Here is a 143,864-nt window from a genome sequence, read left to right on the forward strand (position 1 = left end):
TTCAAAAGAGTGGTTAACAAGAGCTAGAAGGGTACAGAGATTCTCAGCCTAAGTGGGGACTTTCTTTTCTCCCTGATGTAATCAGAGGATTGAGAATTGAAAAAGAATATCTGCACCGCATGATTCAATGCCATTTCAGTGTGCCTTCCCATCACTTAAAAATCCCACAGTTTGTGAGAAATGCTCCATCCTGGCTCTGATCACAGCATCTGACTCAATCACATATGCTCATCTGAATAGGAAATTGGGAAATATTGTTTGTGGAATTAATACAAAGTTAACTGACTTGCCCAATGCCACCAAGTAGCTAAGCCACAGTTCCTATTAAGTGTTCTGACTTTGCCCTTAATCCTCTCTCCATCTTTCCATTACATAGAGATGTCCTCATACTGATGCAGCATCACTCATCATAGAGAAAGGGGCTATGTTCTGTTGCTAAATCTGTACAGCAACCCTGTGACACAGGTCTTATTTTCTCATTTTACAGATAGAAAACTGAGATTTAGAGAATTTGAGTACCATGACCAAGGCTGCAAGGCTGGCTTCACGCCTGGTGAAGCCCACACCTTTTACTCTCAGCAGACCAAAGGCCTCTGGATGAGAGATCATCAGTCACTATGCCCTTCCCTTTGCCTGGGTCCTGCAAAGGCAAGAGGATAACTGCTTCTTGGTCCTCAACTCACTCACCCTGATGAGAGTTGACTTGCAGAGATGTGCTGGAGCCAGTTCCCATAGGCTCAGTGGGCTGATTGTTCTCATCTCTTCCCAAGTCCATGTGCAGTGATGTCTCCTTGACAGCTTGAACTCAGTCATGTGGGAAGCGTTTGTACCATAGAAATTGCAAGTGTTACCAATCAAGGCTTTATCTTCTTGGAGAGCCAGTTGTTAAGTTAATCCTTTACCAGCAAACCACTGATTGGTTTTTTCTTTTTTGGCTATAGGTAAGTGGTTCTAAAACTTGAGCTTGCAAGAGAATACCTGTGAGGCTTGTTAAAACATGAACTGCTAGGTCCCACCCCCAGATTTCTAACTGGGTAGGTCTGAGGTGGGGCCACAGGTAGGGCTTGCATTTCTAACAAGCTTCCAGGTGACGCAGGCGCTGTGGAGAACCAATGCTTCCAGAGAACCACAGAATCATAGAATTGGGGATCTAGACAGCCCACAAGCAGAATTTAGCCACACAGTGTTACTAACAATCTTGAATTTTCCGCCAGTACTTGGGAGAGCACATGCAAAACTCTAGATTTCAAGCTTCTCTTGAGAAGTCATTGGATCCGGCAACACTGAGCCTGGGTCCCTGCACTGTGATGGTGGGTGCGAGCTGAAGAGCTCCCTTCCTTCACGGGCTTTTTTTTCCTAACCTCCCCTGCCTGTTCTCTACAGGCATCCGAGTGGGACCTTGCTAGGTCAAGTCCTCATCTTACGGAGGGGAACTCTCAGGCCCAGAGGGAGGAAAGCTTCTGCTTAGAATTGCAGTTATTAAGACAGTGGCAGACACATCACTGGAACCCATGACAGAGGCGCCTTGCTTCACACAGGTCATCCCCTCCTCACCCCAAGCAAGGATGTCTCACCCACTGTTATGTGATCCCTATAACTTGGGGCTACGGTTGTCTCTGTATAAGGCATCCAAGAACCAGAAGGAACCCCAGCACCTCCATGATTTCTCTGAGACACCTCCAAACACATCAGCTCCTCATCACCTGCTTCAGCCATTTTTACAGCCAGGTTCCAACCCAGTGATCTTGGGCAGATAACTTCTCCTAAATATCATTTCTTAGAGTCTGAGAATACCTCAGTAGGCAGTTGTGAGAATTCAAGGAGATAACGCATATAATGGTTTTTAGCCTAATGCTCAACACTTATAAAGCAGTCAACAACAGTAGTAAATGTTATCAGTGAATATGATTATCATCAGGCTATCAGTTCATCTTTAAAAATCCATCCCTATATTGCACCCAATTCACTTTTTCATTTTATATAAGCCATGTCCAGAAAATATTCACACAACATCCAGGAGGTAATGGCCAGGGCTCTGGTGTGTCAAACTGATCATTGCTGTCCACTGTCTAGGGGCCACAGGACCTCCCTCTGGTCTGGAGGCCCACATTCCCACCTCACAGTGAGACCTCAGCCAAGGTCCACCCCTCTCTGGGCCTCAGGGACGGGCTGTGCTTAGCATGTTCCTGCATTCACTTGTTAAATCCAGTAGCATCCCAACAGCCCTATGAGCGGAGACAGTATCATTATCTCCATTTACAATGGGGTGACTGAGGCCGAGAAAGGTTAAGCCGCACGCCCAGCTAGTACACAGTGGGAGCAGGTCCACAGCAAAGCTCTGCATCATGACCTGAACCACAGTCTTAATTGGCTTGGGCCTATTTGACCTGCTCTGTCTTTGTGGGGTCTCAGATTTCGCGCCTTTGTCCTACACCTAGGCTGCCCTATTTGGAAAGAAGAGGTGGCCTGGAGAGGTGATAAATCCATCCAAGGTAGGGGCTGGGCAGAATTTCTGAATAAATCAGCCAACAAACATTTACTGAAGCCAACTGAGCACCTGGCCCTGAATGCACACGCCCCAGCTAAGGACTCTGCGCACGTTTCTTCCTGAGTTGGAGGGGAGTGCTATGGGGATGGCGGGTAAGCCCAGTGACCCACATGTTACTGCTGGCCCAGACGACACGAAGCGCCATCAGCACAATGCAGGTGATCTCTCCAAGCAGACCCGGCAAGCCGAAGGTGTAGTGCACGCTGTGGCTCTCGTGAATCCCCAGCACTCGGTTAAAACACACCTGTGGACAAGTGTTAATATAAGCAGATTGGCAGGTGAGACCCATATTCCCTACCCACCCCTTTCACATACCCTTGGCATCTGGGGCCACCAAAGGGGGATGGGCACTAAGGCTCACCTCAAAGAAGCCCTTCTCAGATTGAATGTGCACTCACATCATCGGGGAGTTTGTTGAAATGAACAGTGGGCTTTAGTGGATGTGGGGTGGGGTCTAAGAGCATTTCTAACAAGGTCCCAGGTGATGCCAATGCTGCTGGTCCACGGGCCACACTTTCAGTAGCAAGGGTCCAGTGTAGGCACTATGCACAGTCTCAGCTGATAGTTCCTTGTGATGGGGGCTGCCCTGTGCACTGTGGGATGTTAAGCAGCATCCCTGGTCTCTCCCTACTAGCTGCCAGTAGCAGCCCCCACCCCACTATGTCAACCAAGAATGCCTCCAGACATTGTCAGATGTCCCCTGGGGGGTGACCGAGACCCACTGGTCTAGCCCAAATTTAAGCACCATTCCAAAGACAACACAGCTGGTTAGAAACAAAGCATGAGGCCACACCTCCAGATCCCCATTCAGTAATCCTTCCTCCCCATCACTCAGCCTCCCACACAGCCGTGAGCCAGCAGATGTGGACACAAATGCAAATTATATCAGGCTGGTTCCTTCCTTAGAATCCCCATTAGTCTTCAGAATAAAAATCCAGGTCGGGCGTGGTGGCTCAAGCCTGTAATCCCACCACTTTGGGAGGCCGAAGTGGGCGGATCACCTGAAGTTGGGAGTTCAAGACCAGCATGTCCAACATGGCAAAACCCCATCTCTACTAAAACACAAAAAATTAGCTGGGCATGGTGGTGGACGCCTGTAGTCCCAGCTACTCGGGAGGCTGAGGCAGGAGAATGGCATGAACCCAGGAGGCGGAGCTTGCAGTGAGCCAAGATCGCACTACTGCACTTCAGCCTGGGCAACAGAGCGAGACACCATCTCAAAAAACAACAACAACAGCAAACACACACACACACACATACATGAAAATTAGCCAGGCATGGTGTTGGGCACCTGTAATCCCAGCTACTCAGGAGGCTGAGGTAGGAGAATCACCTGAAGCCAGGAGGTGGAGGCTTCAGTGAAGCAAAATTGTGCCATTTCTGCCTGGGTGACAGAACTAGACTCCATCTCAAAAAAAAAAAAAAAAAAGAATAAAAATCCAGACTCCTCAACTAGCCCAGGAAGTGTGCCTGAGCACCTCCCATCTTTCAGGGATCTGGGTCCACCATGCTCCTGGGTGGACCCTATGCCTTTAGAATGTCTGTTTCCTGGTTGGGCCACACACTCTTCTTACCAATAACCTTTAATACACATTGTTCCTTCTGCCTGGAATACATTCCCCATGTCTCTCCCTGGCTAATACTACTTATCTGTCAACACTTGGCTGTCAACTGTTTCCTCTGCTCCGGGAAGCATTTCCGGACCCACCCCGGGCTAGCTTAGATGTGCCCTGTAACTGTTCTCACACTGTATTGTGTTTATCCATTTCCCTCACTAAACTATAGCTTGAAAAGCAGGATGAATGTTAAAACGTATGTGTTGAATGAAGGAATGATGAATGAATGAATATATGGATGAATGAGTGAATCATCTTTGAATAGTCCTGCCAGGGATGAAGTCAAGGAAGCAGGCTCAGGGAATGTAATGGGCACTGAGCCTGATGATAACTTGCTATGTGTTCTTTTTTCTGCCTTTCCTCCTTTCATTTCAGGGTTTCAAAGCCAGAGGAGATAAAAGAAATTTGCTCCCCTTGCAAAGATGAAAATCAGATTTGCCCTGGTTTTGGTCAAATCAAACTATTGATCAGTTTTTCCTTATTTATTTTATTTTATTTTTTAATGGCCTCCAGTTCCATCCATGTTGCTGCAAATGACAGGATTTCATTCTCTTTATGGCTAAATAATATTCCAATGTGTATATAAAACACTTTTTTTTTTTTTTGAGACAGAGTCTTGCTCTGTCATCCAGGCTGGAGTGCAGTGGCACGATGTCGGCTCACTGCAACCTCTGCCTCCCAGGTTCAAGTGATTCTCGCATCTCAGCCTCCCAAGTAGCTAAGATGACAGGTGCCCGCCACCATGCCTGGCTAATTTTTGTACTTTTAGTAGAGATGGGTTTTGCCATGTTGACCAGGCTGGTCTTGAACTCCCGACCTCAGGCGATCTGCCCGTCTCGGCCTCCCAAAGTGCTGGGATTACAGGCGTGAGCCACTGCGCCCGGCCAGTTTTTCCTAATTTCAGGTTGAAATGGACTCCCTGAATAATCACTGTTCATCAAAATCCAGCCTTCAAATATATACTCCTTTTTCCACCATCAAGTCTTCAAACCCATGAAGATTTGTTGTCCCTAAATATTTAGGGACACACATTATAACCTTAGAGAAGCACATTATAACCAATTGGCTATAATGAATTATTCTGGAATGATCAGGATTTGCTGAGTATTGAAGAAAGATCCATCCACTTAGAAGAAGAATTAAACAATCAGAAGTGGACACGACCTGGACATCCGCCCAGCGCCCTCTTCCGGGTGCTGCTCCTCTCACATCATCTACATGGTTCCCCAGCAGCAGCCATGTATGCACGATGTGCCCACCCCCAGCTGAAGACAACATTATCCAAGTTAAACCAAAGAGCCCCTTCTCCAGAGAATTTGGGATTGGGGCCAAGAGATTCCACCAGGCTGCTTTCTTGAAGCAAAAACTACATCCCACCATGTGGGGTGGAAGAGGAGGAAGCAGGTCTATAGAGTAAGAATAAAGCAGATATTCAGGAAAAGCAAAGAAAGAAGTAAAACAGGGGCTTCTGGGCTCCCCACAACACTCCAGTCCCTGTCCTTGAGTTCTGTGACACCCCAGTAGCCTTATAACAAATTCTCCCCAATGCCCAAGCAAGCTCAAATGGGTTCTGTCACCTGCTCCCCAGCATCCTAACAAATGCACCACCAAGCCAGGGTGGATCCCTCACTAGGTGTTGAAGCCAACATGAGAATGCACCAACACCTGCCTAATGCAGCTGTGCACTGCATAGTGGCCCATCAGGTCCCAGCACCCTGCTGGCCTTCAGCCAAAGCAGAGGGGGTTAGTTGTCTAGTCTCTTACCGGCAGGCACTTGGCTCCCCCGATGGAGATCAGCCCAGCCACAAGACCCAGCACCATGGCAATCCAAGGAGAATGGATCTCGTGACATGAGGCACTCACAGCCACGCCTCCTGCCAATGCTGCATTGTGCATATAAGTCTGCAAAGAAATAGCTTGTGGGTAAAGAAAGCAAGGTAGAGAGAGAACACCATCTTGCTACAAGTGACCAGCACGCTGGGAACAAGGCAACCCTGTAACATCCTCCCTGCTTTGCTGATCCTGAAACCACCTCTCCCCTGTGTTAGAACTACATGTCCTTCATCAATGGACATGATGGGCCAGTGCACTACTGCCTCTTAGGCCCAGGGCACAGTTACCTTGATTGTGCAGCATTTAGGGAATGAGCTGGGAAGTCCAGGTGCTCAGCATCCTGGCACCCATTGCACTTATTAGTGATGTGTCCCTGGGCAGTGGGAAGAATGGGTTTTTGTTTTATTTTTTAGAGACAGGGTCTCGCTATGTTGCCTGGGCTGGTCTTGAACTCCTGGCCTCAACCAATCCTCCTGCCTCAGCCTCCCAAAATATTGGGATTACAGGTGTGAGCCACTGCACCTGGCCTAGAAGAATGGGGTTTTGGATGTATCTTCTTCATAAGGTTATTGTAAGGATTAAATGACTTTCCACATATAAAGCTCTTAGCCCAGTGTCTGGCATAGAACATGAATAAATGCCCAGTAGACACAAATCATTGTTATTGTTTTTATTATTATTATTGGCTACGTGGTGCCTGTGCCACCCTGTATGACTGGGCCCAGTTCCAATAAGCTGGGCCTTGTTCCTGGGTCATAGCTCTGCTACGTCCTTCACTGCTCCAGAACCGGAGCCTTGCCTTGCTCTCATCTAACACCCTTAGCTCTCACCTAGGATTAACCTCTGGGCTTCCCTGAGCTGACACCCACTCCTGCCTTGCTGGATGTCTTAGACTTGCTGTCACCATGGAACTCATGGCCACTCACTTCCTCTTAGCACTGAATTCTGCTGTGAAGCTGTCATCTGTGGCCACATTCTTTCCACTCCAGCCCCTCCCACCCCAGCCCCACCACTGGTCTGTCCAGACTTCCCTCCAATACCACTGGCTGGACCCCCTGCCCCCATCATCACAAGAATCTGTTTTGTCTCCCCTCTCACCCATCTTTGCCCACAAGACTCACACACACCATTTCCTGTCTGTATTAACAGCAGCAGCTAATGTTTGCCTAGTACTTACTCCCCGTTAAGCACTTTACATGCACCATTTCTTAATTCCCACTTTACAGATGAAGCCATTGAGACTCAAAACGTTGAAGTGGCTTGACCAGGGCCACATGGTTAGTGTCATATACTTCTCTACTTCTGATTCTGATGGTTCCATTCTTGAAATTTGTTGTGGGGAAGAGAGAGGCTGGCGATTTCTAGTCTAGTCTGTTGCTGCTGACTCTCGCTCACGGTGACTGGCTTTAGCAACTAGCAGAAACGAGGTTCAAACTCAGGTGTGTTTCATGTTAGCATGGATAGATTTAACCACTCCCCCCAGAAAGCCTTTGATCACTGGACAGTCTCCTGAGTCCCAGGCCCACTGTGACCACCCAGCGTTCTTCCTAGAGCACCACTGTAGAGGCAGACATGGCTTCACCACCTGGCATGCCCTCTCCCAACCCACGCTGGCCCTGGAGTGGGAAGGGGCATAAATACGTTAGTCCTGTTAGACCCAAGTGCTGCCCAAGGGCAGCGCCCTCCTCACCATGTTGATCTTCCCTCGGGGGTGAGCCAAGGATGACACTGAGATGGCTGTAACCGCGCTGACTGCTAGAGCATAGTAGGTGTTGAACACGGCATTCTTCCTTTCGATTGGATCTATCAGCAGAGCAGAGTTGAAACTTGGCCAGAACATCCACAAGAAGAGGGTGCCTGGGGGCCAGAGAGGGTGGTTGGTGAGAACCACACTCCTGCTCCAAAGGTCTGAGCCTTGAGGGCTTTTGGATGAGAATCCTAGGGCTGGAGAGTCTCAGCCTTGTCACTTAGAGCTAGATGGGCAAGTCACATCTTCCTTCCAAGCTCTCAAGCTGATACCAGTTAACCATATTTTATAGACAAGAAAACAAAGGCCAAGAGGGTTGAAGTCTGCATACCCCACGCTTCCTGAACCTGGTCTGTGATGGTCAAATGCTTATTTTTATTTATTTTTTCTTTTTAATTGAGATGGAGTCTTGCTCTGTCACCCAGGCTGGAGTGCAGTGGCGCGATCTTGGCTGACTGCAACCTCCGCCGCCTGGATTCAAGAGATTCTCCTGCCTCAGCCTCCCAGGTAGCTGCTATTACAGGCGTGTGCCACCACGCCCAGCAAATTTGTTTGTATTTTTAGTAGAGACGGGGTTTCGCCCTGTTAGACAGGCTGGTCTCAAACTCCTGACCTCAGGCGATTCACCCGCCTCGGCCTCCCAAAGTGCTGGGATTACAGGCTTGAGCCACCGCACCTGGCCCAAATGCTTATTATTACTATTATTTTAATGAATGTGCTGCTTTAATTTGACCCCGTGGCCTGATAGTCCTTTGCCTATTATCAAGCTCACTGCCCGATTTTCTATAAGCCTCTCCCAGCAGTCTAAGTTCATCATTTTCACAGATTTTCAAAGTACAACATTATTACTATTCCCACCCTTGTTCCTTCACCCTGGGCCCTACTTTCTTCACTTGTCCAATTCCCTCCTTTCAGTTGAGAACAAAGGATTTGGATAAACTTATTTAAACTCACACATAATGAGTGTCTCCTTTCTAGTGGATATTAATGAAGAGAGGTCCCTAAAAGCAAATGCTTGATTCAAAGGTATGAATTTAGCAAACACTACTCAAAGAAATGAATCATGATGGAAGGGTTTCAGACACCAAGGGGAAGTTGGTAAAGGAGGGAGATTTTTCAGCCAGAGCCTTTTCTGAGCCATTCTGCTCAGCCCAAGTATTAGACTACTCACCCCACCTTGTCCTTACCCAGCATGGCAAACAAACTGGGGCTCGTTGCTGCCTGATATTTATCCTCTGTTCCCTTGGGTAGAGGCTTTGGCAGGCACCAGGCCACAGTCAGCCCAAAATAGGCTGCGAACACGTGGATGTGCATCATGTTCATGCGGTAGTCTACCTGCAATAAAACCCAGCAAGAGCAGTGAGTGTTGGCATCCTCTGCCCACGGGCGAGCCCTGACGGTCCTTGGAGAAAGTTCAGAGCTTCACTTAGGAGGTGTGACTTGAAGCCACGAGACTGGTGTTCAGAGCTTACCCAGCCCAACCCAGCAGGCTTTGCCCAGGCTGCAGTGCAATGGTACGATCTCGGCTCACTGGAACCATCAGCTCCCAGGTTCACGCGATTCTCCTGCCTCAGCTTCCCTAGTAGCTGGGATTACAGGCATGTGCCACCATGCTGGGCTAATTTTGTATTTTTAGTAGAGATGGGCTTTCACCGTGTTTGCCAGGCTGGTCTTGAACTCCTGACCTCAGGCGATCCACCTGCCTCAGCCTCCCAAAATGTTGAGTTTACAGGTATGAGCCACTGCGCCCAGGTTTTTTTTTTTTTTTTTTTTTTTTTTTAAGACATAGTCTTGCACCATTGCCCATGCTGCAGTGCAGTGGTGTGGTCACAGCTCACTGCAGCCTCCAACTCCCAGCCTCAAGGGATCCTCCCACCTCAGCCTCCTGAGTAGCTGGGACTACAGGAATGCACAACCATGCCTGGCCAATTTTTAAATTTTGTGTAAAGATGAAATCTCCCTATGTTGCTCAGGCTGGTCTCGAACTCCTGACCTCAAGAGATCCTTCCCTTCCAAAGTGCTGGGATTACAGGCAGGAGCCACCACACCCAGCGGCCCAGCCTATCAGTAGCTCTTATATACTTTTGACCAAGGTTCCCTTAGGTGTGCCAAAAACCCACATAGACATGCACCTCACTGATTCCTACTTCTCAGCAGAATTTTAACTCTGCAGGGAGTGATGAGTGATATAAAATTTGCAACATGAAGTAGCCAGACTTCTTATAATACCAAACTAAAGTCTTTGGTACATTCTAGATATATTCTAATTTTGCATCACGACTATCACACTTTAGTAATGCTTAATAACTTAGTGGGCTACTGGTGAAGGCTGTCAGCTGTGCCTTCTAAAAATACCCAGAATTGGCAGGATTTTTAGCACCATTTCCCACTGACCCCATCTTGGTTTAAGCCACCATCACCACTACCCCAAATTGTTACAATAACCTCCTAACTGGTCTCCTCATTTCCACCCGTCTCCCTGTGGAGTGTTCTCCACACAGCAGGCAGAGTGACCCTGTTAAAATGCAAGTCAGGCTGGGTGTGGTGGCTCACACCCGTAATCCAAGCACTTTGGGAGGCTGAGGTGGGCGGATCACCTGAGGTCAGGAGTTCGAGACCAGTCTGGCCAACATGGCAAAACCCTGTCTCTACTAAAAATACAAAAATTAGCCAGGTGTGGTGACGCTTGCTTGTAATCTCAGCTACCTGGGAGGCTGAGGCAGGAGAGTCACTGGAGCCTGGGAGGCGGAGGCTGTAGTGAGTTGAGATCGCGCCACTGCACTCCAGCTTGGGCGACAGAGCGAGACTCTCTATCAAATAAATAAATAAAATAAAATGCAAGTCAGATCATGTTACTCCTCTGCTCAGAAGCCTCCAGCAGCTCCCATGTCACTCAAAGTCAAGGTCCATGTTCTTGCCATGACCCTACAGGATCCACTCTCGCCTGACCTCTCTAACATCACCTCCTATTGCACTCCTCCACTTGCTCTTCTGTCATCCTCAAACCCACTAGTGTGTTTCCACTTTGGGTCATTCAGCTGCCTGAAATGCTGACCCCTAGCCAGGATGTAACAAGGGCAGGGTGAAGGGAGTAGTCCACCTGGGTGCAAGCAATCGGGGTGCCTTTTCTGTAGAGGGTGTCTAACAATTCTAAAGCCAACTAAAAAGTCTGTCTGTTTTCTATTTACTTATTTTTTTTTTGAGACAAAGTCTCGCTCAGTCACCCAGGTTGGGATGCAGTGGCACGATCTTGGCTCACTGCAACCTCCACCCCCTGGGTTCAAGCGATTCTCCTGCTTCGGCCTCCCAAGCAGCTGGGATTACAGGCGCCCACCACCACACCCGGCTAATTTTTGTATTTTTAGTAGAGACGGGGTTTCACCATGTTCCCCAGGCTAGTCTCTAACTCCTGACCTCAAGTTATCCGTCCGCCTTGGCCTCCCAAAGTGCTGGGATTACAGGCATGAGCCACTGCGCCCAGCCTACTTTTTTTTTTTTTTTTTAAATCACCATGTGCTGACAATTCTAAACAGCGTGGGTGATAAAACGGCCCTCCCAGCATCCTGCCATTGTTCTGCCACTGTTCTCAGGTGCCCATGTGGCTTGTGCACTCACTACCTTCAGGTCTGTACTAAAAAAAAAATCACCCCCTTGATGAGATGAAGCTGCCCCTGGCCACCCTCTCTCACAGTTATTCTCTCTCCTCAACTTTTCGTGTTTCCTTTCTCCATTTCATTTTTCTCTGTGGTACTTACCACTCTCTAACATGCTATATCTTTTGTCCATTTTATTGCTTATTGGCAGTCTTTCCTTCTGGAACAGACGTTCCATGAGAGTTGTATTTTCCACTGCCACAAGAGTGCCTGGCATATAGTAAATACTAAATAAATATTTGTGAAGTGAACAAATGATGATAAAAAGCCCTCAGTCATACACAAAGAGGAAAGTCTATGCAATTCCCTGATAAGAACTGAAAAGCAGGCTTGCGTTTTTCATCTCTTTGAGCTCCACTAGGAAGGAGTTCAGGAAGAACACTTGGGGATTCTTGGCCTGGTATATTCATTTCTTAAGCTGCCTGCACTGAAATGACTCTGGTCCCTGGCTCTGGTTCCCCTGAGCCCTCCTGCTGAAGAAACCCAGGCTGAATTGAAGTTTTGAGGAAAATAAACACCCAAAATCAGTGCTAAGCCCTCCTCTACACCAGTTCAGTTAGCAAGTCAAAGCTGCAGAGAAGAGAGGAGATGATGTTATATCAATGCAGTCTTTTAAAGCAATCGTTATGAAGACTGCAACAAAGCAGGAAGAGGTTCGGGCTCGCAGGGAGTGTTCCACCTCTGAAATTTACCCCTCTTCTTGATAGCCATGTTTTCACTGTGTGAACCATCTCCCACGCCAGCTACAGCTGGTTGGACCAGAGTGGAAAAATAACCCAGGAGACTGATCCGATTCTCTCTCCCTGGACTGCAGAATTGAGACTAACTGAGAGAAAAGAGTTGTTTTCTGCAGGATCTGGGACAGAGAAATGCAGGAACAAGTGGAGGTGGGTGGGTGGGTGGAGGGGACACGTTTTTCGCTCAAGAGAAAGCTGGTGTACAGAGACATTAGATGTACAGAGAGAAACAGAGCCAAAAGATGGAGAGCACAGACTACCTGGGATCTCAGCGGCTTCTCATAGACAGTTCCAGTGCCCTCCTGAGTCTGGTAGCACCTCCTGCCCTTGGAGGTTCTTTTTGTTTGTTTGTTTTTTAAAATTGTCCATACTACACAGACATACCTTTATGGTTCTTATACTGAATTCTCTCCATTCTTCCTAAGAAAGCTCTGGTTACATTTTCTTCCTGGGAATCAGGGAGTTCTCATTAATCCTTACATTAAGCAGAGAGAAAAAGCAGAAAATGGAAGTGTGCAAGCCGGAATCCAGGAGCCCATGGTGATATAAACAAATACAGAGATGAGTGGATGAACAGAGAAGTGAAAACTTTTCCTTACAGAAGAATGCCCACTATTGAAGGGAAGATGGAATTAGAAAACCAACATTGGCAATTATTATAGTACTAATTTACTCAGGGAAGAATCAATGAACACTAAAATCAGTGGGTGAAAGTTGAATGATAAACAGGATTCCTATAGGAAATTATCTCCTCACAAGATGTTTATTAATTACAAAGGAGAAAATAGTAACTTTGCAGTGGAAGATCCTGGCAGGTACCATCTTAACCCAATGATCACAGTTAACACACCTAGTAATGGGGCAAACTGACAGTCTGTCTTCTGATATGATATACTAAGAAGGGCGCACATGGCTTCTGTTGAATTCCTACCAAAAATGCATACCCACCATCTAATCATAAGGGATGGCAGACAAACCCACTTTCTACAAAATAACTGGCTCAAAACTTCAACATATGTCAAGGTCATGAAAGATAAAGAAAGATGAAGAAACTGTTCCAGATTGATGGAGTTTAATAAGACATGAGAACTAAATGCAAGATGTAACCCTCAACCACAAAATATACATATATATTTTTCTAGAAAGGATATTATTAAGACAATTGGTGAAATTAGAATAAGGCAATCATAATGTGTCAATGTCAATTTCTCATTTTTGTTAACTGAACAATGGTTATATAAGAGAATGTCCCTGTGTTTTAGGAAATTGTATTAGTCTGTTTTTACACGCTATAAAGATACTTCCTGAGACTGGGTAATTTGTAAACAAAAGAGGCTTAATTGACTCACAGTTCAGCATGGCTGGGGAGGCCTTGGGAAACTTATAATCACGGTGGAAGGTGAAGGGGAAGCAAGGCACATCTTACGTGGTGGCAGGTGAGAGAGAGAGAGAAAGAGAGAGAAGAAGTGCCACACTTTCAAACCATCAGCTCTCCTGAAAACCCACTCACTATCACAAGAACAGCATGGGGGAACCACCTCTGTGATCCAGTCACCTCCCATGAGGCCTGGCCCTCAACATGTGGGGATTACAATTTGAGATGAGATTTGGTAGGGGATATAGAACCAAACCCCATCAGAAATATACACTGAGGCTGGTTATGGTGGCTCACACCTGTAATCTCAGCACTTTGGGAGGCTGAGACAGGCGGATCAACCGAGGCCAGAAGCTCAAGACCAGCCTGGCCAATATGGTGAAACCCCATCTCTACTAAAAACTCAAAAATTAACTGAGCATGGTGGCACATGCCTCTAATCCCAGCTACTCGGGAGGCTGAGGCACCAGAATTGCTTGAACCCAGGAAGCGGACATTGCAGTGAGCCGAGATCACACTACTGCACTCCAGCCTGGGTGATGGAGCAAGACTCTGTCTTACAAAAAAAAAAAAAAAAAAAAGTAATATACACTGTAGTATTTAGGGGTTAAAGTCACATATACAAATGAAGACAACTAAAAATTAATAAATACAAACTTCCAGGTTGGGCGCAGTGGCTCATACCTCTAATCCCAGCACACTGGGAGGCCAAGGCGGGTGGATCACCTGAGGTCAGGAGTTTGAGACCAGCCTGGCCAACATAGCGAAACCCCGTCTCTACTAAAAATACAAAAGTGAGCCAGGCGTGGTGGTTTTCGCCTGTAATCCGAGCTACTTGGCAAGCTGAGACAGGAGAATCACTTGAACCTGGGAGGCAGAGGTTGCAGTGAGCCGAGATTACACCATTGCACTCCAACCTGGGTGACAAAAGCAAAACTCTGTCTCAAAACAAAAACAAAAACAAAAACCTTTCCATATTCCCTCCAAGACCATTGTTCTCTTTTCCACCCCAAACATCCCCAGCTCCCTTGAAGAAGATGCCATCACACTGTCCCTTCCTTGCTGTGGTCTAAGCCTCCTGGCCGCCTCTTGGTCCCTGATGATGTCAGCTCCTGCCCTTTAGCCTTTCTCTCCATCGCTCTTCCCAGAAATTATCTTAGTCCACCCAACTCCTTCCCTCTCGGTTCCTTGACCGCTCGTCTATCTTTCCCTACGTTACACTTCTGCCACCCACTGTCAAGCCTTAGACCTTGTCATTACCAGTAACTATGTTGCCTCCGTAGCCTGTTTCAGGCATTGTACCTGATAACCACCACCACCTCCTAGCTGTCCAGCTCACTTCCTTAAATTGCCTCCCTTCAACAGTTCCAATCAATGGAGCCTGAGAGCAATGGTGGTGATGAAAATAACAGCACTGCCACAACACTTACCCCATGCCAGGCACTGTTCTAAACGCTTTAGAACAGTGTTCAAAATTGAACACGTGTTCGCTCACTTGTTCAATCCTCACAACAGCCCTAGGAAGTAGTATTATTCTTATCCCCATTCTATAGGTAGGGAAACTGAGGCACAGAGAGGTCAACTAAGGGGCCCAGATGGATTCAGCTAGTGTGGGTTGAGCTGAGATTTGTACCCAGGCTGCCTGGCTGGGCTCCTCCATTTTCACTCTCTCTCCTTTCTTAACCAGCTTAGATTTCGTGGGCTACTGTTATGGTTCCTCCTTTGCAAACAGCCCCATCTCTGGTCTCCCTTGGGCTTTGGGCTCACTCTGGGCAGCACCCCAGGCTGGGCAAGTTCAACTCTGCTTCTTCCACACCTGCCTGGAGCAGCTGCACACAGCCCTGGTCACTGACGCACTTTCCACTAATTACAAGCCCTAGGGACCCTGGTGCTAGCCTGCAGTCCCGCTGCACCCCTCCAGTCCTCTCACTCTCTTCTACTCCCACAGATGACCATACCACACTTTCCCTCTCCACAAACCCCATCCCTACTTCCCACCCTCACGTGAGGCTGATGACGGTGCCTCTCGTTTCTCTGCGAAAATACAAGTAATTAGTAAGGAATTTTCTCTTCTCCCTGCAGGAGACTGAACCTGTGGCACCCACCACCAAATCTGCCAGTCTATTCACAGTCCCTGCCATTTCTCTCGTTAAGATGAACTGTCCCTGCATCAGTCTAAAGGCACAAAATCCTACTCCCGCTTTCCAACTCAAAGGCTTGACTCTTACAATTCATCTCTCTTCTGTTTCATCAGAGTTTTCTTCTCTCTATCGGATTATTGCCCTCCCGCTTCTTCTCCATTTCTCTGTTCCCCTTTATAGCAAAGTCCTTGGCAGGGCTGCTTCTGCATGCTGTCTCCACTTTCTCATCTCCCGCTCTTGAATCAGTCAAGCCAGGCTTTTGCCTTCATCCTCCTTTAAAACCACGCATGCAAAGATCTCCTTGCCAAATCCAATGGCTACTTCTCAGCCTCCATCCTACTTGACCTCTCAGCAGCACTCAACCCACCTGAGGCCCTCTCTTTCCTTGCCTTCCAGGACCTCACCCTCTCCTGGGCTTCCTCCTGCCTCTCCAAGCACAATTCTGTCTCCTTTGCTGGCTCTTCCACATGTCCCCACTCCAAAATGCCGGGTGTTCTAGCACTCAGTTCTCAGACTTCTTCCCATCTCTCTTTATCCTCACTCCTGAGTGATCTCCTTGGGTCTCATGGTTTTAAATACCATCTGTAGGCCGGGCGCGGTGGCTCAAGCCTGTAATCCCTGCACTTTGGGAGGCCAAGGCGGGTGGATCACGAGGTCAGGCGATCGAGACCATCCTAGCTAACACGGTGAAACCCCGTCTCTACTAAAAAATACAAAAAATTAGCCAGGCGATGTGGCAGGCGCCTGTAGTCCCAGTTACTCGGGAGGCTGAGGCAGGAGAATGGTGTAAACCCGGGAGGTGGAGCTTGCAGTGAGCTGAGATCCGGCTACTGCACTCCAGCCTGGGCGACAGAGCGAGACTCCATCTCAAAAAAAAAAAAAAAAAAAAAAAAAAAATACCATCTGTATCATAACAACTCCCAAATTTGTATCCCTAGCCCTAACCTTTCCACTAAGCTTCAGACCTGTACATTTCCATTCAGTGTCTCCACTGGGATGTTTCATACACATCTCTAGCCCCCAACCTTAACCCTAACGCTACCACATTTGACACTGAACTCTGGGTTTTCCCTCCCAGATCTATCCCACCCCAGTGTTCCCCATCTCAGTAAATGGCACCAGCAGCCGCTGAGTCGTGCCAGATCAGAACCTTGAAGTCATCTTGACCCTCTCCCACCCCATGTGCAGTCTATCAGCAAATCCTGTCAATTCTGCTATTAAAATACAATCAGGATCCAACCACTTCCCACCACTCTCACAGCTATTGTCCTAGTCTGAGTCTGGATGATGGCAATCGCTGCCACTCTGGTCTCCACCTGCTTCCTCCCTTGCCCCTTCAGTCTTTTCTGAACCCAGAAGCCAGAGTGATTATCTTAAAACATAAGTCAGATCATAGCTCTCCTCTGCCCAGCTCTCCTTTGCTCAACACTCCCTAGTGCTCCCTGTATTTCTCAGAGTAAACTCCAAAGTCCTTTGGGATACTGAGGCACAGTAAAGGGGCTTCAAGTTTTTTTTTTGGTAAACATGCATCATCTTATGTGATTAATTCAATTACTCCCTCAAACCCTATGTGGTAGTACTGCTACCCTCATATTACAGATGAAGAAACTAAAGCTCTAAGAGGTTAAATTGTCCAGAGTCACACACAGGGATTTATGGCAGAGCTGGGATGCAAACCCCAGCCTTTTACTCCAAGTCCAGTGCTCTTTCTTCTAAGCCAGGCTGGAACTCTGGGTTCTTGCTTGGGTCCTGCCACTATCTTGCTATGTGATCTTGGGCAGTCCCCTCCCCTCTCCAGGCATCAGCTTTCTCACCTGCGAGATAGGAAAGTCGGCTATGTCCTCACTCAGGGCCAGGGTTACAGCAGAGGACTGTAAGGAAGATGCTGGCTGTACAAACTTGCTGGACCCACTGCTGGTGAGGCTCTGATAATTAATTACTTTTATACAACCATAATTATATCATGAATAGCACAATCCGACAGGATTATACTGTAGTAGTTAAAGGCACTGGTTTGTTGTGCTTAAACATTTGTACAGACCACACTTTTGCAACCTCATTTGGGCATCTATCTATTTATCTATCAATCTTTTCTTTTCGTTTCTTTTTTTATTTTTGAGATAAAGTCTTGCTCTTGTGCCCCAGGCTGGAGTGCAATGGTGCCATCTCGGTTCATTGCAACCTTCACCTCCCGAGTTCAAACGATTCTCTTGCCTCAGCCTCTTGAGTAGCTGGGATTGCAGGCTCCTGCCACCATCCCCAGCTAAATTTTGTATTTTTAGTAGAGATGAGGTTCCACTATGTTGGCCAGGCTGGTTTTGAACTCCTGACCTCAGGTGATCCGCCCTCCTCGGCCTCCCAAAGTACTGGGATTACAGGTGTAAGCCACCGTACCCAGCCTGTCTATCTATCTATCTATCTATCTATCCACCTACCTATTTATTTAGAGATGAGGTCTTGCTATGTTGCCCAGGTTGGTCTCCAACTCCTGGGCTCAAGCAATCCTTCCAACTCACACCTCAGTCTCCTGAGTAGCTGGGACTACAGGTGCATGCCACCACAACTGGATAATTTAGAAAAAAATATATTTTTTAGAGATGAGGATCTTGCTATGATGCCCAGGCTGGTCTCAAACTCCTGGCCTCAAGTGATCTTCCTCCTCAGCCTCCCAAGTAGCTGGGATTACAGGTTGTCTTTAATTTTTAAAACCCCAGAAACCCCACCAAATGGGGCTTTTGGCCCTTTTCTCCCCGGTCCCTCCTCGCAGCACCATGACTCACTTTGAAGATACTATTGATGACTATCCTCATGGTGCCAAAGACTGTCAGCTCCACCAGCTCCATCACCACCAACTGCACCAAGTTGACCTTCCCCAGGACAGCATTCATTGAGATCAGCATCGACATAGTGCTCCTGGTGGCCAGCCGAATACTGAGGGAGAGAGGGAGAGCCAGGATGACTGAGAAGGAAGGATGCCTCTCATTCATTCATTCATTCATTCATTCATTCAACAAACACTGTTGGGCACCTACTTTCTGTGGGAATAGAAGACAAGATTTCTACCCACCTGGGCGCTGATGCTGTGGACTGGAGTGACCATCTCTTCCTCCGTCAAGGTGACCTCTGCACCCTGAGCCATGTGGTCTGGCAGATGACGTAACCACTCTGTGCCTCAGTGCCTTCATCTATGAGGCATTGATCTACACATACTCATCTGACTGAGGATGATCGGGGTGACTGCTCCCTCAGGGGACCTGACAACTGGGATTCTGCCCAGTCTTCTTTTCTGCCGCCATCATTCAGATGCTCAACAGAGGGCACTCTTCCCTCACGGGCCTGTCCGCATCCAGTCACCCCATCCTCATCTGGGGCCACTGTCCCTTCTCTCCCTCTCCGTGGAAGTGGAAAGAAACTGGATTTGGAATCAGGACAAGCCAGGCTTCCAGTCCCAGCCTTGCTACTGGAGTGGCCATTTCATCTCACTGAGCCTATTTCTCCTTCTGCAAATTAAGAATGATGATCAGACGTGTCCCATGTTGGTGTCCTGGGGATGTGAAGGAGTATTCTTCCTATCGGTGTGTCTAGCGCCAAGACTGGCACAAAGAACCAACTCCTGAAAAGACGCTAGCCTTACTAACACTATTACGATTCCTTCCTTCCCTCCACCAAAGAGCATGCTCAGGAGGAGAAAATGATTTTTGTCTTCAAGGTACTTATGATCCAAAAAAAAAAAAAAAATGTACTTACGATCCAGACAGGCTACACCATGAGCCTGTCAACTAAGAATATCTGTGATATCATAAGGTTAGTGGGGTTCATTGGAAGGAGAGGATGATGCTGACTGGACTCATCAGGGAGGACTTCCTGTAGGAAGTGGTACTGAGCTGGACAATCCATGGACATCCAGTCTCCCCTGAGCACCTTGCTCTGAGACTCCCTCCTCCCTCTGGGAGTTAATGATGATGATGCTACAACCACAGCAACAGTGATGATAATGATTTATTATAAGAGCATTTTGTAAAACAGGCTTGTAACAGCATCACCTCTTTTACATTTTAACCCTATAAGGCTGGGTGCAGTGGCACATGCCTGTACTCCCAGCACTTTGGGAGGCCGAGGCAAGCGGATCACTTGAGGCCAGGTGTTCAAGACTGGCCTGGCCAACATGGTGAAACCCTGTCTCAACTAAAAATACAAAAATTACCTGGGCGTGGTGGCACATACTTGCAATCCCAGCCACTCTCGAGGCTAAGGCACGAGAGTCACTTGAACTCGGGAGGCAGAGGTTGCAGTGAGCCGGGATCTCACCACTGCACTCTAGCCTGGGTGACAGAGTGAGACTCCATCTCAAAAATAATAATAAATTTTTTTAAAAATTTAACCCTCTGTGCGAGTCTCTGTAAAATCGTGCTAGCTTACCATTCGGTATCCCCATTTTACAGAGGGTCACGCAGAGGATTATAATGGATTTTTCGGAAATAGTCACACCAGCTGATCACAAATGTGAGATTCAAACCCAGCTGGCCTAGATCCAAAGCCTGTGCCCTGAAGTCTGGACTTAGCTTCCTCAGTGTTTGCTGCAGACTATGCCCGCTTAAGCCTCCAGGACTTTAGGGGAAGATCAGAAAAGGGCAAAGGGCATGGGGAAGGAGTCTTACAGGGACCAGGAATTTAGAATAAGGGGTTACTCAATGTTCCATCGTGCCTGGACAAGTTATTCCTTTTAAGTGGGTGTTCATTTCATTGACAAAGGCTTAACTCAGGAGTATGTGTGCCGGCAGCAGTATTTCATTCCTCAAGGGCCAGTTTGTGCTGGGGAGGTGCTAAGATAGTGACATGCAGTGGTTAGGAGCGCGCTCTCAGGTCTAGGCTGCCTGGGCTGGAATCTTGACTCAGCCACTTTCTGGCTGTGTGATCCTGGGCAACTTATTTAATCACTCTGTGCCTTGGTGCCTCCATTTATAAGGTGGACCCAATGCCTCTGGAGCCACGGTAAGGGCAAAGTGAGTTGATATATGTCAAGTGCAATAAAGGAGTTGGTTATTGCTATTATCTTCTAGGGAGAGTCCTAGAGATTTCAAAACACAACATTAAAAAATCACACTTTTAAGGCCAGGAATGGTGGCTCAATCTTAGCACTTTGGGAGGCTGAGGTGGGAGGATTGTTTAAGGCCTGGAGTTTGAGACCAGCCTGGGCAACACAGTGAGACTTCATCTCTATTGAAAAAAAAAAAAAAAGCTAGTGTGGTGGTGTGTGCCTGTGGTCTCAACTACTCAGGAGGCTGTAATTCCAGTACTTTTGGGAGCCAAGGTGGGCAGATCATTTGAGCCCAGGAGTTTGAGACCAGCCTGAGCAACACAGTGAGACCCTGTCTCGGCAGAAGACAGAAAAATCAGCTAGGCATGGTGGTGTGCACCCGTAGTCCCAGCTACTTGGGAGGCTGAAGCAGGAGGATCACCTGAACCCAGTGAGGTTGAGGCTGAGTGAGCCATGATCGTGCCACTTCACTCCAGCCTGACAACAGAGTGAGACCCTGTCTCAAAAACAGTTTTAGGCTGGGCACGGTGGCTCACACCTGTAATCCCAGTACTTTGGGAGGCCTAGGCAGGTGGATCACCTGAGGTCAGAAGTTCGAGACCAACCTGACCCAACTGGTGAAACCCCGTCTCTACTAAAAATACAAAAATTAGCCGGGCATGGTAGTGGGCACCTGTAAAAAAATTTAACTCAGGAGGCTGAGGTGGGAGGATTACTTGAGCCCAGGAGGCAGAGGCTGCAGTGAGCTATGATTGTATCACTGCACTCCAGACTGGGCAACAGAGCAAGACCCTGTCTGTAAATAAATAAATAAATAAATAAATAAAATTTTAAAACATCCCACTTTTAGGGTTCTGTTTATTTTCATTTTTGCTCCAATAGCTATTTGCTAAGTTATTAGTATGTGAAGAAAACAAAGAACAACGTTGAATAAGACAGGCCCCTCCCCTGAAGGGACTCAAAACAGAACCAAATCAGTCCCAAGTTAAGTGGCACAAGCTGGAGTGTTGCCAAGGGAGAGTACCCTGTGCCCAGGGGCAGGCCTGGGCACCAGCCATCAGCACAGCCCTGATGGGAACCAGTCAGGAAGCCAGTTTCAGCAGGGGTCACCCCTAGGGGGATCCAAGCAGTCAGGGGTCGGGCGGGAGAGTTGACTCAGGCTGCCAGTGACTTCTCTCCCTTCTCGTCTTCCTGGATTGAGTCAAGAACAAACAGGTCCCTGTGGACATCAGACAAAAGGAGCAGTCGTAGACGCCTCCTGCCCCATTCTGCTGTGGTGCAGAAGGTTGAAGGCTGGTGTGACCTTAAGCTAAGGCAGCAACACCAAACCAGGGCCACCACCGTTTGAATTCCCCCAGGGTGCCCTTTGTCACTTCCCAGGTGAATGCAGTGTATGCATGAGCGTGTGTGTGTGTGTGTGTGTGTGTGTGTGTGTGTGTGTGTGTGTGTGTGTGTATTGAATCCCCGTGGGAATTAACTCTAAAACTGTGGTTTTTTATTTGTTTTTTTGAGATGGAGACTCACTCTGTCGCCCAGGCTAGAGTGCAAAGGTACAATCTCAGCTCACTATAGCCTCCGCCTCTCGGGTTCAAGTGATTTTCCTGCCTCAGCCTCCCAAGTAACTGGGATTACAGGCGCCTGCCACCATGACCAGCTAATTTTTGTATTTTTAGTAGAGATAGGATTTCGCCATGTTGTTCAGGTTGGTCTCGAACTCCTGACCTCAGGTGATCCACCTGCCTAGGCCTCCCAAAGTACTGGGATTACAAGCATGAACCACCGCGCATGGCCTAACACCGTTTTTGAGACAGGGTCTCACTCTGTTGTCCAGGCTGGAGTGAAGTGGCACGATCATGGCTCACTCAGCCTCAACCTCACTGGGTTCAGGTGATCCTCCTGCCTCAGCCTCCCAAGTAGCTGGGACTATGGGTGCTCACCACCACACCTAGCTAATGTTTCTATTTTCTGCCGAGACAGGATCTCACTGTGTTGCTCAGGTTGGTCTCACACATCTGGGCTCAAGTGATCTGCCCACCTCGGCTCCCAAAAGTACTGGGATTACAGGTGTGAACCATCACGCCCAGCCTCTAAACCTTTTTAGAAAGAAAAATATGTAGAGTTTTCTCCCCCAGGGCCAATCGGGAGCTGGCTAGACTGTGTTTCATGTTCTGACCACTCTGGAGTATATGGAAAAGGTTATAATAAAAAGGTGGAGCCATCTCCACCACTTAGCTGTGTGGCCCGAGACAAGTGCCTTGCCCTCTCTGAGCTTCCACTTCCTTATTTGTATACCAGGTTAGATCCCTACCTGGAAGAGTTAAACAAAATTATATTTGTTGAGTGCTCAGCACAGTTCCTGGCTCATAGAGAAATGTTTAACAGCAGCGCCCAGAGGTTTAGCAGGGTCTTAGAGGGGGAGGCTGGAATGGCCTTGAGAGGCCTTGAGAGGTCCCCAACATGCCTAGGATGACATTTACCATCATCTTGTTAGCACAGAGATTCAGAGTTGAACAAAACAAAACAATGTTTCAGGAAAAAATTTAGCCTAGTTCCTCCCATTAAGTGCCAATGCCCTTTTAAAACGTGTATAGTTTGATGTGTAACCATCACCTGGGTGAACACAGAGAACATTTTCTGTACCCCATGAGGTTATTTTGTGTTCCTTCCTAATCAATATCCACCTCCTGCCCAGGTAACCACTATTCTGACTTCTAGCACCATTAAGCATTAGTTTTGATGGTTCTTAGCATTTCACATAAATGCATCTAAACGAAGCACAGGTAATTTAATGAAAATAAAGGCATGGCTATTTCTTGTCTAGCAGCATTAGAGGGCTGAAAGTCATTTCTTTTCAAAAGAATGTCTCTCAGGCCAGATGCGGTGGCTCATGCCTGTAATCCCAGCACTTTGGGAGGCCGATGCGGGTGGGTCACCTGAGGTCAGGAGTTTGAGACTAGCCTGACCAACATGGAGAAACCCTATCTCTACTAAAAATATAAAATCAGCCAGGCGTGGTGGCACATGCCTGTAATCCCAGTTACTCGGGAGGCTGAGGCAGGAGAATCACTTGAACCCAGAAGGCTGAGGTTGTGGTGTACTGAAATGGTGCCATTGCACTCCAGCCTGGGTGACAAGAGTGAAACTCAGTCTCAAAATAAAAAAGAGAATGTCTCTCTAGGTGTGGCATGTCTATTTCTCTCTGTCTAATGTGTTTCCTTCTTACTTTTTCCATAAACTTATATTGATTATGTAACTTTACAAAATCATAAACAACAATAACAGAAAAGAAAGGATGCAGGAGGAACGTAGGCCTGGACTCCTTGCGATACACAGAGTAGGGCTGCCCAGTAAAATACAGGATGCCCAGTTAAATTTGAATTTTAGACAAACAATGAATAATCTTTTAGCATGAGGATGTCCTAAATATTGCATAGCATTGGTGCTAGACAGAGAAGGGGCAATATCCCAGATCTTCTGGAACCTGTCCTTTTGGGCTCCATTCCCTCTATGACCCAGAAGTGATCCAGCCACCATCCCAATACCTGAGCAGTTTGATGACCACTTTCTCAGGAGAGAACTGGCTCAGGAAGACGTCCAGCAGGATTGCCCACTGCACACCAAGGGCCAGCAGGACGAGGTTGAAGGCCACACTGCTCCAGCTGTTTCTCCGCAAATTCGAGGTGAAGAAGCCCAAGCCAAGGACCGCCATCACGGTCAGATCTTGGCAGACTGCTCAGTGAGGAGATGGCGAGAAGGAGGAGGGGGAAGCAGACGAGATTTAGGGTGGTGTGAAATTAGAGTCTTACAAAATGGCAGCTGGAAGGGACACGTGAGATAATTTACAAGTATTTGGTCAAGTTACTTTGCCTCTTTAAGCCTCAATGTTCTCATCTGAATAATGGGGATAACACACACATGCCGTGTGGGGTTAAGGTAAGGATTAGAGGAGCTAAAGCTAATTAAGCACTTAGGGCAGGGCCTAGCCCATAATGAGTGCTCAGCAAATGTGGCAATTACTGTATTATTAAACCTAATCATAAGAACAAGTGTAAAGCACACATGCTTGACGCACATGGACACTCAGTAAAGGTCATTGCTGCTGTTATTGCAGATCAGGGCCAACCCCCTGGCCGTACACATGAGAAAATAAGGCCACAGAAGCCAAGTGACTTGGCCCAGGATACACAGAAAAGAGAGGGCAGAGATAGGCCCAGGGCTGTTGTTGTTGGGAACCACATAATCTCCACAGCAAACCTCCCTCCCTTTGCCACCTGTGAGGGACCTGGTGCGCCAGCTGGCAGAAAACATCAGGGCCACCTGGGTAGCCCTCACCTTTCCCAGTCTCAGAGCCTGAGCAGAGGCTGCTGTGGCAGGTGAGTGGAAGAGATGCACCTGAGGGCAGGGAGGGGCCCAGCAAAGCGAAGAGGGTGAGTACTTTGGTTTAATTCCAGTTTAGAAAAAGGGTTAGCAGCTTGAGCTCCAGAACGAGACAAACTTGGGTTCAAATCAGGTCTCTGGCACCCTCTGTGTGGTCTTGATCTTGTTACTTAACATCTCTGAACTTTATAACAGCCTACATTTCTTAAGTGTTTACCATGTGCCTACACTGTTTTAATCACTTTACATAGACTATCTTGTCTCGTTCTCACAACCACACACTGACGTGGGCACTAATACTGTCACCATTTTACAGATATGAAAACCAAGGCACAGAGGAGTTACGTAACTTGCCCCGGTGGGTAGAGCTAAGATTGTTGTTTTAATTTTGAGATGGAGTTTCACTCTTGTCACCCAGGCTGGAGTACATTGGCAAGATCTTGGCTCACTGCAACCACCGCCTCCTGGGTTCAAGTGATTCTCCTGCCTCAGCCTCCCAAGTAGCTGGGATTACAGGTGCCTGCCACCATGCCCAGCTAATTTTTGTATTTTTAATAGAGAAGGGGTTTCACTATGTTGGCCAGGCTGGTCTGGAACTCCTGACCTCAAGTGATCCGCCCGCCTCAGTTTCCCAAAGCGATGGGATTACAGGCATGTGCCACAGGGCCAGCCTATAGCCAAGATTTAAACCAAGAGAGTCTGCTGGAGCCTGTGCCTTGGACTACCACGCCATCTGCCCTCCCTCTGCTTATTCTCGTCTGTTAAATAGGGAAAATGATCATACCTCCTTCATTAGGTTGCCAGAATCAAATGGTATATGTAATGCACATAATTGCTCCAAATTGTAAATGCTATTTCATCAATAATCACCAACTGTTTTCACACATGAATAAATGACTGGAGAGAGAGATCTTGAATAATTTTTTTTTCCATCATGAATATTGTCTCTAAGTTTGGGAGATGTTTTACTTTTTTAGTTTTAGTGTTTAAATTTTCTGCAACCTGCATGTAGACAATTTTTGTTTTTTTTTGTTTGTTTGTTTGTTTGTTTTTTGAGACAGAGTCTCTCTGTCGCCCCGGTTGGAGTGCAGTGGTGCAATCTCGGCTCACTGCAACCTCCGCCTTCCGGGTTCAAGTGATTCTTATGCTTCAGCCTCCTGTGTTTCAGCGGGAACCACAGGCACACCCCACCATGCCTGGCTAATTTTTGTATTTTTAGTAAAGACAGGGTTTCACTATATTGGCCAAGCTCGTCTCAAACTCCTGACCTCATGTAATCCACCAGCCTCTGTCTCCCAAAGTGCTGGGATTACAGGCCTGAGCCACCGTGCCCAGCCTAGACAATGTTTTTTAAAAAGGTGGAAGGGAAAACATAGGCTTTGAGTTCACATAGCTCTGTTCGATCCCAGCTCTATCATTTCCTATTAGATTAAACCTCACTAAATTGTCACCAGTTGACTGTTTTGAACATATAAAAATATCAATTCAGGAGGCCGACGTGGGTAGATCACGAGGTCAGCAGTTCGAGACCAGCCTGGCCAACACAGTGAAACCCCGTCTCTACTAAAATTACAAAAAAATTAGCTGGGTGTGGCAGCAGGCACCTGTAATCCCAGCTACTCAGGAGGCTGAGGCAGGAGAATCACTTGAACCCAGGAGGCAGAGGCTGTGATGAGCCAAGATCACGCCATTGCACTCCAGCCTGGATGACAGTGCGATGAGACTCCGTCTCAAAATAAATAAATTTTAAAAATATATGAATTTACATGTTTCAACTTCATAGCCCTGTGGTCTTGTAAGTTGCTTACTTTCCTTATGAGCTAAATAAGGGTAATTAGACCCACCTCAAAGGGTGCTGGGAAATCCGAAGAAAATAACGTTTTGTTCAAGTGCTTAGTACAGTATGTGGCACATGGAGAACGCTCAGTAAATAGTGGCTATTAACCAACACCATCAGGACAATCACAGCAGTAGGAACTCACCTGCCACTGGTCTCCAGCCCTGGCTTTGATAAGAATGAGAAGCTCTCATTACTGGAACTCTCCAAAGTCTCAGAAAAAGTCTTTGATTTATAAAGTACATTTAAATTCACTTTCATTGAAAAATACACACACGTAGGGTCTGCCAGAGAGGACAAGGTGGACACTGACATTTCCAAATCAACTTGACACCACCAGGATAGAGGAGGCCCCCAAGGACCTCCATGGGACCTGGGGATTTGGGGCGTGGGTGAGAAGTGGGCATTAGGGAGGATTCAACTCTTTGCACCTCTTCTGACAGCAGGGAGGGAGGTGCAGGGAATGTTTCTGTCTCCTGCTTGCGTCCTTAGGAACGGAAGTGTGTGGCCAGGGGACATTTTATACAGGGGTTCCTCTTGGGATTACTCAAATTCCCTCAGGAGCCAAGCAGGAAATCTGTGTATGAAGGTGCAATGCACATGTGGGAGCAGTGAGGCTCGTGTTCAGCTGGAGACTGCACGCCCCACTTAAGGTATGCAAATTCAACCTTTTATTAAACACGATTGTTAAAGTGCATCTGCCATTTTGCAGCAATGCTACAATGCATAGGGTCCAGACTTACTGAAGATTCCATGAGTGGGGCAATTCTTCCATTTTCCTTTCATTTTACAGAAGGGAACCAGAGACAACCTGTGAGGGGCACCCTGACTGGGCCCAGAGGAGAATGGTACATTCTAAGGAAGGCCTTCAGGAAAAGTTTATGAAAGCCCCACAACTTGGAGAAAGAAAATCTAACCTGGTAGTTCAACAGTGAACCAACTCCCAGGCCCCAAAGCATGCCGGCGGCAGAGCCCAGCTCTGAATGCCTGGAACTATGTCTGTACACAGGCTAGGCTGTCTCTAGCTCTTTTTTCCCCTCACCTCACTAAGCGATCTTAGGCAAGTCCATTATCCTCTTTAGGCCTCAGTTTCCCTGTCTGTAACACATAGGAGTTGGGCTTGATACTAAGGCTTTTACAGCTCTGGAACATTCCAAAGAAGTTAGTGGAAGATGGGGAGAGGAGAGTTGCCCAGATAAGGGCAGAGTTGGGGCCCTAAAGATGAGGAAGTCAGACAAGGTGTGGTAGCTCACATCTGTAATCCCAGCACAATCCCAGCACTTTGGGAGGCTAAGGAGAGAGGATTGCTTGAGCTGAGGAGTTGAAGACCAGCCTGGGCAACATAGCAAGACCTTGTCTCTACAAAAAATACAAAATTACTTGGGCGTGGTGGCGAGTGCCTGTAGTCCCAGTTAGGAGGCTGAGGTGGGAGGATCACTTGTGCCTAGGAGGTTAAGGCTGCACTGAGCCACGATCACACCACTATACTCCAGCACCCTGGGCGACAAAGGGAGAAAAAAAAAAAAAAAAAAAGGCCGGGTGCAGTGGCTTATGCCTGTAATCCCAGCACTTTGGGAGGCTGAGGTGGGTGGATCACCTGAAGTCAGGAGTTTGAGACCAGCCTGACCAACATGGTGAAACCCCATCTCTACTAAAAATACAAAAGTTAGCTGGTCATGGTGGCACATGCCTGTAATCCCAGCTCCTCAGGAGGCTGAGGCAGGAGAATTGCTTGAACCAGGAAGGCTGAGGTTGCAGTGAGCCGAGATCACACCACTGTACTCCAGCCTGGGTGACACAGCAAGACTCCGTCTCAAAAAAAAAAAAAAAAGAGACAGATGAGGAAGTCAGAGAATCCTGGGTAGGGGCTTCATCGGGCAGAGCTGCTGCCCCAATCCCAATTCCCTGATTCCAGGTATAGGCGCTCAGGACCTTCCTCCCCAAGGCTCCACATCGTCCCTGAGAGAGGAATTGTGCCTCAGCCAACAAGATGAAATAAGGGCAGCAGTTTCCATGAGCTGTTGACAGAGCTCATGCACCCCAAACTGGTCAGGAAATAACATTTGTTTTCAGGCTTCTCCTCCCCCTGCCCCCTCATCCTCCCACCTCTCCTGGGCTCCAGGCCCATTTCTACCCCTCATTATCTGGGCTCCCGCTTCAGGGCTGGGCCCCAGCTCGGAGCATCCTCACTGGTGTCAGCCTCCACCTCTCACAGTCTGCTCTGCACTCACATCAGCTGCTGGTTTGATAAGCTAATGGGCTCTAAGGTGTTCAGGGGTGATAAGAAGTGGATGTACTATCTGGGCACCCATGCCTGGGCCCAGAGGGGAATTGTACATTCTACGGAAAGCCTTCAAGAAAAGTTTATGAAAGCCTCATGACTTGCAGAAAGAAGTCTAACCTGGTAGTTCAGCAGCAAGAGATAAGGCAATACTCGCCATCATTGTAATAGTAGGCATATAGACAGCACCCAACATTCCAGGCACTGTTCTACGTGCCTTACACACTTAGCCCACAACAGCCTCATGCAAGAGGTACGATTTATTATCCCCATTTTACAGACGGGGAAAGGGAGGCACAGAGAGGTGCTATAACTAGTCCAAGTCATAGAGCTAGTAATGGTAGCAGGAGGATTCGAACCCTGCCTACCTGGGTTTAACCATTATGCCATGCTGCCTTTCTATATAGCATATAACGTGACTGTGATGGTGAAGAGTGTGGGTCTCTGAATCCGGTTGTCAGTGTTCAGAACCTGGCTCTTCCTGTGTCCCAGCTTCCTGAGCCGTAAAATTGGGATGAAACAATGCCACCTGTTCAGAGGATTGCCATGAGCATTGAGTTTGCTGGCTCATGCAAGTCACTTCAACCAGCACTGGGTATGTAGTGAGTGTTAGTAACTATTACCCCTTGCCAGCCGCTGATTAGCCGTGTGACTTTAGGCAAGACTGCTCTCCCCCAGGCCTGTTGCAAAGAGACCACTCGCGAAGAGTTTGTTTGGATAACAGCACTTTGGCCTTCTGGAACATCCCCATAGGCAGCTGCCTCCTCTGGTCAGCTGCCTCTGTGATTCTGGATCTGCATCCCCTCCCACTCTTGCCCCTCCCTCTGGCCTGCAGAAACTTCAGCACCAACAGCTCTGAAGGCAGACCCAGCTTCATTCACCCAGGGTCTAGGGTTGACCTCCACACTGTGCTCCCACTGCTGCCTGGGAAGACCTCTGCAGCCTCAGGCTGCCACCACCTCCTCCCCCACAGCTTCTACTCTACCCACAACTCTCACCCTGCTGCAGCCTGGGAAGAAAAACAAAGATTTCCCAAAGGGGCAGATGGAAGCCGCAATGTGGAAGGTGCCAGGGTTTGGAATGTTTACATGTCACTGGGAAAACCCCTCTGTCTTCTAGTAGCCCCTCTCTCTGCCTCTGAGGAGTATGGGGTGGGGATGGGGGACTGGGTGGTATCCACAGCACAGGACCCAGCATAGACTCCCAGTTTGGTAGCCTTAGGGAAGCTCTGCATGGCAGGAGATTGTTAACAGTAATGGCCCCCAATGAATCACCAACTGCCAAACATGTGAATGAGGTCATCTGAGGCCATCCCACCCCAAATTGCAGATGCATGAATGACCCTGGGTGAAACCAACAGAAGAACTGCCCAGCTGAACCCAGCCCAGTTGTTGCACCACAGAATCATGATCATGAATAAATTAAAAGGTTGCTATTTTAAGCCACTAAGTTTGGAGTGGCTGTTATGCAGCAATAGGTAATTGATACTCTCTGCTTCCCCTAAGCATCTCATAGGTCCCTTAACTCCAAGCCCAGAATGAACATATCATGGTTGATTTATCCTCACAACCTGTCCCTCCCCTTCTGTCTCTCATCTCAGGAACTGACACCTCTCTATGCCAAATCATACATCTGTAGCCAGCTTTAACTCCCCACTCTTTCCATCAAGTACAGCTGATTTTATCTCCTAAATTTCTCTTGAATCTCCTCCACTGCCCCTGCCCATCTGGTCTCATCACATGTCATCCAGACCAGCAGTCATTACAGCAAAGAACACATACTGTAGAAAATGCTCAATACAATCACTAGGGTAGCTGGAAGAAAACAAGCAGTTCTAGTTTTATTTTTATTTAAAAAATTAAGAAATTAGAGCTTTTGATAATAAAAGCTAATACTTTTTATGTGTGTTAATTCATTTAATCCTTTCAACAACTTAATGAAACAAGTACTATCATCCTCTGACAGAAGCTGAAACAGAGACAGAAAGAGGTTGACTGATCTGCCCAAGGTCTCTAGGATACAGAGGCAAGATATGAATCAGTCTAGCTCCAGGAATCCCTGAACTTTCATGCACAGAAGAATCACCCAGAGGGCTTGTGAAAACACAAATTGCTGGGCCCCAGACCCAGAGCTTCTGATCAGTAGGTCTGGGCTAGGGCCTGAGAATATGCATTTCTACTAAATTTCTGGGGGATGCTGAGGCAGCAGGTCTGGGGACCACACTTTGAGAAACATGGATCTAGGCTATTCTACCTCTAAAGGTACTTTGTGAAGTTTTCAGCTCTGCAAATATTTAATATTCAGATTCACCCAGAAGCCGCCCCTCACTTGCTCAGGATGTCACACAGCCTTGAGTCTCCTAGCTTTGGAAGGTACCCTAAGGGAATATTGGTCCAATGGGATGGATTTGATATGCAGTTCTCTATATTCATCATGTTGCAACTAATGGCAGGGTTTTATGTTTTATTTATTTATTTTTACTTTTATTTATTTATTTTTTTTGAGACGGAGTCTCACTCTGTTGCCCAGGCTGGAGTGCAGTGGCGCAATCTCAGCTCACTGCAAGCTCCCCCTCCCAGGTTCACGCCATCCTCCGGCCTCAGTCTCCTGAGTAGCTGGGACTACAGACGCCTGCCACGACGCCCGGCTAATTTTTTGTATTTTCAGTAGAGATGGGGTTTCATCGTGTTAGCCAGGATGGTCTCGATCTTCTGACCTCGTGATCTGCCCGCCTCAGCCTCCCAAAGTGCTGGGATTACAGGTGTGAGCCACCGCGCCCGGCCATCTCAAATATTTTTATTTTTTTTGAGACAGGGTCTTGCTCTATCGCCCATGCAGGAGTGCAGTGGTACAATCCTGTCCCACTGCAGCCTCAAGCTCCCAGGCTCAAGCAATCCTCTCACCTCAGCCTACCTAGTAGCTGGGACTACAGACATATGCCACCACACCAGGCTAAATTTTAAGTCTTTTTTTTTTTTTTTTTTTTTTAGAGATGGGGGTCTCCCTGTGTTTCCTAGGCTGGTCTTGAACTCCTTGGTTTAAGCCATCCTCCCAACTTGGCCTCCCGAAGTGCTCAGCCAGGGTGTTTTCTTTTTTCTTTCTTTTTTTTTTTTTAATTAACTATTACAGAACTTTTAAAGCATATACAAAAACAGAGAGTACAGCACAATGACCCTACATGCCCATCTCCAAACTTTGATGACTGTCACATGAGACCAATCTTGTTTTTATAAACCTTCTCTACTTTTTCTTTTTTTTCTGGCATAAAGCAAACGCCAGATATCATGCCATTTCAATGTGCCTCTCTAACAGATGGAGCCTTAGAAAACAACAACAACAAAAATCCACCATGCTTTTATCACACCTAACAAAATTAACAATAATTCTTGTGTATCATAAGATATTCATGCTGTATTCATATTTCCTGATTGCCTCAAAATGTCCTTTTAGAATTGGCAGGTTTGAATAATCTATTGTAGTTTACCAGGACTGAATTCAATTAAGTGGATTGACAGGTTAAGTTACCTAAGTTTAACTCAACTAACTTTCACAAAATGAAGTAATTGCTTAAACAACTCGTGCAGAAAAACACAGATTGGAAGCACAGAAACAATGGCAGCCAAGTGAACAAAAAGGAAAAGGCAGAGTGAAACTTCTCCTCACACAAGCTGTCAGTCACATTCGAGATTAAAAAAATGTCGACCTAATCAGATCTGACAAGTCAATCAAGACAATTTCAAATTATCAAGAAGACTCTGAGGAGTGAATTTTCATCCACTATCGTCAACTGTAGCAATGGACCCTGCCTGGAGATTGACACCATTATGATTAGTAATTTGAGAATATTATATATTTCATTTTGATCTCTTTGAATTTTCCTAATTTGTATGTATTTATTATAACATACAAAACATATTAATGCAGCAATACTTAAAGTAATACTTAAAGTGTAACATATAACCATGGTACATGCTCAAAAAATGGTGTGTACACCATCAGAAGGTTGAAGCCCTCGGGTCAATACTACACTACAGCCTCCATGCTGGTCTCGTGTCTCAAGCCATGTCCCCGTCTCCAACACCAGCCCTGGCATGGCTTCCTCCATGACCAAAATCTAAATTTGTCACACTCCTGTTCACTATTTGGACCTCAGACTGAAGCCAAACTCCTTATGCAGCCCCGTGAGTCTACCACCCACTGCTTCCCTCTTTATTTTTATTTATACTATTTTTTTTTTCAGATAGAGTCCCACTCTGTCACCCAGGCTAGAGTGCAGTGGCATGATCTCAGCTCAGCAACCTCTGCCTCCTGGGTTCAAGCAACTCTCCTGCCTCAGCTTCCCAAGCAGCTGGAACTATAGGCACATGCCACCACATCTGGCTAATTTTTGTATTTTTGGTAGAGATGGGGTTTCACCATGCTGTCCAGGCTGGTCTCGAACTCCTGACCTCAGGTGATCTGCCCGACTCGGCCTCCCAAAGCGTTTGGGATTACAGGCATGAGCCACCATGCCTAGTCCCTGCTTTCTTCTTTGTTTTTTGTTTTTGTTGTTTTGCTTTTTGAGACAAAGTCTCGCTCTGTCGCCCAGGCTGAAGTGAAATGGCCTCCCAAGTAGCTGGGATTACAGATGTGTGCCACCACACCCGACTAGTTTTTATAATTTCAGTAGAGATGGAGTTTCGCCATGTTGGCCAGGCTGGCCTGGAACTCCTAACCTCAGGTGATCCTCCAGCCTCCGCCTCCCAAATTGCCGGGATTGCAGATGTAAGCCACCTCGCCTGGCCCCTTGCCTTCCTTTTTAGGCTCCAGGGCAATGCAATGTTAAGCCCAGGCTCAATCTGCTCCAGTGTGTGCACATGCAATGGCACCCACTGTGCCCTCACTTGGATGACCCTCCTTTGTCCCATAGGTAACTCCTACTGAGCCTTCAAGACCTGGTTGGGCAGTCACCTCCCTCCAGAAGCCTTCCCTGACACCATCGTCTCCCCTGCCTGGGTTGTGGACCCTCCTGTGAGCTTCTGTATAAAGTGAGTTTCTGAGGACATTTTGTACCTATGTTAGTAGCACGGTGCAAGGGTAAAGAACATGGACCCTAGAGTCAATCTACAGGGTTGGAATAGTGGCTGCTATACCTACTGGGTTATATGACAAATGACTCAACCCCACAGTAAAATGGGGCCATGATGCATAATGGTTAAGTGTAAGGAAACTAAATCCAGGATGGCTAAATTTAAATATGCTGTGCTATTGCTAGCTGAGCGACCTTGGGCAAATTACTCAACATCCATATGCCTAGTTTCCTCATATGAAAAATGAAGATCATAATAGTACCCACCTCATGGGGTTGTTGTGAGGGTTCAATGTAAAGCCCTTAGAATAGTGCCTGCTACATAGTAAGTGCTCATAAATATCAGCTCTAATCATCATATGTCTGGATCCCACATTGGCTGTCATATATGGTTGAATGAATGGAATGCATTGAATTGGATTGGATTGAAATGAATTAAAATTGTGCCAACTCTTGTTTGTCTGTCACTGAGGGCTCCTCTCTGGGCCAGCCCTTTCAATGGTATAAGGTCTTCCCTCCCTAAGTCCTACTTGTCACTGCCATGGGCCCCAGGATGACTTCTCTTTGCTTTTAGTTAACTGGTCGTTAATACCACCTGGGAACAAGCAAGCACTCAACCAGGCTCGAGCTTCAGCTTTGTCTCAGGGACATTCTTCAAGGAGGCCCTGTCCATTATCAACAACGTATCAGCCCACTAAAATGTCTGAAACTCATTTCAATATTTTTAAAAAAGCGAAGTCACACCATTGTGGACATCTGTCTTATTTACAGTTGTCTCATCACAGTCTGGGAATATTTTTAGCTGAATATAAAATAACTATCACCCTACCCTCCCCTTCAGCCATACCTTCTGGTTCTGGATTTACAGAGAGCGTGCAGACTTCCCAGCCCCTAAGTGAGAAGAAAGCTGGGGTCGGTGGGGGTGGGGATGGGGGGTAGCAACAGGATGACGCTTCCAAAAGAAAAGTAGTATAGAAATGGGCAAGAGAGCCGGGCGCAGAGGTTCACGCCTGTAATTCCACACTTTGGGAGACTGACGCTGGAGGATCGCTTGTGTCCAGGAGTTTGAGACCAGTCTGGGCAACACAGGGAGACCCCCATTTCTACCAAAAAAAAAAAAAAAAAAATTAGCCAGGCATGGTGGTGCGCTCCTGTGGTCCTAGCTACTTGGAAGGCTGAGGTGGGAAGATTGCTTGAGCCCAGGAGGTCAAGGCTGCGGTGAACCATGATCATGCCATTGCACTTCAGCCTGGGTGACAGAGTGAGACCCTGTCTCAAAAAGAAATAAGAAATGAGCAAGAGGCCACAAAAAGGAAACAAAAACCAAAAACCCAACAACAACATGAAATTGCTTGCATAAGAGATCTGTGCTTGTATCCCTAAATCTATAAAAATAAAAAATTTTTAAAAATAAAAAAAAAATTCCTTGCCATTAAGGAGAGAGAAGGGGAAGTAGAGAAGCAGAGAATTATGAAGACCATTTGGCAGAGGGAATTTGAGGAACACCAAAGAGGACGCCTCTCACTGCACTGAAAAATCAAGGCAGGTTTCACGGAAGGAGGAATATCCAGGCTGCTTCTAAAGGAAAGCTTACATTGTTGGCTGAGTTTCGGCGCAATCTATGGAAGAAGATGGGAGAATCCTTTTCCTTGAGATTTTGTAGAAAGGAACATCTGTGCCCCTGGAGAACCACAGGCCTCCCCCGCCCCTACCCCTGCTATTTGCCTGTGTGATCACTTTTCCAATGAACCCTCACCTTGATAGGACGCCACGAGCCCCTTTTGATCCTCTAAGGAAGCGTCGCAGTAGGTAAAAAAAAAGAAAAGGAGAATGAGAGCTGCTTCCAGTGTTAGGGCCCAGAGGGGCAGGCAGCACCGGACAGACCGCGGGTACTTAGAGCTCATCCTGTGTCCGTCTCTGTGCAGGGGTTCCACCAGCACCAAGCATCACCTCTCTCTCCAACACTTACTTGAGGGCTTGAGGGAGCGATAGGGGAAGACACCCGCCAAAGGCCTTATCTCAGGCTGCAAGGCTGGCTGTGCTGGCCTGTCTATGGAGTTAACACGGAAGCAGAGGGACTATGATGGGGAGGGGAGGAAATGTATGTTTTCCATAGTTGCTGCATTCCTGTTATAGGTTCCTGCTGTGCTCAGTTTAAAAGAGGGCATTCTATTCCTTCGACACCCAAACATAATCCTTCTTTACTCTGGACTTCAGTCATCTTCACCATAACCTTGTAAGAAAAGCAAGAAACGGATCAATACTCCTATTTTATGAATAAGGAAACCGAAGCTCAGAAAAGGCATTCTTTTTAAAACTTCACTACATGACAGAGAGGTCACCCAGTGAGCTCTTAACAACAATGTATTGAATGAGAATGGATGAAACCAAAGAATGGAGCTGAGCCCTGGGGAGGACACAGATAGGACCCATGTAGAACTGACTCCTCATAGTTACACAGTTGAAATTATTTACATTTGAATTTATATTTAAATCTATGTGTTTCTAAGCACTTTAAGGGTGGGTGGCAGAAGAGAAAGGAGGCCGGGGTTTGGCTCTAGTAAAAACCTGGAGGGGATCCTGATCCAGCCTTAGGGTAAAGTTGCTCCTACCTCTGGTCACCTCCTCACAGGGCAGCCCAGGACTCTGCCTGGGGCACTACAGTGCATTTTAGGAAGGCCACCAGCCTCAGCATCCCCATCCCACAGTGGTGGACAGTCCAGTCCCCTGGCATGAGCTTTAAGGGGCTGAGGACTTATTTCTAACCCTGCAGCCAACTTCCCCTGTGGCTCCTATCCATGTGCCTGGCTGAAGGTCTGGAAGGTCTGGTACATGGTAAGTGTCAAGGAAGGAAGGAATAGAGGGAGGGATGGAGGGAGGGAGGAAGGGATGAAAGAGGAAGAAAAGAAGGAAGGAATTAGAGGTTCCTTACTTTCTACAATGGCCCCAGACATTGGCCACTGAGTGTAAACCGAATGTGTGGAGCCCCAGAGAACAAAGCCAGGGCCAGGAGCTGCAGGAAGGCGGAAAGTGGAAAGTGGATACTTTATTGACCATTACAGTTGTCCACTGAAATAAATACTCATGAGGTACTGAGCACCCTGTCACTAGGGGAATGCAAGCAGAGGCTGATAGTTACTTGTCAGAAATGTCTTGAAAACAATTCCTATGTAGATCAGAGGAGATTTTAATCACCCAGTAGAGTCCTGTCATTTTGATTTTAGATGAAGAAACCAAGACCCAGAGAGGTCATACCCAAGGTCATCTAGTCATTTGGCATCTGTCACTAAGAAGTGCAGCTTTATTTACAGAAGGAAAAAACTGAGACTAACCTAAATGTCCACTAGCAGGGGGCTGGTTAAGAAAACTGCAGGACATGTAACTTGCTACCAATATGATGGTTCTGAACATATGCAGGAAAAGCAAGAGGAAAATGCTTTTATCAAAACTGACACAGAAGATATACTGTTTAGTGAAAAAGCAAGTTATATAACAGTATATACAACATATTCCCACTCTTATAAAATAATATGTTAGCACATGCATAGAAAAAAGTTGGCTGCAAACCACCAAAACATTGGTTACTTTTGCTTTATACATTTTCAGAGCTAACTGTTATTAAGTACTTGCTGGCCACCATTCTAAGCACTTTACATATATGAACTTAGTTCATGACACTAGGATGGGTACTAATAGGCTTATATTACAAATGAGTAAACTGAGGCACAGAAAAACTACGTGACTTGCTCAAGGTCGCAGGGCTAGTAAGTAGTGGAGCTGGGACTTGAACCGAGGTAGCCTAACTTCAGGACCTGGGTGTTTGACCACTAAGCTATAACCTAGATCAGAAGTCCCTGACCTTTTTGGCACCAGGGACCGGGTTTGTAGAAGACAATTTTTCCACAGACCGGGGTGAGGTTGGAGGGATGGTTTGGGGATGAAACTGTTCCACTGCAGATCATCAGGCATTACTTAGATTCTCCTAAAGAGCACACAACCTAGATCCCTCTCATGCGCAGTTCCCAATAGGGTTTGTGTCCCCATGAGAATCTAATGCCACTGCTGATCTGACAGGAGGCTTAGCTCAGGCGGTAATGCCTGCTGGCCTACCCCTCATGCTGTGCGGCCTGGTTCCTAACAGGCCACAGTCTGGAGGTTGGGGACCCCCGTCCTAGATTACTTTTAAGTCTTCTTCCAATTCTGAAAGTCTAGGAATGTGGGGTTCTAAGCCCTCTGCTACCCCAACAGCAAGTAAGGGGGAGGGTACCCCAATCTCCAGAGGTCAGAAGTCTCCATTCCTCTCACAATTGCCTCCTGGTTCTGATTTCTGCTCTATTTCTGGCAGTCAGTACATCTTATAAACTGGGTTTCCTGAGAAGGAACTCCCCTATGCAGTGGGATAAATAGATGTGACCCCTGCCAACCTGGGCCCAGTGCAAGCTCTGTAAACCAGGCAGCCAACTGCACCTACCTGCCTGAGGGCACCAGATGTCAGCAAGATGAACACTAAAGATTTCCAGGCAATGCCAACCCCCATACCTGACAGGCATGTTTACCAGCTGGCAAACAGTGTGGGTGGTAGCTGGTTCCAAGGCAATCCAAATCCCTATGCATCCTGATCCTGCCCCAATAAGGAAGCAGCAGGGACTGACTGCTTGACAAGAGGACCCCGCTCCTCGCAGAACAGAAAGGCTTTCATTAAGAAAGGGAGGTATCCCTGCAGTTGGCCTCTTACGACAGATTTGTCAAAAGCGGAGTTTTTGCTCTTCCCCTCTGACTCATAAAAGGCCCCGTTTTCTGACTATAGTTCCTGATATTCTGTCTTTAAATCTTCAAGGCAGGTCACCTGCTACAGAAAGCACAAGGGATCTAGGATCGATAAGTCGAAAACCAAATACAGTAAAATGTTAATTGTTGATTCTAGCTGTGAGATGTGTGGCTTTTCACCGTACAAGTCTTTCAACATTTTTTGGTAGATGTTTGAAATTTTTCATAATAAAATGCTGGGAAAAAAGCACTCTGTGCACCTGCTGTTCTGTCTGAAACACTCCTCCTACCAGATACAGATGGCCTCCGACTTACGATGGTTTGACTTAACGCTTTTCAACTTTATGATGGCGCGAAAGCAACACACATGCAGTAGAAGCCACGCTTAGAGTACCCATCCCACCACGCCTCTGTCTTTCACTTTCCGTAGAGTACCCAGTACATTACATGAGATATTCAATACTTTATCATGAAATAGGCTTTGTGTTAGACGATTTTGCCCAACTGTAGGCTAATGTAAGTCTTCTAAGCATGTTTAAGGTAGGTGAGGCTAAGCTATGATGTTCGGTAGGTTAGGTGTATTAAATGCATTTTTGACTTACAATATTTCCTACTTACCATGGCTTTATCAGGATATAACCCATCGAAAGTCAAGGAACAACTGTACTGGCTTGCTCCCCACCTCACCTCCCTGGATCTGTACTCCACCATCCCCTTCTCAGGGAAGTTTTCCCTGACTGCCCTATTTTTTTTCTTTTTTTTTGAGATGAAGTTTGGCTCTTGTTGCCCAGGCTGGACTGCAATGACACAGTCTCGGCTCACTGCAACCGCCACCTCCCAGGTTCAAGCAATTCTCCCGCCTCAGCCTCCTGAGTAGCTGGGATTACAGGCGCGCGACACCACACCTGGCTAGTTTTTGTGTTTTTAGTAGAGATGGGGTTTCACCACGTTGGCCAGGCTGGTCTTGAACTCCTGACCTCAAGTGATCCGCCCACCTCGACCTCCCAAAGTGCTGGGATTATAGGTGTGAGCCACTGTGCCTGGCCTCTGACTGCCCTATTTAAAAGGACAGCATCAACTCCCCTTTCTGCTCCCATTGACAAGGGTTCCTTGTGTTCCCCTTTTACTTTCCGTCACAGCACTTACTAGCATCTGACGAAGTGTATATTTTTACTCGTGTATTTAGGTTTTTTTTTTTTTTAGATGGAGTCTTACTCTGTCACCCAGGCTGGAATGCAGTGGCACGATCTCGGCTCATTGCAACTTCTGCCTTTTAGGTTCAAGCGATTCTCCTTCCTCATCCTCCCAAGTAGCTGGGACTACAGGCATGAGCCATCACGCGGGGCTAATTTTTGTATTTTTAGTAGTGACAGGGTTTTGCCATGTTGGCTAGGCTGGTCTCGAACTCCTGACCTCAGGTGATTTGCCCATGTTGGCCTCGCAAAGTACTGGATTACAGGCACGAGCCACTGCGCCCGGCCTTGTATTTGTTTATTATCTACCTTCCCCTATGAGAATCTGAGCAACACGAAGACAGGGACTTTTGACTGCTGTGGTTGCTGTTGTATCCTCAGCACCAGGGAAGTCCACAGTAGGTGCTCAATAAATATTTGTTGGCTGAATAACAACAGCTACCATTTCTGGAATGCCAAGCATGGAACCAATCATTTTGCATATGTTATTTCATCAGCTCTCCCTCTCGAGCCTTTGAGTGTAGGCATCATTATACTTACAAAAGAGGAAACTGCTGCTCAGAGAGGTGGCATGAGTACCCAAAGCCACACAGCTAATAAATGGCAGAGCTGGGACCTAACCCAGATCCATTTGACACTACGGCTTGTGTTGCTAATTACTTTGCAATTCTGCCTCCCAAGTTACTAAATCGCCCAGTCTCAATTTCCGTGAGTCAAATAAGATGATGTGCTCTGGTCTCCTCACAGGGTTATTACAAATGTGAAAATTTGTCAGCAGGCCTGGCAGCCTGAGTTACGGAAATGAAGCTGAGCAACTGCTGCTATGACCACGGTGTCCTGCCCTGAGCAGCCAGGCTTCCTGCAGGTGTGGTGAATCGAGTCAGAGAGCCCATAGCTTTCCTGTGTAATCATGACTTTTCCGTAAAAACCAGACTCCCTGAGAATACCTGCCACGCCCTCCTACCTGAGTCAAGCTCAGTCATGGGCCGTGGCCAATGATGGAGGTCCTCCAGTCCCTCCCTGGAAATGTGTCCATGCCAAGGGTGTGACCTTACTCTGGGCATGTTTGGCTAAAGTGCAGCTAAGTCAGTCATTCATTGATTTAACACACATGAGCTTTGGAGTCAGGCAACCTGGTTCAAATTCTGGCTTTGGAATGAGCTGTGTGACCTCGGGTAAAACAGTCAGTGTCTCTGTGCCTGTTTCCTCATCTGGAAAGGCAGAAAATCAGAGTGTCAATCTCACTGGGTTGTTATGAAGATTCAACAAGGCAGTGCATAAAGTGTCAGATGTGTAGAAAGCACTCCATAAATGTTAGCAATTATGATTATCACACAAGCTTGGCAAGTTTACTATAGAAACCTTTGAAAATACAGATGCATAAAGCTAACATAAAATGTCCATTTCAATCTCTCTAAAAACTAGCACTACGTTTTGAGTGTATATCCTTTCAGATGTTTTTCTATTTCTGTCGATTTAGGCCTTGTTTTTCTCCCTACAAAAATGGGATTACACAGCACATACCGTTTGGTAACTTGCTATTTTCATGAACTCTATATCATAAGCAGTTTCCAAACCAGGAAAATCTTTCTACGACACTATAACATGGTGGTTAAAGAGTCCGGGCTCTGAAAGCAGACTGCCTGGATTTGACTTCCCAACTCTGTTACTCTATGTGACCTTAGGCAAGTGCCTTAACTCCTCTGGGCCACAGTGTCCTCATCTGTAATATGGTGCCAGTAATCTCTATCTCACAGGATTCTTGTGAGGATTAAAACAAAATGTATCTGTTACTTGGAGTGGTGGCTGCAATATTAAGTGCTGTGTATAATCATCCTCCATGCTACACTGACTTCTATGGTAAGGATATGTGATAAAGTCTTTGGTCAGTCCTCTTCCAAACTATCCCTGTTCTAAACACTACAGTGAACATCTTCCATTAACATGGTTCTGGCCTGGCGTGGTGGCTCATGCCTGTAACCCCAGCACTTTGGGAGGCTGAGGCAGGTGGATCACCTAAGGTCAGGAGTTTGAGACCAGCCTGGCTAACATGGCAAAACCCCATTTCTACTAAAAACACAAAAATTATCCAGGCGCGGTGGCGTGCAACTGTAGTCTCAGCTACTCTGGAAGTTGAGGCAGGAGAATCACCTGAACCCAGGAGGTGGAGGTTGCAGTGAGCCAAGAATGCACCACTGCACTCCAGCCTGGGTGACACAGCGAGACTCTGTCTCAAAAAAAAAAAAAAAAAAAAAAAAAGGTTTCTCTAGGGGATACAGGTACACGTGTAAGAGGTGGCCATCCAAATGTTTGGACTTTTCTGTGATTCCTATAGGGCAGGAACAAAGCTCAAGACAGCTAGTAGGCTTGACATGATTGAATGGGCTGACAGAGGTGGGAATACCATTTCCCTTATATGTGAAACAGGGTTTAATGATCTGGCCTCTAGAGCTGTTCTGGGCTCAGCTGAAGCCCAAGTGCAAATCCCTTCATCAGAAAGTCCCAGAAGGAGGGACAAGCCTAAATTCCTATGTAGGCCTTGGTCTTTTGAATAAGGGCAAATTACTTCCCTTCCTTGTTTTACTCATTTGTAAAATGGCCACTGCTGATCTCTGCTTTCTGACTGGTGAAGGTGTGGGGAGCTGGGGCCTTGTGGCAGGAGGCCTGCGTCAGGTCAGCCCACTTCTGAATCCCAAAGGGCCATTTCAGGTCTCAGAGGAAAAAGGCTGGCACTTGGCTGGAGCCAAAAGGGCTTGTGCTAGAGTGGGTCGTGGAAAAAAGAGCTGGGTCTGGAGGAGTGAAAGAGGAAGAGTATGGAGATGGGCAGTCTTGCTCTGGCCTGTTCTTGGGTCCTTGGTAAGAAGGCCATTCCCATCACCTCACCCCAACTCTACCCATCAATAGCCATATACAGGCACCACAGCACATGCCTGTGGCCTCAAGGCTCAGCTCAGATTTTGCTCAGCTTGTGTTCTGAGCTAGATTGCTCTACCACACCTATTATGTGACCTTGTTTCCTCTGAGCCTGTTTTCTCATCTGTAAAATGGAGCTAGCACGATCTGCTTCTAAACACAGAACTAGAAGCACCACCTCCAGAGGAGATCTTGGTACAGGGTGGGCTGGTGACTCAACCAAGGACACTGGTGAGTTGCCATGTGAATTGGGATTGGAACCTAGACCTCCAGACCTTCAGATTGTTTCTCAGGCCATCACCCTGAGATATTCTCTGCTTCCACGTAGTCCTAGAGCTCAACAGTAACTCTTAGCCACACCCTCCATTGCTCCCAGCCACTCCACACTTTTGCCACAGCATGAGATGCCCTGTCAGGAACCTATTTAAGAGTAGGCTAGACAGTGAGCTTCAGAAAGCTGGCATGTGTCCCCAGTGCTTCTCATCTTTTCTTTGGATTACTCATCTATCCATCCCACTTAGTCTCTGGCCCAGGTAATCTGGAACACTGCAGTCATGGGGATGAGGGATATGTAAGTCTGGGGTTCCCATGGAGTCTGAAGCCAGGACTTTACCATGTACCTGTTCCTGCCCTCCCCAATGCCTTTAAGCTTCCATTTTCATTTGGTTCCCACCTGTATCTTCCTCCATGAACCAATCTGCCTTGGCAGCTGAAGCCATTTTCTGCTGCTCCACACAGAGCATTCTGTTCATATCCTTTCTCGATGATGTGCAGGCCTTGGTGAAACTTTGAGCTCACAGAGTTTGTTTTCTTGGCCACCCAGTGCCACTTGATCAATATGCTGAAGTAGAGTTAAGGCATGAGAAACAAGTATACTGCTAACAGCAGTTACTTTCTGTTACCTACTGCTTGTCTGGCTCTGAAAGCTCATTGTCCTCCAAGCCTTAAAACAAACCTGAGTGGAAACAGACTCTGAAAGATTTAGTAACTTGTCCAAGCTAGTAAGTGGCCAAGCTAGAATTTCAGCCCTAGTCTGAAAAAGCAAGTACTCTGGCCATTTTTCTGAACTGTATCTCTGCAGGGTATAGATTTGATCTCCAAGAAGCTTTTTGCCTAAGTGGATGGATACGCCTTGCCTAAGAAACCACACATCACAAGCGGCACTGACAGGGATGCTGTGTTGGGGCAGAGGCAGGGAGGAAAGATCGGTTGCAGTGGATTTAAGGATAGTGAGAAAAAAGGTTTGTTTGCCCGGTGTAGCCTGGAAAAGGAGGGTGGGTCACCATTGGGACCAGTTCTGGATGCCATTCTAAACAGAATGGGTTTTCTCTTCCAGGCACTGGGAGATCTTTGAAGGTTTGTGAGCAGGAGAAAGTAACAGAATCATGATTGAGGACAATGCATTTGGTGTAAACTAAAGTGTCTCCTTGGGGTAGATGTTGATTAAGGGAGGGCTGATCACAGGCCAGAGAGAGTTCTATGTGTCCCAGGACAAAACAAAATGGCATCTACTTCCTGGGAAGTTTTACAAATGCACTGGAAGACTAACTGCCCCACTGTCGTTGAGGGATTACACTGGTAAAGCTACTGGATAGGACATTCTGCTATATTTTCAGAAATATTTATAAAAGCTGCATTAAAACATGTAAAAATGCTTATATTAAAGTACAGTATATGACCACTATTCTATTTAATAGCAATAGTAACATTATCATCCATGGGGGAAAATTGGAAAACAAGCAAATACAATAAAATGTCAACAGTATTTGTGTTAATGTGATGAGACCCATGGGTGTTTTCTCCTTTTTGGCCACTTTCCTATATTTTCCTCAGTTTTCTCTAATGATAAACTTCTTTTTCTCTTAAAAAAAAAAAAACACACAAACACCGTGCTGCCTTTTCTAAGTGTTATTTTGCCCTACGTACGTGGCAGGGGAGTTATGAGGAGTAAATGAACAAATACACGCAAATTACCCAGCACGGTGCCTGGCATAAAATCGGCGCTCAATGAGTATGAATCGTGAAGGGTCTCCGGTCCCGCGTCCCCGCCTTTGAGGAGCCCGGACCCGCCAAGCAGGCTCCCGGCCCGGCCCGGAGGTCGATGCTTCGCGATAGTGCCCTGGCGGGTCCTGCCGACTCGGGGCCCGCGGGCCCCACGGCGCTACCCAGCCTGCGGACGTGGAGCCCGGGCCGTACCGCCGCACACGCCCCAGGCATCTCTGCGCGACGTCGCGCGCACCCACGGCTCCGCCCCGTGACGTAACCCGGGGCGGGGTCGCCACCTCCGATTGGCCGGCGCGCTGTCACCACGTCGCGGGAAGCTGGCAGGGTGTGTGTCTGTGTGCGTGTGGGGTTTGCTTTGTCATTCGTACCCCCTGTGCGCGCTGACGCGGCCGGCCTGGCCGAGCTCTCCAGCATCCCCAGAAGGGTCCCCAGCGCTGTTCCTGGGATGCTCCCTTACATAATGACGCGACTGGCTGAAGCGCACGTCCGCGCAGACACCGCACATGCCGCAAACCCGGGCCTCCCGATTTCATACATTGCTAGACGAGAGCCTACAATGCCATGTCGTACGGTATGCTCTAGTAGGGATTACAGTACAGTGAAACGCAACCCAATAATAATAAAGCATACCTTCGCAACAAGGCGTAATATAGGATGTTATATTTATAGGGCCTATTTATAAGCCTCTATTTAAATCTTTCTGATAGGCTCAGCCGCGGACCCAGACACCATAATGATTGGCGCATTCTTCTGTCCTTCAAAGAGGCGGGTTCTAGAAGCAGTTTTGGTTCAGCAGGCCCTGGGATTGGTCGACAGCGGTTTACCGGTGGCCTCGATTGGCCCCGCGGGCCGTCCATCGGAGCTGGGGAGGCGGGGCAGGCGGCTGGCTGGTGCTGGGCGGGCGGGCCCCGGAATTGTCATTTCTTTGTTTCCGAAGGCGGAGGAGGCTCCGAGCCCCCCCTCCCCGTGCCACCCCCTCCCCCCGGGTGCTGGCTCCATGTCTGTGTGACCGGCCCCAGGGGTAGAGTCCAGGCCCAACGCGGGGCGGGCCGGCGGCGGCGGCGGCTGAGGTGAGAGACGGCGGCGGCGGCGCGGGCACCCGGCCCCCCAGCGGGAGGATGAAGCGGCGGAACGCCGACTGCAGTAAGCTCCGCCGCCCCCTAAAGCGGAACCGGATCACCGAGGGCATCTACGGCAGGTGAGCGGCTGCGCCCCTACTCCGCGGGCGCCGGCCCTGCGGTCCCCCGCCAGCTCGGAGGGGCCCGGCCCCGTTATGTAACCCCGACTAGGCCGCACTCCCGCCCCGGGGGCTCTCCTGAGGAGCGCTGGCCCGGGAGCAGCTGGCTGGCCCACCGGGGGTCCCCCCCGGGGGCGCGGGGCGTGGCGAGGGCTGGCCCGGCCTGGCCGGGTGGGGAGGGCGCGGCGGGCGCTAGCTGAGGGAGCCGCCGCGCCGCCGTTGGAAGCGCCGGGCCCGCCGGGGGGAGGGGCAGAGAGCCCCCCAACCAGCCCGGCGCTCCCGAGCATCCCGGCCGTGCGGCTGGGCCCAGAGGGCCGCTCCCGGGAGCCCTGACTTGCAGCCTCTGGCCCCCGAGCCCCCCGGTGGCTTGGGAGTTTGCCGGCCTGAGCCAGGAGGCGCGTGGACCACAGCGCGGGGGGTGGGGGAGGCTGACAAAGTTCAGAGCCCACTGTGGCCCCTCGTTCCCCCAAGCTGCCAGCAGAGTGGCCTGGAGCCATGCTGTCACTTCTTTCGCCTTCTACTTCCCATATGGGATCTCAAACTTGGCACCGAGGGCTGAAGCTGATACCCCCAAATCATGCCCTGTGGCCCTGCTCCAGACTCGAAAGGGTCTGATGACCAGTTTTTCAGCAAATACTGTTTTGACAATTCCAAGCAGATAGCTTGCTTTGAACGTTTTTAAAAAAGGATTTTCTCCAAACTCTCTTTTTTTTTTATCCGCAAGAAAAGCAGTGTCCCTTTAAATAGAAGTTGAATTCAGTCCACCGGTAGAGAAAGACGACAGGTTCATGGGGCAACTTACTATCATAGCTTCCCCAAGTCGATTTGTGTACGACTGTTTTCTGGTTCTTCTCAGAATGTTAATTGTAAATGGTATTTGCCTTGATACAGATTTCGGTGGAGAGGTAATTAGTTTACGAAGGAGAATTCTCAGCATGTGGATATAGGCTTAATTGAGTCCTCATGGTGCTTTACAATTAGCTCTTCTAGCTGTGGGATTTCAAGAAATACGTGAGGTAGCTGATGACACCCAAGTTGTCTTAACATAACTGTACACCTTGCACATGCTCTTGTTTACAGATGTGGAATGATTGCTTTCTACAAGCAGCTGACTGTTGTAAACACTGGGGATTTTCTTCAAGTTTAAAAACATTGAGAAGTCATAGTAAAAAGTTCTTAGGTATATTCTTATAAAATAAGCTATAGAGCATAGGAGTAATTCATTCATTCAATGGTTATATGTACTGTGTGCCAGGAACTCTTCTAATTAGTGAAGATAGAGCAGTGAATAAAACAGATTCGAATCTATGCTGAATCAATCAAACTTGACCATTTTAACTGAAACTGTAAAAGCAAACAATTTTTCCTACACATAGATGGAGGAAAGGTCTCTTAAATGCACGTTACGTATGCTGCACATTCTTGAATTAAAGAAAGTTTTTCCCCCTTGGCTATTGAAAACTGTTTGACCAACTTATCATTAATGGTAACATAAGAATAGGAAAGGGATATTAAACAGAGTTGGTAGACTTAGCACAACTGTGGCATTTGAATAGCTGCTATTTACAGTAACATAAGATGATGTACCTCCATTTATAGCAAGAAGATCGAGAGTTCCATATTGTTTACATGTTTTCTGCTGTATTTCAATTTCTCTTTGTACTTGAACAAATAGACCCAGTTTACAACCTGCGCCATAATAGCTACTCAAGTGTGAATCTATGTGAAGAAGTGAATTCATTGTTTAATGAAGATTTATCATCATTAAAAAGCCATCTGATGGCTTTTGAAATTTGAATTTCTTACCCTAAAGGGTTAATTGTAAATACTCCATGCAAGTTATTCAGAGGTTCATCTGCAAAATTTTAAAAACCAACAGTGCATTAGCCTTAAATCTTCTTACACTTCTCTTTTGCATTCTTTAAGTTAAATGTTAATGAAAGACCTAAATGTATTTCTACCTGTCTTTCCTGGTTGGAGCATCATATATCAAATGAGCGTTTCAACTCACTTATCTGTTTCTTGGTTTATATTATGGAGTATTGGACTGAAGAACAAGATTTTTTTCCCCCCAATTCTGTTTTTAAAGAGATTTAGAAAAATTTCCTGTTATTTCTAAAGCAAATAGGATGAGTGGACTGATTATAAACTAGAATGCTTGAGGATTCATGAATATCAGATTTCTGGTGATCCTCAAATTTAAGTCTATACTAAGTTGTTTTTCACACCATCTATTGCCCATTTTGTTTCTCAACAACATCTGGCTGATTTTGGATTCATTAAACAGAGAGCCTTGTTTTTTTCCTGGGGCCGTGTTGACAGTTTTGATAACCACTGTCTACTGTTTCATAGCCAAACCTTTCATGGACTTCTTATTTTCATGTTCTCAGTCTGTACAACTTTCTGAGCCTTGGCATAGGAAGGAGGCAGCTGTGGTGAAAAGCGCACTGGACTGCAGGAATCAGGAGACCCAGGATCAGACTCGAAATACCAGCTCTGCTGCTTTAGGCAGACAGGGCATCCACAGCTTTAAGCCCCAGTTCTCCCATCTTCAAGTGAGTTTTGAGGACTAAAGGAGATATGTACAGTTTGTGAGATGCCTTATAAATCCTAGTGTAGTTTACAGATACTGTTTACCATGTTGTTACTATCACAGTTTAACATGTGTGGCTTATTTTTTAAGTAGGCAGGAAATACTGTAAGATTTGGTGCAACTGTAAACAAAAGTTGAGGAGCCAAAACAAGGGGTCAGTTGCTGTTTGGTCTTGCTTTAAAAAATCCTGTTGTGGAGACACTTTTAAATCATGGGCTGCAGTCCAACAACTGTTGCTGAGGTGACTGTCAAATGATATCATTTATTGTGAGTATCATGGCTGTCTTGGAATTCTGTTTCAGGGCGAGATACAAGGAAAATTAATTTTAGGCATTATATTAATGTAATCTGCATTTATACCTATGAAACATCATTTGAAAATTGAAACATGCTATAGAAATATTTTAATCCAGTTAATAATTAAAAATAGGAGAAAGGAAATAGAAATAGTGATCTTTTCATCTTACTAGGGGCTAAAGTTCAATGTAGTTCTAAAAAAATCTGACCCAGCCCAGAGCCTGACACAGAGTAGACATTCAGTGTTCAATAAATGTTGAGTGAGTAAATTAATAAATAAATGAATATAAGCTAGTCCATTTCATTCATGAAGTGCCTACGTTGTTCAGGGAGTTGTGGAGGATACAGGATAACACATGGCTCATTGTCTTCAAGGGATTTATAGTCTAGTAGGCTGTAGTAATACCGTCTTAAATTTGTACAGTGGTTTAGAGTTTCCAAAGAACTTTAAGTTCTGTTCAAGTAAAAATATTTTTGTTGTACTAAATTTTAGCTTACTGTTTTAGTGGTTCACCTGACACATTAACAGCTGTATTTTGCTCTGTGCTATTTTATGATAAAGTAGACAGTTGCCACTAAATGGGGGAATCTTTTCTATCTCAAATGAGATAGATATGAAAGTACTTTAAAAATTATGAACATAAGTTATTAAGTACCTAACTTTTGTATATCTAGGGTCCTTTGGTTTTCTGGACTGGGTTCTCTCCCAGTGTCTGCCTTGACACATGTGCACCAGACATTCCCAATAGTAATATCTCATTGCAGGCGTGATTTTCCAGGTGAGGTGAGGTTAGGGTACTATGTAGTTTTTTAAAGCCTTAAGGGGATTCTGTATGGTTTACCCCCACCTCTCACCCTACCATACTTTCCACTCCCTTCCCTCAGAGAATTACTGACTTTATAATACAAAAATGAGATAAGATGTAGTAAGTAGAAGAAGGAGGCAGAAACATTTGTGTTTAAAGTATACATATATTCCAAGTTTCTACAGCTAAATGGTTATTTATACAAGTAAATACAATACGAATTTTAAGTAAGATATATGTTTTAAGCTTCTGGAAATGATTTTATATCTGCGTTACTGGTAGCTGAAGGAAGCACCCCTTCACTGTGTATTTAAGACTGCTTCCTGTCTTCGTGTACTGGATTCTGCTTGTAGTGCTGTGTGAAGCTTAGGCAGTGCAGTATTGTACCTGTCATATTTTTGCAGCTTAATGCCTTAAAACTAGGACTAAGAACTCAGCACTGGTGTGTATGTTATTATTTCCCGTTTTTATTTCAGAGAAAAATTCTCTGGTCCTTGGGGCTCCTCAAAAGTGACTTTTTAAAGTGATTAAATTTTACATTCTTCTCAACTTCCCAATTTCCTTTTTCAGACCCTTGTCTACATCTGATCTCCAGAGATTTCATTTGACTGCTTTTTCTGCCTCCTTAATGATGTTTTCTAAGTTTAGTTTTAGACTCCTTTGGGCTATGCTTATTAAAGTCACTGCAGGCTGTCATGACCCTTGGCTGCCTTGATTGTACATGTGTTCTGCAACTGAAACCCCAGATACCTGTGTTGCAACCTCATAGCCTAAAAGCATTTTGGTAATCTTGGTAGGCTTTAACGATCCTGGACCTGGCGCAAAAGTCTATATTGTTTTAGAGGAGTGTTGGGGAAGGAGAAATGGAAATGTTTTCATTAACCTGTGCAGTGAAGTATTTGTTAGCTAACCTCTTCTATTTCTGGTTTTCACAAAATACACTTTAAAAATTGGCCACACTGGGATGAAAAAGCACTTTCCTCCAACTTTCATTATGATTCTTCCTGTCTGAGCAGTCTTGGCAGTTTAGTTTCATTAGGTGTTTTGAAAATCTCTTTAAATTGCTGCTGGGTTGAGGAGGGGAACAGGAGAGAATGTGATTCACTTCACATTATTTGCTTAAAAGCTTCCTGTTTGATCAGTGATAGTCTCCTTTTTCTTCACATTGATTCCTCATGGCCCCACTTGAACCTCACTAGATTTAGACTGACCTTAATGGTAGGTTTAACAAATAATTATTTTCATTTTCTTACTGGTTATATGCTTGTATATATCTCATGGACCCAGTCCGTGTTCTGTAAGCATTTATGTTCCTAGAATCTTTTTCTTTGGCCATGTCTGCCAGATCTCCCCACTGATACTGTTAACCCTTTGGGGTTTTATGTATATAAATGTGCACCTTGTTTTATCTGTTTCTAGGCTACCATCTTGTGGAGTTTGGAGGGCAAGTAGAAATTTCACAAACATAGTTAAGTGAAATACTGTAATTAGGTTACTTTTCTTCATAAAATTTAGTGTGCTCTTCAAATATACTGATTACTTTATTCCCAGGCTTACTAGATTTGGGCATAATTATTTTACTTGGCTCTTTCTCAAGAATTAAGTCCAGAAGAAAAATAAGTTGGCTGTCCAGCAAGCTGCATAAGTAGAAAGGTACATACAACAGTAGATACACACATCCCTGTTAGACTTTTTCCACTGTGAATTTCTTCAGATACTTAAGTAGTGACTTTTCAAAGCCTCTCACGTTGCATCTTGGCAATGGGAACTTGAAAAAAGTTAATCAACTTTTAGAGAATGTTGAGGCTTTGTATCTTTGATTTGGCATTTAACTGACATCAAATAATCTCAGCTGATGAGCCTTCCAAAGCGCTTTTCATCCCTGGCCTTTGAAGACGTTCATAGTACTGACCTTGATTACTTTATATTTTTTTCTCTGCTGCCTTTAAGGATATGATATGCCCACTTTGAGTCATGGGATTGTGGTACCAAAAACAATGTATCCCTCACCCCATCTCCTGTTACCTTCTGTTTTTCAGAGCTTTTGCATTTAGTGATTAAAATGGTGTGACTGGTCCACTTTTATTTATCTATTCGTATCACTGATGCATTTGAACTGTTTAGGACCAATTTCCCACCCAGCACAGAGGAGTGGTTAGAAATAATCTCATTCTGTTTTTTAATTATATTGTTACATTGTTCATCTTCAAAACACTTTTTTTTTTTTTTTTTTTGAGACAGGGTCTCATTCTGTCGCCTAGGCTGGAGTGCAGCAGTGAGATCGCAGCTCACTGTATGCTTCATCTCCTGGGTTCAAGAGGTCCTCACACTTCAGCTGACCGAGTAGCTAGGCCCAAAGGCGTGTACTACCGTGCCTGGCCTTTTTTTTTTTTTTTTTTTTGCGTTTTCATAAAGATGGAGTCTCGCCAAGTTGTATAGGCTGGTCTTGAACTCCTGGGCTCAAGTGAGCCACTCACCTTGACCTCTCAAAGTGCTGGGATTATAGGCATGAGCCACGGCACCCACCCAACACTTTTAAAAACCAAATAAGTGGCTGAGTAGTAAAGTCAGTAGTTTGCCTATCTTGTAGCAAGAACGATTGAACATTAAAGAGAATGAATACTATGTTCATGTCCAAAATAAGGATTCCTGTCTCAGAAAAGAGAGGTACTGTCTGAGGCTTGAGTCTTCTTTCTCAGATGTAATAAGAATTTTTGGCCAGGTGTGATGGCTGTAACCCCAGCACTTTGAGAGGCTGAGGCAAGAGGATCACTTGAGTCCAGGAGTTCAAGACTAGCCTAGGTAACAGAGAGAGACCTCATCTCTACTAAAATTCAAAAAAATTAGCGGGGTGTGGTGTCACATCCTTGTAGTCCCAGCTACTCGGGAGGCTGAGGCGGGAGGATCATGTGAGCCCAGGAGTTTGAGGCTGCAGTGTGCCATGATCGTGTTACTACACTCCAGCCTGGGCAATAGAGCAAGACCCTGTGTCGAAAAGAGAATTGGCTGGGTGTGGTGGTTAATATAATCCCAAAGTGCTGATATTACAGGCATGAGCCACCACAACCAGCCCCCAATTTAAAAGAAAAAAAAAAATCTAGAATGGAAATCGCTAAAAAAGATTTTCACTGTTTTGTGGTATAACATTTTTATAAAGGTCTGTATAGACCACAGAGATATCAAGGACAGGTATTGTAACCTAATGCAGGTGGTGAGTTTTAGAATTTCTGTTTCAAGAATACTTTTAACAGTGTGGAGTCTATGGGGTTTAGGAAGGGGAGGAGTGAAGAAGCATAGGAGGGAGAGAAAAGAACTCACAGGCGCGAAAAAACCCTGTTAACATTATATAAACATTAGAAATTCATTTCATAAGGGAATCAAAATTATGCTTCATATAATTGATAGTAATAATCTGCTTAATCACACCTTATATTTGTATCATACTTGTAACTTTTCCAGATGTTTTCATATTAATTATCTCATTTTATCCTCACAAGTGTGAAATAGGCAGAGTAGTTATTGCCATTTTATAGGAAACAAACCTGAGGAATAGAGAACTAAAAAGCTGCAAGGCACAGTTGAAAGAGTACAGAAAGAGAAGTCAGGGGACTGCAGACAACAGTGTAAATTCTACGTGGAACACTATGTTGCTGCTAAAATGAATAAGGGAAATTTCTATATAAAGAAGTGGACATGACTGGGCCTGGTAGCTCACGCCTGTGTAATCCCAGCACTTTGGGAGGTCGAGGTGGGTGGATCACCTGAGGTCAGGAGTTCAAGACCAGCCTGGCCAACATGGCAAAACCCCATCTCTACTAAAAATACAAAAATTAGCTGGGCGTGGTAGCATGAGCCTGTAATCCCAGCTACTTGGGAGACCGAGGCAGGAGAACTGCTTGAACCTGGGAGGCAGAGGTTGCAGTGAGTCGAGATCGCGCCACTGCACTCCAGCCTGGGCGACAGAGTGAGACTGTCTCAAGAAAAATAAAATTAAAAAAAAACTAAAAAAAAAAAAAAAAAAGGACATGTCAAACAGAAACCTGTTTTTGTTAAGAAACACATTTGTTTATATAGAAAAAACAAACTATATTTATGAATTATATAACAGCAGTCATCTTGGGGCAGGGCTACCAAGGGCTTTTATATTATTATATATTATATGACCTTTTAAATAACAAGTATATGTTGTTTCTTTTTAACTTTTCATTTTGAAATAATTTTAGATTTAAACAGAAAAGTCACAAAAATAGTACAAAGTACTTACACCTTAGTGAAACGTACCTTATTTATTTATTTATTTATTTATTTATTTATTTATTTTTAAAGAAAGAAAAATAGCCAGGTATGGTGGCTCATGCCTGTCACCCTTGCTACTTGGGAGGCTAAGGTGGGAAGATTGCTTGAGCTCAGGAGGTTGGAGGTTGCAGTAAATTGTGATTGTACCACTGCACTACAGCCTGGGAGACAGAGTAAGTCTGACAAAAATAAACAAACAAAAAAGGGCATATTTCACACAGTTAGATTTGTTATTGCAGTGGCTGCACATGTACGTGTGTGTGTGTATAATTGACACTAGAAAGGTTCCCTTTGCAGTATGCAGAAGGCCTAGAATAGAAAAGAGAATTATGGAACAGATTGGTCTTCTCAGCCTGCTCCCCTTTTTTGAATTTTATACAAGGAGGTGCCTGCAGAATGCAACAGTAGTTCCAGTTTATTTTATCTTAAGGCTCACACGCAACTTTCTATAGTTTTTTTTTCTTGTCAAAATTTTTTTTTGTCTCTGGATCTCTTTACACTCTTAAAAATGATTGAGGCCGGACACTGTGGCTCACGCCTGTAATCCCAGCACTTTGGGAGGCCGAGACGGGTAGATCACCTGAGGTCGGGAGTTCAAGACCAGCCTGACCAACATAGAGAAACCCCGTCTCTACTAAAAATGCAAAATTAGCCAGGCACATGGTGGCACATACCTGTAATCCCAGCTACTTGGGAGGCTGATGCAGGAGAATCACTTGAATCCGGGAGGCAGCGGTTGCGGTGAGCAGAGATCGCGCCATTGCATTGCAGCCTGGGCAACGAGCAAAACTCTGTCTCAAAAAAAAAAAAAAAGATCGAGAACATCTCAGAGATTTGGTTTATATGGATTATATCTACCAATATTTACTGTATTAGAAGTTAAAACTGGCTTGGCTGATGCCTGTAATCCCAACATTTTGGGAGGTCAAAGTAGGAGGATTACTTGAGCCCAGGATCTTACTTTGTTGACCAACCTGTGCAACATAGCGACATCCCATCTCTACCAAAAAAAAAAAAAAAAGCACACCAAAAAATTAGCCAAGCATGGTGGCATGTGCCCGTAGTCCTAATTACTCTGGAGGCTGAAGTAGGAGGATCACTTGAGCCCAGGTTGAGGTTGAGGCTGCAGTGAGCTATGATTGTACCACTGCACTTCAGCCTGGGCAGCAAAGGAAGATCCCAATTCTGGGGGGAAAAAAAGAAAGGAAGAAAAGAAAAGTTAAAACAGAAAAATTTAAAACATTAGTTCACTTAACAGTAACAATAAATTGCCGGGCACAGTGGCTCACGGCTGTAATCCCAGCACTTTGGGAGGCCAAGGCGGGTGGATCACCTGAGGTCAGGAGTTCAAGACCAGCCTGGCCAACATGGTGAAACCCCGTCTCTACTAAATACAAAAATTAGCCAGGCGTGGTGGTAGGCGCCTGTAATCCCAGCTACTCGAGGGCTGAGGTGGGAGAATCACTTGAACCTGGGAGGTAGAGGTTGCAGTGAGCCAAGATCGTGCCGTTGCACTCCAGCCTGGGCGACAGAGTGAGACTCCATCTCAAAAAAAAAAAACAAAAATGACGGGACGCGGTGGCTCACACCTGTAATCCCAGCACTTTGGGAGGCTGAGGCGGATGGATCGCGAGGTCAGGAGATCGAGACCATCCTGGTTAACATGGTGAAACCCCGTCTCTACTAAAAATGCAAAAAATTAGCCGGGCGTCATGGTGGGCGCCTGTAGTCCCAGCTACTTGAGAGGCTGAGGCAGGAGAATGGCGTGAACCCGGGAGGCGGAGCTTGCAGTGAGCTGAGATGGCACCACTACACTCCAGCCTGGGCTACTGAGCGAGACTCCATCTCAAAAAAAAAAAAAAAAGTAACAATAGCTTAATAAATTCGTGAGAAGACTGGTGTGGTTTTACATTTTTGCATAGCTCTTCAGTGTGTGACTTACTAGAAGACACTTTGAGAACCATTGTTGTCGTCAGAACCAGTGGCAGGTAGGCCAAGTGGAGTGATAGTCTGGCACCCAGAACAAGGCTTATTAAATTCGTTTCTTCATAGTGAAGAACATTCAGAACAGATGGGAGCAGGTTCATGGTAATCCTTCAGGCAGAAGCTGTATTGGTTATCTTGGTTGATGTTGCTTTCTCCAGACACCTTCCCAGTCGGTCACCTGTGTATCATCTTTCCCTCTATATTCATTGTAAGTATGTGCTTTGGTAAAAGTCCTACTGTCAGTCCTAAACACTTTTCTACATTACAGATCATTCATTCAACATTTTTTTTTTTTTTTGAGACGGAGTTTTGCTCTTGTTGCCCAGACTGGAGTGCAGTGGTATGATCTCGGCTCACTGTAACCTCTGCCTCCCGGGTTCAAGCGATTCTCCTGCTTCAGCCTCCAAAGTAGCTGGGATTACAGGCATCTGCCTGGCTAATTTTTTTTGTATTTTTTAATAGAGACGGGGTTTCACCGTGTTGGCCAGGCTGGTCTCAAACTCCTGACTTCAGGTGATCCGCCCACCTCAGCCTCCCAAAGTGCTGGAATTGTACGTGTGAGCCACTGACCCTGGCCTCAAAAAATATTTTTTGAGGAAAAAAAAATAGTTAAGCTCCTATAGTCAGAGTGCTGTGCTGGGCACTAAGGAGATAAAGCAGAGAACAAAATGGGCAGCTCCTTTTTTCTTGTGGACTTTACATCCAAACAGCTAATTACACAAAATATTATTTAATTATCATTGTGATTCAATGTTCTTATAGTACAAGATGCTATGTGAGTATGCAATGGGGTCCTAGTCTTTACTTTGGGGTTAGGGCGGCTTATTGTGAGGAAGTGATATTTGTACTGTGCCGAAGGATGAGTAGCAATGGAAGTGCTTCGTTTAGTTTTAATTGTACTTAGGCAGGGATCTTGGCTTTGACTCAGAAAGAAATGTAGAAAAATGGAAGAACTAACCCTGAACAGTTTGAATGTTCCCAGTTAAGAGGAGGACAGTCAACAGTTTGGTGATAAGCACTGATTATCTGATTAGGGCATTGTCTTTTTTTCTGAGACATCTTGTAATTGAGTGGAAATTCCATGACAATGAGAAATTTATATTATATACCAGTGCTTCTAAAACTTGATTGTATGCAGAAGTAGCTTAGGGGTCTGGTTAAAATGCAGGCTTAGATTAAATAAGTCCTGAAATTCTGCTTTTCTCAAAAGCTCATATATGACAGCGATTCTGCTATTCCAGAGACCAATACTTTGATTAGCAAATGGGCAGTATGAGACTTCAGGTAGAGTACAAGCCAGATAAGGGGCTGAATGAATGTTCTAGAGGTGATGTCCAGTAGAGAGAGGTATTGGATAACAGAAAAGATAAAGCAGTTTGGTCTAGGAAGTATGGCAGATACTGAATGCAAAAGGTGACTCACAGTTGCCTTTACCGAGAGGACAGGAAAGCTGGGATTGAGATGGATGGCTACTAGCAGAGCCAGTGAAATATTCCACAGACTCATTTCTGTAGTGAGCACCAAGTGAACTAAATGGCCATTAGTCTGCCTAGGGAAAAGGTCAGGTACTGAGGATTGATGGCCAGCTCGTGGTAATTGTATGGGCTCCAGAAAATGATCTAGATGATAAGCAGCTAGAGATACTGGAAAAAAGGTGCACTTTACTTGGAATAAGAAAAATGTTGAATACTGCTTCTCATTAATCATAGATGATTAATCTATGGATGGAGAGTACAGCTAAATGGATTGAGGTAAAAAATGGTTGTAAATGGCAAAAGTAGGAATAGAATGGGGGGGAAATCTTATAGTTAATATTCACTTTGATAGAGTCACTACCATTAAGCCTAACAATTGCATAAGACTTCTTAATTTCATTGGCACTCAGAATAGAAGCTTACAAGACCCTCAGAAGATGTTATTCATTTGCCCTTGTTTCAATATATTATTTTAGAAAATATCTTTTTGTTGCAGTTATGCTTTAAAATTTTGTTTAAGATACAGTATAGTTATTAGAAAATTTATTTGAATCGGAGAATCAAGGTAACATCAAATTAGCCATGAGTCATATAATGAACTGTGTATAAAAGTATTTTATATTTAATCATATTTTCTTCATGGTTTAAAAGAAATGTTTTAGAATGCCATGATGGCTTAAATCCCTGTCTAATTTTCTCATCCTTTGGAATACCATCTCTTTAGATTTGGTAAAAATCTTATGACCTTCAGAATATGAAAGGAGAGGAATTAGGGCTTTTACTGTGATGAGCAGTCATTTTAGATTACTTGTCTTTTAACTTCTGTACATGTACCTACAGAAGGTTGAGAGGCATGATTTACTGATAGAGAGGGCTAAGTCAATACTGAATCAGGCAGCTGTCTTAAACTTCCAAAACCTCTAAGACTAAAATGACTCAATAGAATTCAAGATTAGTCTTAGAGAAAGTCAGCTTTGTTAATTAGGTTATCTCTTGATTTTAGAGGCAGGCCTGCCTGAAATGAGAGCCAGAGGAAAGTTGAGAGTATGTTTGTAAAAAATCAAGTTTTATTAGATATCTGTATTTCTAAACCATGACTCAGTAAGAACTGGATGTCAAGGAACATCAAAGGTATGAAAGCAGTTGTTTGAAAAGAAATGTATCAAAAGGAACCCCGCCTTAAAGTTATGCAATTGAAAAAGAATAGTCACTAACAAAGATGGTAATTTTTGAACTGCCTTAGTTTTAAATGATTGAATTATTAAAAAGTACATATTCAACAGGCTGCCATTCTTTGGATAATGCTATCTAAATAGTGAAGCGGAATGTTGCCATGGCAGGATCTGACTGGGATCTGACTGGGATCCTGCCATGCCTTGGGGGCATTTTGGGCAGAAAGCAATTGGTGGTGCTCTTTCTTCTCCGCTTTGGGAATGGTAAGGGCTAGACCTGTTGGGGTACCCTTCATGTCTCATTCAGCTACATTCCAGAGATAGCTCCGTAGGGAAAAGGATTAATCAGGAAAATGACTATATTTCCTTGCCCTTTTTTTTTTTTTTTAAGAGATGGGTTCTTGGCCAGGCACAGTGGCTCATGCCTGTAATCCCAGCACTTTGGGAGGCCAAGGTGGGCAGATCACTTGAGGTCAGGAGTTCGAGACCAGCCTGGCCAACATGGTGAAAACACGTCTCTATTAAAAAAATACAAAAATTAGCTGGGCATGGTGTGGTGGTGTGCACCTGTAGTCTCAGCTACTTGGGAGGCTGAGGCAGGAGGATCGCTCGAATCCGGGAAGTGGAGGTTGCAGTGAGCTGAGATCATGTCACTGCACTCCAGCCTGGGTGACAGAGTGAAACTTAGTCTCAAGAAAAAGAAAGAGATGGGGTCTCACTTTGTTGACCAGGCTGGACTTGAACACCTGGGCTCAAATGATCCTCCTACCTCAGCCTCCCAAATAGCTGGGACTACAGGTGCATGCCACTGCTTCTAGCTATGCCATTTAAAAAAAAAAAATCTGAAACCATGGTGGAGAGGCTGTTATTCCTTTTTCAAGATGTAGAAACAGTTCTAGACACAAGGAAAAAACCTCTTAGTTTTAAAGTCAAGCACCTTGGAAATCTAGTTTCAAACTAGATTTGTGCTCCCGAATACCTGCATGAGTCAGTTGTGTTTTTTGTTTGTTTTTGTTTTTGTTTTGAGACAGGATCTTGCTCTGTCACCCAGGCTGGAGTGCAGTGGCACAGTCATGGCTCACAGCAGCATGGACCTCCCAGGTTCAAGCAGTTCTTCTACCTCAGCCTCCTGAGTAGCTGGGACTACAAGTGTGTGCCACCACACCTGGCTAATTTTTAAATTTTTTTTACAGATGGGGTCTCACTATGTTGCCCAGGCTGGTCTTGAACTCCTGGACACAAGCAACCCTCCCATCTTGTCCACCCAAAGTGTTGAAATTACAGGTATAAGCCACTGTGCCTGGCTCTCATTTGTTCTAGAATAAAATGTGCATTGCTCTCCACTAGGTCAGTTATGGATTTAATGAGTGAGAATTACGAGGGCTCTGTCTTCATCAGGCCAGCAGAACTCTAGTGAAATGAAACTAAAAGGTGGGACTTAGGATTCAAGACTGTGTTCTGGCCAGGCGCATACCTGAAATCCCAACACTTTGGGAGGGTGAGGCAGGTGGAGCCCAGGAGTTTGAGACCAGCCTGGGTAACATGGTGAGACCCCCATCTCTATAAAAAATTTTTAAAAAAATAGCCAAATGAGGCACATGCCTATATTACCACCTACTTGGGAAGCTGAGGTAGAAGGATTACTTGAGCCCAGGAGATTGAGGCTGCTGTGAGCTATGATCTTGCCACTGCGCTTCATCCTGGCAGACAGCGCCAGACCCTGTCTCAAAAAAAAAAAAAAAAAAAAAGATTGTGTTCTTTTGTGATTTGCTTCAGGTTCCTTTACAGCAAACCTCTTAGCAGAAACTTACTATCAAACCTAAATAAGTTCTAAGGATAAATATTAGAAATCCACCGTAGATGACAAATTATGTATCACTGTGAATACTGTATCATTGAGGGTCACATGTTTCTGTTCTTGACATCTCTTACCTGAATGGCTTCAAAGGGCACAAAATAAATCCTCAATGCTGAATCCTGCTTTTTTCCCCTTTTTTCTTTTTTTCCTTTTCTTTTTATTATTTTACTTTTAAGTTCTTGCTTTTGTTTTTGTTTTTTCCTCCAAGTATGTCTTTTGTATCTTATTGGAATATATTTCAAAATTATTTATTAAAAATCTCAATTTTGTTGTTTTTTATTTTTATTTTTATTATTATTATTTTTTTTTTTGAGATGGAGTCTCGCTCTGTCGCCCAGGCTGGAGTGCAGTGGCCGGATCTCAGCTCACTGCAAGCTCCGCCTCCCGGGTTCACGCCTTTCTCCTGCCTCAGCCTCCCGAGTAGCTGGGACTACAGGCGCCCGCCACCTCGCCCAGCTAGTTTTTTTGTATTTTTTTTTTTTTTAGAGAGACGGGGTTTCACCGTGTTAGCCAGGATGGTCTCGATCTCCTGACCTCGTGATCTGCCCGTCTCGGCCTCCCAAAGTGCTGGGATTACAGGCTTGAGCCACCGCGCCCGGCCTTGTTGTTTTTTTAAATGACTAACTTGATCACATCAGTATTGGAATGTTTGTATTTGTCCCAAGTGAAAGTGAATTTTAGGTATTTCCAATTTGTATATTGTGGAAAATATTTTTTAATACCTAAAGTTGACCTCTAGAATTGGCAGGACTAGGATCACAGAAATAGAGGCTTGTTAACAAGTAGAATCTAAAGACTTCTATTGTCCATTATGCAACTAATGAACTGGAAAATTGACCTATGGAGTATATGAAAAATAATATTTTTTTCTGTGTCCTTACCTTGTTTGACCTACTGCAGTGGTTACATATGTGTCCTAACTGGCTTGTCTGAATGTTTCTGTTTAACACAAGTCCAGAGGGAACTGGGAACACACATTTACATATCAACTGGAGCATGGCTTAGATGTTTAAGGGTTTTTTTCTTTAATGTACATTTTTGTGCTTTCTCAGCCCTTGGTAGTGATTTAGCATCTGCTCCCTAAGTTTGTTTCTATTTGGGGAAGTCATTTGGTTTTTGTTTGGTTAATGCAGATGAATACTATATACAGAGGCAAGAGGAAAAAAGGGGAAAAAAAAGACAGGATTCTTTAGGCATGTAAGGATGTGCATCAAGAATTTCAAAGACTCTTCGAACAGATGTAGAGGGGTGGGGAAACAGCAAATTTGAAGCCTTTCAACTGTGACATTTTCTTCTAATGAAGAACAGCTTGAAAGCTGTAATTTTGAGAGTGTTGCAGTATTTTGAAGTCAGACACTTAGCACATTTTTAAAATAGTGGTGGGATTTAAATGGTTTTTTTCCATCTTAAGTGGAATTAAGCATTTTTGGCTATCATCTTATCTTGATAGTTTTGAGTCTGAGAATGAACACCAGAGAGCATTTAAAGTGCAGATAGGCCATGGCAGCATCTCTTTTTTGTGCTTTATCTCCATTGTTTTCAAGATATGCGGAGGTATTTTTTTGTCGTTTTTAAACAGAAATAGTGAATTTTCTATTTCTAGTTATTCACAAATGACCTTAAATTAATTCGTTATTTTTATATTTTGCAGTACATTTTTATACCTGAAATTCCTGGTGGTGTGGGCACTTGTCCTCCTAGCCGATTTTGTCCTGGAGTTCAGATTTGAATATCTGTGGCCATTCTGGCTTTTCATCAGAAGCGTCTATGATTCCTTCAGATACCAGGGACTGGTATGTTTACTAATACATGTTTTCCGTGTGTGGGGACCGTTCAGCTATTTAAAATAGGTGTTATTAGCAATAGGTGACTTTGTTAGGATTAGCTTATAGGGTCCATTAACTGAAATTGACCTCTAAACTATTTTGTCTAAACCCATTGATCAAATAGTTACATTTTCTCCTGCTGTCCCATTCCAGTGAAACAGAACAGTGGAGGAAGCAATAATTACTCGGTCATTTGGAGGGCGGCAACCTAGTCTGGGGGTGGCATATCCCCTCCCCTTCCATTTCCCGTTGCAACCAATAAAGGCCATTCCTACCTTTAAAAAAAAAAAATTGCTCAGTCCTGCTTTGAAGTGTTTGTGGGTTCCCTGTTGCTAGGTTAGTGGTTGGATTTGAGTTAGAGTAGTGTTTCAAACGTTTTGGTCTCAGGGCCCCTTTTCACTCTTAAAAACTATTGAGGACTCCAGAGAGCCTTTGTTAATGTGGCTTATATCTGTCCAGATTTACTGTATTAGAAGTTAAAACTGAGAAAACTTTAAAATACATACTTATTAATTCACTTAAACATAATAGGCCCATTACATGTTAATAGAAATTACATTTTTAAGTGAAAAATAGCTATATTTTCTAAAACAAACAATATAGAACAGTGGCTTCATTTTTGTAAATCTCTTTAATATCTAGCTCAATGGAAGACACCTACATTCTCATATCTGCTTCTGAAGTCAGTCTGTTACTGTATCACATGTCATGTAACTTACAGAAAATTCCACCATATGCATGAGTGAGTGTAAAAAAGGCAGATAACATCTTAGTATTGTTATGAAAATAGTTTTAACCTCAAAGAGCCTTTGGAGGGATCTCAAAGATACCCCAGAAATCCCCAAACCACGTTTAGACAGCTGCTAGATTGGAGCAAGCATAGGCCTGGGCTTGTTCCCTTGATTAATGTGTTAATTCTGTTGTGTTCTACAGCCACATCTTAAAACTATAACGCTCCCACCCAGGCCTGGTGCTTTGGTCAGAGCAAATCCATGCTTTAAAAAGATAGTTTCAGCTCATGTTCTATTGGCGATTGTGGTGTCCAGAGGAAAACTGCATTATTAAAATTATTATTAGGTTGGTGCAATTACTTTTGCCCCAATTACTTTTGCGCCAACCTAATAACATCAGTATATGTCTTACTAATATTATGGTTCATCTGTGCTCCAGAAAGCCTGTCTTTTAAGAATGAAGCTCTTTAGGAATGGTTTGTGAGGAGAGAGAAGACTTTTCTGTATTAAAATTCTAGTTTTTTCAGGGCTGGTGGTGGTTCACACCTGTAATCCCAGCACTTTGGGAGGCCAAGGCGGGCAGATCACAAGGTCAGGAGATTGAGACCATCCTGATTAACATGGTGAAACCCCGTCTCTACTAAAATTACAAAAAATTAGTTGGGTCTGGTGGCACGTGCCTATAGTCACAGCTACTCAGGAGGCTGAGGCAGGAGAATCACTTGAACCTGGGAGGTGGAAGTTGCAGAGAGCCAAGATCGCACCACCGCACCCCAACCGGGGTGGCAGAGTGAGACTCTACCTCCAAAAAAAAAATAAAAAAATTCTAGTTCTTTTAGGTAACCCACATTTATTTGGAATCCAAACGAATTCACTGTGGTCCCACCTCAGTTCATTCTGATCCAGTTCTTTTTCATGATTTGAGGACCATAAAGTAGTAGTATTCTTTAATGTTAAAGTAACCACTACTTTTTAATTTTATTTATTTTTTTTGAGACGGAGTCTCACTCTGTTGCCCAGGCTGGAGTGTGCAGCGGCGCAAGCTCCGCCTCCTGGGTCCATGCCGTTCTCCTGCCTCAGCCTCCTGAGTAGCTGGGACTACAGGCGCCTGCCACCTCACCTGGCTAAAGTTTTGTATTTTTAGTAGAGACGGGGTTTCACCGTGCTAGCCAATATGGTCTCGATTTCCTGACCTCGTAATCCGCCCACCTCTGCCTCCCAAAGTGCTGGGATTACAGGCATGAGCCATCACACCCGGCCACCACTACTTTTTATATGGTTGATTTTAAATGTTTAAAATCTCCTTTTGTGAATTTGCTCTATAGTTACCAAGTTATCTCTTAGCAGTTTCAATAATTTTGTCCAACATACATTTAACAACATGTGGTTGAAAATAACAAGTTCTAAGATGTGTCTTTCATTTTGTTTTCTTTTTCCCTTTAGGCCTTCTCAGTATTTTTTGTTTGTGTAGCATTCACGTCAAATATAATATGCCTGCTGTTCATCCCCATACAGTGGCTTTTTTTTGCTGCTAGCACATATGTATGGGTTCAGTACGTATGGCACACAGGTAAGTCTTAATGATTGCTTAGATGGATAGAAATCTTAGATTCAAATTTTTTAATGTGGTTATTTCTTTGGATACATTATTTAGAGTTGAGTTTAATGTGGACATTTTAAAGTTTTCTTAATAGATTATAATATACCTTCAAAAAAATATATTTTTTTTCATTATTTGAATCAAAACTTTAAGTTGTTATGATTTGATATTTCAGTTACAGGCATTGCGGGTACCAACTCTCACTCTGAATATATCTTTTTTTAAAAAAATAGTTGGAGTGATTTCTATCTAGGTATACTTGAAGATAGCCATGTGCCAAAAAAGAAAAAAATGTTCATGGAGTTTCATCATTGAAAGGAATGTCATTTAGATGAATCCTTAATTTGGCACAAGAATCCCCACGCATCCCTGGCACATGGTGGTTTTACCTGTCATGGAAAACCTACAGTAACAAGGAACTTACCTACCATTCCTGGTACCCTACTCTGTTTTTGGGAGGTATAAAATAAAGTTCTTCCTCATATTAGCCAGAATTTTCTTCCTTACATTTTGACCCAGTATGTCTTAACTGTTTTGGGGCTTGTTGATTCCTTTTAAAAAGATTCTATTTATTTATTTTTTTTAGGATGGGGTCTCACTATGTTGCCCAGGCTGGACTTGAACTCCTGGGCTCAAATGATCCTCCCACCTCAGCCTCCTAAGTATCAGGACTAAGCCACAGCTTGCTGATTTCTTAGAGGATCTAAAGAGGTTTTCCCAGAAAAATACAAGGGAATGTGTAAAACTTTTCCTTAAAATGTCAAGGGGGACAGGCGCAGTGGCTCACGCCTGTAATCCCAGCACTTTGGGAGGCTGAGGCAGGCAGATCACCTGAGGTCAGGAGTTTGAGACCAACGTGGCCAACATGGTGAAACCCTGTCTCTACTAAAAATACAAAAATTAGCTGGGTGTGGTGGTGCATGCCTGTAATCCCAGCTACTCAGGAGGCTGAGGCAGGAGAATCGCTTGAACCTGGGAGGCAGAGGTGGCAGTTAGCCAAGATTGCACCACTGCACTCCAGCCTGGGTGACAGAGCGAGACTCCATCTCAAAAAACACAAAAGAAACAAAACAAAAAATATTAAGGGACCTACCAGACCATCCCCTCAATCCCAAACATTGAACCTCTGCATTAGAGCCACACTGAATGAATGTGATCTCCCTTCCATGTTAACATTTCTTTAGAGATTTAAAGACACTGTCATAACCTCTTAAGTCTTTTCTGTAGGCAAGAACATCTCTGGTTTCATCAGCTTTTCTTTATTATTTTAAGAGCTTTTACCCTCCTAGTCTGCCTACCTCAGTGGTTCTCTACACTGTTGCAGGTGTGTTCTGACTAGAGTAGAGCTCCCTACTTCTTAGAGCTATACTTCTGTTACTTTAAACTAAGATCAGATGAGATACTTTGACAGCCTCAGCCCACTGTGAAAGCCAGAGTTTGGTATGCACTAGGATTTGAGGATTGGCTCTCAGAGTCAAACTTGTTTGCAAAGCTGCGTGAAACTTGATTCTTGGGCCCAGCTACAACCTTTAGGATTTTGACCAGAGAGGGAGCACCAAATAATAAAAGCTGTCTGGACCAACGTTCATCCTCTTCTCAGAACTGCTGAGATGATGATGTTGGCCCATGTAGAAAACACAATTGAGCTCTGTTTTTTAAAGTATCTGCTATGAATGAGCATGCTTTTCTCCATGTTTTACACTCTTTCATATCTGACTTGATTTATAAGCTACTATGAAGGTTCTTCAGTCTGCTTTCCTCTAATTAAAGTGATTTTTCTTCCCACCAGTTTTTAATTTGTGTTTCCTTATCCTGGGCCTCAGTTTCGAGTGAGCTGCCTTTTATACTTGTCACTCTCCCTAGGTCTCAACTTCTCTGTTATATAAAGGTGGAGTAATCTAAATAATGGCTAAAGAATCTTCCACCTCAAATATTCTGTGACTCTGAGGAGCTGTGGCGATTTCTTAAATTTCTTTAGTAATATCTTAGTAGTGGAGAAGAAACTAACCATATAACTATTAATAGAACCTATTGGGAACTGGTTCAGTGGGTGACCCACAGGGCAGCAGTGTAGCTAAAGTCATAAAATACTACTGGCCCCTCTTTAGCCCTCGGCTCAGAAATGAATATTGGAATAGCTAAGTTATGAAATATGTTTTAATTTGGGATGACTAGTGCTTAAACAAATGAAACAAAAAACTGCTTTTATTGGGCTGACAAAGATGAGTGCAATTTCTATAACTTGGGGTAGTTTTTCTTACAGTTGTTAAAATTTAAAATTATTTGATGACAATATTAGGAATGGTTGATGAAATTACATATGATTACAAAGAATAATATTGTAGCATAAGCTTTTTTCCTGGTGGTTAAGAGGGGAAAAAAACAGGATATAAAACTGTATGTACAATATGATTATTATACTTGCTCAAAAAACTTTCAATGTGATTTTGTTTATTTCATAGATGTAGAATACAGGTATTTTGTCTAATTTTTCTATTTTTTCTGTAATATGCTTATTGTGTTTTTTTAACCTTATAAATCAATATAGAGAATAGGGCAGATAAATATTTGAAAATGCATTTTGAAATGATTTTGAAAATGCATTGTCCTGTGTGTTCCTGTTTTTCCTCCTACGTTGTGAAAATACCTATTTTTGGGCTGGGCACAGTGACTCACACCTGCAGTCCCAGCACTTCGGGAGGCCAAGGCGGATGGATCATTTGAGTTCAGGAGTTCAAAACCAACCTGGCCGAAATGGCGAAACTCTTCTCTACTAAAAATACAAAAATTAGCCGGACATGGTGGCATGTGCCTGTAATCCCAGCTGCTCAGGAGGCTGAGGCAGGAAAATCGCTTGAATCCGGGAGGCGGAGGTTGCAGTGAAGTGAGATTGTGCCACTGCACTCCAGCCTGGGCGACAGAGCCAGACTCTGTCTCAAAAAAAAAAAAGAAAGAAAGAAAAGGAAAAAAAGGAAATATCTGTTTTTGTTGTGTGAAATTCTTAAGAATGGTTGAGACCATTAGCTGGCTTCACAGAGCATCCAGTGTCAACTTCACTCAGGTACTAGGACTAAGGGAGGTTCTCCTCAGAAGCAAATTTAGTACTGTCTCTGAACTTGGGCCCAGTTTGTTTAGACTCTGGGGTTTACTCTTCAACAAAATGAGGAGGTTAGACAAAATGATCTTCCTAGTTTCAAGATACTATGATTTTTCTTTAGTTTCATCCCTAAGATCCTTAGCAAAAAGTCACTGATTTTTTCCCGCTCGTGCCCATGTAGTCCACATTCATAAATACCCCATCATCAGTCATGTCCTGATATAGATGGACCTAGCCTGCAGATTTTGATTCCAAAAGCCAATGGACATTTGCCTTTATTTGCATCTTATTTTGTTGCAAGTTGCTTTTTCCTCCCATGAAAATTGTTTTTAATTACAAAAGGAATATGAGTTTGTGCTTTAGAAAAAAATTTTTTGAAGGCCGGGCGCGGTGGCTCAAGCCTGTAATCCCAGCGCTTTGGGAGGCTGAGACGGGCGGATCACAAGGTCAGGAGATCGAGACCATCCTGGCTAACACGGCAAAACCCCGTCTCTACTAAAAAATACAAAAAGCTAGCCGGGCGAGGTGGCGGGCGCCTGTAGTCTTAGCTACTCGGGAGGCTGAGGCAGGAGAATGGCGTGAACCCGGGAGGCGGAGCTTGCAGTGAGCTGAGATCCGGCCACTGCACTCCAGCCCGGGTGACAGAGCGAGGCTCCGTCTCAAAAAAATAAATAAATAAATAAATACAAATTTTTTGAACAGTACTTAAGTGCCAGAAACATTTCTTTGTCCTACAACTTGTTCTTACTTATGGATTTTATTTTATTTTATTTTTTTTGAGACGGAGTCTTGCTCTGTCACCCAGGCTGGAGTACAGTGGCCGGATCTCAGCTCACTGTAAGCTCCGCCTCCTGAGTTCACGCCATTCTCCTGCCTCAGCCTCCCGAGTAGCTGGGACTACAGGTGCCCGCCACCTTGCCCGGCTAGTTTTTTGTATTTTTTAGTAGAGATGGGGTTTCACCATGTTAGCCAGGATGGTCTCGATCTCCTGACCTCGTGATCCGCCCGTCTTGGACTCCCAAAGTGCTGGGATTACAGGCTTGAACCACCACGCCCGGCCGGATTTTATTTTTTTTATGTCATTCCATGACAGTGCAGATCTTCCTCATTCTTTAGGAAACCTTCAACATATTTCATTATATAGATTTATCATAAAGTTTCCTGTTGATGAACATTTAAATTATAAATTTTTGCTTTTGCAAATAATATTATGTTGAATTTTTTTTTTTTGAGGCAAAGTCTCGCTCTGTTGCCCAGGCTGGAGTCCAGTGGCGCAGTCTCGGCTCACTGCAACCTCCACCTCCTGGGTTCAAGCAAATCCTCTGCCTCAGCCTCCTGAGTAACTGGAATTACAAGTGTGTGCCACCATGCCCAGCTAATTTTTGTGTTTAGTAGAGATAGGATTTCACCATGTTAGGCTGGTCTTGAACTCCTGACCTCGTGATCTGCCCACTTCGGCCTCCCAAAGTGCTGGGATTACAAGCATGAGCCACCATGCCTGGCCCTACAGTGAATTTATTTATTTATTTATTTATTTATTTATTTATTTGAGATGGAGTTTCGTTCTTGTTGACTAGGCTGGAGTACAGTGGTGCCATCTCAGCTCACTGTAACCTCTGCCTCCCAGGTTCAAGCGATTCTCCTGCCTTAGCCTCCCAAGTGGCTGGGATTACAGGCACCTGCCACCATGCCCAGCTAATTTTTGTATTTTTAGTAGAAACGGGGTTTTGCCATGTTGGCCAGGCTGGTCTTCAACTCCCAACCTCAGGAGATCCGCCCTCCTAGGCCTCCCAGAGTGCTGGGATTAAAGGCGTGAACCACCACACCCAGCCCAGTGAATATTTTTTATGTATTTATCTTAAGGCTCTTTTATGTTTCTATAGGGTAGATTCTTAGAAGTGGAATTTCTGGGCTGGGTGTGGTGGCTCACACCTGTAATCCCAGCACTTTGGGAGGCCGAGGCGGGCGGATCACGAGGTCAGCAGATCAAGACCATCCTGGCTAACACGGTGAAACCCCCTCTCTACTAAAAATACAAAAAATTAGCCGGTCGCGGTGGCAGGCGCCTGTAGTCCCAGCTATTCGTGAGGTTGAGGCAGGAGAATTGCTTGAACCCGAGAGGCAGAGCTTACAGTGAGCTGAGATCGCGCCACTGCACTCCAGCCTGGGCAACAGAGCGAGACTCAGTCTCAAAAAAAAAAAAAACGAAGTGGAATTTCTGGGTAAAGGAAAGCTACAAGTATTTACATTTAAATGCCAAATTGCCATCTAAAATAGTTGCCCCAATTTATATTATTGCCAAGTATGAAAATGAACCTTTCCCCATACCCTCCCTGTGCTATTATCTGTCTTTAAAAATTTTATCTAATAGTTAAGAAAATGGAATCTGATTGTTTTAATTTGTATTTCTCTAATCAATAGTTAACATCTTTTTGTGTGTTTTTTAGCCATCTATAGTTCTTATTTTGCGACTTGTAAATTATTTTCTTCAGTTACCTTTTATTGATTTGTGGGAGCTCTTTGTATGTCAGGGCTATGAATCCTTTGTTTTACATACATTGTAAATATTTTTTGCCAGGATGTTTGTCTTTTATTTTTGTCAGTGATTCTGTGGAATCATTTGTCATATAAAAGCTTTCCGTTTGGATCAGTTTGCCTTTTAATTTAGTTTAGGTGAAGATCTTAATGAAAGTTACTGTCGTTGAATTAGTCTCCCAAACAATCCATCTGTTAGTTACTGTATCATTCATTCATGCTTGCCTCTCTGCTGCTTTCCCACAGAAAGGGGAGTGTGTTTGCCTACAGTGTCTCTCTGGATCCTCTTTGTTTATATTGAAGCAGCCATTAGATTTAAAGATCTCAAAAACTTTCATGTAGACCTTTGTCGTCCATTTGCTGCTCACTGGTAAGTATTACATAAATTGTGTGGTGTGTGTGTGTGTATATATATATATATATCTGTGTGTGTGTGTGTGTGTGTATGTGTGTGTGTATATTTTCAGACGGAGTCCCGCTCTGTCACCCAGGCTGGAATACAGTGGCATGATCTTGGTTATGCAACCTCTGCCTCCCAGCTTCAAGCGATTTTCCTGCCTCAGTCTCCCAAGTAGCTGGGATTACAGGCGCATGCTACCATGCCTGGCTAACTTTTGTATTTTTAGTAGAGACAGGGTTTCATCATATTAGCCAGGCTGGTCTCGAACTGCTGACCTCAAGTAATCCACCTGCCTTGGCCTCCCAAAGTGCTGGGATTATAGGCGTGAGCCACCGCACCCAGCCAGTATTATATTCTTTATCTATAATTCATTTCACTGTAGAATGTTAAGTTCAACTGTAAATTTATTCTTAGAAAGTTTACGTGGACCCAGAAAGCAGTACAGCATGGTTGGAAAGAGCATGAGCCCCCTTTTCAGGCAGATGGGTGAATCCCAGCTCTGTTCCCTGACAGCTGTGTTGCCTTGTGTGTGTCATTGCCTCTAAGCCATGGTTTTCTTACCTGCCTCTCTGGGTCATGGGAAAAAGGAACTGAAGTGATACATCTAAAGTATTCAACTTAATGCCAAGCACATAGGTGTCTGATGAATGTTAGCTATGTTTATTATAATCAGGTAAAGATTCCAGAAGGTCTATGGCTATTTCATGAAACTTAAAATAATTCAGAATTTCCTTAGCCTATTTATAAAAGTAAGATAATATTATTATTAATTTTTGAATGAATATTCTCTTTATAACATGCTAATGAATATTAAGATATTATTTATTAATTATTCATCTTAACCATGAAACATTTTTGAAAAATGAGCTTGATTCTTATTTATATCTATTGTGGAACTTACCACCTAATGTATGTTTCTCCTAAACACACCAATTTTTACTAATATTTATGGCAGAAACCAAAATAAACAGTAATCAACTAAAAAAAAAATACTGTTTCCAGTATTTTTAGTCTTTTTACAAACAAATTAAATGAACTTGGTCAAAAAACATGTCACCATAAGTTTGTAGTGAGACCACATTTAGACTAATTATAAATTGATACATTTTCATGTTAGTGAAACCTATATGGGCTTGACAGTGTTTGCAGAGGCTTTGAAATGTTGTTAGGCAGGCTGATAAGTTCAATGAAAATATTTAACTTTCAATCCCAGAGATTAGAGTTCTAAGTACAGCTGGTTTAATTTGGTGATACAAACCAAATGTTGGCACTGATCATATCAGATACTTATTTAAATGATTCTTGAATTTATGTATGACAGAATTTATATATGACAGAGTGTTTATGAACCAATCTTCAAGGAATAGCTGGTGGCAGTACCCGTCAGGCAGCAAGAAGATTAAGTTAAAGTAGTCACCTGAATTTGACCCTGCCTTCTAGTGTTAAAAATCAAATGATGTTCTTGTGATTTTTTTTTTTTAACACGTTTACTTTTGGCTATGCATAAAGTCTGTACCCTTTTAGTTTTCAAAAGCATACAGGCCAGGCGTGGTGGCTCACACCTGTAATCCCAGCACTTTGGGAGGCCGAGGTGGATGGATCACCAGGTGGAGAGATCGAGACCATCCTGGCCAACATGGTGAAACCCTGTCTCTACTAAAAATACAAAAATTAGCTGGGCATGGTGGCGCTGGCCTGTAGTCCCAGCTACTCGGGAGGCAGAGGCAGGAGACTCACTTGAACCTGGGAGGAGGAGGTTGCAGTGAGCCGAGATCGCGCCACTGCACTCCAGCCTGGGCAACAGAGCGAGACTCCGTTTCAAAAAAAAAAAAAAGGGTACAAATAGATGCCTAAGTTCTAATGCATAAGGTAGTTCTTCAGTATTTCTTCAAGGGATTAGCCACCGTATCTGACAGTCAACTGTGGTGACTCCTTGAATTAATTTGAAGAATGCCAAAGTCTAATGGGAAGTGTCCTCTTATGGTCTAGCAGTCCTGTTGTTCCTGGGGGTTTTGTTCTGTGTGCCAGTTGCTTCTGATTTCCACAGTGGATGTTACATTTATTTGTGTGTCTAGTGAATGCTATTCTCAACTACCATCATCAATTAGAATTTATCTTTAAATTTTAAGCCATAGGTATTCTCATGTGCTTGAGACACACATGGTTCATTTTAAACCTGCAATTACTGGCTGGATTGTCTTCTTTCTAGTATTGGGTACCCTGTGGTAACTTTGGGCTTTGGCTTCAAAAGTTACGTAAGCTACAAAATGCGGTTAAGGAAGCAAAAAGAAGTACAAAAAGAGAATGAGTTTTACATGCAACTTCTTCAACAAGCTCTCCCTCCAGAGCAACAGATGCTACAAAAGCAAGAAAAAGAGGCCGAGGAAGGTAGGTCTTTACCCTAAAGCTGTTGGCTCAATAGGCTAGTCATTATTTTGTCTCTTGGTAGAATTTTCTTTTCTGGAAAAGTAGCGAGGATTTTGTTTTTTCTGTCTAATAGTGTTTCTCCTCAGGGTCATTGTTTTGTTTGGTCAATGAAATACAGATTGTGAATGAAGTTTTTTACATACTGTCTGAAGACTATGTGTTTAAATATGTTTATTTTATTATTTTACAATATATTTATATCTTTTTTATATTTTAATTCTGATTTTTTTTTTTAATTTAGTTTTTTGAGACAGGGAGGGTCTCACTCTGTTGCCTAAGCCGGAGTGCAGCGGTAACAGTTACGGCACACTGCAGCCTCAAACTCCTGGGAGCAAAGTAATGCTCCCTCCTCAGCCTCCTGAACAGCTGCTACCATAAGCACATGCCACTATGCCTGGCTAATTTTTTAAAATTATTTTTTTGTAGAGATGAGGTCTCATTGTGTTGTTCAGGCTGGTCTCGAACTCCTGATCTCAAGCAATCTTCCCACCTCCACCTCCTAAAGTACAGGGATTACAGGCATGAGCCATTTGGCCCAGCCTGTTTTACGTATTTTAAAATATATATTCTTAGCAACAAAATAGTATGGAACTATGTGAATTGGTAATTGAAGCAAGTCAAGAACCAAAGTATAAGCACAGTGGAGATGTAGACATGTAGAATTGAACTTTAGAAGCCAGATGTCTTCTGAATAGAGCCAAGATGGATAGGTCGTATTCTAAATGCTTCGTATAATGTAATGCAGATTTTAAATTGAACCATTTCTGATGGAATCTCTCTCATGGGCATTTGACCAATAGAAATAGGTAATTGGCAGTAACTGGTTTCCATTGGTTTGAGAGTTGAAAGTTTGAGGTCGTGTTTTTATATATTTCAAAATTATCTTTTTGTCTGATGTGGTACAAAAATATCTCTTCAAGTAGATTTTAATAAATTGGAATGTGTAGACCTGATACACAAAATTCTTTCTGAGTGGTCTGGTGAAGGATACAGACTTCCTTATTACCTCAACACTAGAGTCCAGAAAAAGGATAGATGTCCTGTATCCTAAAATTATTCCTCTTCTTTTGTTTCATTTAACCTCTTTCTTTTCAGTAAAGTTATTAGCAGTTCATTTACTCCAGGTACTTAAAAAATATGACTTCTTAGGATCTGCCTTTGTCCTCTCACCTCAATGATAGGCGAGTTTGATTTGACTAATACACAAAGTGTGCCCTAATTATAAAACCCTGATCTTGTTTTCAAGACTAGACCTTTAATGGCCATCATTTTCATAAATGATGGTGATTTTCTAAATGTGGAGTTTCTTAAATGTATTTGGATTTTCTTCTGTTTTTCTTCCTACATCTTCTAGTAAATTATGAGGATTTGCTTCTTGATTAGCGTAATGTACTGTGGTTATTACTTCTAAATGAGTGTGCAAACTAATGTGAATTTCTTAAGTGTAGATAATAGTTTGTTGAATTAATCTGTGTTGTTAAAAAACTAAATACTCTGGTGTGGGCTTTTTGTTTGTTGGTTTGTTTTTGGTATTGTAGCAGCCAAAGGATTACCTGATATGGATTCTTCGATCCTTATACACCACAACGGAGGTATCCCAGCCAACAAAAAACTCTCCACAACTTTGCCAGAGATAGAATACCGAGAAAAAGGAAAAGAAAAGGACAAGGATGCCAAAAAACACAACCTTGGAATAAATAACAACAATATTCTACAACCTGTAGACTCTAAAATACAAGAGATTGAGTATATGGAAAACCATATCAATAGTAAAAGATTAAATAATGATCTTGTGGGAAGTACAGAAAATCTCTTGAAAGAGGACTCATGCACTGCTTCCTCAAAAAATTACAAAAATGCCAGTGGAGTTGTGAACTCCTCACCTCGAAGTCATAGCGCCACAAATGGGAGCATTCCTTCCTCATCTAGTAAAAATGAGAAGAAGCAGAAATGCACTAGCAAGAGCCCAAGTACACACAAGGACTTAATGGAAAACTGTATTCCTAATAACCAGCTAAGCAAACCAGACGCACTGGTAAGGTAAGTGCGCATGCTGTGTCCTAACACTTTCCAGTAAACTTGACATACTCTCGACATACTCCCATATGGGCCTGTAGGGATTGTTTGTAATCAGATACTGTGACTAGTGACATGTGGTGTTTTACATGAGTTTGTTGGCCACCTTGTGTTATTGTGTTGAAGCATTGACTTCAGCTACTTCCAGTGTTCTGAATAAGGAGTGACAGTGATTACTTCCCACATGTGACAAATTGACCTGTAACTTGATTCTTCTAGTAGTGTTGAAAGGCACTTCTTTGGTCCTTGTCCTTTTCTCTTTGCATGTCCAAAGTTCTTTTGGCAAAAACACAAAAAGAAGAGTTTGTGCTTGTTCGTGCAAATCTCTGTCAAACAGATACACATTGCAGGAGAGGGGTGAGAAAGTTGTCCTTATTACTTTGTGCTTGTTTTGTTTTTCTGTTTGTTTTCAAAATATGAATTATCCTAGATAACTCTGGGAAAGTTAGGTTTGAAAAGCAATTTCTTTCACAAATATCCATGGACAAACACAGTGTTAGTCACGGAGTTTAATTAGGAATGTTCCTTTTCTCATTTTAATTAAATGAATTTTTTTTTTTTTTGAGATGGAGTCTTGCTCTGTCGCCCAGGCTGGTACGATCTCGGCTCACTGCAACCTCCGCCTCCTGGCTCCAAGTGATTCTCCTGCCTCAACCTCCCGACTAACTGGGATTACAGGTGCTTGCCACCACACCCGGCTAATTGTTTTGTATTTTTAATAGAGACAGGATTTCACCATGTTGGCCAGGCTGGTCTCAAACTCCTGACCTCAGGTGATCCACCCACTTCGGCCTCCCAAAGTGCTGGGATTACAGATGTGAGCCACTGCGCCCGGCCATAAAAGAATAACATTGTTTTATTATGTTGACTGGCTCAGACTTAATTTTACTGGATTTTATGTGGCTTATGTTAGGCAAACACAAATATGTTCCTTTCACCTCAGATCTTTAATTTGGAAACTGAGATCTAAACTGGAGCTTTTTTGTGTGTATGTAACTCAAGAGGGCAATTGAAACTCTCCCCTTCTAGTAAGTTATATTCCTCTTCCTCTGGCTTGCTTTAGGCAGCCCTTTAGGCAATCCATTTATTCTAGGAAGGAGGCTTTCCAGCATTATAAATGGTATGAACTAGATTATTAATTTGTTTTAATTTTCTGATTGGCAGTTAAACTAAGCGAGGTATATCTGGGTTCTACTAATAGAAACTCTTGAGGTTTCACAGCCCCCAGGCTACTTTGGGAAGCATACTATTGCTGTTGCCTGGCTGGCATCCATATCCATTTGTTATGACATTCTGGCCATTGTGCCCAGCAGAAAAAAATACGTGGAAGAGAACCCTCCTCCTCCAGATGCCCATGGGAGAAAGACCAATTAGTTGACCTTCTATTTCAGAAGGAATATCCCACAAATTCAGTAAATGCTATACATGAAACATCTGTCACAGCTATTTATCATCCTTTCTCCTACACAATTTTTTTTTGAGATAGGATCTCACTGTGTTGGCCAGGCGGGAGTGTAGTGGCGTGATCACACCTAACTGTAGACTCCACTTCCCCGGGCTCAGGTTTTCCTCCCACCTCACCCTCCTGTGTAGCCGGGACTACAGGCGCATGCCACTATGTCTGGCTAATTTTTAAAATTTTTTGTAGAAAGGAGATCTCACCATGTTGCCCAGGCTGACCCAAGTTTAGTAATAGCAGTCAAGCCACAATACTTTTTCTTTGCTGGTTGTTGCAGAGAAAGCAGTCAGAGCTCGGTCTTGTGCTACCATTGCCCTTGGGTCCCGGTTGTGATATTGATTGACTCTACTATCTGATCTGTTTTTAGTAGAGAAGTTCAAGGACTCAGATGGCTAATTGTCCAGTAAGCTGGGGATGATGACATGGGTCCAGTACCCCCATGCCTACACCTAAGGAGTATGCTTCTTCCTGTGGTCACTAATGCGTACTCTGCCTTGACCTACAGTGCCCCAGGTATTACTCTGTTTTGGAGAACTACTTGCTTTCAAGTGACTAATAGACAACATTGTATTTAAGTAGGTTTATAAGCTCCCACAGTATTATTTTCAACTTTTAATGTTATAAAAAATAAGGAGATGATCTAAATATCTGATAATGGGAGAAATTTAAAATAAATTATGGTCCATCCATTTGGTAAACTTTTAATATGGATATTATAAAATCATACTTTTGAGCCATATTAAAGAATATGGGGAAGTATGTCAAAGCATTTCATGAATAAAGGAGAAAGCAATTTAATGAAAAACAATTTTTTCTAATATATGTAGAAAAATGATTTAAAGGGAAAAGAACCAAATTGTTAATAGTTGTTACCCCTTGATAATATTGGGCATTTATTTTTTCTTTTTATTTTCATACATTTTCACGTTTTTCTATGATGAACAACAGTGAAGAATTTAAAAGGAAAGGCATCTATCTGAGCAGATTATCCAGCTTGGTTGGAGGAGGTCTTATCTTACTTCCTTCTGCCCTTCCTTAACTGTCTCCTCTGTTTCCTCTTGTTTGACTTCATGTATGTTTTGATCCATATCAGTGAGACTGTGACTGATTCACACCTGACATGTTTGAGTTGTTAGCTAAAGAGTGAGTTTGTTATCCAGATGAAGAAGGCTGGACTCAGTGGTCTCTAAGATCCCTTCTGATGCAAACATACAGGGCTGACAGTATGTACATGGACTGTTTGCTTCTGCAGGCATACTTGGGGTGGTGCACAGTTTCAGGCTGACAGACTTCCACGGGGATGCTTTAGCGATAAAATTGATCTCTTCTTCCTTTTTTTTTTTTTAATTTTAGATTTAGGAGGTACACACGTGTTCATATGCAGGTTTGTTGCAAGGGCATATTGCATGATGCTGAGCTTTGGGCTTCTATTGATCCCATTACCTAGACAGTGAACATAGTACCCAATAGGAAGGTTTTTCAGCCCTTGACTGCCTCCCTCCCTTCCTCCTTTTCAAGTCCCTAGTGTCTGTTGTTCCAGTCTTTCTGTCCATGTGTCCCCAAGTTGATCTACCCTTTTCTAAGTGTTGAAGACAAAATTTGAAAACCAGTACTGTATTAACCAACCAGTAACTCTACTGTAATAATAGATTAATTGCAACACATTCTGCAGCTATGTCTGTCTGAAAACTGTGGGTGAGAACTGGTATTTTTGAGCAACCAATTCAGTGACTTTTAGGGGGAAAATTCATTACTGCTCCACCAGTTTCAAGGAGAATTCTTATAGCTTGGTTTGGCTGTCCAGTTAAGGTTTGATGGCTATTCCTTGTAAAAGGGCAGGCAGTCTGGCAGGTCTTTCTCAAGCTCTCTCAGCTCTAGGGATGTTATTTAGTATGCTGTATACCACGGGTTACAATAGCACACAGGCCAAATCTGGCCCACTGCCTGTTTTTGTAAAAATAAATTTTACTGGAACACAGCCACTCTCATTCATTTACATTATATCAATGGCCACTTTCGTGCTACAGTGGCAGGGCTGAATAGCTGCCACAGAGACTATGGCCTGCAAAGCTGAAAGTATATACTGTCTGGCCCTTTACAGAAAAAGTGTGCTGACGTCCATTGTATAGCAGTCACTTGTTTTGAAGATCTTTCCCCCTTACTAGATTGTGAGCTCCAGGGAGCGGAAGCTGGTTGTCTTCATTTTTAATATCTCTCTATAAAAATAGAGTGCTTAGTGAATGTTGAATCAATGAATGATATATGGGGACAAGGAACTGGTTGAATGGAAGAAGCGCTGCTTTATGAGGAAATACAGGAGAATGTGGAGCAGAAGGTGCTGGGTGGATTGCTAAGGTAAAGAAATGTGGAGGAAGGTGAGGAACCTGGGAATAAATAGGTGTTACCTATAGGGTCCTTTCTTAGAAAGTTTGGGAACTTGCCAAAGCCAGTCTGGAGTACTCTGTTGGTTTTAGAAACGTATACCTTACAAAATGACCCTGTGTTCTGCCAGCTTGATTTCTGAATTACTTACCTAAGATATTTAAAAACAGACTTAATGTTGGAAGCCAAAAATGGTTTTGATTCCAACATGAGAAAAATTCTAGTCAAAAACAGAAAAATCAATGAGGAAGATCCGTTGTTTTAACTAAGTACTGAGTTGGAAAGGAATAATATAAATTAGAATAAGGTTGGTTTAAAATTTTTCCTCAGTGGTCAATTAAAAATATTTTAAGTGTGAAAAAAGTCTTTACAATTTTAGATAAAAGAAAAAGAGAAAATAGTCCCACAATCATGACACAAATCACTGTTAAAATTTTGTTGTCTTCTCATAGGCTAATTATATATAATTGTCATCATAGCATTTTATAGTGTTTTTTAAAATAGATCTTAATGTTTAGAACAGTTTTAGGTTCACAGGAAAATTGAGTGGAAGATACAGAGATTTCTCATATGCCTGCTGTCCCCACGCATGCCTAGCCTTCCCATTGTCAGCATCCCCCACCAGAGTGGTGCATTTGTTACACAGATGAACCTCCATTGACACATCATTATCACCTAGTCCATAGTTTACTTTAGGATTCGTTCTTAGTGTTAAACAGTCTTACGGGTTTTAATAAATTTATAATGGCATGTATCTACCATTATAGTATACACAGTAGTTTTACTGCCCTAGAAATCCTCTGTGCTCCATCTGTCCATCCCTCTTCCCCTCCCCTGACCCCTGGGAAGTGCTGATCTTTTTCACTGTCTCTTTAGTTTTGCCTTTTCCAGAATGTCGTATAGTTGGAATCATATTGCATAGCCTTTTCAGGTTGACTTCTTTTACTTAGTAATATGCATTTAAGATTCCTCCATGTCTCCTATAATTTCTTTTTCTTTTTCTTTTTTTTTTTTGAGATGGAGTCTTACTCTGTTGCCCAGGCTAGAGTGCAATGACGTGATCTCGGCTCACTGCAACCTCTGCCTCCCAGGTTCAAGCGATTCTCCTGCCTCAGCCTCCTGAATGGTTGGGATTATAGGCGGCCACCACCACACCCGCTAATTTTTGTATTTTTCATACAGATGGGGTTTTGCGATGTTGGCCAGGCTGGTCTCAAACTCCTGACCTCAGGTGATCCGCCTGCCTAGGCCTCCCAAAGTTCTGGGATTACAGGTGTGAGCCGCCACACCCGCCTATAATTTCTGTCCCCACCCCGAAATAGAATCTTGCTGCTTGTCACCCAGGCTGGAGTACAAGGCGTGATCTCGGTTCACTGCAACCTTCACCTCCCGGGTTCAAGTGATTCTCCTGGCTCAGCCTCCAGAGTAGCTTGGATTACAGGCACCTGCCACCGTGCCTGGCTAATTTTTTGTATTTTTAGTAGAGACGGTTTTTTAGTAGAGATAGGGTTTCGCCATGTTAACCAGGCTGGTCTTGAACTCCTGACCTCAGGTAATCCAGCCACCTCAGCCTCCCAAAGTGCTGGAATTACAGGTATGAGGCACTGTGCCTGGGCAATTTTTTTTTTTTTTTTAATTTAAATATAGAGACAGGAACTCACTATGTTGCCCAGGCTGGTCTCGAACTCCTGTGCTCAAGTGATCCACCTGCCCCCGCCTCCCAAAGTTCTGGGATTACAGGTATGAGCCATCATGCCCAACCCACTCTGTGTCTTTTCCTGGCCTAGTAGCTCATTTCTTTTTAGTGCTGAATAATATTCTATTGTCTGGATATACCACAAGTTTGTCCATTCACCTGCTGAAGGACGTCTTGGTTTTTTCCAAGTTTTGGCAATTATAAATAAAGCTGTAAACATCTATGTGCCGGTTTTGGGGTGGACATAAGTTTTCAACTTCTTTGAATAAATTCCAAGAGGCACAGTTGCTGGATCATAGAGTATATTTAGTTGTAAGAAACTGCCACAATGTCTTTGACAGTGGCCATACCATTTTGCATTCCCACCAGCAATGAATGGGAGTTCCTGTAAATCCTGACCAGCCCTTGATATTGTCAGTGTTCTGGATTTTGGCCACCCTCATAGGTGGATAATGGTATCTCGTTGTTTTTTGTTTTTTGTTTTTTTTTGAGATGGAGTCTCGCTCTGTCGCCCAGGCTGGAGTGCAGTGGCCGGATCTCAGCTCACTGCAAGCTCCGCCTCCCGGGTTTATGCCATTCTCCTGCCTCAGCCTCCCGAGTAGCTGGGACTACAGGCACCTGCCACCTCGCCCGGCTAGGTTTTGTATTTTTTAGTAGAGACGGGGTTTCACCGGGTTAGCCAGGATGGTCTCGATCTCCTGACCTCGTGATCCGCCTGTCTCGGCCTCCCAAAGTGCTGAGATTACAGGCTTGAGCCACTGTGCCTGGCCGGTATCTCGTTGTTTTAATTGGCATTTCCCTGGTGACATATGATATGATGTTACATCTTTTTATATGCTTGTTTACCATCTGTGCATCTTTTTTTGGTGAGGTGTCTGTTAAAGTCTTAGCCCACTTTTAAAATTTGTATAAATTCATGGGGTACAAGTACAATTTTGTTACATGCATGGATTGTGTACTGGTCAAGTCAGGACTTTCACCCAAATAATACACATTTTATCTGCTAACCAACTTCTCATCGTTGACCCTCCTTCCATCCCCTCACCTTTCCGAGTCTCCATTGTCTATCATTCAACTCTCTGTGTCCATGTGTACACATTTTTTAGCACCCACTTATGAGTACGAACATGTAATGTCAGGCTTTTCACGTCTGGCTTGTTTCACTTAATATAATGACCTCCATTTGTACCCATGTTGATGCGAAAGACGTAATTTCATTCTTTTTATGACTGAACAATATTCCGTTGTGTATGTATACCACATTTTCTTTGTCCAATGAAATGTATACCACGTTTTCATTGATGGACACTTAGGATGATTCCGTATCTTTGCTGTTGTGACTAGTGTGGTAGTAAACATACAAGTGCAGGTATATTTTTGATATATTGATTTCTTTTTCTTTGGGTAGTTAACCGGTAGTGGAATTGCTGGATCAAATGGCAGTTTTACTTGTAGTTCTTGGAGAAATCTCCATACTGTTTGCCATAGAAGTTGTATTAATTTACATTCTCACCAGCAGTGTTTAAGGGTTTCCTTCTCTCCACATCCTTGCCAACATCTGTTATTTTTTGTCTTTTTGATATTAGTTTGGCCCATTTTATTTATTTATTTATTTTTGAGATGGAGTTTCACTCTTGTTGCCCAGGCTGGAGTGCAATGGTGCCATCTTGGCTCACCACAACCTCCACTTCCTGGGTTCAAGCAATTCTCGTGCCTCAGCCTCTCGAGTAGCTGGGATTACAGACATGCGCCACCATGCCTGGCTAATTTTGTGCTTTTAGTAGAGACGGAGTTTCTCCATGTTGGTCAGTCTGGTCTCAAACTCCCAACCTCAGGTGATTTGCCTGCCTCAGCCTCCCAAAGTGCTGGGATTACAGGCGTGACCCACTGCGCCCGGCCAGTTCAGCCCATTTTAAAATCAGTGTGTTTGTTTTCTTATTGTTGAGTTCTAAGAGTTCTTCCTATATTTTTGATAATAGTCCTTTATCAGATGCCTTTTACAAATGTTATACTTTCTCTCAGTCTGAGGCTTTTTATTCTCTTGACAGTGTCTTATAGAGCAGAAATTTTTATTTTAATGAGGTCTAGCTTATCAATTTTTTCTTTCATAGATCATGCCTTTATAGTTGTTTGTGTAGTTTTTGTGTCCTGCTTTTTTCACTTAAATTATATAAAAATTATTTTCTCAACTTAGTCTAACGCTCGTTTTTACATAGGGTGGAATATTTCATGGTAGGCCTGTGCGATCATTTAGAAACCATGCTCAGCCGGGCACAGTGGCTCAATCCTAGCACTTTGGGAGTCCAAGGCAGGTGGATCATTTGAGGTCAGGAGTTCAAGACCAGCCTGACCCACGGTAAAACCTCGTCTCTACTAAAAATACAAAATTAGCTGGGCATGGTGGCGCACACCTGTAACCCCAGCTACTTGGGAAGCTGAGGCTGGAGAATCGCTTGAACCTGAGTGGCAGAGGTTGCAGTGAGCCAAGATCGCACCATAGCACTCCAGCCTGGGCAACAAAGCGAGACTCTGAAAAAAAAAAAAGAAAGAAAGAAATCACTCTCTAAGATCAGGCAGAGCAGGGTGCAGCACCTGAACTGCTGTCCTGAAGTTTCAAGGCCTGCAGACAGAGGAGTCAACAATTTTGTTTGTACTTGCCACAAGGTTCCCTCTCAAAACAGCCCAAGACCAAGTGGTTTCTTGTGGACAATTGTTATGTCTTTCAGTTTCCTTGTTAAGGGAGAGAATTTAACTCTTTGAGGTAACAAAATACTAAGTGATCTATAATCTGTGGAAATGTTGAAGCAAACGTCTCCTCTCTGTTTATTTCCATTCCACTGCCTTTTTTGTTAAGACAGATTGATCTTTTGTATTAGTGTTTAATATATTATCAACCCTTTAAAGTAGTTGAATTGTGTCTGGTATGAAGAGTCAGAAAGGAAATGTATCCAGAGTTTGCTTGATAAAGTACCACTTAGTAAAACTGAGTAGAATTTAGAATGATTTTTTTTTTTTTTTGCAACTAGAAGAGATCTAAGAGCTATCTAGATCAGCTTCCTTGAACTCTGTTGTTTTTCATTTTTATCAGTGTAGTAAATGAACCTTAGAAGATTACATGGCTGCTGTGGGTGACCAAGCTAGGGTGACGGTGCCAGGACCAGAACTGAAGTTTCTTGACTTCTGGAACCCTTTCTGTTATACCATAGTACTTTAAAAATTTTTATCAGCTTGCTTTCTTGTTCTGCTTTATATTTTTTTGAGTTTTTGTTTTGAATGCAAATACAACTAACATTGGCCCAAGGATTGGCACTAGAGTGAGATTCTAGGATCTCATGGCTAAAATCTGTGGAAGAAATGGTTAGAATTTCAGAATTTTTTTTTCTGCTAAGAGAGGTGCTGTTGTGTGTTAAAACTTCTTGCTCTTGCCAAAGACACATGAGTGTACTTACTTATCTCTAAATAGAAGGGGGCCAGCTGCTTGTATCCTTGAAAGCTTACAGGATCTCTGAGACTTCAACTCTGATTAGGGCTAACTTGGGAATTGGTCTGGTCCAGACAGCCTAGAGCCCCACAGCATGGGAATCATTCTTTATATCTGGAGTAGGCTTAGCTTGGCAGCAGCAGATATAAAAGCCCTGAACTAGAAGACTTGAAACCAGGGATGCAACCATCAACTTACCCTGCAGAGAGGCCACCATTAACCTTGTTCCTCATTCTGCTTGGACGGCCTAGAGTCCTGGGGTGTGCACATTGCCATGGTGGTGTGAGTTCCTAGAAATTTTGAAGCCATGGAAGAGGAAAGTGCCTTTTCTTAAGGAGAATATGGAAATCTGGGTAAAGTGTAATATATTGAATACTCGCTCTTTTATTCTGCTCCAAATTCATTTGGTTATTTTAGGTACATCAAAATGATATTACTTATAACTTGGTTTGCTCCCACAATTAGTTCTGTTTATTTAGAGACTTGAGAGCCATTTTCCCAATGGGGGAAATCATTGCTCAGGATTTTTGCAGGAATCTCCAAGCAACTGATAGACCTTGCTCAGAGAAGAGGGAGGCATAGAGAAGCACTTTGAGAGATTTTTAACTCATTTGTTTACACTGAGAAGTGTTTTTGTTTTGTTTTGTTTTGTTTTGTTTTGTTTTTGGAGACAGAGTCTCACTGTGTCGCCTAGGCTGAAGTGCAGTGGCGCAATCTCGGAACCTTCACCTCCCAGGTTCAAGTAATTCTCCTGCCTCAGCCTCCCAGGTAACTGGGATTACAGGCGGTGCCACGACACCTGGCTAATTTTTTAATTTTTTTAGTAGAGACAGGGTTTCACCATGTTGTCCAGGCTGGTCTCGAGCTCCTGACCTCAGGTGATCTGCCTGCCTTGGCCTCCCAAAGTGTTGGGATTACAGGCGTCAGCCACCACGCCCAGCTGAGAAGTGTTTAACTTACACTCATATGCAAGTACTAATTTAAATTAACAAATCTGAGTCTAGAGAAATATTTTTAGAGCTCATATATTGATAGCAACATAATCTATAAATAAGCTGTATAATGTTCTAGTCATCAGTGAGTATGTTGATTAGTGTTGTGTTTAGTTGTCTGTGGTACGAGTTTTTGTGACTCATTCCTTTCTAGTTTAAGTTGGTGAGTGAGCAAAGTGTCATTGCCCTTCATTGTACTTTCTAGCCCACTTAAACCTTCTATTTATGTTTTATGATTTTAAAACATAAATCTGCCCTTTTTTCCTTAAAAGGAAACGATGAAGATAGCAAATGTTAAAACAATCAGTTTCTTCTGTGACTAGACTTTCCTGATGGCACACATTGCTCAAATGTGGCTTGACTAGCAATTCACAGACTTTCATACTTCTGAATTTAACCTTGTCTTCCAGCTACCAGCATTTAATACTGCTGTGTAACCTCTTTTTTTTTTTTTTTTTTTGAGACAGAGTCCCGCTCTGTTGCCCAGGCTGTAGTGCAGTGGTCCAATCTTGGCTCACTGAAACCTCTGTCTTCTGGGTTCAAGTGATTCTCCTGCCTCAGTCTCCTGAGTAACTAGCACTGCAGGCGCTTGCCAACATGCCCAGCTAATTTTTGTAGAGAGGGGGGTTTTGCCATATTGACCAGGCTGGTCTCGAACTCCTGACTTTGTGATTCACCCGCCTCAGCTTCCCAAAGTGCTGGGATTATAGGTGTGAGCCACCATGCCCGGCCAACCTCTGACTTTTATAAGACTCCTTGGTGTATTTGGTCTTGCAGTTTAGGAAAAAACTACAGGAGACATTTTATAGTACTTATTTTTTGTTTCTCCACATTATGAGATGTCTACACCCAATTTAAAATTATACATTAGTTGAATAGAAAGGACTATATTTTTATATACTGATTTTTCATAATCAGTGGATTCGATATGATTTGGTGTGAATAACTATAAAACAGAGCAAAGTAAAGAGAGAGAGTCCCTATTTTATGATCTTAGAGAAGCATTTCAAAGCCACTAGTAAATTTGGGGGCCAATACTATTTACTATCTATCTTTCTATCATTCTTTATCTCTTACAGGAAACTGGCCTGGGTCAGGGTTAGGAGTGGATAAGGCTGGCTCCCACCTCCAGGGCAAGAGAGAAAGGTGCTGGTCCAAGTTGCAACAGAAGGTGGAGAAGAAGATTCAGAGCATATAGCCCAAGGTTGTTATAGGCATGAAGCAAGAATAGAATCCAAAGCTAGGACCTGACCATGGGGTTGAAGCAAGACAGAGCAGTCAGTTCAGCAGACAGAGCCTGTGAGCATTCCTGGACTGGTAACCCAGGGGCAGGTGGCCTCTCATGGACGATTCCATCCTTCCTCCAAGACCCTGACAAGTCCTTAGTGGGGAACCGGGAAAGATAACAAACAATTCTCTTGAAAGGTGCAAGCCCATCCTAAGGTAATTAAAGGAACCCAAGATTGTTTGCTAAAGTGGGCTGGGGAGGGGGCAGGTAGCAAAACAGATTGCATAGTATGAATCCATTGAAAAATATGGGTAGGGGCCAGGCGCGGTGGCTCACACCTGTAAGTCCACACTTTGGGAGGCTGAGGCAGGTGGATCATTTGAGGTCAGGAGTTCGAGACCAGCCTGGCCAACATGGCGAAACCCTGTCTCTACTAAAAATACAAAAATTAGCTGGGCATGGTGGCATGTACCTGTAATCCCAGCTACTCAGGAGACCGAAGCATGAGAATTGCTTGAACCCAGGAGTCAGAGGTTGCAGTGAGCCGAGGTTGCAGTGAGCCAAGGTCGCACCTCTGCACTCCAGCCTGGGCCACCGAGTGAGAACCTGTCTTTAAAAAAAACCAAAAAATACATACGGGTAGGGCCGGGTGCAGTGGCTCACACCTATAATTCCAGCACTTTGGGAGGTCAAAGCAGGTGGATCACGTAAGGCCAGAGTTCGAGACCAGCCTGGCCAACATGGCAAAACTCTGTCTCTACTAAAAATACAAAAATCAGCTGAGTGCGGTGGCGGGCCCATGTAATCCCAGCTTCTCGAGAGGCTGAGGCACGCGAATCACTTGAACCTGAGAGACAGAGATTGCAGTGAGCAGAGATCGTGCCACTGCACTCCAGCCTGTGTGACAGAGCGAGACGCTGTCAAAAAAAAAAAAAAAAGAGAGAAAGAAAAAAATATATGGGTAGATATATTTCTCATGTGCACAGAAAATTACTTGACATGTATAGCAGATGATCAATTGTAGTTAGCTGTCAGAGACATTTACTTTCTGCATTGTTGATTTCTGTATAGTTTAAGTTTTTATAACATGCTTATTATACCATAATAGAATGTAAGCTCAGTAAGGGCAGGAAACTTATTTTCACTGGTTTGTCACAGTACACAGTGCTTGGCTTGACACAGAGTAGATACTCAATAAATACTTGTTGAATTAATAAATACTCCCTTTGTGCAGGGAAAATACTGGGAAGCAGGGAGGATGGCACCCAGTAATTTTATCACAGTGCAACTCACAGGCTTTTGAAGTTAGAAAACCTGAATATCACATTAGACCCAATCGAGGACTACACATCCAAACTATTTGTTATTTTTGAGAAGGTTATTAACAATTTTATTTCTAAATAGAAAGTCTTTTTACTCCAAACCCCTTTTCTTAGTATTTCACAGGGAGTTTTAAAACCAGCACCCTGTCGGTAGTTTTTCCCAAGGCTTTGAAAGAGGTGTAAGAATTTCTGGAAGTTACAAGGGAAAAGAGGAGAAAAATCCTCTGAGACACTGCTGTCAAAAAAGGCATTTGCTCTGGGAGTGGGGCTGGTTGTGCTTCAGGGCCAAGGAATCTAGACACAAGCCTCATCTCAGCCAGGAAGAGGGAAGATAATCTCAGTTTGCCTTATTTTATTCATCTTTCCTGGTGGGTCTAGCCCTCTCTCCTCGCCAGCCCCAGATCATTCTTTGTCTTTGTGGTAGCTGGAAATACAGCTCAGATCCTACATTTAAAAAAAATATATATTATACTTTAAGTTCCGGGATACGTGTGCAGAATGTGCAGGTTTGTTACACAGGTATACACATGCCATGGTGGTTTGCTGCACCCATCAACCCATCATCTACATTAGGTGTTTCTCCTAATGCTATTCCACCCCTAGCCCCCCACCCCCCAACAGGCCCCGGTGTGTGATGTTCCCCTCCCTGTGTCCACGTGTGCTCGTTGTTAATCTCCCACTTATGAGTGAGAACATGAAGTGTTTGGTTTTCTGTTCCTGTGTTAGTTTGCTGAGAATGATGGTTTCCAGCTTCATCCATGTGTCTGTTCCAACCTTCTCTCCAAGGAGATCCTCCGGTTTAGAATACGTATTTGACTGCTTTCTCTCTAGTGCTACAGAGAGAATGGTACATTTGTTTGTTCTCTTCTGCTTTGAATGTATTTTGCTTGCATCAGGAGTAGTTTGTGAAAGAAAATCTGATCTTGGTAGACAGTGATTCAGGCTTTAGGGGTTCCCCTAGCTGCTTTCCCTGCAGGTGGCTACACAACAGGGTGCTGACAGATTGCTGCAGAGTCACCAGCTTGACCCCTCCGTGAGTGATGGTGACCACAGCGGGCCTTTCTGCCTCTGTGAGGCATAAAATAATTTTCTGGAACAGCATTATTCTATCTGAGAGATAAAATTATAATAAAAATGTATGAAATTTTAGAATGGGAACTGTGAAAACTAGATACTTAGATGTTCTAGCTAGAGTAGATTAAATATGTTGGATATAGCTGCTGCTAAATTATTTGGAAATTATCAAGTGGGAAAAAATAAGTAGTAGAGCCATCTGTCTATTTAGTAAGTTTAGTGTGTTTTCTGTCTCTGTGGAAACATGTTTCTGATTTATGTTTTTATAGCACTATGTCTGAGCAGATATACTTTGTCAGACCTGATTAATTTTCATTTTCTGCTATGCCCATAATATTTTATATACCTATACTTTGACTCTGTTTATATTAATATACAATAAGTTTGAGTTTATTTTAACCATTGTAGGAATTTAAAACTATGGTATTCTGGGATATAAATGTGGTAATAGAGGCATGATTTTATACTTAAACAGGGTTATTTTGTGACTTGAAAACCATGTGGCATTTTAGAAACTAGGCATAAGTGAATTTAAGCAAGCAGTTTACTGAATGTTTCTGTATCTAAGAGGCCAAACAGGAAGGTGATTATGGTGTATGGATTAATTATGAAGTAACAGGTTATTGGGGAGGGGGCTTCTACATAAACATGAAAAAGCATTTTTATGTTGAGTACCGAAAGTTTATTCTATCAAAACTGATTTCTAGATAGGCTGTTTGAAAGTTTACTCACTAGAATTGAGAAGGAACTATTACAAAACCTTGAAAGGCTTTGTGTTAAATTCTGAGTCAGTACCTCTGTTGGCATATAATGAATTGAGTTTTTTATCTGAGGAAGTTAGGGGTGGATTCCCTGAAGGGAAGGTAACCCCAAGGAAAAGGAACCATATTCTTTAAATATTATTCATGCTATAATTTAGAAACTGGCTATTTGGATACTTTGCCAGCCAATGTGGGTATATTTCAGTCTTTGCAAATCTCTTGGGTTCCTCTTAGATCTTTTCTCCCAGCCAGCTGGGACTCTCAGGATTAAAACCAAGTTTCACTTTCTTTTTTGTAGGTAGAATGACAACTCTCCTCTATCACAAGGTACATTTTGCTTTTCTTGTTAGAGTGTTCCAACAGATTCAAAACAGAAACACAAATTAATGAACTAGAAAGGACCATTGCTCCCCCCACACTCTGCTCCAGAGCAAGTATTGCAGATTCAGACTCCTACAGGAGTGAGTGGGGCAGGTTAGAGTGAGCATTCTGGAGTCTGGTATTGTCCTCATTCTCATTCAGTACTGAACCTGACACCCAGAATTTTGGGAGCATAAACCCTTCCAAAGGGGACAGCCAGTTGTTGCCATGGGGGTTTGTAAGCCCAATGTTGCCAAGTCTTCTGATACTTTGGAGAGATGCTGAAAATATCTTTACGTGAAACCTCTCAGTTAAAAAAAATTTTTTTTTTTTCAACATCATGTAGGGGGAGGGTCAAACAAAACATATTTATGGGCCATATTGGCTTACCAGTTTGCAACTTCTGTGCCTCACCTTTTCTGTTATACTTGTGTTTTGCTCCCTCTAACACTCTGGCCTCACTAGTGAAAACTTGACTTTCCTTTAGCAAGGACTTTTCTGTTAGGGAATACCTGGTAAACCCTATGAACTAATCTGCCATATATTAATGGGACCTTTTTGCCTTTTCTTCTTCAGTCTTCTGTGCTCCTAGAAAACAGGCCATGTTGACTGTACCTCTCCAGAGTGAAAGATCACTCCCTTTACTGTTATATTCCCACACCTGACTGTGAGGCTTTCATACCGCTTAGAAGGAGAGGGGACAACCTTTTGATAAGGGTGGTTTAGGGCCTTCTGGCATTCCTCAAACCATACTGTGCAGAGAGCTGCTTACTCCATCTGTGTCTAGGACTGGTAACTTCTTCTACATCAATATATTTTTCTACTGTGTTCTCAGAGCACAAAATACACTAAAACTCAGGATGTCGACCCTACTTATTCACAGACATCACAGGGCTGGCTTAGAATTTGAACTTTGCAGCACCGTTTCTTGTAACGTGTGATACAGTGAAGTCTCAAGTCAGAGCGGGACCTCCTCTCCTGCAGCCAGTGTCGTACGTAACCAAGAGATCTTTCCAAAGAGAGCAGGACAAACAGGACAATAAACTGCAGCTACAGAATCTAAATTTAGAAAAACTATTATTTTGATAGGAGCTGATGAATAGAAAGTAGTTGAGGTAGATTTAAAAACTGAGGCATTCTCGGCTGGGCGCACTGGCTCATGCCTGTAATCCCAGCACTTTGGGAAGCTGAGGTGGGCGAATCACGAGGGCAGGAGATCAAGACAATCCTGGCTAACACCGTGAAACCCCGTCCCCACTAAAAATACAAAAAATTAGCCAGGCGTGGTGGTGGGCGCCTGTAGTCCCAGCTACTCAGGAGGCTGAGGCAGGAGAATGGCGTGAACCCGGGAGGCAGAGCTTGCAGTGAGCCAAGATCACGCCACTGCACTCCAGCCTGGGTGACAGAGCGAGACTCCATCTCAAAAAAAAGAAAAAAGAAAAAAAGAAAAAACTGAGGCATTCTCTATATCAGAAAGTTAAGTTCCCCTTTTTTGGAGTGACCTAAAAAGTTTATGTTGGCTGGGCATGGTGGCTCACGCCTGTAATCTGAACACTTTGAGAGGCTGAGGTGGGAGGATCATTTGAGTCCAGGAGTTAGCTTGACCAGTCTGGTCAACATCGCAAGACCCAGGCTCTACAAAAAAAAAAAAAAAAAAAAAAAAAGTAAGAGACTTGGATTTTCCCTAAGGTTTTGGGCTGTTCTAAAAGTGCCCTGTGACATGGGCAAATCTGAGAGTGTCAGTGAATGTGGAACAGAATGGGGAGAAGGTTAGCAGTACCCTCTTTCAAAATTATCAAATAATAAAATGTTAAAAATAAGTTATGCATATTATATCTGATTTTGAAAAGGAAGAGATAAGGTAACCACTATTTTATATCATCCCAGCATTTTTCTCTTGCATATATATTCTTTTTACAAAATTAAGCTCATACTCTGTATGTTTTGTAGCTTTTATTTTTCACTATCATGAACATTCTTCTGTATCATTGAATATTCTTCATTGGTGATTTTTTAATGATTTAATTTTTTAATGACAATCAAATGTGAATGTACTGTAATTTATTTAGCCACCTTCTGTTGAATAAGTGCTTATGGTTTTTTTCTTATTACAACAGACAGGCTTTTACATAAGATATGAATATTAATGACTGCTGATACATACTTGTCAAATCTGGCTAGATTCCTTTATGGACCTTACTAAAATGACTAGTTCTTGGCACTCACAGCTTTATTCTTGAAGAACTTTAAGAAGTCAGTAAGTACCCTATTTCCCTAAATGACCAGTTGTGTGAAAGTCTCTACAACTCTTTTCTGTCTCTCTCTGCATTCCTTTAGGAAAATTAATGTGTTTGCCTTTTGTGTTTGACAGATTATGGAGCAGAGACATAAAGTACTTTGTAACATGGCTTCACCTAGTAATCAGGTCATCAAGCTCTTGCTTATTTTTGTACACTTATGCCTTGTAGTCACTACAATGACATCTGAGGCAGCTTCATGCCAGTATTTCCAAATCTGTGGTTTATAGCTGCTGCATTGGAACAGGGTCACGTTACTGTAGGCCTCACTTAAGATGGGATGTATCTACCATATACTTAAAACACATTTTTCTGTGAATGACCCAAGCTACCTGTCTTGACAGTGTGAGTGACCTGGAAAGGAGAGGGGGAGGAGTTGGTATAGAGGGTAATCAGTATTTCTTCTGGGGACAGAAGCTGTGTGGTCCTTAAACAAGTCTTGTCTTGTATGATTAATGTGTACCAGGGGAACTCCTAATGGAATTAGGTACTAATCGAGATGAAGCAGTTGCTCTTCATTAATTCTTTTCATGTGCACCTGCCTTCCTTAAAAGCAAACGCCCACTTACCCCTGTTCCCTTCAGCCACTATTTAAATTAAAAATCGGATGGTCTGCTGTAGATAGGTTTCCAGAGCCTCCTATGTCATAACACTGACCCTTTTCTATTGTGATCACTGAGGAGATAGACACAGTGTGAAGATTAGTGACATGATCTATAAGGATTGGAAGAAACTTTAGAAATACAGTCCCAGCTTCTAATTTTGTAGCACAGTCCCTGGCTTCAAAGAACTTATAGTCTTGTTAGAAATACGATACAGACACAGGAAAAGATTAAACATCAGAACAACAGCAACAAAAAGAAGCCCAACACAGGACGATGGTTTGATGCCAAATGTGAAACACTGACACGGAGAGCTTTAGGGTTTTAGAAGGAGAAGGGACGTTGGGCACCTTGTGCTGGAGAGTTTAATTTTTGTTGTTTTTTAACTGAGCCTTGAAGAATGGGTAAGATTGAAAACTGGAGGCCATTCCTCCCAAGGAGGTAGCATAGTTAAAGGCAGAAAATGTCTGGAAAACAAGGAGTAGGTCATTTTGGCTGATGTGAGGGGTTTGTTAGAAAACCTACCTTTCAATCAGTTGGCTATATAACTTGGAGATGACTTTCTGAAGCCCCTTCTCCTACAGAGCAAGCAGCAGGGTAAGTTCTGTATTGTAGAGCCTAGAGCCTCTCTGTCACTGCTCTTTAGAGTTCACAGATAACCAGCAAAGCTGAGGCTCCTTATCATCCCCGGGGTTCATGGGGTCCAGCCTGCAGCCCACAGACATATATCCTTAGGTAGTTTTCTGGAATGGGTATGGGCTGTGACTCATAGTCACCCCTAGGTGAAGTCTTGGCTGAGAAAAAGGTCTGCTTCTTTTTTATAAGACTTGATTCCTGGGGAAATTTACTGCCCTGATGCCTTAAACTTCCCCTGTGCTTTCAGTCAGACCTCATAAAGCTGAAGTCAGGCTTTCTAAAACCATGAAGTTGTTGGCAGTAGCCACTGAAGACTTTTAAACTTTAAGTGAAGGCATAGTGGTGTGGGCTGTAATTCAGGTAATTCACAAGAGATAAGAATTACAAACATTTAGACATAGTATCTCCCTACCTTTTCAGATACTTAAAAATAATACCCATTTCAACTAAAAGCTAATACTCAAATACTGTATTTCAGTTGGGCATGGTGGCTCACACCTGTAATCCCGGCACTTTGGGAGGCCAAGGCAGGCAGATCACTTGAGGTCACAAGTTCAAGACCAGCCTGGCCAACATGGTGAAACCCCATCTGTACAAAAAATACAAACATTAGCCAGGCATGGTGGTATGTGCCTGTAATTCCAGCTATTCAGGAGGCTGAGGCACAAGAATCGCTTGAACCCAGGAAGCAGAGGTTGTAGTGAGCCGAGATCATGCCACTGCACTCTAGCCTGGGCGACAGAGTGAGACCATCTCAAAAAATTTTTTTCAATAAATAAATACTGTATTTATTTTACTACCAGGTGTTCTTCCAGATACTCAAAGATATTTTTCCTATTTAGCCTGTCTGAAAGGCTAACATTTGAACTTCATTCCTTTGGTCAATTAGCAGATTACCCTTTATTAAAATGTAAATCTTTTCCTGTTAAAATTAAATAATTATTAATCATTTACATTACAGTTTATCTTGGTTGGGTAGGATTAGGGAGAAGGTGAGATATAGTTAAGGTTTGGAGTAAGAGTGATCCTTAAACTTGACAATTTTGCTTTGAAGTCAGCCTGGCATCTGACACAGGGACCTGAGAAAGTGCTGCTGTGTGGGTCCCAACTCTTGCTGTGAGTTAGATAATAGGATTCAGAGGTAGCTTCACAACTCTCTTAGAAGTTGAGTGCTGTCTTTTGAAATTATCACTAAAGTGACTAGGAAAGTTGCCTGGACCTGATGTGTAATAATTTAGAACCCTGGCTTGTACAGTTGGACAAAAATTGACATATTTATTGTACATATAAACTCCAGCTTTGCCATGGGCCCTGTCTGTGTCCAAAGTGGTGATGCCATAGGGCAGGCCTTTGCAAGGGTGAAAACTGGTTCCACAAGAGTTAGGCAAGAAGGAAGTGCATTTATTTCCTGACTAAGCCTTACTAAAGCTTAGTTCAGATGTATCTGGCCCTTTTTTTTTTTTTTAATGAGATTGTATCTCTTCTGGAGAAAACTTCTCTTTTATCCCTTAAAATTCTATAGTCTAGGGAAGAGTGTGGCCCTTAACTCGGCTAAAAGGAGCTTGATGTTTTCCTCCATTCTTTCTATCCCTATCTGCTGAGATTAGTTTCAAGGCTTATAATCTATTACTTCTGCCTCGTTTTCTTCCTGATCATTGCTTTTAATTTAGCTTTCAGCTAATGACATTTTAATAGAATCATATTAATACATTTGAAGATTTTGCATTAACCTTTTAACACCATTTAATAAAAACGTCTTTATACTTCACACTAATAAGTTATATATCTGTATTTTACCTATACAGTATTGAACTTCAGCACCAAAGCGTTAAGTATGCCATTAAGACAAATAGTAGTTATCTGTTTAATAAATTCTTCTAGCACTTGACTATCTTGATTCAGTTCAATTTGCTAACACATAATTCTTTTTTTTTTTTTTTTTTGAAATGGAGTCTCCCTCTGTTGCCCAGACTGGAGTGCAGTGGTGTGATCTTGGCTTACTGCAACCTCCGCCTCCTGGGTTCAAGCGATTTCCCTGCCTCAGCCTCCCCTAGTAGCTGGAACTACAGGCACACACCACCACGCCCAGCTGATTTTTTGTGTATTTTTAGTAGAGACAAGGTTTCACCATGTTGGCCAGGCTGGTCTCGAACTCTTGACCTCAGATGATCTGCCCGCCTCAGCTTCCCAAAGTGCTGGGATTACAGGCCTGAACCACTGCACCTGGCCACACATAATTCTTTCAAAACTCATGTCATATATTTTTCTATTGGGCAAATGCAAAAATTGAGATGTATCTGAGAAAATTGGATTGTATAGTACATCCATATAATGGAATATTAGGCAACAATTAATTATTTATGGAAAATGTCTAATAGTGTGAGAGGGTGCTTATGATTTATAAGCTGTATATGTGGTACTGTCTCACCAATATTAAATATATTTACATGTATGAAGAAATAGAAAAAAAATACAGAAAAGAGGTGCACCAAATAGTGAGCAGTTCTGTCTGCATAAGAGGATTATGAGTTATTTATCTTTTTATTTATACTTTTCCATTGTTTATTCAGTTTTTGATACTGTGACTGGGTATCAAAAATAAACTCAATGCAGGTGGTAAATCATTTTGCTGCCTACCTTAGTAAAGATTTAAAATGTGTAGTGGACATTCAAGGCCAATTAATGCTTTCTGTAGACAGCTAATGAAAAATTGTCCATCATAAATTTTTTTTAATTGCTGAGAATTTTGCCATTTACTGCTTTATGTTATCCTGCATGCCATTAGCCATTAGGCAGTGTTCCTGTAGAGCAGTGTTTCTTAAACTGGGAATGCTGGTGTTAACTCTCAGGCTTGCTGCAGCAGTTTGGAAAATAATTCAGTTTTACAAAATTCATGGTAGCAGTTATGAAAATCCTGAAGTATTTTAGTTTTGTGTCTTGTGAGATTATTTTATTTTTTAAATAAACCTTTTCTTATTGACGTATAACATATATACAAAAGTGCACAAATCAAGTGTGCCATTTGTGAATTTTCACAAAGTGAACACATTCCTGTAACCACTTCATTTTATTTTTGTTGTATTGTACCACTATTAGTCTTTCACAAAATTTTTATAGAACCTTCACATTAAAAAATACATTGTTGGTTGGGCATGGTGGCTCACACCTGTAATACCAGCACTTTATGAGGCCAAGGCGGGTGGATCACCTGAAGGAGGTCAGGAGTTCAAGACTAGCCTGGCCAACATGGTGAAACCTCGTCTCTACTAAAAATACAAAAATTAGCTGGGTGTGGTGGTGGGCATCTGTAATCCCAGCTACTCAGGAGGCTGAGGCGGGAGAACCGCTTGAACCCGGGAGTGGGAGATTGCAGTGAGCCGAGATCAGCTCAGGCGACAGAGTGAGACTTGGTTAAATTAAAAAAAAAAAATATATATATATATATATATATATATAAAATGTTCTTTGATCTTCAGAAGTTGTACTCTAGATATTTTACGCTTTTTGGTCTCATAACTGCTCCTTGGATTTTTACATTTTTCAAGGAACTCTAAAATTTCACTCAGAGTAAATATTCTTATTTCTAGTTTGTGGTGGGAAAAGATTAAAAAATGAAAGAAAGTAACAACTACAAAATTCTTGCAATCTAACCTCTACAGATTTAATTTTTCTTTCATTCCCAACTGTGGCATATGTTTTGCCCCAGCAACTGGTTCCACTGGTGTGGAACTTGATTCCTGTGCATCTGTGTGTGATACAGCTCAGTTTGCTAATCTAAAGAGGCAAATCAGCAAGCCATCTGTAAGTGTGTCAGGTCTAGAAATCCTAGCCCACACTGGAAGGAACTTTAGAGGTAACAGCCGTAGATGAGGAAACTGAGGCCTGGAAGATTACACGCCTTGTGCAGGGTTAGAAAGTTGGTGCCAGAGCTGAATCTAGAACTCTGATCCTAAACTCTATTACTAAACCATGCTTAGCCACTATTTTCACCTAAAAACTCACCCTTTCTACTGAAAACGCAATCCTCAGACTGTCAAATCAGCTTCTCAAGAAAGACAAATTACCTAACACGTTTTTCAGCCAAATTTTTTTTTTTTTTTTTTTGAGACGGAGTCTCGCTCTGTCACCCAGGCTGGAGTGCAGTGGCCGGATCTCAGCTCACTGCAAGCTCCGCCTCCCGGGTTCACGCCATTCTCCTACCTCAGCCTCCCGAGTAGCTGGGACTACAGGCGCCTGCCACCTCGCCCGGCTAAGTTTTTGTATTTTTAGTAGAGACGGGGTTTCACTGTGTTAGCCAGGATGGTCTCGATCTCCTGACCTCGTGATCCGCCCGTCTCGGCCTCCCAAAGTGCTGGGATTACAGGCTTGAGCCACCGCGCCCGGCCAGCCAAATTTCTTAATGAAGATAGCCTGACAGCATTGACCTCTTTCAGAATATATTCTTTGGGCTACTTGGGAGTGAATGAGAGACAGTATGGTGATGGTATAAATGCTGATATGTAATTGTTTAGAGCAGTTCTGAGAGTACATTCAACTGTAATAACCCAAGCACTAGGGAAAGTGTGGCATGATGTCGACTTGTGACCTTTCCCTGGGGAGCAAGCTGTCAGGACACCCAGCAGTGCCTTTGGAACAAAAGGTTTCTAGGCCATGCTCCCAGGCACTGGACGGGAGGACTGGCTACTTGCACCTGCAAGGTGACTGTCAGTGTTTTATGATTTGGGGTTTTGGGGGTTTTTTAAGTTGCCTAAAGGTAGATATGTAAATAAAGCTGCTCTGTGTCAGGCAACATTTATTGAGTAAGCGTTGATCACTGTGGAGGGCTCTGGGGATTTAGTGCTTAATAAAATATGTCTCTAAGGACGTAGTCTTTGGAGCTGACAGTTCCAAAGAGATCACCATTGCCCTTCAGAAATCTTGGTTCTGTTGGTATGTTGAATTAGTGACATGAGTAAGAGTCTCGTCAGAGCAAACTGACTTTACCTACCTGTGAGTTTGTATCCTAATGGAAAAAGCCTCTTCTAAATAAATATTTATTTAGAATAGTTTGTGGTAGGAAGATATTTAAAAAATGAAAGTAATAACTACAAAATTATTGAGATCTAGCCTCTGTAGATCTAATTTTTCTTTCATTCTCAACTCCTCCTCACATGGCAGCCATCCTTGACCTGACCTTCAGCACCACTCTCCACAGTCCTGTCTACCAGATCTGTTCTATCCTTTCCTACTCTCTCCCCAGTACAAGCCTTTCTCAGAAGCCAGACCAATGGCTTGCCCGCACATGTCTATGGCTGTTCTTGCCTTTGAGTTTATTAATACATTTCTCCCCTCATTTAGGATGCCCCCTCCTCCTCTTCTACTTCTCCAAATCCTATCCAAACATCAGGGCCCAATCAATCTCTACCTGCTCTGCAAAGCCTTTCCCAGTCTTCTCTCCTCAGACTCACATAGTACTTCCTCTACCATGCTGTGGATGATGTGGCTATAGTTTGGTCTAATGGTGAAGAGAGTGGACTCTGGAGTTAGACTGCCTGGATGACCTTGGGCTGCATCCTTTCCTAGCCTGGAGTTCTTCATCTGTAAAAATGGGAATAGGAGTTGTATTTCCTGTTTTTGTGCATATTAAATAGTTTTACAGATTAAATGAGTTCATAGGATTAAACACTATAGAATAGTGCCTGACCTGTAAGTTCTCATTAAATAGTAGCTGTTGTTGTTATTCCTTCTAGCATATATTTAATCATGGCCTTCCTTGTGTTATTGTTTAATCATTTAAATTATGTATTTCTTGGTTCCTCTCTCTGTCTTGGTTCCTAATTGTGAAGTTTTCCCACGAAAAAAGAGACTTGATTTTATAGTTTTCGTTTATTTGTTTTTTGTTTTTTGCCACTCAGGCTGGAGTGCAGTGGCACGATCTCGGCTCACTGCAACCTCCACCTCCTGGGTTCAAGTGATTCTCCTGCCTCAGCCTCCTGAGTAGCTGGGATTACAGGCGCCCGCCACCACACCCAGCTAATTTTTGTACCTTTAGTAGAGAGGGGGTTTCACCACGTTGGCCAGGCTGGTCTTGAACTCCTGACCTCAGGTGATCCGCCCGCCTCGGGCTCCCAAAGTGCTGGGATTGCAGGCATGAGCCACTGCGCCCGGCCAATTTTATAGTTTTTGTTTACCATTTTCAGCACTACATACGCATGGTAGGTCTCCAATACCTGTCACTTAAAGTGAAACTATTACTGCAGTAAAGAAAATAGGTGAAACAAGAGTAAGAAATTGAGGAGAAAAGATAGGCTTCATTTTATAGATGGAGTTCTCTTATGATTCTTAGAGCATGTAATTCGTTCCTTTTTTCATTGTTGTTGAGTCTCGTGAACTCTTCTGCCGCAATCACAAGAGGGTGTGAACGTCATTCAGCAAGGATGCTAGCAATTTCTGAAGGTCGTCGCAGATAGTTTTCTTCTAGGCGCATGGTGGGACAGAGTCTCAGACAGTAGATTCTGATCTATCAAAATAGCTCAAAGCATTAAGTGCTAGGTCATGAGCGGGTTGTTTGGACATATTTCCCTCGCTGAGGGCATGAAAAGCCACCAGTAGGAAGGGAGCCTTTAGTCTTCAGCCATCCTCTCTGCCGTCCGCTTCTCTTTTATCAGCAGCTCAGATGGATGTTTACAAGCACCATACTCACCTGTCAATATTCATACACATTTGGGGGAAGTTGAAAGTTACACCCCAGTGGGAAGAGGTAGGGACCCAGGTGGAATCACTCAACAAAATTAACCCAACTGCAGACAGGAGTCCTCATGATGGCAGGAACTGCCAGCAGGGTCCTTCTGCCATTCACCCAGCAGTCCAGGACCCCTACCAGGTCCCTCCCAGCTCTGTGGGTGCCCTCACCTAGATGAAAATGCCACATTTCTCCTTCTCCTAGGCTGGAACAAGACATTAAAAAGTTAAAGGCTGACCTGCAAGCCAGCAGACAAGTGGAACAAGAGCTCCGCAGTCAGATCAGCTCCCTTTCGAGCACCGAGCGAGGGATCCGCTCAGAAATGGGCCAGCTTCGGCAGGAGAATGAGCTGCTGCAGAACAAGTAGGTGCACCTTTTAGGCCTTTGGCCATAAGCCCAGCAGCTTCACTGCTTTTTTTGTTTCCAGGGGTTGGAGCACAAGATTCATGGTGACAGAGACCCGCTGAGAGGTTTTTAAATAAAATGTTTAAAATACTTTATTTAGTACCAGATACTCAACGTTTATAAAATCTATAAAAACTTATTTCATTGCCACAAAACAGTTTATTAATATTACTATTTTTGTCTTCTCTCATTTAATAACTTCTTAGTCTAAAATAGTTATTGAGTTTTTGGATAGTAAAACTGACAAGAAGTAGTTCTGCCACAGTTTGAAAATTTTGCTCCTTTGAGTGAAAGTTTCTAGAGGATTTGACTATGTTTACTTTTATTGCCAGAACTAAAAGATAACATTGAACTTTGATTTTCTTTGAAAAGGCAGGCAAAAAGCCAGGCCTTCTGTGTGAATTCTTTTAGGCTTTTGATTAGTTCATTCTGGAATTACTTCTTGACTCAGTGTGGGTCTGTCCTTTTTTCTTTTTTTAAATCTCCCAGCAATGTGTGCCCGTGGTAGTGGCAAATAACCTCTCCATTGCCTCTGACCAGCACTTGCGGCCACACTGATATGTAGAGAACATCCCAATGATAAACTCACCTCATGCTGATTGGTAAAGCTGGGGGTGGTAGTAAGCAGGAAATATGACTGAAATTTCTATCTGAAATTAAGCATCCTGTGACTCTAAAAGAGGATTTGGGGACACTGTGAGCAAACATCCTGAGCTGGAAAGGAAAAGCTGTAGTAGGCTACAGCAAAATTGTATTCAAGAAAAATAAAAACCTTCCCCTTTCCACCCCTTACCTCAGTTTCACTGGGGCTGGTCCCATCAGTGGTTCTTTGGTGGGAGTGAAGTTCTTTCGGGGTGCTCTGGAACATTAGAATTAGTTATACAATTATCTTCCCCTGTGTTTGAAATTTGTTTTACCCTGTTTTCTGGATGACCTTCTGTAGATCACTTACTTGAATAGAGCAGAGGCTAGGTCTGAATCTCTGTTTTGTAAGGCAGCTTGTTTATTGGTGTTTAGGAATTATTAAGGAATAATGACAATGTGTTTTCCTCAGGCATTCTGGTAGTTGACATTTTTGACTTGCTGTTTAAACCTCTTGTTTAATTGGCCTTAAAGTGATAAAGAGATGTTTCTCAAGGGTTTATAGTGGGCATTTGTAATTTTAAGACTTTATATGACAATCATTTCCATATAGGTTACATAATGCTGTGCAAATGAAGCAAAAAGACAAGCAGAATATCAGCCAGTTGGAGAAAAAACTAAAAGCTGAGCAGGAAGCCCGAAGTTTTGTAGAAAAACAGTTAATGGAAGAGAAAAAAAGGAAGAAGTTAGAAGAAGCCACTGCTGCCCGGGCTGTTGCATTTGCTGCTGCATCTAGGTACGTCCATGTCACCTGAGTGTTTAGTCCAAGGTTGGCTTTCCTTTGCCAACAAAGACATGGGAATTTGATGCCTTGGGCAGGATTAGATGTACAGCAATCATGCACAGATGGATTGCTTTTAAGTACTGTTTTATTAGCTGATTTAAACTCCATCTACTCAAGCTTGCACTATCTTATAACAGTTTCATCCCTCAGTGACCTCATCTATAAAGTGGGATGAGGGAATCACCACGTTTCCCATACCTGGGAGGCAAAGTACTGCTCGTAACGAGGTTTCCAGTCACTTTTTGTCAGGCTGATGATTACTAAGTGCATTGAGAGATTCCATCTGGAGGTTCGTTCCCTTTAGAGAGCTATCATTACTCTCCACTCTCAGGTATATGTGTTTCTGAAGTTTGTATCTTAAAATGGAAGAAAGATGAAATCTTGGTTGCCCAAGCACTGTGTACTGGCTGCTCAAATGGATATCAGCAGACTGTCAAATGAAATGGAAAAAAAGTGAAACATACGTCTCTACTAGATGGAGTTACATTTGTGGCATAATGAAAACTGGGGACTACCTCCTATACCACTGGAAAGTACCCCTGTGTGCAAGTATTCCAAAAACTATTAGATAGTTAAGAGCTTTTTTTTTTTTCCTTTTTGCTTCTACTTCACTTACCACTTTTTCCTTTGTTTTTTTGACTAGTGAAGTCCCTCTGCATATGGGAGTCAGTTAGGTGTTTGCAGATATAGAGCGAGGGTAAATTATTACTTATTTCACTTTTAAATTCCGTCCTAATTTGTATCTACATGGTATAATTCAACTGTAATTCTTCCTTGAATTTTGCTTTGTTGTAATTAAAGTTAAATAATTTAACTTTTGGCATGTTGATAGCCTTCTTTGTGGGTTCTGGCATTTGCAGAATAATTGGTGAATCATTTCACCTTTTAGGAAATAACAGCAAATTAGAACTCTCTCCTGTGTGATCCTGCCTCCCCTCAGCAGATGGCTGAGCTGGCTTGGCCCATCAGCATCTATACGGACTTACAAGGCCCTTGACTAGCCTGCCTACAATGTGGGGTTGTTTGTTTGAAGATGTATCCGCATTCTGAAGCACTTACACTTGCAGGAGATGTTTCTGAACAGTCATCTAGTAATGACTGCTCTCCTCTCTCCTCAATTCATCCAGCACCTGCCCTTTCTGAGAAATTCCTCTCAGGAGGACATAGCAGTTCCTTAACCATATTGCTTAGTGTCTCCCATGCCTGAGAATCAGTAAGTTGGTTTCAATGTCTACCTCAAATTCCTTTTGCTTCCAGTTAAGCTTATTTATCTTATCCCAGACAGTCCTTGTTTGCCATAGCTTATTCTTTTTTTCCTTTTTTTTGAGACGGAGTCTCACTCTGTCATCCAGGCTGGAGTGCAGTGGCACGATCTCAGCTCACTGCAATATTTGCCACCCAGGGTCAAGCAATTCTCCTGCCTCAGCCTCCCAAGTAGCTGGGATTACAGGCTCCTGCCACTGCGCCTAGCAAATTTTTGTATTTTTAGTAGAGATGGGGTTTCACCATCTTGGCCAGGCTGGTCTCGAACTCCTGACCTCAGATGATCCGCCCACCTTGGCCTCTCAAAGTGCTGGGATTACAGGCGTGAGCTACCACACCAGGCCTGCCATAACTTACTCAGTAAATCTCAGGGCATAAATCTCTGACTGGACCTTCCTTTTTGGTAGGCAGAGAACACCTACTTTCTTCATTGGGCTGTTTCTGCAACCTAGATAGTTCCAGCTTCGGATTGACCATTGCTATCATCTCTTTTAGCTCAACCTTATGATAGCCCCGAGAAGCAGCTTAACGGTGTGCCCTTATTTTTCTATTTATTTCAGGCTTGTGGCAACTTTATGACAAGAAAGGCAAAAGTCCCAATGCATAGCCCCTCAAAAGTGGGGGGAATTTTTTTTTCTAGTTCACTGCCCCCTGCTGGAGATAGTACATATTCAGTTCTATCTGGCTTTGTGTGTATTGTCTCAAGTCTTATGGCCTGGTGGGAAGTTTGCTGGATTGGGAAGCCAAAAAACCTCAGTTCTTATCCCTGTTCTATGACCTGAAAACTAGGTAACCTTGAACTAGTATTTTATCTATGTAGCCTCAGTTTTCTTATCTGGAAAATGGGATAAATATACCCTAGGTTGTTGTAAGTATTGAAGAAGGTAGTATGGGTAAAGTACCTTAGTGTCTGGCTCATCTAGACACTCAATAATAATTATTGTTTATATGTATGTATTTTGAGACAGGGTATCATTCTGTCACCCAGACTGGAGTGCAGTGGTACAATCATAGCTTACTTTAACCTCAAACTCCTGGTCTCAAGCTGTGCTGTTGCCTTAGCCTCCTGAGTAGCTGGAACTACAGGCATGTGCTACTATGCCCAGCTATTTTTTAAATTTTTTGTAGAAACAGGGTCTCTCTATGTTGCCCAGGCTGATCACAAACTCTGGGCTCAAGCAATCTTCCCACTTTGGCCTTAGGAGTGCTGGGATTACGGGCATGAGCGACCATGCCCGGCCCAATTATTTTAGAGTATTATTGAAATTATGAAAGGACACAGAGAAGTGAGCAGACTGAGCCAAAAGCTAAAACCTGACAGTCCCTGGAGTGTAAAAGAAATATAAATCCCACAGTATAAGTAAACCTATAGTTTTTTGGGGTTTTTTTTCTCTTTTTTGAGACAGAGTCTCACTTTGTCACCTAGGCTGAAGTGCTGTGACACCATCTCAGCTCACTGCAGCCTCTGCCTCACGGGTACAAGCGATTCTCCTGCCTCAGCCTCCTGAGTAGCTGGGATCACAGGCACGTGCCAATACACCCAGCTAATTTTTGTATTTTTAGTAGAGACGGAGTTTTGCCATGTTGGCAAGGCTGGTCTTGAACTCGTGACCTCAAGCGATCCACCCACCTTGGCCTCCCAAATTGCTGTGATTACAGGCATAAGCCACTGTACCCAACCAACCTATAATCTTTTTAAAAAAATTTTTTTTTTTTTTGAGATGGAGTCTCTCTGTGTCTCCCAGGCTGGAGTGCAGTGGCATGATCTCAGCTCACTGCAAGCTCTGCCTCCCGGGTTCACGCCATTCTCCCGCCTCAGCCTCCCAAGTAGCTGGGACTACAGGTGCCCGCTACCACGCCCGGCTAGTTTTTTGTATTTTTAGTAGAGACGGGGTTTCACCATGTTAGCCAGGATAGTCTTGATCTTCTGACCTCGTGATCCACCCGCCTCGGCCTCCCAAAGTGCTGGGATTACAGGCTTGAGCCACCGCGCCCGGCCTAAAAATTTTTATTTATTTATTTTTTTGAGATGGAGCCTCACTCTGACGCCCAGGCTGGAGTGCAGTGGCACGATCTGGGCTCGCAGCAACCTCCACCTCCTGGGTTCAAGCAATTCTTCTGCCTCAGCCTCCCCAATAGCTGGGACTACAGGCACATACCACCATGCCCAGACAATTTTTTTTGTACTTTTAGTAGAGGCAGGGTTTCACCATGCTTGTCAGGCTGATCTCGAACTCCTGACCTCAAATGATCCACCCGCCTTGGCCTCCCAAAGTGCTGGGATTACAGGCCTGAGCCACTGTGCCTAGCCCCAACCTATAGTCTTTTAAATCATTTTATTTCCTTCTCTTCTTTTTCAAAAGGGGAGAATGCACCGAAACCTTACGGAATCGGATCAGAGAACTAGAAGCAGAGGGCAAGAAGCTCACAATGGACATGAAGGTGAAAGAAGACCAAATCAGAGAACTAGAACTGAAAGTCCAGGTAAGGGGGGAACAAAAGACTTCCCTTGTACTTGAATTCCACTTTTATGCTAAACTTGTGCTCTGTGTTGCAGTGTAGAGATAATGCCTTTTAATACAGATCAAATCTCATTGCATCTGAAAAATCTCTATGTGACAAAAAGATTTGAAGTTCTAATCTTGTCCAACTCATTTCAAGTCATATTAATGTAGCCAGATTCTAATACAAGCCAGAAATGTTGACAATCCCTTGGTATGTTTTATACCAGGATTTAACTTGCTGTAGATTCATTTAACTTTTTCAGGTTATAGGCCAGATTAGAGTCCTTTGGAACTTACATACCTCCTTTTAGCCCCAACCCTCTTTCTGTTGCCAGGGGATTGACCCTCCTGCATGGCTCTGAGCCTCGCAGATTGCTGTTCATAGCAGTGAATGATGAGGAAAGGTGCTAGTGCTATGGATATAGGCTGTTTTGTGGGCTGTGTGTACTTTAGCCAAGTATTTGTCATTTAAACTAATGTCACATATTGTAAAGTTACAGTAATTTGAGCCAGGTGAGACAAGTGAAAAATTACCCTCAAGTCAGTGGACTAGAATGATGATCTGGAGTACAGTACTGAAAAAAATACCAAAAAAAGCAAAGGTGGCATCAGAGACAGATGGGAAAGGTAAGGATTAGTCAGTAAAAGGCTTTGGAATAGCTAAATGACTGGAGGAAAAAAAATTAGAAGCTCATCTCATACCACATATAAAGAAATTCCAGATGAAGAGCTGACGGCAGAAAAAAACAAAGAATAAATGATTTTTTAAAAACTAGGTGGAAATATACTTGACCTTGAAACAAGGGAAAGATTTTCTAAACATAAAAGCAATGGAAAAAAATCACAAAGCAAAAATCATAATAATAAATGAAAAAATCAATTGGGGAAGGTACACATATTGCAACAAATATTATAAATAAGGAACTAATATTCTCAACATATATGTAGCTCATAAAAGTTGCTAAGGAAAGCTCAAATATATAGAATAATAGGTTGAGGATGTGAACAAATAATTCAGAGGAAATACAGGTGACTGATAAGATCATAAAAATATAAACTCACCAATAATAAAATACATGCAGATTAAAATTAGATATCATTTTTCTCCTATGAAATTAGCAAATAATTTTTAAATGAGAATATCAGTCATGGTGAGGATGCAACAAAATAGGCTTCTTACATTGCTGGTGGAAATGTAACTTTCTGTAAAAGATCTTGCACTTTTTAAGTATTTACCTTTTTTAGGAACCCTGCCTAAGGTAAATAAATATTTTAAAATCTCACCAATGAGTGATGTACAGAGACATTCATTGTAGTGGTATAAAAATGTAAAAAAATTGAAAACAGTCTTAACAATAGGAGAGTCATTTAAATTTTGGTATGTAAACATTGAGGAATATTGCATAGCCAATAAAAATTTTATTTTCAGACAATAGTTGAAATCATTTAGTTTTTAAAAGACTGTACAAAACTGTACATGTAATATTTCACTTATGCTAAAAGATACACATGCATGAAAGATTAAAAGAAATATAAAATTTTTTAGTGTTGGTATTAGTAATTTTCATTTTCTACTTTGAATTTTTCTGTATTCCTAAATTCTCTGTAATAAGTTTGAATTTTTCTGTTAAAAAGAAAAAATTCAAATATCTGTATATATTATCTACGTTAACAAGTGGACTTATTCTGCAGCATGCCCTGTCAAAATAATTAACATTTTTACAATTTTTAGTGCAGGTTGAGAGAAAAGTTTTGGCAAGTTTGATTACAGCATTATAATAATTTGCACATGGCCAGCAAGGAAAAAAGTTCTCCGTGGTTCTGAATTAGGCCTGTAAGAAAAGTGTTTTATTTGAAAGCAGATTCCATTGTTATCTAGACACATGCCCAACACAGTCAAATGATTATCTTCTAAATGTTTTTGTATGTGCATATTGCCATATGAACACATTTAGCACTTGCCTAAACCCATGAAACACCAGAATTTTGTGTTCTAGTGGCCAGACCAAGAATAGTGGGATTTAATTTGTGATTTCAGGCTAATTTATAGACATCGATGCCAAAACTACCTTGTAGCATTGCTGTTTTGATGATATTGATAGGAGCTTCGGAAATATAAGGAAAATGAGAAGGACACTGAGGTGTTAATGTCAGCCCTCTCAGCCATGCAAGACAAAACACAGCACCTGGAGAACAGCTTAAGCGCAGAGACGAGAATCAAGCTGGACCTGTTCTCCGCACTGGGCGATGCAAAGCGGCAGCTCGAGATTGCCCAAGGTAGGAGAGCGTGGGCCCCTGGTGAGGTGGTGTGACTGATAGTGCACGGGGATGCACAGGCCAGACCTCTCCTGAGAGCTCTCAACCAAAGGGCATTTCAGTTTTCTCTTCAAGGGTCTTGGTAAGTGCCCAACATTGAAATATAGGAACTATCACATTAATTCATTTGCAGACATATTTTGAGATGAGAACATGTCAAGTGCAGGGCATACAGAGAATAGTATGATTTCTGTGTTGAAGGAGCTTAGTGTTGTTGAAGTAGAGAACTGCAGAGGCATCAAAAGGTGCTTATGTAGAAGTATATACGGAGTCTGTGGGAACATAGAAAGAGGCAGGGACGAAACTAGTCTGGGGAGTTGGAGAGGGCCCTTCCCCAGGGGAGCTGATGTCTGAGCTGGGGCCTGAATGATGAGGAGTTAGCCCAGTGAAGCAGCAGTATGGTGGATGGTGAGAGGTAGAGGGGTCTAAATGGAAGAAACAGCTTAGGCAAGGACTGGGAGCTGGTGGGGCTTGATGTGTTCCAAGCTGCAGCTAGCCTGTTTGACTGGAGCAGAGGTTACGAATGAGGGAGCCGCAGGGGAGAGTCTGGAGAGTAGGCCATGGTCATCCACTTTGCCGATATTTACTGAGACCTACTTTGTGCCAAGCACCATAAGATTCCTTGAGAATACAGCCCTGGCGATGACAGGTGATGAACAAGCCAGCAGGGAGTATGTCAGTTGGCAGTAGGTGCAATGATGGAAATAAAGCCGTGGCGAGGCAGAATGTATGTGGCAGGGGTCTCCCTTTTTAACATGGCAATCATGGAAAATCCCTTGAGTAGGTGGTATTTGAGCAGAGACCCAAAGGAAGAGAGCAGGAGTGAGCCGTGTAAAAAGCTGGAGGAAAGCACTTCCCGGGAGGGGGCAGCAAGTGAAAAGCCCGGCGGGGGAGCGTGGGTACTGTGCTGGCAGAGGATGGGGGTTGTAGCCTGTGTGATGATGGGGAGAGTTGTCAGAGCAGGCAGGAGTAGCAGCAGCCAGATTGTGTGGGACTTGAGGCCCATGGAAAGAACTTAGGGTTTTACCGTGAGTGCCATAGGGGAGCACTGGAAGGCTTCTGAACAGAGGCATGGCATGACCTAAGGAAAGTAAATTTGGATTTTTGTCCAAGAACTTGATTAGCTATCCAATCAGAGTACTAAATTGAGTATAGTACTGAAAAAATAGAGTACTCTATAGAGTACTAAATAGAGTACTGCATAAAATAGAGTACTGAAAAGAATTTTCAAATGGTTGACTTAGTGGAAAGAAAAGAGTATTTCAAGCAAGGCATGGTGGTCTGTGTCGGTGCCTGCCCATAGTCCCAGCTGCTCAGGAGGCTGGGGCAGGAGGATCACTTGAGCCCAGGAATTTGAGACTAGCCTGGGCAACATAGCGAAACCCTGTCTCTAAAATAAAGAATATTTCAACGGGGACTGACAGAGTAGTCACTGTGTGCAAAGCATTGTCCTAGAAGCTCTGGGGGAGGCAAAGATGAAGACAACATGGTGTGTGAACTTTTGTCTTAGGGACCCCTCTACACTCTTAAAATTATTACCCCAAAGAGGTTTATTTCAAGTGGATTCTATCTATCAATATTTACCTACTAGAAATTAAAACTTAAAACGTTTATTTATTTATTTTCAAGACGGGGTCTTGCTCTGTCACCCAGGCTGGAGTGCAGTGGCACAATCTCAACTTACTGTAGCCTTGACCTTCTGGGCTCAAGTGACCCTCTCATCTCACCCTCTCCCTGGTAGCTGTGACTATAGGCATGCCACCATGCCCAGCTAATTTTTTTTTCTATTTTTTTTCTAGAGACGAGGTCTCACTTTGTTGCCCAGGCTGATCTTGAACTCCTGGGCTCAAGAGATCCTCCCATCTCAGCCTCCCAGAGTGTTGGGATTACAGGCATGAGCCACTGTGTTCAGCCAAAGTAATTTATTATTCATTTTAAAATAACATGCAAACATATTACATATTAATACAACTTTTTTATTTAAAACTCTATTTTCCAAAACAAAAAAATTCCTGAAAAAAGTGGCATTATTTTACATTTAGCAGATCTCTGTAATGTCTGACTTCATAAAAGATAGTTCCATTCTTTTTTTTTTTTTTTGAGACAGAGTCTTGCTCTGTCAACCAGGCTGGAGTGCAGTGGCGTGATTTCTGCTCACTACAATCTCCAGCTCCCGGGTTCACGCCATTCTCCTGCCTCAGCCTCCTGAGTAGCTGGGACTACAGGCTCCCGCCACCAAGCCCGGCTAATTTTTTGTATTTTTAGTAGAGACAGGGTTTCACCATGTTAGCCAGGGTGGTCTCGATCTCCTGACCTTGTGATCTGCCTGCCTCGGCCTCCCAAAGTGCTGGGATTACAGGCGTGAGCCACCGCACCCAGCCAGATAGTTTCTTATCTCTGTTTCTAGATTCATTCTGTTGTGATTTCACAGTCCACCTAATTTCTAGAAGACTCCACTTACACTTGTGACAGAATGAGCATGAAGAAGGGAAATAACATCTCAGTACTATTATGAAGGTAGTTTTGAGCCTGTGGACCCTGACTGTACTTTGAGAATTGCTGAACTAGGGTGAGCCCAGCAGAAAAGTAAGAGGCCTGAGGTAGAGGCAGGGGGCTAGAACAGCCAGAGGAGAGAGATCAGGGAAGGCCTCGTGAAGGAGGGGCCTTTGAGTGGGCTTTGAGGATGAATTTCAAGAGCAGAGAATGCCAAGAAAGAACATGTTGCCTGAGGAAGTAGTATAAGCAAAGGAAAGAAGGTGCCAGGATGTTCAGGTGAGCAGTCCAGCAGCCTTAAGCTGGGGGCCGGGAAGGAAAGAGTGGGAGGGTAGGGGACCATGAATAAAGCCATACTAGAGAGAGTATTCCCTAGATCTTCCTGAGGGAAGAAGGAGGGGATGTGTTCAGGCTGGTAGGTGGGAAATCTCCCTCCTATAGCAATGTGAAAGACAGATGGAAGGGTTGAGACTGAGTGGAGACAGACTGTGAGGAAGCTACCACTGTCCTCTAAGACATGATAAGTATGGGGAGGGCAGACGGGCCAGACAGGTGAGTGGAGAGTGGAGGTGCCTGAGAATTCTGGAAGGACAGGGTTGTTGGAACCAAGGAAGGAGAGCAGAACAGATTTAAGGAGTAAAGGAAGAATAAGTTTGGTTTTGGATGTTTTGATTTGAAGGTACTCCCTAGAAACCCAAGTAGGAAATATTCGTCAGTCAGTGGGAACTTTGGGCCTAAACCAAAGACAGAGGCCCAAACCCCTGGGAGTAAGGGGTTGGATTTAGAAGTCGTGAGAAGTTAGTGAAGTGCAGGAGTGGCTTGGGATGGCACTGGTGATTGAGCAAGAGAAGGAGTTTGAGAGTCACACTGCTTTAATCTGTGGACTCAAGGAAAGGCATTTAAGAAGGTTCCCAGGAATCCTGCTTTGAAGCTGAGCTTCTGACTTTACACTCACTTTTTTTTGCCTGCCCAGCTTAGCTCCCTGAGGAGTGGCCACCCCTCTCTGCTTCAACCCTGTTTACTTGGTTTTGCAAACTTGGAAAAGATTCCCCCTGGAGTGAAGCAGCACCTGGCCTCAGAGTAGCCAGCAGAGCTTGGCTTCCCAGCTCAGACTGTGTGCTCTGCTGTCAGCCCAGAAATCCTCATAAAGTGACAAAGAAGCAAAAAGAACTTTTTCCAAAGCACTGGGTATGTTTCTGGGTTACTGATTAAAGAAATCAAACTTAAATCTGCAGGGAAAGACACAGTGGCTCATATATCAGATGCTTTTAGGTATTTTTTTCATCTGAGGCTTATTTTGTTCAAAGAGAAGGAGGATATTTGATGCTTCCTTGAAGCTTAGGGGACCTGAAGGAAGTGAGGGGGGCAGTTCCTTTCTGCTGCTTTCACTGCTGTCTTCCCCACTCCCTCCCTCCAGGGATGTGCTCAGGATATTCTAATAAGAACCCAACTTTGTAATTTAAATCAAACCTCTTGTTGCTTTTCTCCTTCCTACTTTCTGTATCATTTGATTACATCCTGGTTCCAAAATGACTTTCAGGCCGGGCGCGGTGGCTCACACCTGTAATCCCAGCACTTTGGGAGGCCGAGGCAGGCAGATCACAAGGTCAGGAGATCGAGACCATCCTGTCTAACATGGTGAAACCCCGTCTCTAGTAAAAATATAAAAATTAGCCAGGCATGGTGGCACGCGCCTGTAATCCCAGCTATTCGGGAGACTGAGGCAGGAGAATTGCTTGAACCTGGAAGGTGGAGGTTGCAGTGAGCAGTGATCACGCCACTGCATTCCAGCCTAGCAACAGAGCAAGACTCCATCTCAAAAAAATAATAATAATAATAAACAAAACAAAACCAAAATGGCTTTCATCTCTACTACATCCTTTAAAAAAATATACCACCAAGCTTTCTTATATTCCAAATGGATTATTGTCTTCTATAGGACCCATGAGCAATCTCAAAATAAATGCAACTGAAATGCAACCTTTTTCTTTTTTATGTATTTTTGTGGTTTTCTTTTTTTTTTTCTTTTTGAGACAGGGTCTCTGTCGCCCAAGCTGGCATGATCTTGCCTCACTACAACCTCTGCCTTCTGGGCTCAAGTGATCCTCCTGCGTCAGCCTTCTGAGTAGCTGAGATTACAGGTGTGAACCACCAAGCCTGGCTAATTTTTGTATTTTTTGTAGAGACAGGGTTTCGTCATGTTGCCCAAGCTGGTCTTGAACTCCTGGGCTCAAGCAGCCCACCCACTGCTGCCTCCCAAAGTGTTGGGATTACAGGCATTAGCCACCACACCTGGCCAGCATTTAAGTTTCTGAAAGACTACTCCTAAGTGTTCTAAGTGCTTTTACATATACTAACCATGTCTTTCTTCTGGTGTCCCTAGAAGACCAGGAAGCTACATAGCATGATGAAAGTCACGTGGGGCTTTGGAACAAAGTGGTCCTGGGTTTAAATCCTGCCCTACCTTTTGAAAACTAAATGACTTTGAGCAAGATACACAACTTGTAGAACTCCAGCTTTCTACTGGCCTGGGCAATAGGGAGCTAGCAATGAAAAAAAAAAAGAAAGATAGACACAGTATCTGCCCTCATGGAACTCATGGTCCAGCAGAGAGATGATGGACACAGATCATCACCAAATGAATAGTTGCCAGAGATTGAAGAATGCTGTAGGTAGGAGTGTACACTTGAAACAGACTGCGTGGAATTGAATCCTGGCTCTGTTGCTAGCTGTATACCTTGAGCAAGTCACTCAACTTCTCTATGCCTCGGTTTCCTCATCTATAAAATGGATAATAATAATTCCCCCATCATGGGGTTGTAAGAAAGAAAAGAGTTAGTATATATAAGCATTTAGCATGCCTGGCATATATGAAGCTCTATGTGTTAACTTTGTCATTGTAAGTGACAGAAAGGGAGTTTAGGGTGTGTTAAGAATCTAGGAGTTAGGCTGGGCGCGGTAGCTCACGCCTGTAATCCCAGCACTTTGGGAGGCCGAGGTAGGCAGATCACCTGAGGTTGGGAGTTTGAGACCAGCCTGACCAACATGGAGAAATCCCGTCTCTACTAAAAATACAAAATTAGCCGGGCGTGGTGGTGCATACCTGTAATCCCAGCTACTCGGGAGGCTGAGGCAGGAGAATCGCTTGAACCTGGGAGGCAGAGGTTGCAGTGAGCCGAGATCTCGCCACTGCACTTTAGCCTGGGCAACAAAAGCAAAACTCCATCTCAAAAAAAAAAAAAAAGAATCTAGGAGTTGTAGGAAGCTAATTTAGACAGGAGGCTCAGGGACAGTTTTGCTGAGGAAGTAGAAACAGAATCCTCAAGTGTTAGCTAGCTTTGCAAAGAAAGCAGGAGACACACAGGACAGGAAGTGGCCTGAGGTAGGCAGGAGCTGACTGGATCAAGAAACTGAAGCATAGTGAGGACAAGTGTGCTGGAAGGCTAAATGGGGTGATGTTGCTAAGGCAAGGGCAAGCAATGCGGGTCCCACCAGTGCTCCCCCAGTGCAGCAGCCACAGAGCTTCCTCTGTTTCCTGTCAGAGAGGCTGGTGGCAGAAGCATATCACTGTGACTGAGTCTGAGGCCTTGGTTATTCTGTATTCCTTGGTCTGACACTCAGAGATAGTCTATCCTCTCAAAAAAATTCCAGCTCAAGAGGCGGAGCCGGAGTTCACAATTACTGGCCCTCTTACGCTGTCATAGGTAACTGCAATGTTCAAAACATGGTTCCTGGAAACTGACTTCTTTACATCAATCACACTTATATGAACAGAATCCCTTCTTAGCTTTAAGCCAAGAATCAGTAAACTGTGACCCATGGGCCAAATCTGGCTTGCCACCTGTGCCTGTACTGCGTGCCCATGAAGAATGGTTTTTACATTTTTCCATGGCTGGGAAGAAAAGATGACAAAGATATTACACTATATATGGCCCATGACACCTAAAATATGTACTGTGTGTCCCATTATAGGACAAGTTTGCCTGCCCCTATAAATCACTGAACCTGGAGCTGTTCACACTGAGCCGAAACTACTCAGGGGTTGGCCCCTGGGGGCATTGTGTTGGGTGAGGCCTCCCTTTTCACTAATGATGGGTCTTTGATCTTACAGGACAAATCCTTCAGAAAGATCAGGAAATCAAGGACCTAAAACAGAAGATAGCCGAAGTCATGGCCGTCATGCCCAGCATAACATACAGTGCCGCCACCAGCCCCCTGAGCCCTGTTTCCCCCCACTACTCTTCCAAATTTGTGGAGACCAGCCCCTCTGGACTTGACCCCAATGCCTCTGTTTACCAGCCCCTGAAGAAATGAAGGCCAGCTGTGTGCTGTGCCCATTCGGTTACCGGAAGGCATTGCAAAGGAGCGTCTCTGGCAGTCAAGATAAAAAAAAAAAAAAAACAGTTTCTCTTGTATTTTGTGGGACTGTATCTGTTGTCATTTTTAAAAAGGGGGGGAAGATAACATCCAAATCTGATTAGAACTGCCCATCAGTTTTTCTTGTAAATTTTTAGAAGACCTCACAGAACTTTACAGTTTATTTTTCTCGGCCAACACATTAAAACCATTCTTGGATTTCAAGTAGCCAACTTTGCCTTTTATGTATTCTTGCATAGTTTCCTCTTGAAGGAAAAAAAAGCAGAGTTTTTGCTTTTCAACCCTTTACGTTTGTTTAGTTTTATTCTTAAATAAGCAAGCAAAACCTGCACATTGGATTCACATGAGATGATAATGAAAACTTTTAGTTTAAGGGTGAAGGGTTAAGTAACCTAACAGAGCTTTGATGTTATAGCTGCATTAAAGAAGGTGATTGTCAATATTACAGAAAACAAAAATGGATTGCCCCTCCAAGGACCAGACAGATTCAAGGAGCATCATTTAAGCTGAGAAGAGACCTAAGTGATGAAACTAGCTGTAAGAATATAACAGGGCTTGTGTTTGAAATATTTATATTCCCATCAGTGTGTTTAGTCCTAGAAAATTGCTAGCAGCAGTCTTCTTCACAGTGCCTTGGGAAAAGACATTTCAAGAGGAAACTTGATAATTTTAAACTCTTTTCCCCCTTTACCGTCATCTATCCTCTATCTGTATCAAGCTCACTGCGGATCCTGCTGTAAAACTAGTGGGTAGCTGGGCTGTCCGTTACCACCACGGCCACATCTCCTGTTTCTTTGAATAGAAAGCACCACAGTGTTTTGCACTTGCCTCCAGTAAAGCGCCCTGGGAAGGGAGCCGGGCAGTGTTTGTGGATGAGAGACTGTAACGATGGCTAATAAAAGCTGCGGGTCTAGGCTTTTTTTTTTTTTTTTTCATTTCATTTCATTTAACTGTGCTTTCTCCACTTTTCATCATCTTGTGTTTGATGATTTAAAAGAAGCTTGACTATTCCTCAGCTCTTGTGCCAAGGAGGGGTTTTGTTTTTGGGTTTTTTTTTAAGACTCTTAAAACTCTGCACAAAGATTTCAGTTTCAAATGTGTATTATACATGGGTAGAAAAGTGTTTGCACAGGCAACTTTTGGAAGTGTTTAAGAATCAGGGTGGGGGTGGGGGGAGGGACTGGGGCGGGGGGCAATGCACAATTGTATTTGGAAACTAGGAAAAATTAAGAAACCAAATAAATTGGTTTTGCTTCCTTGCCATGGATTCTGGAAGGACGTAGTTCTTCTAAAATTTCCTGTTAATTGGCATGTACGTCTCATTTAAAGCAAATTAAGTAGGACAAGCAAGTCAGTAAAATAGAAGTATTAAAAAGAATCATCCTTTAAATCACAGATCTTATTTTGAGATTAAAAAAATACTTCTAGCTTTAGCCAGGTGTGCATGTTGCTGCCATTTTGCATTTTTGAATCATCTTGTGTAACTGTCACCATGAAAGTGTTACTCAGAATTGTCATAGATTTTCTCATCTTTGTGCAAAAACATGGAAAATTGTCACTGACTTTGTGTTGAGGTTTCCCCCATTTTGCTGCCTTTTGGGACACTTCGTTAAATACTGGTCTTGGCTGCATTCTTTTTTTTTTTTTTTTTCCTGTGGGGTTCAAAAGAATAAACATTTTCTTACAGATAAAACTAGTTTTCTGCCTTTTTAACTTTCAGGAGAGCACAGCAAGGTAGATTGCTCTGAGTGGGGCTTAGTGGGTTGCTATCTTCTCATCTCGGCCTGCGTCAGGTGGGGGCCCCCCACACACAGCCGATCCCTGGGTGGGGGGCAGACACAGGATTTGGGGGTGACCCATCAGGATCTCAAGTTGGTTTGGTTTCTGTGCTTAAGACTGTCCATTCTCATTTGTTCTCTCCCTTCTCTGGCATCTGATTAGAACCAAGGCTGACTTGTTTTCTGGTACAGCCCTCGTTTCCTAAGAAAGCAAATTAGGGGTGGAGTTGGGGGGTAGTTGGTGAGAAAATCTTGAGAGCAAATTTCCTTCACCAATGCCTTGCCCTCTATTTTCTAGAGTCTTATTTGGCCACTTAGTGACCAATACTCTATTGGGTTTCCTATCTGCTATAGATCCTGAACTAACTTCCACTTTTATCATCCTCCCTTGTTTTTAGAGGCTTTGTCTGTTTTCATCTTCTGAGAAGCCAACTGCCTCTCTTGGCCATTGTTACAATTGATCTTGGCTCCAGTTTTGGAAAATTTCTAGATAGCCTTTCTGAGTCTTGGCCATCAAGGCTGTTGCAGACACTCCACACTTAATATCATGAGCAGAATTCCCCAGGGGGAACACGTTGGCTTGCCTTGGCTTTTGCCTTTGCCTTCCCTGAAGGAATGTGTCTGCCTACATAACTCTCATTGGCACGTTCTTTTCTACCAACAAAATCTCCAGTAGTTGTCTTTATTTTAGGCCCATCATAAAGCAGCAATTAGCTATGAAAATCAAAAGGCTGTAATCGTGATGAACTAATGGGGACAGACTAGGAGAGAGAGAGAAAACTCAGATCTTCAAGTTTCATTGCTAATTTTTCTTTTTTTTTTGAGATGGAGTCTCACACCATCATAGAGCAGCTCCACATCTCAGTACATAATTTATTACATGCTATAAAGCAGTGTTTGCCATTCTAGATGGTTAAATATTTAGAGGAAGAATGGGCTGAGTGTGTTTTGACTGGCCGAATAACCTCTCTCTATTGACATCTCCCAACTTTACATAAGGAAACAGCTGTCTACGTTCATTCTCCCTGTGGCAATCTCCAAGAGATCCTGTGGAATGAGAATGAACAACTCCTCATGACTCCCAGCCTGCAGGAAGGGCATAATCCTTTTTCCTGCCATCCCTCTCCCCTGCCTGTGTTAATCCGGTCTATGAAGAGCCACCTGGGAGGGCTGAACATTTCTAACAGCTGCTCTCACTGCTGCTTTTGAAATTCACACCACAGCAGAGGGAACTAAAGAGGTAAACCAGAAGCCTACCCCAAAGCCACTGGCCAGAGTAGCTAGGCCTGTTTAGATTAAAGGGCCTCTGAGCCCCATAAATGCCTGGTTATATATGACTCTCAAAGATGCTTACTGCTGAGCTGGCCTCTTCCCAGGCCTCACAGGACCTGCCCAAAGGCATCCCCCTCGTCCTTCATGCAGAGCCCTAGGGCCCAGCCAAGCCCTCCAGACAGGGATGGAAGTCATCTCCCAGCTTTGCCTCCACAGGCTCTGTGACTGCCCTCTACCTCTCTAGGATGCCGTTTCCTCACCTGACAGAGTTGCTATGGAGATTGGGTGACATGATGCAAAAGGGTACCCTGAAAACCATCCAGGGTGCTCCCAGGTGGAAGCGCAGACCTGCCGCAAGGAATCATGAGGAGGCCAGGACCTGGTGAAGAATTCCTGCTTGTGGGGCTCCTCCATCCTTAACAGCCTGACTCCTAAACTCGTGACACTCAAAAACGTGGTCTGCAACTGCAGCCCAGCAGCACTGGTGGCCTGTGTGAGCTTGCGTCTGGCTCTTGCCCAGACCCATCTGAATCTGCATTTTACAAGATGTCAATGATAATTCAGTTGCATATTATTTTAGAAGCCCCATCCTGAGCTGACTTTCCTAACACAAAGACTCTAAACATTGTCACCCCCTCTCTTCTGGTCCAAAAAAAAGCTGATTCACAAGCTTTGAAAATTTAGAATTAAAAATTTGGGCCAGGCTCGGTGGCTCACGCCTGTAATCCCAGCACTTTGGGAGGCCAAGGTGGGCAGATCACAAGGTCAGGAGTTCGAGACCAGCCTGGCCAATATGGTGAAACCCTGTCTCCACTAAAAATATAAAAATTAGCTGGGCATGGTGGTGGGTGCCTGTAATCCCAGCTACTCAGGAGGCTAAGGCAGGAGAATCGCTTGAAATCAGAAGGTGGAGAGGTTGCAGTGAGCCAAGATCGCGCCACTGCACTCCAGCCTGGGCAACAAGAGCAAGACTCTGTCTCAAAAAAAAAAAGAAAGAATTTAATGATGAGGGGCCATGCAGGAGATGAACTCTAAGCCTTACCCCTTTTTACTTATTTTATTATGTTTCCCCACCATTAGAATGTAAGCTCTATGAGGGCAAAGATTTTTATCTACTGCTGTAACCCAGGACCTAGAACAATGACTGCCACATAGTAGTTATTCAATAAATACTTATTGAGTGATTAAGGTTGTAGATTAGACATGTAATCTGAAATACCATGTCTTGATTGAATCAAAGCATCTCTGTAATAGTATTATTAGAATGATGAGCATAAACAGAATTGTTTCTAGAAGGAGAAGGATACATTTGAAGTAACATATTTACTATGACATCTCCCATCTGCCTGTCTCAAACCTTGCTTTTTTGTCAGATTTTCTCTACAAACTCCTGCTTGATTTAGCCAGGTGCAACAAGATTTCCTTACCAGCTAGATGTGCTGCAAACAATCACTTCTCTTGGAAGCCTCGCAGCAGGGACCTGCTGGGGGCCTGTCCATGCTTCACCCCTCTGGAGCCTTAGACTGACTTTCCCAAGAGCCAGTACTGCTGCGTTGTGAGTCAGTGTGGGGGTTTTTCATGTCGACAGCCACTGAGTTATAAAGCATTTCCTCCTGGAAGGCATCTGGGTGATTGAATGTCTCAGAGAATTCCTTTCCATCCGACCAAGGGTGCCACACTTCTTTTCTCTCCTCCCTCCTTGGGCATATTTTAGGTGTTTCTGTTTGTTCTATCTCAACGTTTGCTTTTAGTTCCTGTCTTTTCCTGAGGTTCAAGTCTTATTCCCCTCAGGATGGGCTCTCTAGGGTTCTGAAACCACTCTGCTGTGATACCTTGAATTTTCTCCTAAGAATCCCAGACTTAGCTTCACACACGTGGCAGGGCCTTTTAAACCCCATTCGAAGGAGCCTGGACCGGTTGCTCTGAGAGAGGTCCATTCTGCCGGCTTCCGAGCTCTGCAGCCTTTGGGTTGAGAGAGAGGTGCAGGTGAGTGCGGGCAGGGACCTCCATGAGCCATGCTTGGCCTGGTACCAGCATGTCCTGCATCCTGTTCTTTGCCATTCCCTTCCCTGTCCTCTGCATGGAGGACAGGGTTTTGCTTCTGGAGCCCTAGGCCATGTTGGCACATTTCTCCAGTACCAGGCCCATACTTCCTCAGAACAATCATTCTCAAACTTGTTCACCAGAACAGCCTGAAGTCACCTGCGGAAACAGATTACTGGGTCTGACACCAGATTTTCTCATTCACGAGGTCTGGGGGAGGGCCTGAAAAACTGCATTTCTAACACGTTCCCAAGTGAGGCTGGTCCCACCTTGGGAACCCCTGGGTTGAGCTTGAGGGCTGAGAGCCCTGCGCGAAGCCACGCCCCAGCTGCCACCAGAGGGCACATGCAGCCTGAGCCAGAGGTCTTGTGTCACCTCCAGCTGCCAGCTCCCCACCCGCCACCCAGCAGAGGTTCTTTCCGAAAGATTTCTTTCTAGTTGTAATTTTTGTTATTATGTATTAGGAAGAAGAAACATGGATCTGAACAATAAGGCGGGTTCTCAAAGTCTGTCTCTGACAAATATTAAAGGTCAGATGGATCAGCCTTTTGAAGGTGTTGAATGTCCTGACCTTTAAGAAATGGAACCGGCTGGGGGCGGTGGTTCACGCCTGTAATCCCAGCACTCTGGGAGGCCGAGGTGGACGAATCGCTTGAGCTCAGGAGTTCAAGACCAGTCTGGGCAACATGGGGAAACCCATCTCTACTAAAAATACAAACATTAGCTGGGTGTGGTAGTGTGCTTACAGTCTCAGCCATTTGGGAGACTGATGTGGGAGGATCATTTGAACCTGGGAGGTCGAGGCTGCAATAAACTGAGATCACACCACTGCATTCCAGTCTGGGTGACAAAGTGAGGCTCTGTCTCAAAAAAAAAAAAAAAGAAGAAGAAAAGAAAAGAAATGGAACAAATGGTTCCCACTGGAGGCTTCCAGGGCTTCCATCACACTAAAGTGGGGACTTCCTTTCAGAATATCATAGAATCTTTGTGTATTCAGAACCCAAAAGGCAATTAAGATGATAGGTGATTTTCATTTTCTTATTTACACTTTATATTCCAAATTATCTAAAATTAATATTACTTTTATAACAAAAAATGATTTTTAAAACACATTTTAAATGTAACTAAAAGCCAAAACAACAACTCAAAAATAATAAAAACAAACCCAAAGAGGAACTTGGAGTGAGCAGCTTGGGGTGAGAAGAAAGCCCCCAGCTGGCACTTGTCCCTCAGTTGGTCCTACTGAGGTATCTGCCTAGGGGTAGGAGTCTATTGGGATCACAGTTGGCCAAGTGCTCAAGAAAGTGATTTAGGACCAAGGAATAGATGGTCACCTGTGAGGACGCAGCCTGTCATCTGTGTAAGTCATGTGTTGCTGCAGCTTGTGGCTAACTGTTTGGCTTCAGGCAGCCCAACGCAAGTACAACACTTCAGCCACATTCAGTGCTGATGTTTGCACTGCCCAGGGACTCCCAGAGGCCAAGGGAGTGGGAGCAAAGCCAGAAATAGGAAAATGTAGACATTTTACAGCCTTAGGTTCCTATTTAGTAGCTTCCAGACATATTTTGTTTGATCTGCAGATAATACATTTGAGCCAACATTTAAAAATCGGGAGATTTCACGTTATCCAGATTCTTTTTGTTTTCAGTTCAAAAATCTCAAGCTCTGGCATCTCAGGACTGATATCCCTCTCCAGGCACTGCAGAGTTCAAGAGAAGTAGGGCAGTGGGTCTCAACCCTGGCTCTCATTAGAGTCATCTGGGGAGCTCTTAAAAATGCCCATGGCCAGGGCCCACCCTGAGAGCACCTGATTTAACTGGGTTGGGGAGGAACCCAGGCTTTGTTTGTTTGTTTGAATTCCCCAGAGGTTTCTAATGTGCAGTCAGGATTGAGAAACTGGGAACCAGAGGGTAGTAAGAGGAAGCCTCCATCCTGCTGGGGCCTGGGACCTCAGAGGATGCATGCGGGTGTCTGGGGGCTGGAGCTGGGGCTAGGACTTCAAATGTGTTTAGCTGGCCAAGTGGAGATATGAGCACTTGGTCTCTGCTGTCTTCCCACCTCCCCTGTGGAGACCCTCGTGTCTCTTCTTCCTTCTGGCCCCTGGGCTTCCTTCCAGGCTCTTGTCCTAGATTCCCCTTGTCATCCACATTTATCACACTGTCTGCAAATATAAATTGTTAGCCCTCTCGTTTCCAAAAAGGAATTCTGTTAGCATCACCCCAATTTGTGGTTATTATGTGTTTTCTTATGAGGTTTTTTTTAATGATTATTATTGCAAGGCATAGAAGCTGACTGCGGCCAGAATAAGCCCAAAGAGGAACTGAATGAAAAGGGATGGGGCATGCACATATGGGGCTGTCGAGAGGGCTGAAGAAGCCATATGGGAAAGACAGGAGCCAGCCAGCATGGGCAGTTTGGAGGCAGGAGCTGCTCAGCAGGGCCCAGGGCTGAGTGAGTCCATGTCCAAGCTTCTCGAGTCAAAGTCTTGGGGGGATGGTGGTAGATGTGTGCTACTGCTCCCAATTATCCACTCCATCCCTACAGCGAGGTTGATCCATCCCACTCTACTCAGCGTCCGAGTTGGCGATATAACTTGCATTGGTCAATGGAATGTGAGTGGGCATCACGTGTGCCAGGCGTGGGCAGCCTGAAATGCACCTGAGTGCTTTAGATCAGCCTCTTGCTTCTCTCTGCGGGAGAGGGGCCACAGCTGGATGAGAGGTGAGCCACGTCAAAGCCAGCCCTCAGACATGGGAGCAAAAAATATGTGTTACTCGTCTTAAGTCACTGAGATTCAGGGGCTGTTTGTCACCAGAGCAAAAACTGATATAGACAAAGAGTCCAAGCTTAAGTCATATGTCCTCCCCTTGGCTGAACCTTGGGCTAGAGAACACTAGCTGAGGGAAGGAGATTCAGGGCCCTTTTGTGGTCTGAATGTTTGTGTACCCTTAAAATCCTTATGTTGAAATCCTCACCCCAAGGTGATGGTATTAGGAGGTAGGCCTTTTGGAGGGTGATTAGGTCATGAGGGTGGCTCTGTGGAAGAGGCCCAGGAGAGCCACCTTGCCCCTTCCACCATGTGAGCCATGAGGAGGCACCCTCACCAGACCCCAGATCTACCAGTGCCTTGATCTTGGGCTTCCCAGCCTCCAGAACTGTGAGAAATACAGTTTTTAGTTGTTTAAAAGCCACCCAGTTTATGGTATCTGTTATAGCAGCCTGGACAGACCAAGACAGGCCCCCTTGGCTTCACGGCAGGAGACAGAGCTGTGGCCCCTCCAAGGCTGCACACAGAAACGGGTAGCTTTTTAAAACATTTAACTTTTTCTGAAACAGAGTCTCGCTCTGTCACCCAGGCTGGAGTGCAGTGGCGCAATCTCGGCTCACTGCAACATCCGCCTTCTGGTTTCAAGCGATTCTCATGCCTCAGCCTCCCAAGTAGCTGGAACTACAAGCACCCACCACCACGCCCAGCTAATTTTTGTATTTTTAGTAGAGATGGAGTTCACCATGTTGGCCAGGCTGGTCTTGAACTCCCGACCTCAGGTGACCCACCCACCTCGGCCTCCGGAAGTGCTGGGATTACAGGTGTGAGCCACCACACCTGGCCAGAAACTAGTAGCTTTTACAAAAAAGAAATCAAAAAAGAAATCAAAGTACCACTGGGCTGGAGGGGCCAAGAACTCCACAAATGTTCACCACACCAACAGTTCCAGTGGCCAAAGCTCAAAGCAAAGAGGTTTAGCCTTTCTGCCACGAAGGCCCTTTTTTTTTCTCTCTTCCAGAAGCTCAGTTTCTTAAGGATTTTGCCAACAAACAAAACTAACTATATGCATTAATTCATTACTAATATTGTATTAGTCCAGGGTATAATTGTTCATAGAACTTCTGATTGACCGACATGGCCAGTGGAGCTGCAAACAGTCAATCTTTCAAGTCACCTGTGCAACCTTATCATGGCTTTTTGAAATACCAAAAATAGCCCTAGGAGTATACACTAACGCCTTCCCAGGCCTCTATACGTCTGGGCCCCCAGGTGGGAAGTGACAACTTAGTATGTTCCCTCTCCTGAGAGTGCATCATTCTAGCAGCCCACTGGAAGCCAAAAATGTCCTCAAGAGCCAAAGGAATTGGCCCAGCAGGGGCGCTTCAGGCCTAGTGGCAAGCCTTGCCGCAAATCCTGTGGTTAAGGCTGCGCTGCTCTGCAGACTGACTGGCCCTGACTTCCAGTAAACTGAGTTCCTTGTGAGAGCAGAGGGCGTGTGATGTGAACCCCCCGGGATGCTTTATCAGGTGGACAGAGCTTGGGCCAAATGCCTGCGTTTCCTCATCCGTCAAGTGGAGATGATGATATCCCAAAGGTCACAGGCTTACTGTAAGAACTCCGTGAATTGGGATGTGCCAGGCACTGGGCTGGTTAGTACTTCACCTACCACTTCATTCATCCTCCCTGGGTCTTTTAGGAAGAGACAAGGAGTGCGCTGGGGAGCTTCTTACAAGGATGAAGTGAGCAAATGCATGCACATCTCTATGTGCATAAAATGATGTTTTGTGCATGTGTCTGTCTGCATTCACCCCTCTGCCAGCTGACTCCACCCCACATCCCAGGTGGCAGGGCTTACATCGTTTCTTTCCTGATGACTCCACATTCATAATCTCCAGCTTTGATCTCTCACCTCCTGACGTTTCCACTCACAGCTCATGGGCGTCTCAGGTGCAGTATGGTTTTTTGTTTGTTTGTTTGTTTTTTGAGATAGAGTCTTGCTCTGTCACCCAGGCTGGAGTTCAGTGGCACGATCTTGGCTCACTGCAAGCTCCGTCCCCCAGGTTCGTGCCATTTTCCTGCCTCAGCCTCCCAAGTAGCTGGGACTACAGGCGCCCGCCACCACGCCCGGCTAATTTTTTGCATTTTTTAGTAGAGACGGGGTTTCACTGTGTTAGCCAGGATGGTCTCGATCTGCTGACCTTGTGATCCGCCTGCCTCGGCCTCCCAAAGTGCTGGGATTACAGTCATGAGCCACCACGCCCGGCCAGGTGCAGTATGTTTAAACCCATTCCTTATTTTCCCTCATCCTCCTCGTCTCATTTCATGTCAGCTCCATCCTTCCAGTTGCTCAGACTGTCCCTGGGTTCTCTTTGAGTCTTCTCTTTCTCTCACAGCCCACATCTGACCTGTCAGCATATGGTCAGCTCCACCTACAAAATGTTTCCAGAACTTGCCCGATTCTCACCTCCTGCATGGCTTCCATCCTGGTCTTGCGCACCATCCTCTTGCCTGGACTTCCACAGGAGCCTGCTCACTGTCCCGCTTCAGCCCTGGCCCCACACAGCTTCAACAAAGCAGCTAGAGGAAGCTGTTGGAATACAAGTCAGGTGGTGTCACTCCTGCGCTCAAAGGCCTCCAGTGGTTCCACATCCAAAGGACAGAGTCCTGAGAATGTCCCAGCAGCCTGAACACAGTTCATTCTCCACCTGCCTCTCCAACCTCCTTCCTCCCACTCTCCCTCATGCCTCTTGCTCATTCCGTCAGGCACAGTCCTGCCCCAGGGACTTTGCACTTGCTGCCTCCCCACTTTGGATAAACATTTTATTTTAGAATGATTGTAGATTTACAGAGAATTCGAGAAGATAGTACAGAGTTCCTATAAACCCCACACCCGGTTTCTCCTATTCCTAACACCTTACATTAAAGGTACATTTGGTACAATTCATGAACCAATATTGATATATGGTTAGGAACTAGAGTCCATACTTCATTCGGATTTCCTTAGTTTGTACCTAATAGCCTTCTGCTCCAGGATCCCATCCAGGATGCCACATTCCATTTAGTTGTCATCTTTCCTTAGGTTCCCTTTAGCTGTGACAGTTCCGTTCCCTCTTTTTAGAATGCCTCACTCATTCATTCACCCCTTATGATCTGCACTCAAATGTTACCATCTCAGCTAATCAGACAGTCTATCCCTCTTCTCTGCTTTAGTCTTCTCAGTATTTGGCACTATCATATTTTTATTCTATTTAATTTATATTATTTGTTATCACCATCTGTCGTATTTTTAATTTTACTTTCTTTTTTTTTTTTCCTCAGGCTGGAATGCAGTGGCACGATCTTGGCCCACTGCAACCTCCGCCTCCCAGGTTCAAGCAATTCTCCTGCCTAGCCTTCTGAGTAGCTGGGATTACAGGTGCGTGGCACCACGCCTGGCTAATTTTTTTTCTTTCTTTCTTTTTTTTTTTTTTAGTAGAGATGGGGTTTCGCCATGCTGGCCAGGCTGATCTGGAACTCCTGACTTCAGGTGATCCGCCTGCCTCGGCCTCCCAAAGTGCTGGGATTACAGGCGTAAGCCACCACTCGCTGCCTATTTTTACTTTCTTACTTTGTGGTTTGTCTGTCTCCCCTGACAGAAAAGTCAGCTTCATGAGGGCAGGGGTTTTTATCTCTTTTCACTGCTGTATCCCTGGCACTTGGAATCATGCCTGGCACATAGTAGGTGCTCAATAAATGTTTGCTGAATGAGGGAAGGAGCACTAGGATCTGACTGGCAGCCTCTGGATCCTTTTTCCATCCATAGTCTGCACTCCTGCCTCTCTTCCTCCTCAGAGCCTGCCCAGTCCTGAAGCCACCAATAAGAGAAAAGCTTTCAAAGCTCCTCCCTCGTGCCAGACCCCACGTGCCCTTCTCATTACTCTCACAGCAATCCTTGGGGGTTGGGAGAGTTGCTGTGACCTCACAGGTGAGGAAACTGAGGCTTAGAGAGGCAAGGAACCTTACCCAGGGTCACACAGGCAGGAAGTGGAGAAGCTGGGATTTAAACTCAGGCTGGTCTGCTCCAGGGCCTGGGTGTTTTAATCACAAGATTGTCCTACAAGTCCCCAAGACTGGGTGAGGGTGTCTAGGAAGTCAGGTCCCCCTGGATGTCACCCCCTGCCAGTGTGTTATAGTATCCTGTGGGCAGGAAACACTGAGGCTCTGAGGTGGGGGCTGAAGGGGCTATGAGAAAGGTCACTCTGGGGAGTCCCTAATGCTACCCTTGAATAGCCCCTTCCCCCCACTGCACCCTAGTTTTTGCTCCTGGTATTGGCCACGCAGTTGCCCCATTCCGTTAGAGTGCTGTCTGCACAGCTGCTGACACCTGCCTTCCCCAGCTGTCCAGGAAGGCATTTGAACCTGAGTGACCACTTGCAGCTGCCATGACCAACACCCACCACCCACTCTGGGAGGCCTCACCCTCCAAGGCTTGTACCAGGGCCTTATGTGGCTGACACTCAGCCTGGCTGTAAAGAAGGAGCCTCTGTCCAGTTCTGTCCTCATGGCCTGGAAGCTCTCTGGAGGAGACCCTGAATCTCAATCTTTCCCTCCCACCTCCACCGTCTCTTCTGTACCCCAAAGCTGAGATGGTATCACCAAGGGTTAGGGTTAGGGTTAGGGTTAGGATCTTTTGGTTGCAAGCAACAGAAAACCAAATCAAATGGGATTAAACAAAGGAAGTTAATTGGCTCTTATCACTGAAAACTCCAGAGGGTACAGCGGACTTCAGGAAGAGTGGACAAAGGGGCTCAGGTGTCACTATCAGACCTATTTTCTCCCCAGTCTTGCTTCAGCTATGTCTCCTTTGAGTGTTGGCTTCATTGTCACTCTCTGCCTGGTGGTAAGAAGGTACTGGCAGCCTCTAGTTCTACAGCCAGGTTCCCTCCAATGGTAAAAAAGCAAAAGTCCTAAGAGCCACTCAGACTGACTCTGCCTGGTTCTGGCCACCCCTGAACCAGTCACTGTGGAACATGACACAGACTGGCTTATGGCTGGAACTGGACTTGGGCACCCCATACCCAAGAAAAACCTGGGATATGGTTACCGCAATGGTAAGCAGGGGCTGGACACGAAAAACAAGAGATGCTGCTGACACCTGGGGGAGGCCCGTCCTCACCCACTCAGAGACACGCCCCCTGCCACCGTTCCAGGGAAGTGCGCAGCAGGGTCAGCCTTTGGCTGCCGTCAGTCGGCCAGTCTCCCACATCGCTGGGACTCCTCTTGCCATGTTGCAGCTGGCAGAGGCCTAGCGAGAGGGGCTCTGTGCACGGATTGGCAGTGGGAGAGAGATGTAGGCGAATCAGAACATCACGCAGGTTGGAGAGGGGGCTACCGTGCGCGAGGTGCCTTCTCGTGCTCTGCCTCGGTGGGACCCTCACCTTAGCACCGTGCAGGTGAGGAGGCTGGGCCTGGGCCTGGGCCAAGCTCTCACAGCTACAGGGTGCTGGGTGAAAGGGGGCCTCCTGCACCGGGAGCTCTTGGCTTGTCTCCCCCCAGCAGCTCCCTTGAGGAAGGTGGGGAAGGTCGCAGCTTTGTGCAAAGGGAGCAAGTACACAATGTGGCCACCTCCGTATCCACCCCCTCTTTTCCATCCCGTCACTTCCCATTTCGCCAACCTGCCTGTGGCTGCAATCAACGCTCCCGGCTTGTGGGGGCGGAGCCAACCCACGAGGCCATGCTTCAGGCCCCTGATTGGTTCAGGGGTGGCTGCTTGACTTAATGAGGGCCAATGGGATGCAAGGAGACATTCCACGGCCTTCTGCCAGGGCGGTCTCCCTCTTCCTCCAACAAACATACCTGGACCATGTGGCGCGAGGATATTAAGTTTAAGATGGTGGCAGCAGTTTTTGAGACCTTGCAGACAGAGCTGCTGAAAGCTGCTGGGGGCGCCGCCTCTCGGGTTGTACACGAGGTGCTGAGGTTTTTTGTTTTTATGTATGTATTTATATTTATTTATTGAGACGGAGACTTCCTCTGTCGCCCAGGCTGGAGTGCAATGGCTCCATCTCGTCTCACTGCAACCTCCACCTCCAGGGTTCAAGCGATTCTCCTGCCGCAGCCTCCCGAGTAGCTGGGATTACAGGCGCCCACCACCACGGCTGGCTAATTTTTGTATTTTTAGTAGAGACGTGGTTTCACCATGTTGGCCAGGTTGGTCTCAAACTCCTGACCTCAAATGATCCACCCGCCTCAGCCTCCCAAAGTGCTGGGATTACAGTGTTTTTGACTTTTTTTTTTTTGACAGAGTCTCAGTCTGTCGCCCAGGCTGGAGTGCAGTGGCACGCTCTCAGCTCACTGCAACCTCTGCCTCCTGGGTTCAAGCGATTCTCCTGCCTCAGCCTCCTGAGTAACTGGGCTTACAGGCACCTGCCACTGCACCCGGCTAATTTTTGTATTTTTAGTAGAGACGGAGTTTCACCATCTTGGCCAGGCTGGTCTTGAACTCCTCACCTCGTGATCCACCCGCCACGGCCTCCCAAAGTGCTGGGAGTACAGTCGTGAGCCACCGCGCCTGGCCCGTTTTTGATGTTTTTAGGGTCAGAGTCTCGCTCTGTCACCCAGGCTGGAGGGTGGTGGCATGATCATAGCTCACTGTAGTTTTCAACTCCAAGGTCGAGCCATCCATTCATCTCAGCTTCCCCAGTAGTCAGGACTACAGGCGTGGGCCACTACACCTGGTTAATTTTTCCCTTTTTTTTTTTTGGAGAGCCCGAGTTTCACTGTTATCCAGGCTGGTCTCATAACTCCTGAGCTCAAGCGATCCCCCTGCCTCAGCCTCCCAAAGCACTACTAGGATTATAGGCGTGAGCTACCAGGCCTGGCCCAAGGCACTGAGGTTTGGACTCAGGCTGCCTCCTGCCTCAGCCAGTGATGAGCACTCATCCCTTCTGTGTGCTCACCCACCACAGGCTCTAACACGGGCATCTAACTGCAGTAAACTTGTCCTGAATAAATGAACAGCAGGATGAGTGATGCCTGCCCTCAACTTCCTCTCCCAAATGAGCTACTGAACAGGACTTGTGTCCCCTTCGGTTGCTCCCTCCCCCATCTCAAATGTTTCTCAGCCTCAGTTCCCTCATCTGCATGAGGCGCATAGTAATGGTATCCTAGAATTGTTGTGGGAACTAGAGTTCATATATGTCTGGGACATAGTAGGTACAAATGCCAATTATTATCATTACTATTGGTATTATTTCCCTCCAGGAACTTCAGTTTCCTCAGCTGTGAAACAGCAATTCATTTATTCATTCAACCATGTGCCAGCCATTGTGGTTAAGACCTAGAACAGCAGCAGATGAATGAGTCACGGTCTCTGCTTGGAGGGACTAACCTTCTGGTGTGGCGGACAGTCATGTCAAAACTCAGGCCTGGCACGGTGGCTCATGACTGTATTCCCAGCACTTTGGGAGGCTGAGGCAGGCGGATCTCTTGAGATCAGGAGTTCGAGACCAACCTGGCCAAGATGGTGAAACCCTGTCTCTACTAAAAATACAAAAATTAGCCGGGCACGGTGGTGTGCACCAGTAGTCTTAGCTACTTGGGAAACTGAGGCATGAGAATCGCTTGAACACAGAGGTGGAGGTTGCAATGAGCTGAGAGCCGAGATAATCCACTGCACTCCAACCTGGGCCACAGAGGAAGACTCCATCTCAAAAAGGAAAAAAAAAAGTTAAAACCCAATGGGAGAGCCACAGTATATGTAAAGTCTATGTGGAAGTTAGGCAGCCTGGGGGTGGTGGGCAGCTATCTCCAGAACTGGGCTAATTGAGGGGAAGGGTGAGAGCTGACTCTGTGTCCCTTGCTCTTTCTGGCTTCTCGAGTTGGCATGAAAACTTCTGGGGTGGGCTTCACTGGCTGTTGACTATGACCATACAGACAGATCACCAGAAAGCCCAGGCTTAGGGTAGGTAGACGAAAGTTAAGGGTCAGGGAAGAATGAACCAAACTGTATCTCAGGCATTTTCCCCTAAAATGTTACCTTAGTTTTTAAAAAATCAAGTGAAATAATGTATAAATCTAATTCTTTAAAGACTTTTATCCTTTTGAAAAATGAGTGACATATATTTTAATAGAGGTTAATTTGTGATATGAGTAGCCACATTACACCGCCACCTGGTGGCAGCATACTAAAGTCACAGGTTTGTTTTCCTTTGAGACTAAGGGTACACCGCAAGCTCAGTTGTTTTTGGACGTGAGCAAAGATACCAAAGCCATTTTCCCCTTCCCCCTTCTCCCCAACCCCCTACTAAAACCCACTTCCATGGTTGAAGCTCCCAAGCTTCCAGCCTTTTTGACTGAGCCACATCTGCTCCAGTTTCCAGCAGAGAAGCCAACCTAGTTTTCCTCCCCATCTCCTGCCTCAGGCCCATCCTGCCCCCCAGCTCTACATCAGAGCTAAACTCCCCAAGCCCTCGGCCCAGGCCCCAAGGGGAATGTGGATCTAGGGAGAGAACCCTGCCCAAGGGTAAAGGTTAAGAGAGCAGATGCTACATGCACTGATGTGGGTTTGAATCTCCAGCTGACCACTTGCTGGCTGTGGTCTCTCTACCTCCCTACGGCCTCTTTGAGCTTCACTTTCCCCATCTGGAAAAAGTGGGGTGCAGTCGGGAATTTTTTTTTTTTTTTTTTTTTGAGATGGAATTTCGCTCTTGTCACCCAGGCTGGAGTACAATCTTGACTCACTGCAACCTCCGTCTCCCAGGTTCAAGCAATTTCCTGCCTCAGCCTCCCGAGTAGCTGGAACTACAGTAAAGTGCCACCACGCCCAGCTAATTTTTGTGTTTTTTAGTGGAGATGGGGTTTCACCACATTGGTCAGGCTGGTCTCGAACTCCTGACCTCAGGTGTTCCACCTGCCTCAGTCTTCCAAAGTGCTGGGATTACAGGCATGAGCCACTGTGCCCAGCCCTAACAGAGATTTCTTGTTCTTTCTGCTACATGTCCTTCTACTCTTCTTTCTACAAGAGCTGTAGTGGGTGGAGACCAAGAAATGCTGGGGAGGAGAGGAATGGAGAAGATCTCGAGAAGCAGAATGCCCCTTCACTGCTCTTCCACCCTGTGCCAGAAATGTCTAAGGCCTGTCCTGCAGGACCTCCCTCTCAGGCTCCTCTCCCCATCCCATCCTCTCCGTTCCCTCGCCAAAGTTCCTCTGAGCCTGGTCCCCAACACGCTGGGTCATCTGAGAACTCACTTCGCATTGAATGGGCAGTGACTGCCTCCCACCCACCCTGACCTCCCCACTCCACGCCCAGCGTGGGGCATGTGCACTGTGCTCCAGGCATTCTGGAAGGGGAGAGGTTTTGGAACTGGGCTTCCCCAAACTAGGCAATCAGCAGAGCTCCGTCCTAAAGCTTAGGAAATCAGCTTTCCGCCCAATGGTGATGCTGTCTGGATCTTGTGTGACCCTGGTCAAGTCATACACCCTCCCTTGAGCCCTGAATTCCCCATCCCAATACAGACCAGCTCTGACAGCACAGCTGCTGGGCCTGCTGAAGGAGTGGGCAGCATGGCCGGGTCCTCTCCCCGACCCACTTGCTCCTTGGAGAACCCCAGGATCCTGCTCAGAAGAGGAAGCAGTGCCTGCCCTGGGGAAGCGGATCCCGGGGGACTCCAGAATCCTCCCCCACACTCTGCGGGCAGCCAGCACTAAATGCTGTATTAATTATTACCAGCCTCCCCTGGGAAGCAAATTCAAAGTGAGGTCACCATGGTAACCCAGACATTGCAATGTGACCAAATTTTTAAAGTGCTCAACATGTTCCAGGCAAATTACCTATCAGTGGAAGAGAAAAGAATGAGGCTTCAATCCCACAGCTCAGTGGTCTTAGGAAGAAAAGCCCAGAAGCTTCTTCCTGAGCTCCCATGGGGCCTGGCACCTTTCTACAAAGGAGTGAGGCGGGGTCAGGGATGGAAGATCAGAGCCGCCACCTTGAGAGAGCAGAGCAGAGATGGAAATGACATCCAGGGTCCTGAATGATCTCTTATGGGTGGGCATGAGGCCTGGCCAGAGAGCCAGAGGGCCTGGGTCCTAGGACCAGCTCTGGCACCATTTAGCTCTGCAGCCCCAGGCCAGTCCCTTGCCCTCTCTGAGCCTCCAGTAAAGCCTCACCCAGAAGTGTTTCTTAAAGGACCAGAGAGATGAACTGTAGTGAGTTATTAGCCTCATATGAGGGTATGGGGTGGTAAGAGGAAGGGTGAGGAGTTTTTGCTAATCAGGCTTCTAAGGCAGAGACCTAGATTCAAATCCCACTTCTGCCATCCAGCAGCTGTGTGCCCTTGGGCCAGAGACTTCATCCCTCTGAGCTGGCTTCCTTACCTGTAAGAGGGGGGCCAATCACAGTCCCACCGCCTCAGGGTGGTTATGAAGTTTAAATCAGATAATCCATGAAAAGCACTCGGCACAGCACCCTGGACACAGGAGGGTCCCCTGTCATCATCTCTGCTGCCAATTAATAAGTGTCGCACGTGCCAGGCTCTAAGCTGAGCATGATGAACACAATCCATCACCAAATCCTCGCCACATCCCTCCCATGAAGCGGGTGCCATTGTTACTCCACGTTACAGATGTGGAAATGGAAAGTAAAGCCAGCAGGGCGAGGCAACTCACCAAAGCACACAGACACCCATGGTGGGGGCCTGGATTCTGACTCAGGCCCCTAACCATTCACCCGAGAGTGAAATGAGATGTGTGTTGAGTGCCCAACACAAATGCATGGCACGTTGTTGGTACTCACTAATAGTGGCCACCCACTGGCACATTCAGGGTTCACGTCATAGCCACCGTTTTGCCCCGATCCCTGTCTTTTGGCGCTTGGGAACCTGGATCTGGTGGATTCAGCACTTGCATGGCTCAGGCAGTGATGAGGGAATTAGAGGCAGAGACCCCCGCCTTCTTTCTGAGCAAGGGCCCCCTCTTCAGGCCACGGCCCAAAGGTGCATCACACTGGCCTTGTCTCCTCTCACTGTCCCCGGGGCACTGGCTACCCTCACACTCCGGAGACACAGATACCCAGCAGTTGTCTCTGACCTCATCCCACCCAAGCTGCTCTCCGGCCTTGCACAGCCCCTGCCCACCCTTTGCTCCTGGGTCAGCCCCACCCCTCCCACCCCACCCTAACCCCCGGCCAGCCCAGGCGGGACTGGCTTTCCTGGGACAGAATGAGGTCAGGCCTTCTGAGTGATAGACGGTTTTAATAACTAGCCATTCTTACTACCAGCCCGTTTGCTCTTCACTGTCCCAGGCCCACGTAGGGGCCAGAATCAGCCCGACATCAGGGAGAGCATCAGAGGGGCAGGGACTACCTGCCCAGCCAGCTCAGGGCCCTCCAGGGACCCAGAGCCACTCAAAGCTGAGCACATGGGAAATAGACAGCCCAGTGCTAGCCCTTCTGCTTGATGGTGGGATGACCTCAGCAAATCACTGCTCTTCTCTGAGCCTCAGTTTCCCCATCTGTAAAGTGGAGTACATGGGTCCTGCTGCCTGCAAGGTCACTGCAGGGACTGAGCAGGTGTGGCCTCACTGTGTACATTTCAGTAGCATTAAGAGGCAATTCTGGTTATTGATCATCTTGGCTGCTGTCTGGGTTGGGGTCCTCCAAAAGCTGACCCCGAGACAAGGATGAGCGAGCAGGTAGTTCCCTTGGGTAGTGACCCCAAGAAGCAAGGTGGGAAGTGGGGAAGTGAGGCAGGGAAGGAAGAAACCAATTCAGGCTGTGCTGGTGAACTGGCTATGGCCAGGGACGCTGGGGCTCAATCCTGCTGGAGTCCACTGGGAACTGGACAGGATGTGCCTCAGATTGTCCTAATCAAGGACTGAGAAAGCTGGGGCATTTATCTACCAATTCCCACCCATCTCTGGTTGAGGACTGCTCTGAAAGACAGCAGCTCCCCTGCCCTTCCGACATTCTCTGTAAGGAGGCTGGGCCTGCCCCACGGCCAGAGAAGGTCCCCAGAGAGTCCCAGGGACTTGGAGTAGGAGGGTGCCACGTGCACAGGATCAATGCTGAAGTGATTAAGGCAGCAATCCCCATATGTGATCCTATTTATCTTCACATCAACCTTATGAGGGAGGTACTATTAGATCCACTTTGCAGATGAGGAATCTGAGGCAGAAAGAAGTGACATTCACTTGCCCGAGGCCACATGGCTCAGAAGAAACAGGATTAGACACAGCTCCTGGATCTTTGCTTTTTTTCACTGCCTCCCACACAGGCAGGATCTCTCCTTGTGTGGGTCGCAGTCAGCAGTGTGCTGATAAATGGTTAACGAAGGGAGGAAAAAAGCCCTGACTTGGGTGTTTGCTAATTGCCATGGTGTAAATACTCCCACCATGGCCAATTTTAAGCTACCAAAGCAATGTCACTGAACACAGAGCTGGGCAAAGATGCTAACAGTTGGCTCCCATGAGCCAGTATGAGCTGGCTCTAGCACCCCACTAGTTGGAACATATTTGATCTCAACTCCTACCCAGTGTAGCCCTCTGTGCCAATCAGGCTGAATTTCTCTCTAGGGTGCAAACACATCACACCTGTTCCTACTCCCACCCCTTTGCTCCTGCTATTTCTTCCCTCTGTATCCAGATCTTACTCCTTTTCTCCATGTATCCAAATCTTACTTGCCTTTTTAGAGCCTGCTGTGGTCCCACTTCTTCCAGACTGTATTAGTCAGGATGAGTACCACTAGCTGCTATAATGAACAGCCCCATAATCTCAGTGACTTAACACAATCTAAGTTTATTGCTCACTCATCCTGCAGTCCACTGCAAGTAGCAGGGGTGTTCTGCTCCTTGCAGCCACAGGAACCCCAATTCCTTCCCTTTGTAAATGCTACCAAGATCAACACTTCACTTCCAAGCTTCTGGGGAAGTGGATCCCTGGGGACTCCGGAATCCTCCCCCACACAAGAGGAAGAGAAGAGAGCATGGAGGATCCCACAGGAGTTTCATGGCCGTATCTGGAACTGATGCTCATCAGTTACCTACTTTATTGGTCATCAGTTACCTACTTTATGGGCCTCTCCTAACTGCAAAGGGGCCAGGAAGTGTGGTTTAGCTGGAAATGTGGTTTTCTTCCAAGGGAGAGATGAAGCCATGAAAATAAACCAAAGCCAGCTTCAGTTTCTACTTCCCCAACATCCACGGTCCAACCTTTATCTTCTGGATTCTTTCAGAGAAGATTTTCTTTAGTGTTTGACTAAAGAAAATTTAGTTTAGTGTTTGACTCAGATTGCCTGGAATGGTTACTGGGTTGGTCTCTTCTGCCTCCATAAACTCACAGAGGCTCAGCTGTTGAAGGGCCCCTGGAGGCAAGGTTCCTAATGCTTGCTTCAGGTGTGAATCGACCTGTGGATTCAAGGTTCCCAGGCCTGATTTTCAGGTTTGGGGAAGAGTCCAGGAATCATTATTGTTGTTGTCATTGTTTTTAGAGACAAGTGTCTTGCTCTGTTGTCACTGCAACCTTGAATTCCTAGACTGAAGTGATCCTCCTACCTCAGTGTCCTAAAGTACTGGGATTACAGGCATGAGCCACCATGCTCAGCCAGGAATCATTATTATTAATTATTATTATTATATATTTTTTGAAACAGAGTCTCGCTCTGTCACCCAGGCTGGAGGGCAGTGGCATGATCTCAGCTCACTGCAATGTCCACCTCCTGGGTTCAAGCAGTTCTCCTGTTTCAGCCTCCAGAGTAGCTGGGATTACAGGCGCGCACCACCAGGCCTGGCTAGTTTTTGTATTTTTAGTAGAGAGAGGTTTTCACCATGTTGGCCAGGCTGGTCTTGAGTTCCTGATCTCAAGTGATCCACCCGCCTCTGCCTCTCAAAGTGCTGGGATTATAGACATGAGCCACCGTGCCTGGCCCAGAAATCATTATTTTTAACCAGCTCGTTAGGGAGTTCAGATGCACAGCCAACATTGGGAACCACTGATCTCATCCAAATGTCCCATTCCATGGATGTGGGTACTGACCTTGAGGGTAGGGGAAGGAATTTGCCATAAGCCATGAAGTAAGTTAAAGCTGGATCTGAAACTTAAAGCCAGGACTCCCAACTTTAAATCCTGGGTTCTGTCTACCAAAGTATGATGTGTCTCACCTTAAAGGATCTGGCTGCTGAATCCAGCACAAGACGCAGGTAGATGCTGAGTCAGTTGCAGTGTCAAGACGACCTCAGAGGCCAAATATGGTGAGTTGAGTGTGAGTTCAGAGGCAGGCCCACCTGGGTTCAAACTCTGCCTCTTCCACCTACTTGCTGTGGGAGCTTGGGAAAATCTCTTAACCTCTCTGAGCCTCAGTTTCATCATCTGAAAAATGGGGATGATGACAGTGCCTATCCCTTAGGATGGTTAGGAAGACAAAATATACGAGAAGCGCTCAACATGGTATCTAGTAAGTTCTCTATAAATACTCATTGTTGGCTCTGATTATCTGCCGATTGAATGGATATTCTCAAAGATGAGGTTGATCCAGGAGAGAGCCTTGCCTTGGTAAAGTTTCAGCCACTATGCAGACAGATTTTTCTCATGAAAATCAGCTCCCAAAATGTACATGCCGATCATTTGGAAACTCAAGCCGCACAGCTTGATCTCGGTTTTTATCCAATTTGGCACATAACTAATTGTTTTAAAAATACACCCAAGCTGTGTCTGTGCATATGCAAGCCTGGACTCGCTCCTGTGCACGGAGGCTGTGTGGGGCCCAGCCCGCCGAGGGCCAGGCTGGTTAGAAGGGGGACCAGGCTCTGCTGTGGTAACCAAGAGCCCCCACATCTTGGTGGCCTAGAACAACACTGAGACATGCTACAACATGGATGAACCTTGAAAACATGCCAAGTGGAAAGCCAGTCACAACAGGCCATGTAGTATAGAATTCTATTCATGTGAAATGTCCAGAATAGGTAAGTCCTTAGAGACTGAAAGTGGATTAGTGGTTGCCAGAGGCTAGAGGGAGGAGGGAATGGGCGTGACCACTGCAAAATACAGGGTTTCCTTTTGGGATGATGGAACTGTCCTGGCATTAGTTAGTGGGGATGGTTGCACCACAATGTGGATGTTGGAATTAGCTAGAGGGGATGGTTGCAGCACACGGTGGATGTATGAAAAGCCACTGAATGGTACACTTTAAAATAGTAACATTATGTCATGTAAATTATATCTCACTAATACTAAAACCACAGAAAATAAATAATAAAGAAACGATGGGGAATATTCCCTTCCCCGCTACAGAGTTGTTTGCCCCCTGCAAGCACTACCAGCCGCCCACTAGAGTCTTTGTGCTGTCACTTCTTGTGGGCTGGGCTGTCTCCCCGGCCCTGGAACCCTTCGAGGGCAGGGCGAAGCCGGGCTACTTCTGCTCCTGTCTGCAGTCCCAGGCCCTGGCGGGCAGGCAGCATCAGGTGTCCGGCCCGTGCGCTCTGGCTCTTACTCCCAAAGCTGTGCCCATGCCCTCCGTGTGCAGCTTGGACTTGGAGCCTACGGGGAACTTGTCTCACATCCGTTCCATGACAGGGACGTCCTCCCCTCTTGGGTCTCCCCCGGCCCATCAACTGCTGCCCCCAGGACCCCATGAGATGCCTTAGCGGGGGAAGCCCTTGGCCACCAAGCATCCATTCCCTTCCATTCAGTGATGAGGAAAGCCAGGTCCAGACAGAGAGATGCTCAGTGTCACACAGCAAGAATGGACCAAGAGCCCAGGCACCCAGTGTCCTCCTTGCTGGTGGCACGCTGGAGGACAGGCCCGCAGGGCTGGGCAAGCACCAGGGGACCCTTGCACCAGGCAGGTGGCCCGCCTGGTGTATGAGGATGTGGAAGGACAGAGGGCTCCTGGGATCGGGAGGCCAAAGCCATGCCAACCTCATGGGCTTCCCTTTGCAAACACCCCTGCCTCCCAGCCTTGATCATGTTCCCCCTCCTCCTGCTCCAGGCTCACAGAACTAGGGTTTCCAAGTCAGGGATGGGGCTGGACACTGAGATGAACCAGCCCTCTGGGAGCCATTGCGGCAGCCAGGACCGCAGCTCCCTGAGGCCCAACCTATCCCCTCTTCCAAGGGCTCTGTGTTCGTGCATTTATTGGGCACCCATCGTGTGCCAGCTCTTATACCACAGGCTGAGGTTAAAGGGGATAGCAAAACTGGCACAGGCCTTGCCCTCATGGAGAGCACAGTTGATGGGGAGACAGGCATCCAACAATCCCACAATCAAACTTTTCATCACCACCGCCCTGACTGGTCATTGTGGACACACAGGGAGCCACGTGTGGGAGCCCCGCCCTGGCCTGGGGGCACAGAGGAGTTCTCTGAGGAAGTGGGGCCTGAAGCGGGGATGGGGGAGTGGGGAGTGTGGAGGGCAGCCCCTCCCTCTGCTCTCCCAGGCTGCTGCCTCCCTCCGTGGAGTAGCTCCTGGGCAGTGACTAGATGAGGAGTCTGTGGGTTTTGTCTATAGTATGTGCATGTGTATGGTGTGGTGTTTGGTGTGTGTGTTGTGTGTGGTGTGTTGTGTGTATGTTGTGTTGAGAATATGTGTTGTTTGTGTGTATGTATGTGTTGTGCCTATGTGGTGTGTCTGTATATATGTGTTGAGTGTGTTGTATGTTGTGTTTATTGTGTGCATGTGTTGTGTGTTTGTGTGTGTTGTGTGTATGTGTATGTTGTGTGCATGTGTTGTATGTGTATTTTACGTTGTGTGTATAGTGTCTCTGTGTGTGTGTATGTTTTGTGTGTGTGTGTGTTGAATGCAAGTTTGTATTGTGTGTATGAGGGTTGTGTGCTGTGTGTTGTGTATATATTGTATGTGTTGTGTGTATGTGTGTCATATGAGTATGTTCTGTATATGTGTTGTGTGTGGTCTATGTATGTGTGTGGTATGTGTTGTGTGTGTTGTATGTGGTGTGTTGTGTGTGTGTTGTGCATATGTGTTGTTTCTGTGTATGTATGAGTGTTGTATGTGTATGTTGTGTTGTGTTGTATGTATGGGTTGTGCCTGTGTGTTGTGTGTGTTGTGTGCTGCATGCGTGTTTGTGTTGTGTGTGTATTTAGGTTGTGTGCTGTTAGTTATTTGTCTATATTGTGTGTATGTGTTGTATGTGTGTTGTATGTATGTGTATTGTATATGTGGTGTGTGTGGTGTGTGTGTGATGTGTATATGTGGTGTGTGTATGTCTGTGTTATGTGTATGTATGAGTGTATGTATGTGTGTTGTGTGTGATGTGTGTGTGTGTTGTGTATGTGTGTTATGTGTATGTGGTATGTGTGAATTGTGTTGTGATGTGTGTATGTGTGTGTTATGTATATGTGGTGTGTGTATGTGTGTGTTGTGTATGTGTGCTGTGTGTATGTGTGTTGTGTTGTGTATATGTGGTATGTGTGAGTTGTGTTGTGTCATGTGTGTTGTGTGCGTTGTGTATTGTGTATGTGTTGTATGTGTGTTGTGTGTATGTGTTGTGTATATGTGGTGTGTGAATGTGTGTGTTGTATGTGTGTGTTGTGTTGTGTGTATGTATATGTGTGTTGTGTATGTGTTGTGTGTGTTGTGTATATGTGATGTGTGTATGTGTGTTGTGTATGTGTGTTGTGTATGTATGTGTGTATGTGTGTGTTGTGTATATATGGTATGTGTGCATGTGTGTTGTGTCTGTGTGTTGTGTATATGTGTTGTGTGTATGTGTGTTGTGTTGTGTATATGTGGTGTGCGAATGTGTGTGTTGTCTTGTGTGTATGTGTATGTTGTCTGTTTTGTGTGTATATGCGTGGTGTGTGCGTGTGTGTTGTGTTGGGTATATGTGGTGTGTGTGTTGTGTATATGTGTTGCGTGTTGTGTGTATTGTAGGTCGTGTGTATACTGTGTGTGCTGTGGTGCACTGTGTTTTACACAGTGCAAGGAGAACACAGTGCAAGGAGACAGCAGAGACAGCTCCCCTCCTCTCCCTTCCCAGCAGGGGAAGTGGCTTGGTGGTCAGGGAGGGGCTGTGAGGAGCCGGCCCTGCTGCTGGCACACCTCACCCACTGGAGCAGAAGAAGGAAGGGGTGCCCAGTCCCGTCTGCAGTGGGATGGGGGTACTGCCCATGCTCCTGACACAGGGCTCCTACCCTGGCTCCACCATGGGCATCAGCAGGGGGTCCCTTTCTTCATTTGCAGATGGAGGCGCCTACGGCATCTGCTCCAGGGAATAGCGGAGAAGAGGGGAATGCGCAGGGCACGCCACACCGCAGGTGCGGGGCATTCTTCTGAAAACACCACCTTCGTTAGTTTTTCCTCTTCAGAATCCCTTGGTGCCCTCTGATGGAGTCAGTCCTAATTTTTCTCACTGGTGTGGGAGACCCTGGGGGCCTGGTCCCTCTGCTCTGTCTAGGGCCCCTCAACACCCCCTCCGCCCACCCCCACACACCTGGCTCATTCCACTGCCCTCCCTCCCCGCCCAGCCCCACCAAGCCCACCCGCCAGCCTCCAGCGCCCTCCCACCCGCTCAGGGTCCTCCTGTTCCTTCCCTGAGCAACGCAACCTCTAGGGACCTGCAGTGTCCTGTAGCCCCAACTAGACCCAGAGGGCGGGGCCTGGGCCTCCTCCAGCCTCCCGTTCCTGCAGTGCCTGGTGGAGGCTGCACCTGTGATCAGGTTGGATCCCGGGATTGCTGGATTCAGAGGATCTCATGTGAAGCCTCTGAACACCTCTGTCACGACAGCCGCTGCTCACTTGAGATGGGAGGACACGGCTGAGGCTGGGGGCCCAGACATTCCCAGAGCCAGCAGTCTCCCCTCCCCAGCCGCAAAACGTAGTTCTTCCAGCCACTGCCCAGGACTCCCTGGGAACGTTTTTCACGAGGAGGAGACACATTCATGAAGCATGTGGGCACAGCCTCCACATCAAGGGAGAAAGTGATTCCATCCCTGGCGAGAGGGGAGAGCCTCTGCGGGGCTGCGGGCCTCCTCTTTGAACAGAGGCTGGCCCTGGGTTCAGAGCCCTGGGGGCACCAGAATCCAGCCAGAAGGAAAAATATCCGCATCTGTTTATGGCAACCGAGTTGTTTTCTATTTGCATCGTTTCCTTTGAAAATAATTATTTAAGTAAAGAGGAGTGAGTTTTCCAAAACACACCACATAGCTATCAGTGCAGGCAAAGATGAAAGTGATTTTGGATGTCAGAGATTTGGGAAACACAGCCTAAAGGGTTTCTGGGATCTGGGAGGTGACACAGTCGTCTTGGTGTTCTCCGGGTGTTGACAATGGTAACTGACTCACAGGTGGCCTTGTATCTCAAAGCATCAGGGTGTCAGCCTCCGGGTCTCCAAAGCAACTGGAGGGAAGTGTACTGGGGGCCAAGAAGGCCACTCCTGGGTGGGGGCCGGCCTTGCTCGGGCTGTCCCGCTGGACCCTGTGTCCGCCCCAGAGTGTGAGCTCAGCCTGCAGAGCCCAGGTCTGCCGTGGCCTTCTCTCTTCCCCACCCCCTTCCCCACAGATTTTCCTATAAACCCCTTGATCACCCCTCGATCACAGCTGATTACCTCGCCCTCCCTTCACTCCTCGATCACAAGCAAGGGGACTGATTACCCGGCCCTCCCTTTGCTCCCCTCCCATGGGCATCAGGTCACCCTCTTTCTAGGCAAGGCCGACTTCCCGGCACAGCGCCTCCCCTGGCACCCAGCTCCCTGGCCTCTGTCTCCTGCCCTGGGTTCCTCTTGCAGAGTCAGCCTCCTCCATGGCTCCCAGCTGCTGAAAGAAGCTGCCCGCTGGGATTCTGAGGTGGTTTTCTGGCACTTTCCTTTAAAACACTGCCACCGCCTCCTATAGCTGTTGGGAATCCATAGAACAGACCGGGGTGAAGGTGAGGCCAGCGAGGTGCCTTGTGTGCGAGGTTTACGGAGGCACTCTCATCCTCAGCGAGCCCTGAAGATCAGTCTTGACTTTTGTACCCCAGGCCCCACACTAGTCCCAGCCCTGTTGCAGAACCCAAGAAAAAGAAAACCTGCTGATTGGAAGGGTTGGCCGGGCACAGTGGCTCATGCCTGTCATCCCACCACTTTGGGAGGCCAAGGCAGCCAGATCACTTGAGGTCAGGAGTTCGAGACAAGCCTGGCCAGCATGGTGAAACCCCGTCTCTACTAAAAATACAAAAATTAGCCAAGCGTAGTGGTGGGCACCTGTAATCCCAGCTACTTGGGAGGCTGAGGCAGGAGAATCGCTGGAACCTGGGAGGTGGAGTTTGCAGTGAGCTGAGATTGCGCCATTGCACTCCAGCCTGGGTGACAAGAGCAAGACTCCATCTCAAAAACAAAAAAAACAAAAAAAAAACAAGGGTTTTCTGGGGGTCATTGATGCTTAGACCCGTTCTCATAGCAGTTACGGCCTTGGGAAAATACATCTCAGGGAGGCTGATTGGCAAGACTGCTGCCTAAACACAGCTGTGTGGGTTGTGCACTGCACAAGCGCATAAAGTGAACGGGTAGGGTGGCTGAAAGACAGCCTGTCTCCATGCTGATGTCTCAGCATAGGGGAAGGGACACCTGTTTGTGTTTTGTCCATTGGTGAGGGAACCTATCAGTAGTTCTGACATGGGTATCAAATATGCTACTGGTGACTGTGTAGACACAGTGAGGAAATTAGACAGGGGCAGGGACTTGCCCTGGGTGGAATACACAGAGCAG

The 143,864-nt window shown here is 44.9% G+C and overlaps 2 protein-coding genes and 1 long non-coding RNA gene across 14 annotated transcripts in view; 2 read left to right on the forward strand and 1 right to left on the reverse strand.

Annotated features, from left to right (window-relative positions):
- Window positions 1–5,430, forward strand: part of LOC112625075 — a 14,143-nt gene extending 8,713 nt beyond the window's left edge. The window contains exon 2 of the long non-coding RNA XR_003119514.1: window positions 4,540–5,430. This is a non-coding gene — a long non-coding RNA (uncharacterized LOC112625075). The remainder of the gene's footprint in view (window positions 1–4,539) is intronic.
- Window positions 1–36,311, reverse strand: part of LOC112624972 (RH-like protein) — a 58,289-nt gene extending 21,978 nt beyond the window's left edge. For 4 of the 11 annotated variants that reach the window (XM_025386136.1, XM_025386171.1, XM_025386150.1 and 1 more), the window contains exons 1-7: window positions 36,008–36,311; window positions 24,231–24,417; window positions 18,431–18,581; window positions 8,932–9,079; window positions 7,688–7,854; window positions 5,929–6,066; window positions 2,659–2,792 (exon numbers count right to left, since the gene is read on the reverse strand). In XM_025386136.1, the coding sequence (XP_025241921.1) occupies window positions 2,659–2,792; window positions 5,929–6,066; window positions 7,688–7,854; window positions 8,932–9,079; window positions 18,431–18,581; window positions 24,231–24,417; window positions 36,008–36,155 (1,073 nt within the window). In that variant the 5' untranslated portion in view covers window positions 36,156–36,311. Of the gene's footprint in view, window positions 1–1,574; window positions 1,745–2,658; window positions 2,793–5,928; window positions 6,067–7,687; window positions 7,855–8,931; window positions 9,080–18,430; window positions 18,582–24,230; window positions 24,418–36,007 lie in introns of all 11 variants that reach the window. The other 7 variants (XM_025386181.1, XM_025386164.1, XM_025386186.1 and 4 more) reach the window with 4 other exon arrangements.
- Window positions 36,312–46,005: 9,694 nt separating this feature from the next.
- MACO1 (macoilin 1) lies at window positions 46,006–117,028 on the forward strand. Of its 2 annotated transcripts, XM_025363730.1 has the most exons (11): window positions 46,006–46,326; window positions 62,500–62,641; window positions 64,849–64,975; window positions 70,884–71,007; window positions 73,247–73,425; window positions 75,003–75,504; window positions 100,756–100,914; window positions 102,152–102,334; window positions 106,009–106,129; window positions 108,252–108,426; window positions 115,070–117,028. In XM_025363730.1, the coding sequence occupies exons 1-11, from the start codon at window positions 46,247–46,249 to the stop codon at window positions 115,270–115,272; spliced, it is 1,995 nt and encodes a 664-aa protein (XP_025219515.1). In that variant the 5' UTR covers window positions 46,006–46,246; the 3' UTR covers window positions 115,273–117,028. The 2 variants fall into 2 exon arrangements, with proteins under 2 accessions (XP_025219515.1, XP_025219522.1); XM_025363737.1 differs by lacking the exons at window positions 73,247–73,425; window positions 75,003–75,504.
- The last annotated feature ends 26,836 nt before the right edge of the window (window positions 117,029–143,864 follow it).

The sequence above is a fragment of the Theropithecus gelada genome, chromosome 1, assembly GCF_003255815.1.
Source record: "Theropithecus gelada isolate Dixy chromosome 1, Tgel_1.0, whole genome shotgun sequence".
In the NCBI taxonomy this organism is placed as follows: domain Eukaryota; kingdom Metazoa; phylum Chordata; class Mammalia; order Primates; family Cercopithecidae; genus Theropithecus; species Theropithecus gelada.

Coding starts and splice junctions, on each gene's coding strand:
- MACO1 (XM_025363730.1), top strand. CDS start 46,247: ATGAAGCGGCGGAACGCCGACTGCAGTAAGCTCCGCCGCCCCCTAAAG. Junction 64,976..70,883: donor TCAGTACGTATGGCACACAG/GTAAGTCTTAAT, acceptor GCTTTCCCACAG/AAAGGGGAGTGTGTTTGCCT. Junction 71,008..73,246: donor CGTCCATTTGCTGCTCACTG/GTAAGTATTACA, acceptor TCTTCTTTCTAG/TATTGGGTACCCTGTGGTAA.